The sequence below is a fragment of the Lepidochelys olivacea genome, assembly GCF_965140295.1.
Source record: "Lepidochelys olivacea isolate rLepOli2 genome assembly, chromosome: 6".
Taxonomy (NCBI): domain Eukaryota; kingdom Metazoa; phylum Chordata; order Testudines; family Cheloniidae; genus Lepidochelys; species Lepidochelys olivacea.
The window spans coordinates 534,299-671,827 of NC_140416.1; the positions used below are offsets into that span (position 1 = coordinate 534,299).

Consider the following 137,529-nt stretch of genomic DNA (forward strand, 5'->3'; position numbering starts at 1 on the left):
CTCGGAAGCGGTGACGTATTAGCTGCCCCCTGGTTAAAGATACTTCTTTTCCGAGCGTGGAGGCAGCCATAATTTTCCACGCTAGATCTTCCCCCGCCCCCGACCACCAGTTAACCCCAGGGACGCGCCCCGTGCTTAGAGACCGCGCTGCTCAGTCCCATGGGTTGCGGTAGGCGCGGAGACAAATAATCGGAGATTGGACGGAGTAGGAGCCGCGAGGTTATTGTCCCTCGGCATTTGGCCGCCGGTGGGATCCTGTGTCCAGTTCTGGTGCCCACTATCCTCAAAGGAGGCTGAGAAGCTGGATAGGGGTCAGAAAAGAGCCACGAGAATGACTGAAGGATTAGAAAACCTGCCTTACAGGGAGAGACTCCAGGAGCTCGATCTGTTTAGCCTAACTGAGAGAAGGTTCAGGGGCCACTTGAGCCTCCCGAAAAGGAGAAAAGAAATTGGATCATCGAACATTCGTGCGTCAAGCAGACTCCTGGGTACTATCCCCAGCTCTTCCAAGGCATCCAGTCAGGCTCAAAGAAGGCTGGGATCTTCATGAGGAAAGCAAAGCGCTATGCATTTTGGGAAGGGCTATTAAACCTTCATGGTTTGAGGCAAGCTCTAGACGGGCAAGGCAAGGAGGAGACCAAATGCGGAAGGGGAAGTTTTCCAGAGCTGCGGGGTTCTCACACCTTCATCTGAAGCTGCTGGATTTAGCCTGTTAAGGAGAGCGGGCGTAGCTGGGAAAGCCCAAACTCACACGCAGAGCGGGACAGAGGATGGATTCTTTCCGTTTGTCGGCCAATCTGAAAAATCGGGGGAGGTGGGGGTTTGGTTTCAGGTTGAACTCAATAGTTTTTGGTGAATCGACAAGTCAACAACAATCACCCCCGGAACCCAAACCGTATCCGTTTTCAGCCCTTTTTTCCTCCTTTGTTTTTGTTTTAAAGAACAGAAAAGCAACCATCACACCCATTGTTTCTGGGTCGAAAAATGGAAACGTTTTGTCTTGGGAAGATGTTTCGATTCAATCTGGAGCACGTCTTGCTGTTTCTGCAAGGAACCTTTGAAAGGAAAAAGATGGACCTGAAAACCGGAAACATTTTATTTGGCAAAGGTCAGAAGGGAAACTTTTGTTTCAATTTCGTTTATTTTCACTTCCCTGGTGGTTCCCTCCTCCACTCCCCCCCCCAGATGAGCAATAAGTGTCCTTCGCAGGCTGCATTTGAGGCTAAACATGCCAAGCTCCTGACTCTCCAGTCCCCTGATCCTCCCAGTGGTCCTTCTCTGCACCTGGTCCTTCGTTCTTCAACGTGGGGAACCCAAATTGGACACAGGATTCCAGATGAGGTGGGATCAATATTTCCTGATCTCAGCTGGAAATATCTCACCCCACCCATCCTGGGATTGCTTTGGCCTCTTTCCCGGCTGCCTTCCACTGGTGGCTCATTGTCCTGCAACCGACAAACGCACCCATGTCTTTCTCCTCCCATGTCATTTCCAACCGGGGAGCCCTCACCCCCAGTTCAGAGCAGCCTTTCTTGGTATTATTCCCTAAGGCTACGACCTGGCATTTTGTCCTATTAAATTTCATCCCGTTTCTATTACTCCTGTCTCTCCAGGTCGTCCTCCACCGTATGGATGATGTGCACCCCCAATTTGTGTGTCATCAGCATATTTCATTAGTGTATTCCTACTTTTTGTGCCAGGGTCATTAAGGTTTTGATCCAGGTTGGCCAATCCGATCTCCCATTCTGGTTCTGGCCATTGTTGGAGAGGAGAGAATGTTGGATGGCCCTTGGACCAGTCTGGCCAATCCTATGTCCTATTTGGTTCTGGCCATCATGGGTGAGAGGAGGCTAGGCTCAATGGTCCTTGGTTCTGCTCCAGCCTAAAACTGGACCTCTAAGAGACGTGCTCTAGCTAAACCACCAGATATGGTCTGGATGTGGGAGTCATTGGGTATGGAGTCATCCAGCTGACATGGTCCCTGAGGCTGGGCTAGATGGGCCCCTCTAGGTGGCCCTCCATAACAACCTCCTTCAGGCTGTGTGGGTCCTGCGGTGCCTCACCAAGTGGGAACTCTGCCCAAAGTTCTTGCCGCACTCCGGGCAGCCATAGGGGCGCTCGCCAGTGTGGGTGATTTGATGGCGCACCAGGTCAGAGCGCCAGCGGAACTTCTTCCCGCACTGGCTGCACCCGTAGGGCCGGTCCTTGCTGTGGGAGGCCCGGTGCCTGGCCAGCTCGGAGCTGTGGTAGAAACTCCGGCTGCATTGGTGGCAGCGGTGGGATCTCTCCGCCCCGTGGATTCGCAGATGACGGGTAAGCTGGGAGCCCCGGGAGAAGCTCTTCCCGCACTGCGGGCACTGGTGAGGTTTCTCGCCAGTGTGGGTCCGCTGGTGAGCCAAGAGGGCAGAGCTCTGGCGGAAGCTCCGGCCACATTGTGGGCAGAGGTGAGGCCCCTGGACTGGGTGGGAGCCAGACACGGCATCAGGGTCATGGGCATGCTGGGTGAGTTCCCTCGGCGGCTGGGGGACATCCGCCCTACCCTGACTCCCAGGGCTCCTGTCCCCATCGGATTTTGGGGGGCAGCTGCTGGGCACTTTGGCCTCCTTTGGACCTTTCTGTTGTGGATTCGCCTCCTCCATTACGGCTGCTGCTGAGGGATGAGGAATAGAGACCAAGAGTGAGGGGACATGAGATAGCGAGAAGGTACCTCCTTGCCATATCCACAATCCCCTGCCCCGCGACGCCCGCCGTCCTTACCCACAATCCCCTGCTCTGGGATGCCTGCCGTCCTTACCCACAATCCCCTGCCTTGGGATGCCTGACATCCTTACCCACAATCCCCTGCCCTCCCTACCCACAGTCCCCTGGGCCTGGCACTAACCCCCTTCATGTGGCTCTGTCCCCCTCAGTCAGCCCTCCCAATGCTCCAATGCCCCCCCATGTCTCCCACCGCCCTCTGCATACTCACAGTGCCCCTCTGTCCCCCAGCCCCTGTGGGACCCCTCCTCTCCCAGTGGTGCTTTGTCCTGGAGGTGTTACCTCCAGCACCCCCATTCCCTTCATACCCGGGGGTGGCTGGGGCTCCTCCTTGGGGATGCAGGGTAGCTCGGGGCCGGGCCGGCTCAGTGTTGCCCCCTCCTGGGGACGGGGCAGCGGGGGCGCGGGAGTTTCCCATGATGCTCCTGCACACGGCGTCTCCTCCATGCTGGGTTTTTCCACCTTCACCCGCACGGTGACCTGGGAAGGAGGGAAAGTTGTCATGGCGGAAACAGGGTGTGAACGATAACTGGGGCAAGGAGTGGGGGTGACAAGGGGTGACCCCTGCGCTCCACAGAATTACACAGCCATGGGGAGCATGGACCATCACTCATTTCCCGGTGGCGCTGCAAAGGCTCATGGGAGTCACAGAACAATACCCCGGCTCTGCCATTGCACTGCCCACATTGCCCCGGGGGAGGCACCGGGCCCGCCTCCCACTCTCCCTACCCACAAACCCCCGGGGAAGAGACCAGACTTCACTTGGGGTGACAACAGCACCCCTCCTGCGACCCTTTCAACGCACCTCCCACCCGCCACCCCACTGCCCCACCTGCCCCAAGGGCCAGCCCCGCCCCACCCATCGCCACTGCCTGGCAGCCCCGGGCCTGTCGCACCATGGAGAGGACCGGCAGTAAGACCTAGTGCCGCGGCCAAGCCCCACGTGGGGGGGGGTGTTTCTGATGCCCAGGGGCTTGGTGCCCCAGGGGCCTGCCTGGGCATATCGGGGAGGGCAGGCTGCTGTCTGCGGCGGCCCCGGATGGCTCAGTGTGGTCAGACGGTGCCACATCACAGCCTGAGAAGAACCAGGCCACGGGTCAGACGCCCTCCCCGTCCCTGCACCTGCTGCTCCCACATCCCGGCCGCCGGCCGGCCCCGCTGGAAGCCCTCGGCCAGGGCCACGGCCTCGGCGCAGGTCTCGGGGCCTCGTTCCCAGACCCAGCTCTGCATCTCCCCCGGCAGGATGCTCAGGAACTGCTCCAGGACCAGCAGCTCCAGGATCTGCTCCTTGGTGCGGCGCTGGGGCTCCAGCCAGCGGCGGGAGAGCTCCCGGAGCCGGGCCCAGGCCTCCCGGGGTCCACCAGCCTCCTGGTAGCTGAAGCCTCGGAAGCCCTGGCGCCACCTCTCTGCTGCAGCCTTGCCCACTCCCAAGATGGCCGCTTTGCCAACACCCAAGATGGCCGCTTTGCCGTAATCTTTGGTGTCTCCGGCCTCCAGGCTGCGGTAGGCCTCGCCACTGAGGGTTGGCGTGAATTGTGTCTGTTGCTCTTCCAGCATGGCTGCTTTGTCCACCCCCAAGATGGCTGCCTTGTCTGCCCCCAGAATGGCAGCTTTCCCATAATCCTTGGCATCTCCAGCCTCTAGGCTACGGTAGGCCTCGCTGCTGAGGGCTGGCATGAATTGTGTCAGCTGCTCTCCCATGATGACGGCCTTCTCATAACCCTTGGCATCCCTGGCCTCCAGGCTCCGGTAAACCTCACCACCGAGTGCTGGAGTCAGATGCGTCAACTGCTCTCCTAAGATGGCTGCCTTGTCCATTCCCAAGATGGCCTCCTTGTCCACTCCCAAGATGGCTGCCCTATCTGCCCCCAAAATGGAAGCTTTCCCATAATCCTTGGCATCTCCTGTCCCCAGGCTGCGGTAGGCCTCACCGCTAAGGGTTGGCGTGAGTCGTGTCAACTGCTCTCCCAACATGGCCACCTTGTCCACTCCTAAAATGGCAGCCCTATCCACCCCCAAAATGGCAGCCTTCCCGTAATCTTTGGCATCTCCGGCCTCTAGGCTGCGATAGGCCTCACTGCTAAGGGTTGGCGTGAGTCGCATCAACTGCTCTCCCAAGATGCCTGCTTTGTCCATTCCCAAAATGGCCGCCCTGTCCACCCCCAAAAGGGCTGCCTTTCCATATTCCTTAGCATCTCCAGCATCTAGGCTGCGATAGGCCTCGCTGCTGAGGGTTGGTGTGAGTCGCGTTAATGGCTCTCCCAAGATGGCTGCCTTGTCCACTCCCAAAATGGCCGCCCTGTCCACCCCCAAAATGGCAGCCTTCCCATAATCCTTGGCATCTCCAGCCTCTAGGCTGCGATAGGCCTCGTTGCTGAGGGTTGGCGTGAGTCGCGTTAACTGCTCTCCCAAGATGGCTGCCCTCTCCGCTCCCAAGATGGCCGCCTTCACCTTCCCATAATCCTTGGCATCCCCGGCCCGTGGGCTGCTGAAGGCCTCGCCGCCGAGGGTTGGCGTGAGTCGTGCCAAGCGCTCCCCTCGGGGCCACGGGCAGGCATCGTTTCCTTGCCCAAAGAGGGCGCCGTTGTCCGGCAGGGTGGGGCTCTCCCAGGGTGGGAGGACTTCCAGGGGCGACCGTTGCCCCCACCAGCATTGGGGTGTCTCCTCAGGCCGGGCCTGCTGAGGAGCCGCCCACCTCAGCAGCTCCCCGATGGTCCCAGCCTGCACCAGCCACGGTGCCTTGCTGGCCGCCTCCCACTCCCAGCCCGGCTCTGGGCCTACTGGTTCGGGCTCCTCCATTTTCACCCGTGGTACCATCGTCTCCTCCAGCGGATACAGGAAATGGAGGCCCAGGGCTGGGGGAGGCACCTCTTGAGTGGCGGCCATTTTCTTAGCTCAGCGGGGAGACGGTAGCTGACTCTCCACTCCGACTCTTGATCCCCAATGGTGACTCCCTGGTAGGTCAGTTGGGAACCTCCAGGCCACTGGTCGTGTCCCCACAGGGCCTGTGCTGAGGTCACTTGCTGTGCCGGTGATCCCACTGCTGCCACCAACTGGGCCAGGTAAGATGATTTGGGGCTCTAGGAGGAACACGCCAGCTCGTTCCTGCATCGTAAAGGAGGAACAAATGGAGATGAGAATAGAAATGAGACAGACAGGAGAAAAGGGGGTGGGGTCTTGCGGTCAGAGCAGGGAGGGGCTGGGACTGGGAGCCAGGACTCCTGGGTTCTATCCCCAGCTCTGGAAAAGTTTTGCCATGATTGGTATTTTTCTTGTATCTCCAGCTCCCAGATTCCTAGGACGGTGAGAGACTCCCAGTTTCATTCAAAAGTAAAATAAATAAGTTTCTAGTTTTTGTAAAAACAGAGGAAAGGTTGAAAACCAGGAGCCCCAAAGGCCAAGAAAGAGCCCCAATGGTTGTTATTTGGTTAAATAATATTGTGGCTTCTTAGCCAGTTCTACAGTTCGGTGGGGACCAAATCATGATTTGGGACAAGCTGGGTGGGCCAATGCTGCAGAAGGACTCTGCTTTCTGCTGTGGCAGGGCCTAGGGAGCGTGTGCTGGGACCTGAGCCGAAGTGTGCCCGGTGCTGTACAGACAAAGAAGGCAGTGCCTGACTCCCAGCCCTCCCCCCAGCTCTAACCCGTTAGACCCCCACGTCCTTCCCGGAGAACCCAGGAGTCCTGGCTCCCAGCCCCCCCTGCTCTAACCCACTAGACCCCCTCCCCTCCCAGAGCCGGGGAGAGAACCCAGGAGTCCTGGCTCCCAGCCCCCCCTGCTCTAACCCACTAGACCCCCCTCCCCTCCCAGAACTGGGGAGAGAACCCAGGAGTCCTGGCTCCCAGGCCCCCCAGCTCTAACCCACTAGACCCCCCTCCCCTCCCAGAGCCGGGGAGAGAACCCAGGAGTCCGGGCTCCCAGCGCCCCCTGCTCTAACCCACTAGACCCCCCTCCCCTCCCAGAGCCGGGGAGAGAACCCAGGAGTCCGGGCTCCCAGCGCCCCCTGCTCTAACGCACTAGACCCCCCTCCCCTCCCAGAGCCGGGGAGAGAACCCAGGAGTCCGGGCTCCCAGCGCCCCCTGCTCTAACCCACTAGACCCCCCTCCCCTCCCAGAACTAGAGGGAGAACCCAGGCGTCCGGGCCCCCCCCCCAGCCCCGAGGGCGGGGGGGCCGCCGTACCTGCGCCGCGGGGGGATGGAGCCGCAGGGACCCGGCGGCGGTGGCGGGGGGGCTTCCCGGGCCGGGGGGGGGAGGTCGGGTCCGTCCCCGCGGCTGGCTCCGTGGCGACTGGCTGGGGCGGCTGTCAGTCAGGGCGGAGGAAAGGGAAAGGCGTCTGGGATCGCTGGTGTCCCCTCCCCACGAGGGGGGGGGGGGGCCCTTGGCGGGGGGAGGGACCTGGGCGGGCTCCCCGCCCCCCGGCCTCGGCCCCTCTCCGGCTCCGCCGGGCGCAGGGGGGCTCGGGGAGGGGAGGAAGGGGCCTGCGGGCGGGCTGTGTATGGCCCCGGGGGCGGGGGGGAGGGCAGCCAGACAGAGGGACGGGCACAAAGAGACGGACAGACCCGGCCCGGGGCAGACAGAGGGACGGACGGGCACAAAGAGACGGACAGACCCGGCCCGGGGCAGACAGAGGGACGGACGGGCACAAAGAGACGGACAGACCCGGCCCGGGGCAGACAGAGGGACGGGCACAAAGAGACGGACAGACCCGGCCCAGGGCAGACAGAGGGACGGGCACAAAGAGACGGACAGACCCGGCCCAGGGCAGACAGAGGGACGGGCACAAAGAGACGGACAGACCTGGCCTGGGACAGACAGAGAGACGGGCACAAAGAGACGGACAGACCCGGCCCGGGGCAAACAGAGGGACGGATGGGCACAAAGAGACGGACAGACCCAGCCCAGGGCCGGGGCAGACAGAGGGACGGGCACAAAGAGACGGACAGACCTGGCCTGGGACAGACAGAGAGACGGGCACAAAGAGACGGACAGACCCGGCCCAGGGCAGACAGAGGGACGGGCACAAAGAGATGGACAGACCCGACCCGGGGCAGACAGAGAGACGGGCACAAAGAGACGGACAGACCCGGCCCGGGGCAGACAGAGGGACGGACGGGCACAAAGAGACGGACAGACCCGGCCCGGGGCAGACAGAGAGATGGGCACAAAGAGACGGACAGACCCGGCCCGGGGCAGACAGAGGGACGGGCACAAAGAGACGGACAGACCTGGCCTGGGACAGACAGAGGGACGGGCACAAAGAGATGGACAGACCCGGCCCGGGGCAGACAGAGGGACGGGCACAAAGAGACGGACAGACCTGGCCTGGGACAGACAGAGAGACGAGCACAAAGAGACGGACAGACCCGGCCCGGGGCAGACAGAGGGACGGACTGGCACAAAGAGACGGACAGACCCGGCCCGGGGCAGACAGAGGGACGGGCACAAAGAGACGGACAGACCCGGCCCGGGACAGACAGAGAGACGGGCACAAAGAGACGGACAGACCCGGCCCGGGGCAGACAGAGAGACGAGCACAAAGAGACGGACAGACCCGGCCCGGGGCAGACAGAGGGACGGGCACAAAGAGACGGACAGACCCGGCCCGGGGCAGACAGAGGGACGGGCACAAAGAGACGGACAGACCCGGCCCGGGGCAGACAGAGGGACGGGCACAAAGAGACGGACAGACCTGGCCTGGGACAGACAGAGAGACGGGCACAAAGAGACGGACAGACCCGGCCCGGGGCAGACAGAGGGACGGGCACAAAGAGACGGACAGACCTGGCCTGGGACAGACAGAGAGACGGGCACAAAGAGACGGACAGACCCGGCCCGGGGCAGACAGAGGGACGGACGGGCACAAAGAGACGGACAGACCTGGCCTGGGACAGACAGAGGGACGGGCACAAAGAGACGGACAGACCCGGCCCGGGGCAGACAGAGGGACGGGCACAAAGAGACGGACAGACCTGGCCCGGGGCAGACAGAGGGACGGGCACAAAGAGACGGACAGACCCGGCCCGGGGCAGACAGAGGGACGGGCACAAAGAGACGGACAGACCCGACCCGGGGCAGGGGCAGACAGAGAGACGGGCACAAAGAGACGGACAGACCCGACCCGGGGCAGGGGCAAACAGAGGGACGGGCACAAAGAGACGGACAGACCTGGCCTGGGACAGACAGAGAGACGGGCACAAAGAGACGGACAGACCCGGCCCGGGGCAGACAGAGGGACGGGCACAAAGAGACGGACAGACCCGGCCCGGGGCAGACAGAGGGACGGACGGGCACAAAGAGACGGACAGACCCGGCCCGGGGCAGACAGAGGGACGGGCACAAAGAGACGGACAGACCCGGCCCGGGGCAGACAGAGGGACGGGCACAAACAGACGGACAGACCTGGCCTGGGACAGACAGAGAGACGGGCACAAACAGACGGACAGACCTGGCCTGGGACAGACAGAGAGACGGGCACAAAGAGACGGACAGACCCGGCCCGGGGCAGGGGCAGACAGAGGGACGGACGGGCACAAAGAGACGGACAGACCCGCCCTGGGACAGACAGAGGGACGTGCTCAAAGAGACGGACAGACCCGGCCCGGGGCAGACAGAGGGACGGACGGGCACAAAGAGACGGACAGACCCGGCCCGGGGCAGACAGAGGGACGGACGGGCACAAAGAGACGGACAGACCCGGCCCGGGGCAGACAGAGGGACGGACGGGCACAAAGAGACGGACAGACCCGGCCCGGGGCAGACAGAGAGACGGGCACAAAGAGATGGACAGACCCGACCCAGGGCAGACAGAGGGACGGGCACAAAGAGACGGACAGACCCGGCCCGGGGCAGACAGAGAGACGAGCACAAAGAGACGGACAGACCCGGCCCGGGGCAGACAGAGGGACGGACAGGCACAAAGAGACGGACAGACCCGGCCCGGGGCAGACAGAGAGACGGGCACAAAGAGACGGACAGACCCGGCCCGGGGCAGACAGAGAGACGGGCACAAAGAGACGGACAGACCGGCCCGGGGCAGACAGACGGACGGACGGGCACAAAGAGACAGACAGACCCGGCCCGGGGCAGACAGAGGGACGGGCACAAAGAGACGGACAGACCCGGCCCGGGGCAGACAGAGGGACGGGCACAAAGAGACGGACAAACCCGGCCCGGGGCAGACAGAGGGACGGGCACAAAGAGACGGACAGACCTGGCCTGGGACAGACAGAGAGACGAGCACAAAGAGACGGACAGATCCGGCCCGGGGCAGACAGAGGGACGGACGGGCACAAAGAGACGGGCAGACCCGGCCCGGGGCAGACAGAGGGACGGGCACAAAGAGACGGACAGACCCGGCCCGGGGCAGACAGAGAGACGGGCACAAAGAGACGGACAGACCCGGCCCAGGGCAGACAGAGGGACGGGCACAAAGAGATGGACAGACCCGGCCCGGGGCAGACAGAGGGACGGGCACAAAGAGACGGACAGACCCGGCCCGGGGCAGGGGCAGACAGAGGGACGGACGGACACAAAGAGACGGACAGACCCGGCCCGGGGCAGACAGAGGGACGGACGGGCACAAAGAGACGGACAGACCCGGCCCGGGGCAGGGGCAGACAGAGAGACGAGCACAAAGAGACGGACAGACCCGGCCCGGGGCAGACAGAGAGACGGGCACAAAGAGATGGACAGACCCGGCCCGGGGCAGACAGAGGGACGGGCACAAAGAGACGGACAGACCCGACCCGGGGCAGACAGAGGGACGGGCACAAAGAGACGGACAGACCCGGCCCGGGGCAGACAGAGGGACGGACGGGCACAAAGAGACGGACAGACCTGGCCTGGGACAGACAGAGAGACGGGCACAAAGAGACGGACAGACCCGGCCCGGGGCAAACAGAGGGACGGACGGGCACAAAGAGACGGACAGACCCGACCCGGGGCAAGGGCAGACAGAGGGACGGGCACAAAGAGACGGACAGACCTGGCCTGGGACAGACAGAGAGACGGGCACAAAGAGACGGACAGACCCGGCCCGGGGCAGAGAGAGAGACGAGCACAAAGAGACGGACAGACCCGGCCCGGGGCAGACAGAGGGACGGATGGGCACAAAGAGACGGACAGACCCAGCCCAGGGCCGGGGCAGACAGAGGGACGGGCACAAAGAGACGGACAGACCTGGCCTGGGACAGACAGAGAGACGGGCACAAAGAGACGGACAGACCGGGCCCGGGGCAGACAGAGGGACGGGCACAAAGAGACGGACAGACCTGGCCTGGGACAGACAGAGAGACGGGCACAAAGAGACGGACAGACCCGGCCCGGGGCAGACAGAGAGACGGGCACAAAGAGACGGACAGACCCGGCCCGGGGCAGACAGAGGGACGGACGGGCACAAAGAGACGGACAGACCCGACCCGGGGCAGGGGCAGACAGAGGGACGGACACAAAGAGACGGACAGACCCGGCCCGGGGCAGACAGAGGGACGGGCACAAAGAGATGGACAGACCCGACCCGGGGCAGACAGAGGGACGGGCACAAAGAGACGGACAGACCCGGCCCGGGGCAGACAGAGGGACGGACGGGCACAAAGAGACGGACAGACCCGACCCGGGGCAGGGGCAGACAGAGGGACGGGCACAAAGAGACGGACAGACCCGGCCCGGGGCAGACAGAGGGACGGGCACAAAGAGATGGACAGACCCGACCCGGGGCAGACAGAGAGACGGGCACAAAGAGACGGACAGACCCGGCCCGGGGCAGACAGAGGGACGGACGGGCACAAAGAGACGGACAGACCCGGCCCGGGGCAGACAGAGAGATGGGCACAAAGAGACGGACAGACCCGGCCCGGGGCAGACAGAGGGACGGGCACAAAGAGACGGACAGACCTGGCCTGGGACAGACAGAGAGACGGGCAGAAAGAGACGGACAGACCCGGCCCGGGGCAGACAGAGGGACGGGCACAAAGAGACGGACAGACCCGGCCCGGGGCAGACAGAGGGACGGACGGGCACAAAGAGACGGACAGACCCGGCCCGGGGCAGACAGAGGGACGGGCACAAAGAGACGGACAGACCCGGCCCGGGGCAGACAGAGGGACGGGCACAAACAGACGGACAGACCTGGCCTGGGACAGACAGAGAGACGGGCACAAACAGACGGACAGACCTGGCCTGGGACAGACAGAGAGACGGGCACAAAATGACGGACAGACCCGGCCCGGGGCAGGGGCAGACAGAGGGACGGACGGGCACAAAGAGACGGACAGACCCGGCCTGGGACAGACAGAGGGACGGGCACAAAGAGACGGACAGACCCGGCCCGGGGCAGACAGAGGGACGGACGGGCACAAAGAGACGGACAGACCCGGCCCGGGGCAGACAGAGAGACGGGCACAAAGAGATGGACAGACCCGACCCAGGGCAGACAGAGGGACGGGCACAAAGAGACGGACAGACCCGGCCCGGGGCAGACAGAGGGACGGGCACAAAGAGACGGACAGACCCGGCCCGGGGCAGACAGCGGGACGGACAGGCACAAAGAGACGGACAGACCCGGCCCGGGGCAGAAAGAGGGACGGACGGGCACAAAGAGACGGACAGACCCGGCCCGGGGCAGACAGAGGGACGGGCACAAAGAGACGGACAGACCCGACCAGGGGCAGACAGAGAGACGGGCACAAAGAGACGGACAGACCGGCCCGGGGCAGACAGACGGACGGACGGGCACAAAGAGACAGACAGACCCGGCCCGGGACAGACAGAGGGACGGGCACAAAGAGACGGACAGACCCGGCCCGGGGCAGACAGAGGGACGGGCACAAAGAGACGGACAAACCCGGCCCGGGGCAGACAGAGGGACGGGCACAAAGAGACGGACAGACCTGGCCTGGGACAGACGGAGAGACGAGCACAAAGAGACGGACAGATCCGGCCCGGGGCAGACAGAGGGACGGACGGGCACAAAGAGACGGGCAGACCCGGCCCGGGGCAGACAGAGGGACGGGCACAAAGAGATGGACAGACCCGGCCCGGGGCAGACAGAGGGACGGGCACAAAGAGACGGACAGACCTGGCCTGGGACAGACAGAGAGACGGGCACAAAGAGACGGACAGACCCGGGGCAGGGGCAGACAGAGGGACGGACGGACACAAAGAGACGGACAGACCCGGCCCGGGGCAGACAGAGGGACGGACGGGCACAAAGAGACGGACAGACCCGGCCCGGGGCAGACAGAGAGACGGGCACAAAGAGATGGACAGACCCGGCCCGGGGCAGACAGAGGGACGGGCACAAAGAGACGGACAGACCCGGCCCGGGGCAGACAGAGGGACGGACGGGCACAAAGAGACGGACAGACCTGGCCTGGGACAGACAGAGAGACGGGCACAAAGAGACGGACAGACCCGGCCCGGGGCAAACAGAGGGACGGACGGGCACAAAGAGACGGACAGACCCGACCCGGGGCAAGGGCAGACAGAGGGACGGGCACAAAGAGACGGACAGACCTGGCCTGGGACAGACAGAGAGACGGGCACAAAGAGACGGACAGACCCGGCCCGGGGCAGAGAGAGAGACGAGCACAAAGAGACAGACAGACCCGGCCCGGGGCAGACAGAGGGACGGATGGGCACAAAGAGATGGACAGACCCAGCCCAGGGCCGGGGCAGACAGAGGGACGGATGGGCACAAAGAGACGGACAGACCTGGCCTGGGACAGACAGAGAGACGGGCACAAAGAGACGGACAGACCTGGCCTGGGACAGACAGAGAGACGGGCACAAAGAGACGGACAGACCTGGCCTGGGACAGACAGAGAGACGGGGACAAAGAGACGGACAGACCCGGCCCGGGGCAGACAGAGAGACGGGCACAAAGAGACGGACAGACCCGGCCCGGGGCAGACAGAGGGACGGACGGGCACAAAGACACGGACAGACCCGACCCGGGGCAGGGGCAGACAGAGGGACGGGCACAAAGAGACGGACAGACCCGGCCCGGGGCAGACAGAGGGACGGGCACAAAGAGATGGACAGACCCGACCCGGGGCAGACAGAGAGACGGGCACAAAGAGACGGACAGACCCGGCCCGGGGCAGACAGAGGGACGGACGGGCACAAAGAGACGGACAGACCCGGCCCGGGGCAGACAGAGAGATGGGCACAAAGAGACGGACAGACCCGGCCCGGGGCAGACAGAGGGACGGGCACAAAGAGACGGACAGACCTGGCCTGGGACAGACAGAGGGACGGGCACAAAGAGATGGACAGACCCGGCCCGGGGCAGACAGAGGGACGGGCACAAAGAGACGGACAGACCTGGCCTGGGACAGACAGAGAGACGAGCACAAAGAGACGGACAGACCCGGCCCGGGGCAGACAGAGGGACGGACGGGCACAAAGAGACGGACAGACCCGGCCCGGGGCAGACAGAGGGACGGGCACAAAGAGACGGACAGACCTGGCCCGGGACAGACAGAGAGACGGGCACAAAGAGACGGACAGACCCGGCCCGGGGCAGACAGAGAGACGAGCACAAAGAGACGGACAGACCCGGCCCGGGGCAGACAGAGGGACGGGCACAAAGAGACGGACAGACCTGGCCTGGGACAGACAGAGAGACGAGCACAAAGAGACGGACAGATCCGGCCCGGGGCAGACAGAGGGACGGACGGGCACAAAGAGACGGGCAGACCCGGCCCGGGGCAGACAGAGGGACGGGCACAAAGAGACGGACAGACCCGGCCCGGGGCAGACAGAGAGACGGGCACAAAGAGACGGACAGACCCGGCCCAGGGCAGACAGAGGGACGGGCACAAAGAGATGGACAGACCCGGCCCGGGGCAGACAGAGGGACGGGCACAAAGAGACGGACAGACCCGGCCCGGGGCAGGGGCAGACAGAGGGACGGACGGACACAAAGAGACGGACAGACCCGGCCCGGGGCAGACAGAGGGACGGACGGGCACAAAGAGACGGACAGACCCGGCCCGGGGCAGGGGCAGACAGAGAGACGAGCACAAAGAGACGGACAGACCCGGCCCGGGGCAGACAGAGAGACGGGCACAAAGAGATGGACAGACCCGGCCCGGGGCAGACAGAGGGACGGGCACAAAGAGACGGACAGACCCGACCCGGGGCAGACAGAGGGACGGGCACAAAGAGACGGACAGACCCGGCCCGGGGCAGACAGAGGGACGGACGGGCACAAAGAGACGGACAGACCTGGCCTGGGACAGACAGAGAGACGGGCACAAAGAGACGGACAGACCCGGCCCGGGGCAAACAGAGGGACGGACGGGCACAAAGAGACGGACAGACCCGACCCGGGGCAAGGGCAGACAGAGGGACGGGCACAAAGAGACGGACAGACCTGGCCTGGGACAGACAGAGAGACGGGCACAAAGAGACGGACAGACCCGGCCCGGGGCAGAGAGAGAGACGAGCACAAAGAGACGGACAGACCCGGCCCGGGGCAGACAGAGGGACGGATGGGCACAAAGAGACGGACAGACCCAGCCCAGGGCCGGGGCAGACAGAGGGACGGGCACAAAGAGACGGACAGACCTGGCCTGGGACAGACAGAGAGACGGGCACAAAGAGACGGACAGACCGGGCCCGGGGCAGACAGAGGGACGGGCACAAAGAGACGGACAGACCTGGCCTGGGACAGACAGAGAGACGGGCACAAAGAGACGGACAGACCCGGCCCGGGGCAGACAGAGAGACGGGCACAAAGAGACGGACAGACCCGGCCCGGGGCAGACAGAGGGACGGACGGGCACAAAGAGACGGACAGACCCGACCCGGGGCAGGGGCAGACAGAGGGACGGACACAAAGAGACGGACAGACCCGGCCCGGGGCAGACAGAGGGACGGGCACAAAGAGATGGACAGACCCGACCCGGGGCAGACAGAGGGACGGGCACAAAGAGACGGACAGACCCGGCCCGGGGCAGACAGAGGGACGGACGGGCACAAAGAGACGGACAGACCCGACCCGGGGCAGGGGCAGACAGAGGGACGGGCACAAAGAGACGGACAGACCCGGCCCGGGGCAGACAGAGGGACGGGCACAAAGAGATGGACAGACCCGACCCGGGGCAGACAGAGAGACGGGCACAAAGAGACGGACAGACCCGGCCCGGGGCAGACAGAGGGACGGACGGGCACAAAGAGACGGACAGACCCGGCCCGGGGCAGACAGAGAGATGGGCACAAAGAGACGGACAGACCCGGCCCGGGGCAGACAGAGGGACGGGCACAAAGAGACGGACAGACCTGGCCTGGGACAGACAGAGAGACGGGCAGAAAGAGACGGACAGACCCGGCCCGGGGCAGACAGAGGGACGGGCACAAAGAGACGGACAGACCCGGCCCGGGGCAGACAGAGGGACGGACGGGCACAAAGAGACGGACAGACCCGGCCCGGGGCAGACAGAGGGACGGGCACAAAGAGACGGACAGACCCGGCCCGGGGCAGACAGAGGGACGGGCACAAACAGACGGACAGACCTGGCCTGGGACAGACAGAGAGACGGGCACAAACAGACGGACAGACCTGGCCTGGGACAGACAGAGAGACGGGCACAAAATGACGGACAGACCCGGCCCGGGGCAGGGGCAGACAGAGGGACGGACGGGCACAAAGAGACGGACAGACCCGGCCTGGGACAGACAGAGGGACGGGCACAAAGAGACGGACAGACCCGGCCCGGGGCAGACAGAGGGACGGACGGGCACAAAGAGACGGACAGACCCGGCCCGGGCAGACAGAGAGACGGGCACAAAGAGATGGACAGACCCGACCCAGGGCAGACAGAGGGACGGGCACAAAGAGACGGACAGACCCGGCCCGGGGCAGACAGAGGGACGGGCACAAAGAGACGGACAGACCCGGCCCGGGGCAGACAGCGGGACGGACAGGCACAAAGAGACGGACAGACCCGGCCCGGGGCAGAAAGAGGGACGGACGGGCACAAAGAGACGGACAGACCCGGCCCGGGGCAGACAGAGGGACGGGCACAAAGAGACGGACAGACCCGACCAGGGGCAGACAGAGAGACGGGCACAAAGAGACGGACAGACCGGCCCGGGGCAGACAGACGGACGGACGGGCACAAAGAGACAGACAGACCCGGCCCGGGACAGACAGAGGGACGGGCACAAAGAGACGGACAGACCCGGCCCGGGGCAGACAGAGGGACGGGCACAAAGAGACGGACAAACCCGGCCCGGGGCAGACAGAGGGACGGGCACAAAGAGACGGACAGACCTGGCCTGGGACAGACGGAGAGACGAGCACAAAGAGACGGACAGATCCGGCCCGGGGCAGACAGAGGGACGGACGGGCACAAAGAGACGGGCAGACCCGGCCCGGGGCAGACAGAGGGACGGGCACAAAGAGATGGACAGACCCGGCCCGGGGCAGACAGAGGGACGGGCACAAAGAGACGGACAGACCTGGCCTGGGACAGACAGAGAGACGGGCACAAAGAGACGGACAGACCCGGGGCAGGGGCAGACAGAGGGACGGACGGACACAAAGAGACGGACAGACCCGGCCCGGGGCAGACAGAGGGACGGACGGGCACAAAGAGACGGACAGACCCGGCCCGGGGCAGACAGAGAGACGGGCACAAAGAGATGGACAGACCCGGCCCGGGGCAGACAGAGGGACGGGCACAAAGAGACGGACAGACCCGGCCCGGGGCAGACAGAGGGACGGACGGGCACAAAGAGACGGACAGACCTGGCCTGGGACAGACAGAGAGACGGGCACAAAGAGACGGACAGACCCGGCCCGGGGCAAACAGAGGGACGGACGGGCACAAAGAGACGGACAGACCCGACCCGGGGCAAGGGCAGACAGAGGGACGGGCACAAAGAGACGGACAGACCTGGCCTGGGACAGACAGAGAGACGGGCACAAAGAGACGGACAGACCCGGCCCGGGGCAGAGAGAGAGACGAGCACAAAGAGACAGACAGACCCGGCCCGGGGCAGACAGAGGGACGGATGGGCACAAAGAGATGGACAGACCCAGCCCAGGGCCGGGGCAGACAGAGGGACGGATGGGCACAAAGAGACGGACAGACCTGGCCTGGGACAGACAGAGAGACGGGCACAAAGAGACGGACAGACCTGGCCTGGGACAGACAGAGAGACGGGGACAAAGAGACGGACAGACCCGGCCCGGGGCAGACAGAGAGACGGGCACAAAGAGACGGACAGACCCGGCCCGGGGCAGACAGAGGGACGGACGGGCACAAAGACACGGACAGACCCGACCCGGGGCAGGGGCAGACAGAGGGACGGGCACAAAGAGACGGACAGACCCGGCCCGGGGCAGACAGAGGGACGGGCACAAAGAGATGGACAGACCCGACCCGGGGCAGACAGAGAGACGGGCACAAAGAGACGGACAGACCCGGCCCGGGGCAGACAGAGGGACGGACGGGCACAAAGAGACGGACAGACCCGGCCCGGGGCAGACAGAGAGATGGGCACAAAGAGACGGACAGACCCGGCCCGGGGCAGACAGAGGGACGGGCACAAAGAGACGGACAGACCTGGCCTGGGACAGACAGAGGGACGGGCACAAAGAGATGGACAGACCCGGCCCGGGGCAGACAGAGGGACGGGCACAAAGAGACGGACAGACCTGGCCTGGGACAGACAGAGAGACGAGCACAAAGAGACGGACAGACCCGGCCCGGGGCAGACAGAGGGACGGACGGGCACAAAGAGACGGACAGACCCGGCCCGGGGCAGACAGAGGGACGGGCACAAAGAGACGGACAGACCTGGCCCGGGACAGACAGAGAGACGGGCACAAAGAGACGGACAGACCCGGCCCGGGGCAGACAGAGAGACGAGCACAAAGAGACGGACAGACCCGGCCCGGGGCAGACAGAGGGACGGGCACAAAGAGACGGACAGACCCGGCCCGGGGCAGACAGAGGGACGGGCACAAAGAGACGGACAGACCCGGCCCGGGGCAGACAGAGGGACGGACGGGCACAAAGAGACGGACAGACCCGACCCGGGGCAGACAGAGAGACGGGCACAAAGAGATGGACAGACCCGGCCCGGGGCAGACAGAGGGACGGGCACAAAGAGACGGACAGACCCGGCCCGGGGCAGACAGAGGGACGGACGGGCACAAAGAGACGGACAGACCTGGCCTGGGACAGACAGAGAGACGGGCACAAAGAGACGGACAGACCCGGCCCGGGGCAAACAGAGGGACGGACGGGCACAAAGAGACGGACAGACCCGACCCGGGGCAAGGGCAGACAGAGGGACGGGCACAAAGAGACGGACAGACCTGGCCTGGGACAGACAGAGAGACGGGCACAAAGAGACGGACAGACCCGGCCCGGGGCAGAGAGAGAGACGAGCACAAAGAGACAGACAGACCCGGCCCGGGGCAGACAGAGGGACGGATGGGCACAAAGAGATGGACAGACCCAGCCCAGGGCCGGGGCAGACAGAGGGACGGATGGGCACAAAGAGACGGACAGACCTGGCCTGGGACAGACAGAGAGACGGGCACAAAGAGACGGACAGACCGGGCCCGGGGCAGACAGAGGGACGGGCACAAAGAGACGGACAGACCTGGCCTGGGACAGACAGAGAGACGGGGACAAAGAGACGGACAGACCCGGCCCGGGGCAGACAGAGAGACGGGCACAAAGAGACGGACAGACCCGGCCCGGGGCAGACAGAGGGACGGACGGGCACAAAGACACGGACAGACCCGACCCGGGGCAGGGGCAGACAGAGGGACGGGCACAAAGAGACGGACAGACCCGGCCCGGGGCAGACAGAGGGACGGGCACAAAGAGACGGACAGACCTGGCCTGGGACAGACGGAGAGACGAGCACAAAGAGACGGACAGATCCGGCCCGGGGCAGACAGAGGGACGGACGGGCACAAAGAGACGGGCAGACCCGGCCCGGGGCAGACAGAGGGACGGGCACAAAGAGATGGACAGACCCGGCCCGGGGCAGACAGAGGGACGGGCACAAAGAGACGGACAGACCTGGCCTGGGACAGACAGAGAGACGGGCACAAAGAGACGGACAGACCCGGGGCAGGGGCAGACAGAGGGACGGACGGGCACAAAGAGACGGACAGACCCGGCCCGGGGCAGACAGAGGGACGGACGGGCACAAAGAGACGGACAGACCCGGCCCGGGGCAGACAGAGAGACGGGCACAAAGAGATGGACAGACCCGGCCCGGGGCAGACAGAGGGACGGGCACAAAGAGACGGACAGACCCGGCCCGGGGCAGACAGAGGGACGGACGGGCACAAAGAGACGGACAGACCTGGCCTGGGACAGACAGAGAGACGGGCACAAAGAGACGGACAGACCCGGCCCGGGGCAAACAGAGGGACGGACGGGCACAAAGAGACGGACAGACCCGACCCGGGGCAAGGGCAGACAGAGGGACGGGCACAAAGAGACGGACAGACCTGGCCTGGGACAGACAGAGAGACGGGCACAAAGAGACGGACAGACCCGGCCCGGGGCAGAGAGAGAGACGAGCACAAAGAGACAGACAGACCCGGCCCGGGGCAGACAGAGGGACGGATGGGCACAAAGAGATGGACAGACCCAGCCCAGGGCCGGGGCAGACAGAGGGACGGATGGGCACAAAGAGACGGACAGACCTGGCCTGGGACAGACAGAGAGACGGGCACAAAGAGACGGACAGACCGGGCCCGGGGCAGACAGAGGGACGGGCACAAAGAGACGGACAGACCTGGCCTGGGACAGACAGAGAGACGGGGACAAAGAGACGGACAGACCCGGCCCGGGGCAGACAGAGAGACGGGCACAAAGAGACGGACAGACCCGGCCCGGGGCAGACAGAGGGACGGACGGGCACAAAGACACGGACAGACCCGACCCGGGGCAGGGGCAGACAGAGGGACGGGCACAAAGAGACGGACAGACCCGGCCCGGGGCAGACAGAGGGACGGGCACAAAGAGATGGACAGACCCGACCCGGGGCAGACAGAGAGACGGGCACAAAGAGACGGACAGACCCGGCCCGGGGCAGACAGAGGGACGGACGGGCACAAAGAGACGGACAGACCCGGCCCGGGGCAGACAGAGAGATGGGCACAAAGAGACGGACAGACCCGGCCCGGGGCAGACAGAGGGACGGGCACAAAGAGACGGACAGACCTGGCCTGGGACAGACAGAGGGACGGGCACAAAGAGATGGACAGACCCGGCCCGGGGCAGACAGAGGGACGGGCACAAAGAGACGGACAGACCTGGCCTGGGACAGACAGAGAGACGAGCACAAAGAGACGGACAGACCCGGCCCGGGGCAGACAGAGGGACGGACGGGCACAAAGAGACGGACAGACCCGGCCCGGGGCAGACAGAGGGACGGGCACAAAGAGACGGACAGACCTGGCCCGGGACAGACAGAGAGACGGGCACAAAGAGACGGACAGACCCGGCCCGGGGCAGACAGAGAGACGAGCACAAAGAGACGGACAGACCCGGCCCGGGGCAGACAGAGGGACGGGCACAAAGAGACGGACAGACCCGGCCCGGGGCAGACAGAGGGACGGGCACAAAGAGACGGACAGACCCGGCCCGGGGCAGACAGAGGGACGGACGGGCACAAAGAGACGGACAGACCCGACCCGGGGCAGACAGAGAGACGGGCACAAAGAGATGGACAGACCCGGCCCGGGGCAGACAGAGGGACGGGCACAAAGAGACGGACAGACCCGGCCCGGGGCAGACAGAGGGACGGACGGGCACAAAGAGACGGACAGACCTGGCCTGGGACAGACAGAGAGACGGGCACAAAGAGACGGACAGACCCGGCCCGGGGCAAACAGAGGGACGGACGGGCACAAAGAGACGGACAGACCCGACCCGGGGCAAGGGCAGACAGAGGGACGGGCACAAAGAGACGGACAGACCTGGCCTGGGACAGACAGAGAGACGGGCACAAAGAGACGGACAGACCCGGCCCGGGGCAGAGAGAGAGACGAGCACAAAGAGACAGACAGACCCGGCCCGGGGCAGACAGAGGGACGGATGGGCACAAAGAGATGGACAGACCCAGCCCAGGGCCGGGGCAGACAGAGGGACGGATGGGCACAAAGAGACGGACAGACCTGGCCTGGGACAGACAGAGAGACGGGCACAAAGAGACGGACAGACCGGGCCCGGGGCAGACAGAGGGACGGGCACAAAGAGACGGACAGACCCGGCCCGGGGCAGACAGAGGGACGGACGGGCACAAAGACACGGACAGACCCGACCCGGGGCAGGGGCAGACAGAGGGACGGGCACAAAGAGACGGACAGACCCGGCCCGGGGCAGACAGAGGGACGGCACAAAGAGATGGACAGACCCGACCCGGGGCAGACAGAGAGACGGGCACAAAGAGACGGACAGACCCGGCCCGGGGCAGACAGAGGGACGGACGGGCACAAAGAGACGGACAGACCCGGCCCGGGGCAGACAGAGAGATGGGCACAAAGAGACGGACAGACCTGGCCTGGGACAGACAGAGGGACGGGCACAAAGAGATGGACAGACCCGGCCCGGGGCAGACAGAGGGACGGGCACAAAGAGACGGACAGACCCGGCCCGGGGCAGACAGAGGGACGGGCACAAAGAGACGGACAGACCTGGCCTGGGACAGACAGAGGGACGGGCACAAAGAGATGGACAGACCCGGCCCGGGGCAGACAGAGGGACGGGCACAAAGAGACGGACAGACCCGGCCCGGGGCAGACAGAGGGACGGGCACAAAGAGACGGACAGACCCGGCCCGGGGCAGACAGAGGGACGGACGGGCACAAAGAGACGGACAGACCCGACCCGGGGCAGACAGAGGGACGGGCACAAAGAGATGGACAGACCTGGCCTGGGACAGACAGAGAGACGGGCACAAAGAGACGGACAGACCCGGCCCGGGGCAGACAGAGGGACGGGCACAAAGAGACGGACAGACCCGGCCCGGGGCAGACAGAGGGACGGACGGGCACAAAGAGACGGACAGACCCGGCCCGGGGCAGACAGAGGGACGGGCACAAAGAGACGGACAGACCTGGCCTGGGACAGACAGAGAGACGGGCACAAAGAGACGGACAGACCCGGCCCGGGGCAGACAGAGGGACGGACGGGCACAAAGAGACGGACAGACCCAGCCCGGGGCAGACAGAGGGACGGGCACAAAGATACGGACAGACCTGGCCTGGGACAGACAGAGAGACGGGCACAAAGAGACGGACAGACCCGGCCCGGGGCAGAGAGAGAGACGAGCACAAAGAGACGGACAGACCCGGCCCGGGGCAGACAGAGGGACGGGCACAAAGAGACGGACAGACCCGGCCCGGGGCAGACAGAGGGCCGGGCACAAAGAGACGGACAGACCCGGCCCGGGGCAGACAGAGAGACGGGCACAAAGAGACGGACAGACCCGGCCCGGGGCAGACAGAGAGACGGGCACAAAGAGACGGACAGACCGGCCCGGGGCAGACAGAGGGACGGACGGGCACAAAGAGACGGGCAGACCCGGCCCGGGGCAGACAGAGGGACGGGCACAAAGAGACGGACAGACCCGGCCCGGGGCAGACAGAGAGTCGGGCACAAAGAGACGGACAGACCCGGCCCAGGGCAGACAGAGGGACGGGCACAAAGAGATGGACAGACCCGGCCCGGGGCAGACAGAGGGACGGGCACAAAGAGGCGGACAGACCTGGCCTGGGACAGACAGAGAGACGGGCACAAAGAGACGGACAGACCCGGCCCGGGGCAGGGGCAGACAGAGGGACGGACGGACACAAAGAGACGGACAGACCCGGCCCGGGGCAGACAGAGGGACGGACGGGCACAAAGAGACGGACAGACCCGGCCCGGGGCAGGGGCAGACAGAGAGACGAGCACAAAGAGACGGACAGACCCGGCCCGGGGCAGACAGAGAGACGGGCACAAAGAGATGGACAGACCCGGCCCGGGGCAGACAGAGAGACGAGCACAAAGAGACGGACAGACCCGGCCCGGGGCAGACAGAGAGACGAGCACAAAGAGACGGACAGACCCAGCCCGGGGCAGACAGAGGGACGGACGGGCACAAAGAGACGGACAGACCCGGCCCGGGGCAGACAGAGGGACGGGCACAAAGAGACGGACAGACCCGACCCGGGGCAGACAGAGGGACGGGCACAAAGAGACGGACAGACCCGGCCCGGGGCAGACAGAGGGACGGGCACAAACAGGCGGACAGACCTGGCCTGGGACAGACAGAGAGACGGGCACAAAGAGACGGACAGACCCGGCCCGGGGCAGGGGCAGACAGAGGGACGGACGGGCACAAAGGGACGGACAGACCCGGCCTGGGACAGACAGAGGGACGGGCACAAAGAGACGGACAGACCCGGCCCGGGGCAGACAGAGGGACGGACGGGCACAAAGAGACGGACAGACCCGGCCCGGGGCAGACAGAGAGACGGGCACAAAGAGATGGACAGACCCGGCCCGGGGCAGACAGAGGGACGGGCACAAAGAGACGGACAGACCTGGCCTGGGACAGACAGAGGGACGGGCACAAAGAGACGGACAGACCTGGCCTGGGACAGACAGAGAGACGGGCACAAAGAGACGGACAGACCCGGCCCGGGGCAGAGAGAGAGACGAGCACAAAGAGACGGACAGACCCGGCCCGGGGCAGACAGAGGGACGGGCACAAAGAGACGGACAGACCTGGCCTGGGACAGACAGAGAGACGGGCACAAAGAGACGGACAGACCCGGCCCGGGGCAGAGAGAGAGACGAGCACAAAGAGACGGACAGACCCGGCCCGGGGCAGACAGAGGGACGGGCACAAAGAGACGGACAGACCCGGCCCGGGGCAGACAGAGGGACGGGCACAAAGAGACGGACAGACCTGGCCTGGGACAGACAGAGAGACGGGCACAAAGAGACGGACAGACCCGGCCCGGGGCAGACAGAGAGACGAGCACAAAGAGACGGACAGACCCGGCCCGGGGCAGACAGAGGGACGGACAGGCACAAAGAGACGGACAGACCCGGCCCGGGGCAGACAGAGGGACGGGCACAAAGAGACGGACAGACCCGACCCGGGGCAGACAGAGAGACGGGCACAAAGAGACGGACAGACCCGGCCCGGGGCAGACAGAGAGACGAGCAGAAAGAGACGGACAGACCCGGCCCGGGGCAGACAGAGGGACGGACAGGCACAAAGAGACGGACAGACCCGGCCCGGGGCAGACAGAGGGACGGGCACAAAGAGACGGACAGACCCGACCCGGGGCAGACAGAGAGACGGGCACAAAGAGACGGACAGACCGGCCCGGGGCAGACAGACGGACGGACGGGCACAAAGAGACAGACAGACCCGGCCCGGGGCAGACAGAGGGACGGGCACAAAGAGACGGACAGACCCGGCCCGGGGCAGACAGAGGGACGGGCACAAAGAGACGGACAAACCCGGCCCGGGGCAGACAGAGGGACGGGCACAAAGAGACGGACAGACCCGGCCCGGGGCAGACAGAGGGACGGGCACAAACAGACGGACAGACCTGGCCTGGGACAGACAGAGAGACGGGCACAAACAGACGGACAGACCTGGCCTGGGACAGACAGAGAGACGGGCACAAAATGACGGACAGACCCGGCCCGGGGCAGGGGCAGACAGAGGGACGGACGGGCACAAAGAGACGGACAGACCCGGCCTGGGACAGACAGAGGGACGGGCACAAAGAGACGGACAGACCCGGCCCGGGGCAGACAGAGGGACGGACGGGCACAAAGAGACGGACAGACCCGGCCCGGGGCAGACAGAGAGACGGGCACAAAGAGATGGACAGACCCGACCCAGGGCAGACAGAGGGACGGGCACAAAGAGACGGACAGACCCGGCCCGGGGCAGACAGAGGGACGGGCACAAAGAGACGGACAGACCCGGCCCGGGGCAGACAGCGGGACGGACAGGCACAAAGAGACGGACAGACCCGGCCCGGGGCAGAAAGAGGGACGGACGGGCACAAAGAGACGGACAGACCCGGCCCGGGGCAGACAGAGGGACGGGCACAAAGAGACGGACAGACCCGACCAGGGGCAGACAGAGAGACGGGCACAAAGAGACGGACAGACCGGCCCGGGGCAGACAGACGGACGGACGGGCACAAAGAGACAGACAGACCCGGCCCGGGACAGACAGAGGGACGGGCACAAAGAGACGGACAGACCCGGCCCGGGGCAGACAGAGGGACGGGCACAAAGAGACGGACAAACCCGGCCCGGGGCAGACAGAGGGACGGGCACAAAGAGACGGACAGACCTGGCCTGGGACAGACGGAGAGACGAGCACAAAGAGACGGACAGATCCGGCCCGGGGCAGACAGAGGGACGGACGGGCACAAAGAGACGGGCAGACCCGGCCCGGGGCAGACAGAGGGACGGGCACAAAGAGATGGACAGACCCGGCCCGGGGCAGACAGAGGGACGGGCACAAAGAGACGGACAGACCTGGCCTGGGACAGACAGAGAGACGGGCACAAAGAGACGGACAGACCCGGGGCAGGGGCAGACAGAGGGACGGACGGACACAAAGAGACGGACAGACCCGGCCCGGGGCAGACAGAGGGACGGACGGGCACAAAGAGACGGACAGACCCGGCCCGGGGCAGACAGAGAGACGGGCACAAAGAGATGGACAGACCCGGCCCGGGGCAGACAGAGGGACGGGCACAAAGAGACGGACAGACCCGGCCCGGGGCAGACAGAGGGACGGACGGGCACAAAGAGACGGACAGACCTGGCCTGGGACAGACAGAGAGACGGGCACAAAGAGACGGACAGACCCGGCCCGGGGCAAACAGAGGGACGGACGGGCACAAAGAGACGGACAGACCCGACCCGGGGCAAGGGCAGACAGAGGGACGGGCACAAAGAGACGGACAGACCTGGCCTGGGACAGACAGAGAGACGGGCACAAAGAGACGGACAGACCCGGCCCGGGGCAGAGAGAGAGACGAGCACAAAGAGACAGACAGACCCGGCCCGGGGCAGACAGAGGGACGGATGGGCACAAAGAGATGGACAGACCCAGCCCAGGGCCGGGGCAGACAGAGGGACGGATGGGCACAAAGAGACGGACAGACCTGGCCTGGGACAGACAGAGAGACGGGCACAAAGAGACGGACAGACCTGGCCTGGGACAGACAGAGAGACGGGGACAAAGAGACGGACAGACCCGGCCCGGGGCAGACAGAGAGACGGGCACAAAGAGACGGACAGACCCGGCCCGGGGCAGACAGAGGGACGGACGGGCACAAAGACACGGACAGACCCGACCCGGGGCAGGGGCAGACAGAGGGACGGGCACAAAGAGACGGACAGACCCGGCCCGGGGCAGACAGAGGGACGGGCACAAAGAGATGGACAGACCCGACCCGGGGCAGACAGAGAGACGGGCACAAAGAGACGGACAGACCCGGCCCGGGGCAGACAGAGGGACGGACGGGCACAAAGAGACGGACAGACCCGGCCCGGGGCAGACAGAGAGATGGGCACAAAGAGACGGACAGACCCGGCCCGGGGCAGACAGAGGGACGGGCACAAAGAGACGGACAGACCTGGCCTGGGACAGACAGAGGGACGGGCACAAAGAGATGGACAGACCCGGCCCGGGGCAGACAGAGGGACGGGCACAAAGAGACGGACAGACCTGGCCTGGGACAGACAGAGAGACGAGCACAAAGAGACGGACAGACCCGGCCCGGGGCAGACAGAGGGACGGACGGGCACAAAGAGACGGACAGACCCGGCCCGGGGCAGACAGAGGGACGGGCACAAAGAGACGGACAGACCTGGCCCGGGACAGACAGAGAGACGGGCACAAAGAGACGGACAGACCCGGCCCGGGGCAGACAGAGAGACGAGCACAAAGAGACGGACAGACCCGGCCCGGGGCAGACAGAGGGACGGGCACAAAGAGACGGACAGACCCGGCCCGGGGCAGACAGAGGGACGGGCACAAAGAGACGGACAGACCCGGCCCGGGGCAGACAGAGGGACGGACGGGCACAAAGAGACGGACAGACCCGACCCGGGGCAGACAGAGAGACGGGCACAAAGAGATGGACAGACCCGGCCCGGGGCAGACAGAGGGACGGGCACAAAGAGACGGACAGACCCGGCCCGGGGCAGACAGAGGGACGGACGGGCACAAAGAGACGGACAGACCTGGCCTGGGACAGACAGAGAGACGGGCACAAAGAGACGGACAGACCCGGCCCGGGGCAAACAGAGGGACGGACGGGCACAAAGAGACGGACAGACCCGACCCGGGGCAAGGGCAGACAGAGGGACGGGCACAAAGAGACGGACAGACCTGGCCTGGGACAGACAGAGAGACGGGCACAAAGAGACGGACAGACCCGGCCCGGGGCAGAGAGAGAGACGAGCACAAAGAGACAGACAGACCCGGCCCGGGGCAGACAGAGGGACGGATGGGCACAAAGAGATGGACAGACCCAGCCCAGGGCCGGGGCAGACAGAGGGACGGATGGGCACAAAGAGACGGACAGACCTGGCCTGGGACAGACAGAGAGACGGGCACAAAGAGACGGACAGACCGGGCCCGGGGCAGACAGAGGGACGGGCACAAAGAGACGGACAGACCCGGCCCGGGGCAGACAGAGGGACGGACGGGCACAAAGACACGGACAGACCCGACCCGGGGCAGGGGCAGACAGAGGGACGGGCACAAAGAGACGGACAGACCCGGCCCGGGGCAGACAGAGGGACGGCACAAAGAGATGGACAGACCCGACCCGGGGCAGACAGAGAGACGGGCACAAAGAGACGGACAGACCCGGCCCGGGGCAGACAGAGGGACGGACGGGCACAAAGAGACGGACAGACCCGGCCCGGGGCAGACAGAGAGATGGGCACAAAGAGACGGACAGACCTGGCCTGGGACAGACAGAGGGACGGGCACAAAGAGATGGACAGACCCGGCCCGGGGCAGACAGAGGGACGGGCACAAAGAGACGGACAGACCCGGCCCGGGGCAGACAGAGGGACGGGCACAAAGAGACGGACAGACCTGGCCTGGGACAGACAGAGGGACGGGCACAAAGAGATGGACAGACCCGGCCCGGGGCAGACAGAGGGACGGGCACAAAGAGACGGACAGACCCGGCCCGGGGCAGACAGAGGGACGGGCACAAAGAGACGGACAGACCCGGCCCGGGGCAGACAGAGGGACGGACGGGCACAAAGAGACGGACAGACCCGACCCGGGGCAGACAGAGGGACGGGCACAAAGAGATGGACAGACCTGGCCTGGGACAGACAGAGAGACGGGCACAAAGAGACGGACAGACCCGGCCCGGGGCAGACAGAGGGACGGGCACAAAGAGACGGACAGACCCGGCCCGGGGCAGACAGAGGGACGGACGGGCACAAAGAGACGGACAGACCCGGCCCGGGGCAGACAGAGGGACGGGCACAAAGAGACGGACAGACCTGGCCTGGGACAGACAGAGAGACGGGCACAAAGAGACGGACAGACCCGGCCCGGGGCAGACAGAGGGACGGACGGGCACAAAGAGACGGACAGACCCAGCCCGGGGCACACAGAGGGACGGGCACAAAGAGACGGATAGACCCGGCCCGGGGCAGACAGAGGGACGGGCACAAAGATACGGACAGACCTGGCCTGGGACAGACAGAGAGACGGGCACAAAGAGACGGACAGACCCGGCCCGGGGCAGAGAGAGAGACGAGCACAAAGAGACGGACAGACCCGGCCCGGGGCAGACAGAGGGACGGGCACAAAGAGACGGACAGACCCGGCCCGGGGCAGACAGAGGGCCGGGCACAAAGAGACGGACAGACCCGGCCCGGGGCAGACAGAGAGACGGGCACAAAGAGACGGACAGACCCGGCCCGGGGCAGACAGAGAGACGGGCACAAAGAGACGGACAGACCGGCCCGGGGCAGACAGAGGGACGGACGGGCACAAAGAGACGGGCAGACCCGGCCCGGGGCAGACAGAGGGACGGGCACAAAGAGACGGACAGACCCGGCCCGGGGCAGACAGAGAGTCGGGCACAAAGAGACGGACAGACCCGGCCCAGGGGAGACAGAGGGACGGGCACAAAGAGATGGACAGACCCGGCCCGGGGCAGACAGAGGGACGGGCACAAAGAGGCGGACAGACCTGGCCTGGGACAGACAGAGAGACGGGCACAAAGAGACGGACAGACCCGGCCCGGGGCAGGGGCAGACAGAGGGACGGACGGACACAAAGAGACGGACAGACCCGGCCCGGGGCAGACAGAGGGACGGACGGGCACAAAGAGACGGACAGACCCGGCCCGGGGCAGGGGCAGACAGAGAGACGAGCACAAAGAGACGGACAGACCCGGCCCGGGGCAGACAGAGAGACGGGCACAAAGAGATGGACAGACCCGGCCCGGGGCAGACAGAGAGACGAGCACAAAGAGACGGACAGACCCGGCCCGGGGCAGACAGAGAGACGAGCACAAAGAGACGGACAGACCCAGCCCGGGGCAGACAGAGGGACGGACGGGCACAAAGAGACGGACAGACCCGGCCCGGGGCAGACAGAGGGACGGGCACAAAGAGACGGACAGACCCGACCCGGGGCAGACAGAGGGACGGGCACAAAGAGACGGACAGACCCGGCCCGGGGCAGACAGAGGGACGGGCACAAACAGGCGGACAGACCTGGCCTGGGACAGACAGAGAGACGGGCACAAAGAGACGGACAGACCCGGCCCGGGGCAGGGGCAGACAGAGGGACGGACGGGCACAAAGGGACGGACAGACCCGGCCTGGGACAGACAGAGGGACGGGCACAAAGAGACGGACAGACCCGGCCCGGGGCAGACAGAGGGACGGACGGGCACAAAGAGACGGACAGACCCGGCCCGGGGCAGACAGAGAGACGGGCACAAAGAGATGGACAGACCCGGCCCGGGGCAGACAGAGGGACGGGCACAAAGAGACGGACAGACCTGGCCTGGGACAGACAGAGGGACGGGCACAAAGAGACGGACAGACCTGGCCTGGGACAGACAGAGAGACGGGCACAAAGAGACGGACAGACCCGGCCCGGGGCAGAGAGAGAGACGAGCACAAAGAGACGGACAGACCCGGCCCGGGGCAGACAGAGGGACGGGCACAAAGAGACGGACAGACCTGGCCTGGGACAGACAGAGAGACGGGCACAAAGAGACGGACAGACCCGGCCCGGGGCAGAGAGAGAGACGAGCACAAAGAGACGGACAGACCCGGCCCGGGGCAGACAGAGGGACGGGCACAAAGAGACGGACAGACCCGGCCCGGGGCAGACAGAGGGACGGGCACAAAGAGACGGACAGACCTGGCCTGGGACAGACAGAGAGACGGGCACAAAGAGACGGACAGACCCGGCCCGGGGCAGACAGAGAGACGAGCACAAAGAGACGGACAGACCCGGCCCGGGGCAGACAGAGGGACGGACAGGCACAAAGAGACGGACAGACCCGGCCCGGGGCAGACAGAGGGACGGGCACAAAGAGACGGACAGACCCGACCCGGGGCAGACAGAGAGACGGGCACAAAGAGACGGACAGACCCGGCCCGGGGCAGACAGAGAGACGAGCAGAAAGAGACGGACAGACCCGGCCCGGGGCAGACAGAGGGACGGACAGGCACAAAGAGACGGACAGACCCGGCCCGGGGCAGACAGAGGGACGGGCACAAAGAGACGGACAGACCCGACCCGGGGCAGACAGAGAGACGGGCACAAAGAGACGGACAGACCGGCCCGGGGCAGACAGACGGACGGACGGGCACAAAGAGACAGACAGACCCGGCCCGGGGCAGACAGAGGGACGGGCACAAAGAGACGGACAGACCCGGCCCGGGGCAGACAGAGGGACGGGCACAAAGAGACGGACAAACCCGGCCCGGGGCAGACAGAGGGACGGGCACAAAGAGACGGACAGACCTGGCCTGGGACAGACAGAGAGACGAGCACAAAGAGACGGACAGATCCGGCCCGGGGCAGACAGAGGGACGGACGGGCACAAAGAGACGGGCAGACCCGGCCCGGGGCAGACAGAGGGACGGGCACAAAGAGACGGACAGACCCGGCCCGGGGCAGACAGAGAGACGGGCACAAAGAGACGGACAGACCCGGCCCAGGGCAGACAGAGGGACGGGCACAAAGAGATGGACAGACCCGGCCCGGGGCAGACAGAGGGACGGGCACAAAGAGACGGACAGACCTGGCCTGGGACAGACAGAGAGACGGGCACAAAGAGACGGACAGACCCGGCCCGGGGCAGGGGCAGACAGAGGGACGGACGGACACAAAGAGACGGACAGACCCGGCCCGGGGCAGACAGAGGGACGGACGGGCACAAAGAGACGGACAGACCCGGCCCGGGGCAGGGGCAGACAGAGAGACGAGCACAAAGAGACGGACAGACCCGGCCCGGGGCAGACAGAGGGACGGACGGGCACAAAGAGACGGACAGACCCGACCCGGGGCAAGGGCAGACAGAGGGACGGGCACAAAGAGACGGACAGACCCGACCCGGGGCAGACAGAGAGACGAGCACAAAGAGACGGACAGACCCGGCCCGGGGCAGACAGAGGGACGGACGGGCACAAAGAGACGGACAGACCTGGCCTGGGACAGAGAGAGAGACGGGCACAAAGAGACGGACAGACCCGGCCCGGGGCAAACAGAGGGACGGACGGGCACAAAGAGACGGACAGACCCGACCCGGGGCAAGGGCAGACAGAGGGACGGGCACAAAGAGACGGACAGACCTGGCCTGGGACAGACAGAGAGACGGGCACAAAGAGACGGACAGACCAGGCCCGGGGCAGACAGAGGGACGGGCACAAAGAGACGGACAGACCTGGCCTGGGACAGACAGAGAGACGAGCACAAAGAGACGGACAGACCCGGCCCGGGGCAGACAGAGGGACCGACGGGCACAAAGAGACGGACAGACCCGGCCCGGGGCAGACAGAGGGACGGGCACAAAGAGACGGACAGACCTGGCCTGGGACAGACAGAGAGACGAGCACAAAGAGACGGACAGACCCGGCCCGGGGCAGACAGAGGGACGGACGGGCACAAAGAGACGGACAGACCCGACCCGGGGCAGACAGAGGGACGGACGGGCACAAAGAGACGGACAGACCCGACCCGGGGCAGACAGAGGGACGGGCACAAAGAGATGGACAGACCTGGCCTGGGACAGACAGAGAGACGGGCACAAAGAGACGGACAGACCCGGCCCGGGCAGACAGAGGGACGGGCACAAAGAGACGGACAGACCCGGCCCGGGGCAGACAGAGGGACGGACGGGCACAAAGAGACGGACAGACCCGGCCCGGGGCAGACAGAGGGACGGGCACAAAGAGACGGACAGACCTGGCCTGGGACAGACAGAGAGACGGGCACAAAGAGACGGACAGACCCGGCCCGGGGCAGACACAGGGACGGGCACAAAGAGACGGACAGACCCGGCCCGGGGCAGACAGAGGGACGGACGGGCACAAAGAGACGGACAGACCCAGCCCGGGGCACACAGAGGGACGGGCACAAAGAGACGGACAGACCTGGCCTGGGACAGACAGAGAGACGGGCACAAAGAGACGGACAGACCCGGCCCGGGGCAGACAGAGGGACGGACGGGCACAAAGAGACGGACAGACCTGGCCTGGGACAGACAGAGAGACGGGCACAAAGAGACGGACAGACCCGGCCCGGGGCAGACAGAGGGACGGGCACAAAGAGACGGACAGACCTGGCCTGGGACAGACAGAGGGACGGGCACAAAGAGACGGACAGACCCGGCCCGGGGCAGACAGAGGGACGGGCACAAAGAGACGGACAGACCTGGCCTGGGACAGACAGAGAGACGGGCACAAAGAGACGGACAGACCCGGCCCGGGGCAGACAGAGGGACGGACGGGCACAAAGAGACAGACAGACCCGGCCCGGGGCAGACAGAGGGACGGACGGGCACAAAGAGACGGACAGACCCGGCCCGGGGCAGACAGAGGGACGGGCACAAAGAGACGGACAGACCCGGCCCGGGGCAGACAGAGGGACGGGCACAAAGAGACGGACAGACCCGGCCCGGGGCAGGGGCAGACAGAGAGACGGGCACAAAGAGACGGACAGACCCGGCCCGGGGCAGACAGAGGGACGGGCACAAAGAGACGGACAGACCCGGCCCGGGGCAGGGGCAGACAGAGAGACGGGCACAAAGAGACGGACAGACCCGGCCCGGGGCAGACAGAGGGACGGGCACAAAGAGACGGACAGACCCGGCCCGGGGCAGGGGCAGACAGAGGGACGGGCACAAAGAGACGGACAGACCCGGCCCGGGGCAGACAGAGGGACGGGCACAAAGAGATGGACAGACCTGGCCTGGGACAGACAGAGGGACGGACACAAAGAGACGGACAGACCCGACCCGGGGCAGACAGAGAGACGGGCACAAAGAGACGGACAGACCCGGCCCGGGGCAGACAGAGGTACGGACGGGCACAAAGAGACGGACAGACCCAGCCCAGGGCCGGGGCAGACAGAGGGACGGGCACAAAGAGACGGACAGATCCGGCCCGGGGCAGACAGAGGGACGGACGGGCACAAAGAGACGGACAGACCCGGCCCGGGGCAGACAGAGGGACGGGCACAAAGAGACGGACAGACCCGGCCCGGGGCAGACAGAGGGACGGACGGGCACAAAGAGACGGACAGACCCGGCCCTGGGCAGACAGAGGGACGGGCACAAAGAGACGGACAGACCCGGCCCGGGGCAGACAGAGGGACGGACGGGCACAAAGAGACGGACAGACCCAGCCCAGGGCCGGGGCAGACAGAGGGACGGGCACAAAGAGACGGACAGATCCAGCCCACACAGGGGAGACAGGAGACGGGCAGACGGCCAGGCCATGGCAGACAGACGGACAAGGCATAGTTTACACCGACGGGGACGCCGGACGGACAGAGCGACACAGGGCTGGCAGCCCGACATGCCAGAGAGAGGGAGAGAACGGGCCCGGCGCCGTCTGGGCTGATCTAGGGACAGACGGACGGAGTCGGGACAGGCTGACGGGTGATGCAGACGGGGCCGACGAGGAAATCTGGAGGGATGGGGCCGTGACCGCCTGGCCTCCTGCGCCCATGGACTGAAGAGACACCGGGGCCCCACGGCGACACGTGGACGGGGACAGTCTGGCCAGGCAGATCCAGCCTAGACCGACGGATGAGGGACAGACGCTGGTGAGACAGACCGAAACCATCCAGCCGGACCGTGGGACGCAGCCCGCACAGACGGACAGACAGAATAAGGAGGACAACACACAACCTCGAGAACCACAATATAGACAGATACAACCCAGACCCATCCTAGACAGATGGACAGACGCAACACAGGCAGACGGACAGACACCGGGACACAAAATAGACAGACGCACAGACACAACACAGACAGATGGATAGATACAACCCAGATCTGGGGATGGGCAAACTTTTTGGCCCGAGGGCTGCATCGGGGAATAGAAATTGTATGGTGGGCCGTGACTGCTCACTCAATTGGGGTTGGAGTGTGGGAGGGGGTGAGGGCTCTGGTTGGGGGTGGAGGCTCCGGGGTGGGCCCAGAAATGGGGAGCTCAGGGTGTGGGAGGGAGCTCCGAGCTGGGGCGGGGGAGTGGGGTGTGGTGGGAGGTGAGGGCTCTGGGGTGGGGCTGGGGATGAGAAGTTTGGGGTGTAGGAGGGTGCTCCGGGCTGGGATCGAGGGGTTTGGAGGGCGGGGTGGAGGGATCAGGGCTGGGGAGGGAGTTGGGGTGTGGGAAGGGGTGCGGGCTCTGGAGTGGGGCTGGGGATGAGGAGTTTGGGGTGTAGGAGGGTGCTTGGGGCTGGGATTGAGGGGTTCGGAGGGCAGGAGAGGGATCAGGGCTGGGGCGGGGGTTGGGGTGTGGGAAGGGGTGCAGGCTCTGGGGTGGGGCTGGGGATGAGGAGTTTGGGGTGTAGGAGGGTGCTCCGGGCTGGGATCGAGGGGTTCGGAGGGCGGGGTGGGGGGATCAGGGCTGGGGCACGGGGTTGGGGTGTGGGAAGGGGTGCAGGCTCTGGGGTGGGGCTGGGGATGAGGAGTTTGGGGTGTAGGAGGGTGCTCCGGGCTGGGATCGAGGGGTTCGGAGGGCGGGGTGGGGGGATCGGGGCTGGGGCAGGCAGTTGGGGCGTGGGGAGGGGCTCAGGGGTGCAGGCTCCGGGTGGCATGTACCTCAAGTGGTTCCCAGAAGCCGCGGCCACGTCCCCCCTCCGTTGGAGCGCCAGAGGGGGCCATGGGAGCGCGTAGGAGCCGGAGTGGGGCCATGCCACGGCTTCTGGGAGCCGTGTGGAGCGGCCCCCGACCCTCATCCCTGGCCCTCCCGGCCGGAGCGCTGGAGCGGGGGAAGCCTGCGGGCCATAACGTGCCTGCCCTTGACCTAGACTAGAGGTGGGCAAACTGCGGCCCACGGGCCACATCCGTCCCGTGGGACCCTCCTGCCCGGCCCTTGAGCTCCTGGCTGGAGAGGCGAGACCCCGGCCCCACCCCTGCTGTCCCCCGGCCCCCGCAGCTTCAGCCGGTCAGCGGGGCTACTGGAGCCAACGGCCTGCCCTGGAGCTCTGGACTGCACGGCGGCGTGGCTGGCTCTGGCCGGCGGCACGGCTGCCAGTCCTGGTGCTCTGAGCGGCATGGTAAGGGGGTGGGGAGCTGGGGGGTCCGATAAGGGCAGGGAGTCCCAGGGGGCAGTCAGGGGACAGGGAACAGGGGGGGTTGGAAAGGTGTGGGAGTCCCAGGGGGGCCTGTCAGGGGGCGGGGGTGTGGATAGGGGTCAGGGCAGTCAGGGGACAGGGAGCAGGGGGGGTTGAATAGGGAGTGGCATCCTGGGGGGGCAGTTAGGGGGTGGGGGTCCTGGGGAGGCTGTTAGGAGATGAGGGTCCCGGGAGGGGGCGGTCAGGGGACAAGGAGCAGGGAGGGTTAGATAGGTTGGGGGTTCTGAGGGGGGCAGTCAGGGGGCGGGAAGTGGGAAGGGGGGGATAGGGGGCGGGGGCCAGGCTGTTTGGGGTGGCCCAGCCTTCCCTACCCGGCCCTCCATACAGTTTTGGAACTGCGATGTGGCCGTCAGGCCAAAAAATTTGTCCACCCCTACCCTAGACAGACAGACACAACACAGACAGATGGACAGATACAACCTAGACAGAGGGACAGTCACAATACAGACAGACACAACACAGCCTGATGGACAGACGCAATATGGACAGACGGACGCAGCACAGACAGACGGAATGTGGGAATATTACGAACGAGGGAACAGTCCTGACCGACCGACCGACCGACCAATCCGGGATTCAAACGCCGCCACCACCCGCCACCCCTGCTCCTCTTGTGTCCCGGGGATTCACGCACCAGGGCTGGCTAGCCAGGCAAACGCCTTCCCGCCTGCAGCGAGCGCCCCGGGCGCTGTGTGATCTCGTCCCGCCCGCCACGGATTGCCCCTGGCTTCCTGTTCCATCTACCCACCAGGCTTTCTTTGGTTCCCAGCCCCTTCCATTCAGCTGAGGTGACTCCTGTGATACCTCGAGCAAGTCTGTATCAATACGCTGAGCTAGGCGAATGATGATCTGGTGGGTAAAGACTCTGGACTGGGTCTCAGGATGCCGGGGTTGTATCAGATTCCATGTGTGACCTCAGGCAAGTCCCTTTCTCTGCCTCAGTTTCCCCATCTGTACAATGGGGGTAATGGCACCAACCATCTTTATAAACAGGCTTGGTGGACCTCGGTTTTTATTTTTTATGTCGGAAAATATCAATGTGTGGTTTATTTTCAATTTTCCCCATTCAAATTTTCACAAAATTATGGGGTGTACACGTTGTCCCCCTCCTTCCATTTTTATCAATTTAAATTTTCACAGTTGCAGAGAATTATAGGGGAAGGATGAAATGATCATTCTTTAACGACAGCAGATGTTTGACTGGAAGCGTTAAAGCTTTATAAACCATTCAAACAAATTGCAAACAGCATATGTCAAAATTTGCAAGTAAATGTCTTTCATTCAAACTCTAATATGTCCACGCCCACCATTTTTCCTCGCTGCTCATTTCGATGATTATCGATGGAAATATTTTTTTGTCAGTTTGTCTGTGTTTGGTGAAATTGACATTTACCAGCAGTCACCAATTCAAATGGACCATATGAAACATTTTGATTTTACTGGTTTCAGAGTAACGGCCGTGTTAGTCTGTATTCGCAAAAAGAAAAGGAGTACTCGTGGCACCTTAGAGACTAACCAATTTATTTGAGCATGAGCTTTCGTGAGCTACAGCTCACTTCATCGGATGCATGCCGTGGAAACTGCAGCAGACTTTATTTATACACAGAGAATATGAAACAATACCTCCTCCCACCCCACTGTCCTGCTGGTAATAGCTTATCTAAAGTGATCATCAGGTGGGCCATTTCCAGCACAAATCCAGGTTTTCTCACCCTCCACCCCCCCACACAAATTCACTCTCCTGCTGGTGATAGCCCATCCAAAGTGACAACTCTTTACACAATGTGCATGATAATAAAGTTGGGCCATTTCCAGCACAAATCCAGGTTCTCTCACCCCCTCACCCCCCTTCCAAAAACCACACACACAAACTCACTATCCTGCTGGTAATAGCTCATCCAAATGAGCATGCATCCGATGAAGTGAGCTGTAGCTCACGAAAGCTCATGCTCAAATAAATGGGTTAGTCTCTAAGGTGCCACGAGTCCTCCTTTTCTTTTTGATTTTACTGTGAAACCTATTTTACTGTGTGTGATTAAATTATCATGGCAAATTTTAAACGGTCAAAATGGAAACGAAATGATTTTATGCAAACGAAACGTGTTCGATTGACCTAAAATGATTGATTTTCATGGAAAATGGTTTTTTGTTTTTACCCATTTGGAATGAAAACAAATTCCCAAATCACAGAATTGTCCACAAAACTGATTGGTCGGGTTCCCGCACATCGTCGTAAACCTGCAGACCTCATTGCCAACAGAAATTGCCAACGACTAGAGTTTAATAGGTTTCAGAGGAGCAGCCGTGTTAGTCTGTAGCCGTAAAAAGAACAGGAGGACTTGTGGCACCTTAGAGACGAACCATTTGAGCATAATGCATCCGATGAAGTGAGCTGGAGCTCACAAAAGCTTATGCTCTGATAAATTGGTTAGTCTCTAAGGTTGCACAGTCCTCCTTTTTTTTAGTTTAATAGGCATCACAGGCAAAAAAAATCAAGCTATCCAGAGTTAGACAAGAAAGGATTCAAATAACTGGCAGTGGTTTAACACTCATGCTTCAAACCGCGAGCTGGGGGTGGTCAGGAACACACTCTTTCCTGGCGTGTTATACCAGAGCTGTCCACTCGGGGGGCCCTTGTATATTCCTCTGAAGCAGAGGGGACTGGCTACTGTGGGAAACCAGATACTGGGCTAGATGGGCCCATGGGTCTGATCCAGGGGGACAGGGAGGAGGTGGGATACTGGCATAAATGGCCTGGGGGTTTTTAGCCCATGAGAGTCACAACTGATTGGAAAGAAAGAAAAAGAAAAAGAAGAAAGAAAGGAAGAAAGAAAGAAAGAAAGAAAGAAAGAAAGAAAGAAAGAAAGAAAAAGAAATGTTATCTATTGGGGGAACACATGGCAAAGGGGGAATTGCTGCTCAGGCTGGTCCAAAGAACTCGGTGTTTGCTATGAAAGGGTCGAAAGAAAGGGCAAAAAGTGTGTGTGCGGGGGGGGGGGGGTTCACCCCAAAAATTTTCGAACAAAATGACAAAAACTAGGGGGAAAATGTAGAGTGAAATGAACATATTCGATTTGTTTCCTGCAGCCTTTACAAAGAAAGGACAAAACCTGGATATCTCTCCCTCACTTTTTTTTCTATAAAGAATGACAAAACTTGGGCTTTCCACAAACACTTTTGAGAAGGAAATTAACAAAGTAGGTTTGTTCCCGCCAAACCGCAGAAAGTGATGGTTTGGTTTTAGCCACTGGATGGCGCCGTGACTACACGCATTACGGGTGCGAGCCAACGTCCAGGGAAGCCAATGGGATGCTCCTGCCGCCCGTCTGCCCCTACCTGCAACCCCCTGGGTGAGGCGGCCTCTCACCCCGACTCCCAGCAGAAGAAAGTTGGACTCATGGCTGAAGACTGGCGTGAGTCGCGTCAACTGCTGTCCCAAGATGGCTTCCTTGACCGCTCGCAATATGGCCGCCTTCGCCCCCCACACCCCTCGACATCGCCAGCCTGCTGTCAGCCTTGGCGCACCGTGGGTTGGCGGGAGCCATCGCACAGGCTCTCGCGAGCTGGCCGCCTTCGCCTTCCCGTGATGCTGGTCGTGTCCGGCCTCCGGGCTGCTCTGGGCCTCGCTGCCCAAGGTTGGCGTGAGTCACGTCAAGCTCCCCGCAGGGGGACGGGCAGGCGCGAGCCAGACGGGGCCCTGGTGCTGTCTCCTGGCTGATGTCTCTCCGACCGGGGCCTGCGGAACCTTCTGCCACTGGACCTCCCAGCACCGGGCCCTCTCCTTGGGCTGGGCCCGCCATGGGGCTGCCCAGGGCAGGCCCCCCAGCGCCGGTAGGGCCAGCCTATCCCAGGGCTGGCATCTCCGGCGCGGGCAGCCATCTTGTCATGCACCTCGGGAACATCTCTCCCAGCCCCTGGGGATTGTGGGGGGCTCCCTGGAGGAGGAACTGGGGAACCCTGCTGGACAAAGATGGGAGAGATTAGAGGGTTGTGGAAATGCGAGCAGGACACCCCAGAATAAGCCCAGGCCCCACCCAGTACCCCCCGTTCCACAGTTTTTGGCCTCAGCCCCCTACCCCCATCCAGCCCCTCAGAGCTGGGAAAGAACCCAGGAATCCTGGCTGCTAGCTCCCCACCCCACTAGACACCGCTCCCCTCCCAGAGGCAGGGAAAGAACCCAGGCGTCCTGGCTCCCAGCCCCGCCTGCCCCAAGGCCCACTCTGTTCACACTCTCTCATTAAGCACTGTCTCTCTGGTGCCAGCCCGACAGGACGGAGTTGCCCAACCGGTTCCCGGTGCCGGCGGGGTGAGGGTGGGATCGTCGAAAGCCCCCACACAACCCGCTCCCACCATGCACTCTTCCCAGAGGCAGCCGGGCTCCTTGCCCCACCCCCACACCAAATTCCAGCTCCCCTCCTGCTCCCAGAGCTGCGGAGACCCAAAAGTCCTGGCTCCCAGCCCCCTCCCTCCCCCCCGCTCTAACCACTAGACCCCACTCCCCTCCCAGAGCTGGGGATAGAACCCAGGAGTCCTGGGAGCGTGCCCCCTCCCCTCCCACGATCTCAGTCCTGGGGTGCTCCCAGGCTCAAGGAGATCGGGTTTGGCTCCCAGCTCCCTGCCCCGTGCCCCATTCCCTGAAGAATTATCATGTGGCTACTTGGTGTGAACCTGAGACACTGGGGGCCGGTGACCCCCAGCAAAATTCCACCAGGAGTCAGACCCAGGAGTCAGAGCAGGGCAGGGCGGTGGCTCCCTGCATCCTTCAGACCAACAACCCCCGGCCCGTGCGCGCTGAGAACTTACCGGGCCCAGCTACCCGGCGAGCCAGGACCCCGGGCTCAGCCTGCAGGGCTGCAGAACCGCCGTGTAGACGGGATCTCCGGAGCCCGGGTCCCAACCCGCGCCCTGACGGCCACAGGGCAAGTCTGGAGCCCCGACTCGGCCCCCCCAGGCTCGGGGACTTGGCCCCGTGTGGACGCACCCCTGGAGCCCAGGGGCGAGAAGACAAAGGAGTGGCGCCCGTCCAAGGGGCGCGCCTGGTTCACCCCGACCCCGAGGCGACGGGGACGGGCTGTGGGTATTTTACACCCTGGGACTAGTACGGTTAGATCCCAACTTTGATCCTGGTTATTTCTCAGCAGTTCCTCTATGTGCATGTGCGGTTAGATCCCCACAGCAACCCGATCGCAAGAGCCCCCCACTGCTCCCTCCTCACGGCACTGCCTGGCACGCGACGCCCCGGTGGGGGGACGTTACCTTTCCGGCTCCCAGAACCAGGGGGCAAAATGTCCCTGCTGGGGTTGGCTTCGCCGGCCTTGGGCCCAGCTGTTGGCATCGCAGCTTCTCAAGGACTCGTTGAATGCACAGCCCCCCCTGCTCTAGCCCACCAGCTCCCACTCCCCTCCCAGAGCTGGGGACAGAACCCAGGAGTCCTGGCTCCCACTCCCCTCCCAGAGCTGGGAACAGAACCCAGGAGTCCTGGCTCCCAGCCCCGTCTGCTCTAACCACTAGATCCCCCTCCCCTCCCAGAGCCAGGGATAGAACCCAGGAGTCCTGGCTCCCAGGCCCCCTGCTCTAACCCACACTCCTCTCCCAGAGCCGGGGAGAGAACCCAGGAGTCCTGGCTCCAAGGGCCCCCTGCTCGAATCTACTAGCCCCCACTCCCCTCCCAGAGCTGGGGAGAGAACCCAGGAGTCCTGGCTCCCAGGCCCCCTGCTCTAACCCACACTCCCCTCCCAGAGCTGGGGAGAGAACCCAGGAGTCCTGGCTCCCAGCCCCCGCCCCGCTCCAACGGACAAGGCGTGTGTCCCGCGCGTCCTCCTCGGGGCCTATTCTGTGGGTTCCAAGGCCTGGGAATTAAGTCGGCGACGTCGCCCGGGGGTGTGACCCCCCCCCGCCAGGTGACGTAGATTTACCGACCGGACCCCCGGCCAAGGCCTGTCTACACGGACCCGCTGCGGCTGCTGGAGCGTTTCGTGTGGAGACCAGCCCGGCGACGGATCAGAGCTGCCTCGGGGGGTTGGCGTGGCTGGCGTGGGGTGGGACGGCCAGGTGGTGGGTGCCCGCGGCCGGCGGGGGGCAGCAGCAGTGAGGCTGGGGGGACGGGTGTGAGATTGTGGGGAGTGGGGTTAGGGCGGGGGGGGAGTGGGCTGGGAGCCAGGACTCCTGGGTTCTCCCTTTGGGGTTTCTGGTTGATTCTCCCTTCATCGCTCTCCCAGCTCCCACCTGCAGCCCCCATCGCCCCCCCTACCCCCGCCCCACCCCAGGGGATTCTGGGGCCTCCATTCCCAGAACAGGTCCCCGCAGGCCCCGGCTCCCAGCCACTTTGTTCTCCCTGCATGGAAACCCCCGGACACCAATCTCGCTCAGACAGGGCCGCCCCTGCCCCCCCGCATCCCCCAACCCCCCAGCTCTGCCAGTGCCCCTCACTCCCGACCCGCAGCCCCCTGTTAGCCCAGCCCTGCCCTGCCCCCCCCCAGCCCTGCCCGTGCCTCTCGCTCCAGACCCGCAGCCCCCTGCTAGCCCAGCCCTGACCCGCCCCCCCCAGCTCTGCCGGTGCCCCTCACTCCCGACCCACAGCCCCCTGCTAGCCCAGCCCTGCCGGTGCCTCTCGCTCCCGACCCGCAGCCCCCTGCCAGCCCAGCCCTGACCCGCCCCCCCCAGCTCTGCCGGTGCCCCTCACTCCCGACCCACAGCCCCCTGTTAGCCCAGACTGGAACCCACCGGGGCCTGGGTTAGAGCGGGGAGGCTGGGAGCCAGGACTCCTGGGTTCTCTCCTTTGCTCCGGGAAGGGAGTGGGGTCTACTGGTTAGAGCCGGGGGGGAGCGGGGGGAGCTAGGACGCCTGGGTTCTCTCCCCAGCGCTGGGAGGGAAGTGGGCTCTAGTGGGTTAGAGCAGGGAGGGGGGCCGGACTCCTGGGTTCTCTCCCGGAGCTCCGAGGCCGGGCGGAGCTGGCTGCCGCTCCCAGCCGCCTGGCCGGCATCCCAGGCAGGGCTCGGATTTCAAGGGCTGCGGGAGATGTGAGGCGGCGTGGGCCCTCCCCGTGGGGGTGGAGGGGTGGGGGTGGGAGCTGGGACGTCCCGGGGGGTGGGGGGGTGGGCGGGGAGACTCCGTGTCCCACGACCGGGGCTGGAGACGGGGCCAATGGAGCAGGCGGAGCCCAGCGGGGAGCTGTGCGCCCCTTGTGCGGGGCATCGGACCCGGCCAGCCCCCTAGCCCGGCACTCGCGCCCCCCCCCCGCCCCCCGGGGCAGGGCAGGTGGGGATCCGGATCGGAGCCGGCTTCGCGGCAGATCGCAGCGGGGAGACCGTCTCCACGGGGCTCCGAACCGGGACCTGAACCAGACCGGACCCAGCCCAGGATCCACTGGGTCCCAGAGCCGCTGGGTGGCTGGGAAGCCACAAGGACCCGAGCCCGGCAGCCCCTGCTCTGGGGATCCACTCAGATCAGAACTTAGCTCCGGGGCCAGGGATCCCAGGATGGGACCCACTGGGATCCACTCATGAAAGGATCCACCTGGGACCCCAGCCCACATTCCCTTCAGATCCCACCCGGGGCTTGATCCATCCAATCACAGGATCCACTGGGACCACAGCCTGGTCAGGACTTGAGATCCACTGGGATCCTGGATCTCCCGGGACGACAGGATTGCCACCGACCCCGGTGGTCATAGATCCTTCCCCGGCTACAGGATCTGCCCTGGGAATCTGCTTCCTCGCCCTCCCTGCACTGACCTGGGAGAGGCTCCCCAGGGGTCACCAGTTCTGTTGGGATCCCAGGAGCACTGGATCTGCCTTGCCCCCGCGCTGGCGGCCCCATTGGATAAGGGGGCAGATCCCTGCGCTGGCTCCCCCTTCTGGCAGGGCCGCCTGGAGTCGAGATGTTCTGGATTCGTGGATTCCTTCTTCTGTTCCTAGGGAGCTCGACCGGGCTTCAGGGAGAAGGTGAGTCCCTGCCTCTGATCCCAGGACTCCTGGGTTCTCTCCCCAGCTCTGGGAGGGGAGTGGGGTTTAGTGGGCTAGAATAGGGGGACTGGGAGTCAGGACTCCTGGGTTCCATCCCTGGCTCTAGGAGGGGAGTGGGGTCTTGTGGTTAGAGCAGGGTGGGTGGGAGCCAGGACTCCTGGGTTCTGTCCCTGGCTCTGGGAGGGGAGTGGGGTCTGGTGGTTAGAGGGCAGGGGAGGCTGGGAACCAGGACTCCTGGGTTCTGTCCCTGGAGATCTCTGTGCTTCAGTGTCCCATGCAGGGGTTGATCTGGGGGTGTATATGAAGGGCAGGGGGGTAGCGTTACACCCTGCAGGGGGGCATTGGGAGGTGGGGGCCATAACATCCCTCGCCCCAGAGATCCACCCCCTGTGTGGGCGCCTCGGGAGGTGGAGGGCAGGGCTGGGCAGAGGGCTGTCAGCTGTGGAAGGAGGATCCCCGGCCTGCCAACCTCCCGCCAGCCAGACACCAGCCAATTTCCCCTCCTCCCCACATGGCCGCCAGGCCCCCCAGAGGGGACAGGCCCCAGCCCCCTGAGCCAGCCAGTCCCTGCCTTGGGGCCCGACGAGACCAGACAATACATGCTTTGGAGAGGGTTTAGCCGAGGGCCAAGGCACCATATGCTGGCGCGAAAGAAACAGGCTAAACGGGGCTAGGTGGGGTTACAGCTTGGCAGACAGAGGGGGAAATACACAGTGCTGTGGGGCTGGGAAGGGGGTGCCTTGCTCCAGGGAGCAGGGGAGGGGATGCGGCAGGGGGTGCTGTGTGGCAGGGAGCAGGGGGGCGGGGGCCTTGGCAGGGAGCACTGTGGGGCTGGGGCTCGGCAGGGGGTGCCATGAGCAGGAAGCAGGGCAGAGGGCTTGGCAGTGGGTGCCGTGTCACAGGAAGTGGGGGTCGGGGGGGGGACTGCCATGTGTCCATCCCCCCCATTCCTCCATCCATCCATCCTCACACACCCTCCATCTCTCCAATCTGAACCGCGGGTCTCTCTGCCAGCAGCCCACCCCTCCAGCTCTCTGTGTGAGCAGCAGCTCCGGCCCACCCTGTACCCCAAGGGAGTAGGGGGCTGGCGGGGTATGGGGAGTCCCCACAAATCTATTTCTCAGGCAGCCAGGGCAATGGAAACTCAGATCCCAGCCACCCCGGGGAGAGGGCATCCCATGATCCAGGAGATGCCACATTTTATAACCCAGAACCAATGTCTGGAACCTGTGCCCAGTTTGGGGAATCACTGCTTGGCACAGACCGGAGCCGGCTGCTCTAAGCCATGAGCTGGGGATAGAACCCAGGAGTCCTGGCTCCCCACCCTGCTCCCAGCTGTGACCACCAGACCCCCAATCCCCTCCCACAGCCAGGGAGAGAACCCGGGAGTTCTGCCTCCCAGCCCCCCCGCTCTAACCCACTTGACCCTACTCCCCTCCCAAAGCCAGGGAGAGAACCCAGGAGTCCTGGCTCCCAGCCCCCTGCTCTAACCCACCAACCCCCACTTCCCTCCCAGAGCCAGGGAGAGAACCCAGGAGTCCTGCCTCCCCCTTCCTCTTTTCCCCTCCCCTCCCCTCCAGGGTGAACCCCATTTCTTACCACTACCCTGCTCCCTGCTGGGAGTTAAGGCTGCAGACAGCTGCATGGACCAGCTGCCAGGCGCCAGGAAACCTATCGCCTCCTGTGGCAGGCTCCGCGCCCGCCCCACAAAGCCCCTTGTGAGGGATCAGAGCCCCCCACGGCGCCACCCCCCCTCCCAACCACCTGTCCATCATAACACCGGCTATTTTCATGCATGACAACAGGTGGGGCCGGTCCCCAGAGCCCCGCGTCTGCTGTGGGGGCTCTGAAACGGGGAGGTGTGTGTGCGTGGGGGGGTCTGGTTACAGGTTTTTTGGGGGGAAGCTCCTGCCCTGGAGGGGAGGAAGAATGGGCTAGATGGGCCCTGATGGGGCATCTCCATCTTTGCTGGGGAATAGACTGTTGATAGAACCCAGGAGTCCTGGCTCCCAGCCCCCCACCTCTCCCTGCTCAAACTCACAAGACCCTTCTCCCCTCCCAGAGCTGAGGACAGAATTCCCAGCTCTGGGAGGGGAGTGGGGTCGAGTGGGTAGAGCGGGGTAGGGCGGCTGGGAGCCAGGACTCCTGGGTTCTCTCCCCAGCTCTGGGAGGGGAATGGGGTCTTCTTCTCCCTGTGCTTTTAGGGCTTTCATGGCTCCCATCCTGTTTCCTGTGCTGGTGACGTGGTGTGTGGCAGGGCTGCCCGCCCCCACACCCTCCCAGACCAGCATCTCTCAGGAGGGGAGGCACTCCAGCTCTTCCAGCTGTCACAGCCCTTCCAGATGTGGCAGGCCATGAAATGGGCCCGGATCCCGCCCCACCCTGCCACAGCTCTGCTATCAGGAGTCTGAAAAAGGCAGACACCTGCCCTGCTCTAGCCACTAGACCCCACTCCCCTCCCAGAGCCAGAGATAGAACCCAGGTGTCCCAGCTCCCCCCACCCCCCACACACTCTAACCCACTGGACCCCACTCCCTTGCCAGAGATGGGGAGAGAACCCAGGAATCCTGACTCCCAGCTCCCCCTGCTCTAACAATTACCTTGTAATCACCTGCTGTTCATATGCTGATCTACCGGTTCGCTATCAGGATAGGATCATCCAGACTGTCTGTTCTCCCAGCAGAGATGGAGCCACCCCATCAGGGCCTAGCTCGCCTGTTCCCACCCGGGGCTGGATCCTCCCTGACAAACTGCTCTGTAATCCGGTCCCGTCACGCCTAACTCCTCCACCCCTTCACCGCCCTGCAGCTAGATGCGTCTCCTGATTCATCTTGGGGCGAGCCGGAGCTCTGAGCCATGGCTCTCTGCTGGGCAGCGTCATCACGCTCAGTCGTTAAGTATAACCTCCCCGGGAAGGCCCCCCGCAACTTCTCACGCCTTGGAAGGGCTCCGGGGCTGATGCCAGGCCCTCGGCTGGGTTTTCCAAAAGCGCCGCCCGGAGACAGGAGCGTGTCTCCAGCTTGTCCATCCCTCCACTCTCCAGACCCTTCAGGTGTCCTTTATGGGATGAACCTCTTCACCGACGGTCCATCCTTCCCTCCAGCTTCCAACATCGTTCATCCCTCCAGCATCTCAACATCTTCATCCCCTCCTCCATCCCTCCATCTTCCCCATCGTCCATTCTCCATGCAAACCCTCATCTTCCATTGATTTCAAATATCTTAAAGCCAGAAGGCACCATCGCATCTGACCTCCCAGATAACCCAGGTAGGAGACGTTCGCCCAGTGACCCCCTGTATTGAACCTAATAACGTGTGTGTTGACTAAAGTATCTTCCACCAGGAAGACCTCCAGTCTTGACGTGACGCCACCAAGCAATGGAGAATCCACCATTTCCCTGGAGAGGTTGTCCCAATGGATAATCACCCGCGCTGTTAAAAATCGAGTGGTTCATTTCTAGTCTGAATTTGTCTGGCTTCAACGACCAGCCATTGGTTCTTTCTCTGCCTTCCTCCACTCGATCTGAAGAGCTTTTTAATAGTCTGGATTTTCTCCCCGTGAAGGTGCTTTATCCATCATGCTCAAGTCACCTCTGGATCTCTTCAAGACGCTCAACAGACTGAGCTCGTTAAGTCTCTCGCTCTCAGGCATTTTCTCCAGCCGTCGGATCATTTTCCTGGCTCTTCCCTGCCCCCTCTCCAGTCTTCCAACCTTCTCTATAAAATGTGCACCCCAGCAGTGGGCGCAATGTTCTGGTGCCGTCCTCACCAGTGGTGTAAAGTCACCTCCCGGCTCCCACTTGCTACTGCCCTGGTGATACGCCCAAGGGTCGCAAGCCACCTGCTTGCCATCGGTGTCTTCTCAGATGCTTCATCTTTCCGTGGCATCTTCTCTGGTGCTCTCACCCAATGTGGTCTTCTCCCAAGGCCCACCCTCCTTTGCTGGATCCCATGTGGGTGTAGGACAGTCTTGCAATTGTTGGTGGCTCCTCAAAGCTTGTTCCAAGAATGGCCATCTGTTTGTCCTGGGGTTGGGAAGGAGACACGGCTGGTTGACTCCATCCATCGCTCGACCCCTGGCTTTCTCCTCCAGTTGGAGTTGTCTGGGGTAGGAGACAGCACTTGGTCCTTCGTTCCTTGCGGCTTCACGACCAAAATATTCCTCCAGCGTCTTCCCCACTACATCGACCCACCTACTCCAACCTCCCAGTGCGGAGCAACAAGCCAGAAGGCGTCCAGTTAAAGAACCCAGGAGTCCTGCAGTCCTCAGCTGGTGTAAACCAGCATAGCTCGGTTGGCTTCCAGATGGCAGGACTCCTGGTTTCTTTCCCCGGCTGTGGGAGGAGTGTGGTTAGAGTGGGAGGGCTGGGAGCTAGGACTCCTGGGTTCTCTCTGGGGTCTGGTGGGCTACAGTGAGAGGGGTGGGAGTCAGAACTCCTGGGTTCCCTCCCTGGCTCCGGGAAGAGACGTGGGGGGCTGGGAGCCAGGACTCCTGGGTTCTCTCTGGGATCTGGTGGGCTAGTGTGAGAGGGCTGGGCATCAGGACTCCTGGGTTCGCTAACCCAGCTCTCTTTCCTCCCCCAGTGCCCTCCGAGTGCTTCACGGTGAACGGCGCCGATTACCGGGGGGCCCAGAACCACACGTCCCCCGACGGCCGGGGCCAGCCCTGCCTCTACTGGAACCAGACCCAGAAGCACGCCTACAACACGGCCAAGTACCCCAATGGGGAGTGGGGCCTGGGCAGCCACAACGCCTGCCGGAACCCGGACGGGGACGTCCAGCCCTGGTGTTACGTCCTTGAGACCGAGGAGGGGATCTACTGGAAATACTGCGACATCCCCAGCTGCCACAGTGAGCTCCGGCGGGAGGGAATGGCAGGGGTGCCGGGCTGCGGGGGGGGAGGAGGGGGGGGACTCGTTACACCCTAACCCCGTCTGTCCTCCCCTCAGTGCCCGGGTACATCGGCTGCTTCCTGGACTCAGGCAACCCCCCGGCACTGAGTGGAAGCAGCGGCACCTCCAGCAAACTGACCATCCAAGTCTGCATCCGCTATTGCCGGAAGAGAGGGTACAAGGTAACCCCCCCCCGCCCTTCCGGCCCCCGCCGCGAGCCAGCCAGTCCCCCTGCCCTGGGGCCGGGGTGGCAGGGGGATTGAACCCTTTGCTCCCCGCAGTTCGCCGGTGTGGAGGCCGGGTGCGCCTGCTTCTGTGGCAGCGAGGGGGACCTGCGGTGGGCCCGGCCCGCAGGGGCCGTGGAGTGCGACCAGGTCTGCTTCGGCAAGGCCAGCGAGCTGTGCGGGGGGGACGGCCGCATCGGGGTCTACGACGGTGAGTGGGGTCTGGGGAGGTGAGAGACGGGGGGGGGGGATCTAGGGAAGATGGGTATGGGGCTGTGCTGCAGGGGGTGGGGAATCAGCAGGGGGCGCTCTCCCCGGGCAGCCAGGGCCGGCCCCAATGCCCCAGTGCGGCGCTAGGGGGCGCTGTGCTGCAGGGAGCGGGGGCTCAGCAGGGGGCGCTCTCCCCGGGCAGTCAGGGCCGGCCCCACGCCCCAGTGCGGCGCTAGGGGGCGCTGTGCTGTAGGGAGCGGGGGATCAGCAGGGGGCGCTCTCCCCGGGCAGCCAGGGCCGGCCCCACGCCCCAGTGCGGCGCTAGGGGGCGCTGTGCTGTAGGGAGCGGGGGCTCAGCAGGGGGCGCTCTCCCCAGGCAGCCAGGGCCGGCCCCAATGCCCCAGTGCGGCGCTAGGGGGCCCTGTGCTGCAGGGAGCGGGGGCTCAGCAGGGGGCGCTCTCCCCGGGCAGCCAGGGCCGGCCCCACGCCCCAGTGCGGCGCTAAGGGGCGCTGTGCTGCAGGGAGCGGGGGATCAGCAGGGGGTGCTCTCCCCGGGCAGCTAGGGCCGGCCCCACGCCCCAGTGCGGCACTAGGGGGCGCTGTGCTGCAGGGAGCGGGGGCTCAGCAGGGGGCGCTCTCCCCGGGCAGATAGGGCCGGCCCCAATGCCCCAGTGCGGAGCTAGGGGGCGCTGTGCTGCAGGGAGCGGGGGCTCAGCAGGGGGCGCTCTCCCCGGGCAGCCAGGGCTGGCCCCACGCCCCAGTGCGGCACTAGGGGGCGCTGTGCTGCAGGGAGCGGGGGCTCAGCAGGGGGCGCTCTCCCCGGGCAGCCAGGGCCGGCCCCGACGCCCCAGTGCGGCACTAGGGGGCGCTGTGCTGCAGGGGGCGGGGGATCAGCAGGGGGCGCTCTCCCCAGGCAGACAGGGCCGGCCCCGACGCCCCAGTGCGGCGCTAGGGGGCGCTGTGCTGCAGGGGGCGGGGGATCAGCAGGGGGCGCTCTCCCCAGGCAGATAGGGCCGGCCCCAATGCCCCAGTGCGGCGCTAGGGGGCGCTGTGCTGCAGGGAGCGGGGGCTCAGCAGGGGGCGCTCTCCCCGGGCAGCCAGGGCCGGCCCCCACGCCCCAGTGCAGCGCTAGGGGGCGCTGTGCTGCAGATCACCATATCCCAGATCATTAACCCTTTCTGCACCTCAGCCCTGTTGGCCTCCCCTCCGCTGCTCACCCCTGCTCTCCCCCCGCTCCAGTGTCTGTGGGGGCCTGCCAGGGGAACTTCAGTGCCCCCTCCGGGGTCATCTACTCCCCGGATTTCCCAGACGACTACGGCCCCGACAGCAATTGTTCCTGGGTCCTGCGCCCGCCGGGCTCCAGCGCCGTGGAGCTCCGCTTCCAGATCTTCGAGATCCGGGACCCCAACGACCGGCTGGAGCTGCAGGATGGGCACAGCCGCCGCCTCCTGGCGCAGTTTGACGGGCATCACCGCCCCGGCCCCGGCCTCCTCCTCCCCACCGACGTCCTTGTCCTCAGCTTCCGCTCCGACCCGCTCCTGCAGGCCCAGGGGTTCGCAGTGGCCTACCGGGGTGAGCGATGCGGCTGAATCTGGGGGGATGGGGGCTGTTCATATGGGCGCTGAGATGCGGCCCCTCCGGGGTGGGGCGGCTGGGTAACGCCCACAGAGGGTTCGGAAGCTGCAGCCACCTCAGCCTCCCTGGATTTGGAGGCGGGGGGGGGGGGGGGCTGCCTTTGAACTCGGATCCTCATCCCAGGTGCTGCTAATGATGCCCTGGGGGCTGGAGCCAGGGTCTGTAATTAGGCACCTGAACACCTGCAAGGGGGGGGGGGGCTGGGGCGGGGATGTCACTCCTTGGCAGCAGGTATGCGGTCGGACCTGGGAAAATTCCCTCCAGGGAATCCCCTCCTGTCTAATCCTCCCACCGAGCGCCAGGGCGGGGGGCTCCCTCGGGGGCGCTCTCCCCTGGCTGTCAGGGCTGGCCCCAGTGCGGCGCTAGGGGGCGCCGTGCGGGAGGGTGTGGGGCAGGGGGGCTCCATAGGAGGCACAGTGGGGTTGGTTGGCTGGGTGGGGGGAGGGCGGCGGCTGGGAGCCAGAACTCCTGGGTCCTGACTCCTGTTGGGACTCCCTGGGGCGGCACTAGGGGCTCACGGCTGACTCTCTCTCTGTCCAGGGGTGAAGGGCCCCATGCTGGAGACCTCGGAGGGTGACTCCCAGACGTTGCCCAGTGACCTGCTGCAGCCAACCTTCATGGACCAATTCAACTCCAGCTGGACCCACAGAGCTGATGACATAGCCATCGGGGCAGGAGGTGGGGAATGGGGCACGGGGCCTCTCCCCTCCAGGGGGCGCCGGCTCCGATCCGGACCCAGGGTGGGGGACTGGCTGGCTCTGGGGGGTGAGGAATGGGACACGGGGCCTCTCCCCTCCACTGACCCCAATTCCGGCCTTGCTGAACTTCCACATCCTGCCAGGGGTCTCCCCAACCAGCTAGCACTCAACTGCCCTTACTCACCAACACTGTGCTTTGTCAGCCATTTTTGTAGGTCCTACATAATCTCTACCTTTTCCTTCTTTTTCAGGCTGGATGATGTACACAGCTTCAGGGGCCTTCCTCCTCATGCTCCTCATCATCTCATACCACCTGCGGAAGAGGTGAGATCATGGGACGGGCATGGTGGGTTAGAGCAGGGGGGGCTGGGAGCCAGGACTCCTGGGTTCTGTCCCTGACTCTGGGAGGGAAGTGGGGTCTGGTGGGTTAGAACAGCGGGGCTGGGAGCCAGGACTCCTGGGTTCTGACCCCAGCTCTGGGAGGGGAGTGGGGTCTAGTGGTTGGGGGGTCTGGGAGCCAGGACTCCTGGGTTCTGTCCCCAGCTCTGGGAGGGGAGTGGGGTCTTGTGGTTGGGGGGGGGGGGGCTGGGAGCCAGGACTCCTGGGTTCTGTCCCCAGCTCTGGGAGGGGAGTGGGGTCTAGTGGTTGGGGGGTCTGGGAGCCAGGACTCCTGGGTTCTGTCCCCAGCTTTGGGAGGGAAGTGGGGTCTAGTGGTTGGGGGGGTCTGGGAGCCAGGACTCCTGGGTTCTGTCCCCAGCTCTGGGAGGGGAGTGGGGTCTAGTGGTTGGGGGGGTCTGGGAGCCAGGACTCCTGGGTTCTGTCCCCAGCTCTGGGAGGGGAGTGGGGTCTAGTGGTTGGGGGAGGCTGGGAGCCAGGACTCCTGGGTTCTGTCCCCAGCTCTGGGCGGGGAGTGGGGTCTGGTGTTTGATGCACTGCCCTCTTGGGGCTGTAGGCAACGCTGCAGCAGCCTGTCCCAGCTGCTGCGGGTCTCTCCCTGCAGGACCTGCCTGTTTGTGCAGAAGAAGAGCGGGGGGCTGCCCGGCTCCTTCTCCTCTGCCGCGGGCCCCCGGTGCCGATGCCAGTGCCTAGCGGGGGAGGCCTGGGCTGTGGCCTACCGGCACACGGGGGTGCTGATCTGCACCGGCCACAGCTCCCGGCACCCGCCTCCGCTCCCCGGCTCGGACGACGAGGCTGCCTCCGACTGCGCCTGCCTGTGTCAGAGCTACGAGAACCTGGCGCCCACCAGCCAGTCCTCCCGCAAGTCGCTCCTGTCCCCAAGCTGAGCTGGGGGGGGTGGGCGGACCCCCGCAGGACTCCCCTCCAGAGCCAGGGGGCAACTCCGGAACGAGTGCTTCGGAGGAGAGCTGGGGGGACCCCCCAAAACGTGCATTCATGCCCCCAGTGTCTGCTGCCCCCTGCAGCCCCCAACTCCACAGAGACCCCGGAAATGGGGATCACGCTCCCCAGTGTCTCATGCTGCCCTGGAGCTCCACTGCCCTACGAATGGACCCCCCCCCCCCCGCAAATGGGGGGTCTGACTCAGTGTCTGAAACAACTTCTGCAGCCTCGCCAAATCACCGGAGACGTCATCCGAGTTGGGATGGGTGGCCCTGTCTAATGCTCTTCCCCGGGCCCCATGGATGTACCCCAAAATGGGCTTTGTGCCCCCCCCACCAGTGCCTAATGCTATGGCCAGCCCTCGACGATGCTGCTGGTTTGACCCACTGAAAGAAGTGGCTCCAATCCAGCCCCAAGGCAGGGGACTGGCTGGCTCAGGGGGGCATGGGATGAGACACAGGGCCTTGCCCTCCCGCAGCCATAGAAGTGTAGGCCCATGCCATGGGGCACCTATGGACACATATGGGGAGTAGCAGGGAGGGACTGGCTTGCACAGACACTGGGGATCTGTGGACGGGGTGTAGCTCCCCTGTAGGGGGTGCTGTGACCCATGTAAGATGCACGAATACCCCCCCCGGGGATCCGCAGCGACATGCCCTGAACCAGCAAGAAAGATGATATGAGAATGAGCCAGATTAAATTATTTTACATATGGGAATGTCTCTTCATTAGCATTGGGGGGAGGGGGCTGGGAGCCAGGATGCCTGAGTTCTCTCCTGGCTCTAGGAGGGCAGTGGGGTTGGTTGGCGGGGTGGGGGGAGGGCAGGGGCTGGGAGCCAGAACTCCTGGGTCCTGACTCCTGTTGGCACGTTGAGGGGAGTTTAGGTTGGGCACAGTTTATTGTGGGCTGAGTGGAGGTTTTATGCTAATGATCTGCTTTGTGTAAATAATTTATGCTAATGAGGTGACCAGAGGCAGTTGGTTGTATAATCTGCTCTTCCACTGGGAGGTGCATTTATTATGCTAGCGAACCAGATGTTACACAAGAACATAAGAACGGCCCTGCTGGGTCAGACCAAGGGTCCATCTACCCAGTGTCCTGTCTCCCGACAGCGGCTGGTGCCAGGTGCCCCACAGGGAATGAACAGACCAGGGAATCCTCAAGTGATCCATCCCCAGCTTCTGGCAAACACAGGCTGGGGACACCCTCCCTGCCCATCCTGGCTAATAGCCATTGATGGACCGATCCCCCATGAATTTATCTAGTGCTTTTTTGAGCCCTGTTATAGTCTTGGCCTTCACAACATCCTCTGGCAAGGAGTTCCACAGGTCGACTGTGCGTTGTGTGAAGAAATACTTCCTTTTGTTTGTTTTAAACCTGCTGCCTGTTTATTTCATTGGGTGACCCCTAGTTCTTGTGTTATGAGAAGTAGTAAACAATACTTGCTTATCTACTTTCTCCACACCCGTCATGATTTTATAGACCTCAGTCATATCTCCCCTTCGTCATTTCTTTTCCAAGCTGAGAAGTCCCAGTCTCATTAATCTCTCCTCATACGGCAGCCGTTCCAGACCCTAATCATTTTTGTTGCCCTTTTCTGAACCTTTTCCAATTCCAACATATCTTTTCTGAGATGGGGCGACCTAATCTGCACGCAGTATTCACAGTGCGGGTGTACCATGGATTTATGTAGGGCAATATGATATTTTCTCTCTGGTTATCTCTCTCCCTTTCCTAATGGTCCCAGCATTCGGTTCGCTTTTTTGACGCGGGGGCTGCACATTGCGTGGCTGTTCTCAGAGAACGCCCCCCGGTGACTCCGAGATCTCTTTCCTGGGTGGGAACAGCTCATTCAGGCCCCGCCATGTTACACGCCTAGGTGGGATGATGTTTTCCGGCGTGCATTACTTCGCATTGATCGCCACTGAATGTCACCGGCCAGTTTCTTGCCCCGTCCCCCAGTGTTGCGAGAGCCCTTTGCAGCTCCTCACCGCCTGCCTGGGACTTAACTGTCTCGAGGGGTTTGGGGCCACCTGCAAAGGTTGCCACCTCCCTGTTTGCCTCTTTTCCCAACTCATGGAGGAATACGTTGAACAGGACGGGGCCCAGCCCAGGCCCCGGGGGACCCCGCTAGCTACCGCTCCCCACTCTGAAGGCTGACCACCTATCGCCACCCTTTGTTGCCTGTTGACCAGCTCCCGATCCAGGAGAGGCGCTTGCAGCCCACTCGGCTTGAGAGCCCTCGGGGTGGGACCTTGACGGGCTTCCTGAAGAGCTAAGTAGGCTATCTCTGCCTAGGACATTTGCACCCCGTATGCTAATGAGGGGGCGTGGCCTGCTGCTGAAAGGCAAAGGCCACCACCTGCCAGGGTGAGAGTCCGCTGAGGACTATTTGCGGCAAGGCTCTGGGCCGTCTCTTGGGGCGTGGCCTATACGCACTATGCAAATGAGCGAATTCCCGAGCCCCCCCCCCCCCGGCCCAATAGGCAGGAAATACTATATTATGCTAACGAGGGACCTTCGGTTGAAGCTATAGGCGTGGCCTGTATGGAATATGCAAATAATCGAACTCTTGGCTTCTAAGACCGCCGCCCGCTGAGGGGGCGGGGCACATTTTCTGCTCATACAGGGGAATTTCGTCGCGTGCCTGAGAAACTTCGTGGGCGTGGTCCGCATATATTAGGCAAAGTATCGAATTCCTGCGATCGGGCCGCTACAACCCGGCTGGCAGCGTCAAGCAAAAGAGGGCGCCGCTGTTGTCCAATAGGCAGCGGCCGGCAGGCTTTATGCTAATGACAAGGACTCCGTTTGGCCGGAAGGAGGCTGTGGGCGAGGCCTGCATATATTACGCAAATAAGGGAACTCGGGGCCTTGCGGGCTCCGCGAGCGGCCACTTTCCCTGCTACTCAGGAAGGCGGGGCGGGGCCTGTTTATGGAAAGGAGGGGGCGTGCACACATTATGTAAATGACCAACGCTCCCGGGAGACCTTGCAGCCCGCGCGCGCGGCCACTTTCCCTGCAACTGACCTGAGGTGGCCGGGAGTCGATGCCAAATCTATGCAAATGAAGGGCCGGTGCATCACCATGCAAATGAGAGTGCGGCCCGTATTATGCAAATGGGGGAACCTTCACGTCGCTGCTCCGCGGAAGGCGGGGAAGCCCGGACGCACGGAGGGGCGGGGCAGCTCGGGGGTGGGGCCCAGTGTGAGCTCACAGCGGGCGGGGGCGGGGCGCGGCTGCCGCGGGCCGGGCGGGCGGAGGGAGGCAGCGGCCCCGGGATGCGGCGGAGCTGACCGCGGGGGGGGGGCCCCGGGCCATGGCCTACCTGGGGGGGCCCCGGCTGCTGGACTGGGCCAGCTCCCCCCCCCACCTGCAGTTCAACCGCTTCGTGCTGACGGGCTACCGGCCGGCGAGCTCGGGCTCGGGCTGCCTGCGGAGCCTCTTCTACCTGCACAACGAGCTGGGCAACATCTACACGCACGGTGAGCCCGGCCCCGATCCCGGGGCCCCGATCCCGCCGGGCTCCCCCCCCCGCCCCGGGCAGTGCCCGCGTGCCCCCGATCCCGCCCCCGGGGCCCCCCGATCCCTCCGCCCCCGGACCCTCCGATCCCGCCGCCCCCGGGGCCCCGATCCCGCCGGGCTCCCCCCCCCCCCGCCCGGGCAGTGCCCGCGTGCCCCCCGATCCCGCCCCCGGGGCCCCCCGATCCCGCCCCCGGACCCTCCGATCCCCCCGCCCCCGGGGCCCCGATCCCGCCGGGCTCCCCCCCCCGCCCCGGGCAGTGCCCGCGTGCCCCCCGATCCCGCCCCCGGGGCCCCGATCCCGCCGGGCTCCCCCCCGCCCCGGGCAGTGCCCGCGTGCCCCCCGATCCCGCCCCCGGTGCCCCCCAATCCTGCCCCCGGACCCTCCGATCCCGCCCCCGGACCCTCCGATCCCGCCCCCGGGGCCCCGATCCCGCCGCCCCCGGGGCCCCGATCCCGCCGGGCTCCCCCCCGCCCGGGCAGTGCCCGCGTGCCCCCCGATCCCGCCCCCGGGGCCCCCCGATCCCGCCCCCGGGGCCCCCCGATCCCGCCCCCGGACCCTCCGATCCCCCCGCCCCCGGGGCCCCGATCCCGCCGGGCTCCCCCCCCCGCCCCGGGCAGTGCCCGCGTGCCCCCCGATCCCGCCCCCGGTGCCCCCCAATCCCGCCCCCGGGGCCCCGATCCCGCCTGGCTCCCCCCCGCCCCGGGCAGTGCCCGCGTGCCCCCCGATCCCGCCCCCGGTGCCCCCCGATCCCGCCCCCGGGGCCCCGATCCCGCCTGGCTCCCCCCCACCCCGGGCAGTGCCCGCGTGCCCCCCGATCCCGCCCCCGGTGCCCCCCAATCCCGCCCCCGGACCCTCCGATCCCCCCGCCCCCGGGGCCCCTATCCCGCCGCCCCCCCCAGGCAGTGCCCGCGTGCACCCCGATCCCGCCCCCGGACCCTCCGATCCCCCCGCCCCCGGGGCCCCGATCCCGCCGCCCCCCCCGGGCAGTGCCCGCGTGCCCCCCGATCCCGCCCCCGGTGCCCCCCGATCCCACCTCCAGGGCCCCGATCCCCCCCCGGGCAGTGCCCACATGTGCCCCGATCCCCCCCGATCCCCCCTGGGCAGTGCCCGCATGTACCCTGATCCCCCCCGGACCCCCTGATCTGACCCCCCGTGCACCCTGATCCCCCCCAGCCCTTGGCAGTGCCCTCCTGTGCACCCTGACCCCCCGACCCCTGGCCAGTGCCCCAATGCCCTGATCTCCCCCCCCCCCCGTCTGATCTCCCCCAGATACCCTGATCCCCCACCCGGCCCCTGGCAGTGCCCTCCTGTGCACCCTGATCCCCCACCCGGCCCCTGGCAGTGCCCCCCAGGCACCCTGATCCCCCCTGATTCCTCCCCCCCACTGCACCAGCCACCTACACCCCCTGCCCCCCGGTTCCCCTGCACCGGCTCTCTACATGCCCTGCAGGCTCATCCCCCCCATGCGCTGGCCTCCTGCCCCCCGATACCCTGTGCACTGACTCCATACTCACTCCCCGACCCATTGAGTGTGCCACGCTCCTATGTACACCAGCCCCTGAGCCCCATGGACTCAACCCCAATCCCCCAGTTCACCAGCTCCTACAACCCAAAGCACCGAGACTCCCTACCCCAATTCCCTGCCCATGCACTGAGACCCCCCTGGACCCCTGCCCCCAATTCCCCGCCTTTGCACTGGGCCCCTGCGCTGATCTGTTCCCTCTCCTGGGCGCCCCAGCAGCCAATCCCCACCGGACTCCGGAGAGCATGGGGGTTCCCGCACCGGCAGGAGAAGCCGGGAGATGGGCTATGCTGGGGCTGGGAGCCAGGACCTGGGTTCTATTCCCAGCTCCGGGGGTGCGCAGGGCCCCTCTGATTTGTGGTAAGGCTCTTGACTGCAACCATGCCAAGTGAGTCCCAAGTTCATGAGCAGCGCTGCTTCCTGGGTCCCCCCCAGAGTGCGCAGGAATGTGACACCTGGCTCCGGGAGAGGCTTCCCCCTCGATCTGCTGAGCTGAGCACAAAATCCCCTGCAAGGTGCCATTGGGATCCAGGAGGCCTGGCTCCTACCCAGCCCCCCCTGCTCTGCCCCACCAGACCCCACTCCCCTCCCAGAGCCAGGGATGGAACCCAGGAGTCCTGGCTCCCAGCCCCCGGGGAATGGGGTGTGGGTGGGGCATCCCTGGTACTAGGAGATGAGTTTGGGCAGTTCCATCCTGTTACCCCGCAACATCACCTCATAGTCGGTGGCAGAGGAATGCGCTGGGGACGCCCCAGATCAGCTACGGTTAATAGCTTCCTAGGACTCCTGGGTTCCATATTCTAGTGGGTTAGAGCAGGGGGGCTGGGAGCCAGGATGCCTGGGTTCTATCCCCAGCTGGGTCCCTCTGTTCTGCATCCCCTGGTGAGCTCACCCCTGGCCTTCATGGACCTTGGTCTTAGAGTCTACGGGGTCGGGGGGACGGTGGGAAACGCTGGCTGGGGCAGGAGTGACCATGAATCCCTGTCGAGCCGTGACCTTCTCTGCCTCCTCCAGCATTCCCGCAGCCCCCCCTTCCTGGTGCCCGAGACATCTCCTGGGATTAGCTGGGATCAGCTCAGCTCAGGGGGCAGATTCACCTGAAGTGGCAGAGGCAGCCAGATGGTATAGAGGTCAGATCAGGACTCCTGGGTTCTATCTCCAGTTCTGGGAGGGGAGGGGGATCTAGTGGGTTGTGGGGGGCTGGGAGCCAGGACTCCTGGGTTCTCTCCCTGGCTCTGGGCTGGAGTATATGGGGGTCCCCATTCCCGGGTGAAGGTCGGGAGCTGTGTCATTAGAAGGGATTGGCCGGTTGAATCCTCTGGTTAGATCCCTGCCTTGTTCATAGCCCTCAGGCCCTTTCCTCCAGAGTCAGGGCATGAATCCTGGTGTCCGGGCCAAACCCCAGCTCCTCTCTATGTCCCTCAATCAGATTAAATTGGATACAGGCTTCTCCACTTCCTGCCCCATACACTGTGGTGTTGTGTGTGGCTTTTACTAGTTGCCCTGTCCCAGAGGTGGCTGCATCTCAGGTTCGGGGATCCCTTCACTGAAGAAGGGGGATGGCTCAAGGCCAGGAGCCAGTTCCCTGGCGGCAGTTCCTGCCACTGTTCTCTGCCTGGCAGTGCCAGGATCAATGCTTCCTGCCATGCAAGGGGCCGGGGAACTGCCCCCTGGACACAGAAGTTGGGGGGGGGAGGGATGGATTGATCCTGCTGGGGTGGGTGGGTCAGGGAGAGAAGGGATATCGGGGGAGGGGGCTTGGAATGTGTGGGGTGCTGGAAATGTGGGGCCACATGGGAGGATCAGAGGAAAGTGAGGGCTGGGGCTATATGGAAGGGGCTGATAATTTGGAGGAGGGGGAACTGGAGATTTGGGGGGCTGTGGCCCCTGCGCGGGGAAGTGGGATCCTGCCTGGGGGAGCCCTGTAGGGAGGTTGGGAGTGGATGCCAGAAGAAATTGTGGGGGGAGACATGCAGGAGGGCATCATGTGAACCGAGCCCATCTCTCTTGTCTCTTGGGCTCTTGAGAGTCGGGAGCCCAGACGGAGCCCTGGGCACATTTCCATGAGGGGAAATTGTCTCCCCTTCCCTGGTGCTGTGATGCGGCGACCTCTAGGGTGGGCCACGGGGGCTGGTTATACAAGGTCCTCTTGCCTGGCACTTAAGACATGGCCCCTCTGGGGCTGTTCATACAGGGACCCGTCACCCGGTGCTGAGATGCAGCCCCTCTGGGGTGGGGCACTCTCTGCAGCACCGCGCCCCCTGGCAGATCCTCCCTCAGCTTTTAGCTCCCTGCTAACGATGATCTCATTAAGGGCTCAGGGCTGACCTGGGGCCCTGACGTCAGGGGCCAATGGCTGCCTCCCCCACTTAGCTCCCTGCCTAAGTGGCTTAGACCTGGGTGCCTGACCCTATGTCCTGCCCTACAGGTGCCCCTGGCAGGACCAAGCCCATCCTGTATCACCCATGGCTGACACAAGTTGTCTGGTTCTCTGCGTAGCAACTAGGCAGACACCAGGGCTCCAGAGACTTAGATGATCAGGGTTGGAAGGGACCTCAGGAGGTCATCTAGTCCAACCCCTGCTCAAAGCAGGACCAATCCCCAACTTTTTTTTCCCCAGATCCCTAAATGGCCCCCTCAAGGATTGAACTCACAACCCTGGGTTTAGCAGGCCAATGCTCAAACCACCCCAGCAGGATCAATCCATCCCTTCCCTCCCCCGCCAGCTTCTGTGTCCAGGGGGCAGTTCCCCGGCCCCTTGCATGGCAGGAAGCATTGATCCTGGCACTGCCAGGCAGAGAACAGTGGCAGGAACTGCCGCCAGGGAACTGGCTCCTGGCCTTGAGCCATCCCCCTTCTTCAGTGAAGGGATCCCCGAACCTGAGATGCAGCCACCTCTGGGACAGGGCAACTAGTAAAAGCCACACACAACACCACAGTGTATGGGGCAGGAAGTGGAGAAGCCTGTATCCAATTTAATCTGATTGAGGGACATAGAAAGGAGCTGCGGTTTGGCCCGGACACCAGGGTTCATGCCCTGACTCTGGAGGAAAGGGCCTGAGGGCTATGAACAAGGCAGGGATCTAATCAGAGGATTCAACCGGCCAATCTCTTCTAATGACACAGCCCCTGACCTTCACCCGGGAATGGGGACCCCCATATACCCCAGCCCAGAGCCAGGGAGAGAACCCAGTCCCTCCATCCCTCCCAGTCTCCAGGACTCCTGGGTTCTGTCCAGGCTCTGGGAGGGGAGTGGGGTCTAGTGGGTTAGAGCAGGCGGGGCTGGGAGGCAGGACTCCTGGGTTCTGTCCCCAGCTCTGGGACGAGAGTGGGGTCTAGGGGTTAGAGCAGGCGGGGCTGGGAGCCAGGACTCCTGGGTTCTGTTCCCAGCTCTGGGAGGGGAGTGAGAGCTGGTGGGTTAGAGCAGGGGGGCTGGGAGCCAGGACTCCTGGGTTCTCTCCCCAGCTCTGGGAGGTGAGTGGGGTCTGGTGGGTTACAGCAGGGGGGGCTGGGAGCCAGGACTCCTGGGTTCTGTCCCCAGCTCTGGGAGGGGAGTGGGGTCTAAGGGTTAGAGCAGGGGGGCTGGGAGCCAGGACTCCTGAGTTCTATGTGAAGTTGGTGTTGGGAAGTGTCTCTGGAGTGTAAATCATGATTATTTAACATCTCACTTGGCCTCACAAGCTGAGGTTGTTACCTGAGTGTGGCACCACTCATGAGAGAGCTGTGGGGATTCCTCTGTGCCCTGCCCCAGAGCTGGCTGCCTCTACCAGGCGAGCCATCCCCCTGCGGCATTGTGTGTGGCTGTTCTCCAGCTGTCCCGCCCCAGAGCTGGCTGCATCTCTGCTGGTTCATATTCCCTCTGCAGCCGCTGGCAAGCTGGTGCCACGGGCTCGGTGCTCTCAGCTGTCAGAAGAACAGCTCAGCATCTGATTTCTTTGCTGATTCTGCTCCTGGTGCCCTTGGCGCTGGGGGGGGGGGTCACCTCTAGGCAGCTGGGCCTGGCACTGTGGGGTTGGATAGCCCTTTCCAGCAGGAGTTGGGAGACCCCTGCCCTCAGATCCAGGATGCCCCAGGCCCTTCAGAGAGGCTTAAAGTAGGGGTGTGGGGTAGAAGGGCTGGAAAATCTCAAGAGGGTGGGAATGTATTAATACACTATCGTTATCTGCAAAGGACTTATCGATCGTAACTGTCCGGCCACGATCAACAGGAGAGTGAGGTCTAGTGGGTTGGAGCCGGGGAGGGCGGGGGGGGGCAGAGAGTTGGGAGCCAGCACTCCTGGGTTCTATCCCCAGCTCTGGGAGGGGAGCGGGGTGTGGTAGATTAGAGCAGGGGGGGGCCAGGAGCGAGAGGCACCGGCAGAGCTGTAGGTCAGGGCAGGGGGCTGTAGGTCAGGTCAGGTCAGGTCGCTGTCCTTGGGGCTGTCCCTTCCATCCAACCCCAGAGCAAATAGCTGATAAAGTGATGCCAGGTGCATCTTTGCTCCTCCCTCTCTGCCCTCTAAGGACTTTTGGGATTGGGGGGAGGGGGCTGCCTACAGCTCTTCCCATCTCTGCTTGTTGTAGAGCTGTGGGGAGAACCCAGGAGTCCTGGCTCCCAGCCCCCTCCACTCTACCCACTAGACCCCACTCCCCTCCCAGAGCTGGGGATCGAACTCAGGAGTCCTGGCTCCCAGCCCCCCTGCTCTAATCACCAGTCCCCACTCCCCTCCCAGAGCTGGGATAGAACCCAGGGATACTAAGACAACGGGGATCATCCTGGGAGACCCTAAGTTGCAGCCTGGGGGAGGGGTGCAGTGTCTGTGCAGAGGGGACTCTGGTTCTGGGGTGACTCCACGAGAAGGAGCTAGTTTGTGGCACTTGAGGGGGGTGGTGCTGTCTGGATTGGGTTGTCCGAGGGGAGCGGGGTGCCCCATGGCCGATCACTGCAGCTGAGCCTCCCCGTCTCGGTCTCAGGCATCCCCCTGTTGGGCTTCGTCTTCCTGCTGCCCCTGTCCATCCCGTGGGCGCGGATCTCGGTGGGCTGGCTGGCCGTGGTGCACTACCTGGCCTGCGTGGTGCCCCAGCTGGGCAGTGTACTCTACCATCTCTTCATGAACCACGAGGGGGGGCCGGCCGTCTACCACACCCTGCTGACCCTCGACATGTGCGGGGTCTGCATGGTCAACACGCTGGGTGAGTGGGGGGCTGGGGAGCTGGTTGGGGGGGTTATGGAGGGGCAGAGCTGGGGGGGACTGGTTGGGAGCAGAGCTAGGGGGCATGGCAGGACTGGTTAGGAGTTATGGGGAGTAGAGCTGGGGGAAACTGGTTGGGGCAGAGCCAGGGGGCTTGGGGGGACTGGTTGGGGGTTATGCAGGGGCAGAACTGGGGCTAGGGTAGGTCTGGTGGAAGGGTAGAGGATCCCAGGGGGGAGGGGAGGGCAGTGGCATTGTGGGGCAGTGCAGGGACCAGGTGGGCTGGATGGGGCTGAGAAAGGGCTGGTTGCCCCCGACCTCTAACCTCTTTGCCCCCCCTCCTGCAGGTGCCCTTCCCATCATCTACTGCACCCTGGCCTGCTCCCCGCTTCCCCGCACCGCCGCCCTGCTGGCCTACACGGCACTGTCCAGCTACGCCATCATCTGCGCGGTGACGGCCCACTCCAATGTGCGGCGCCTGCGGTCCTTCGCCTGGCAGGCCCTCTTCCGCTTCTTCTTCTTCTACCTGCGCTGGGTGGGCCTGGGCACGGGCCACCCCTCCTCGCTGCGCTCGTACCTCATCATGGACGGCCTGGCCCTGCTGGGGGGCGTCATCAACATCTCCCGCGTGCCTGAGCGCTGGCAACCTGGCTGCTTCGACTACTGGTTCAACAGCCACCAGATCATGCACGTGCTGGTGGTGGTCAGCATCCTCTACCTCCACTGGGGGGTGGTGGCCGACTTGCTGTGGGTCACCAGCTATGCCTGCCCCCAGAACTGACCGGGCCTGCCAGCCAGCAGGGGATGGTGTGGTCTTATGGCTGCACCCCTCCAGGTCACCGCACGATGAATTCCCATTGGCCAAGGGGTCTTCTGGATCCACTCCCGTTTGCTGCGGTGTCTTCTGGGTGGCCGGTGATGGATTCTCATTGGCCAAGTTGTCTTCTTGATCCATTCATGTTGGCCAAGAATGGATTCCCCTTGGCCAAGGCACCTTCTACAGTCCTTTTGGCCAAGAGGTCTTCTGGATGGCCATTGATGGATTTCTGGTAGTCTTGGGGTCTTCTGGATTAACTCCCATTGGCTAAGGGGTCTTCTGAATCACCAGAGCAGGGCTCCCACTGGCTGAGCGTCATTGTGGATCACCAGGGTTGGATTTCCATGGTTGAGGGCTCTTCTCTGTTGCCAGCAATGCACTTCCATTGGCTAGACTCTGGATAGACTCCCTTTGGCTGATGAGGATTCTTCTGGGTCACTAGCCACAGACTCCCATTAACAAAGCTCCAGCCAGATGCCCACTGTCCGTGGGTCATTCTGGACCGCTAGGGATGGATTTCTATTGGCTGCGGTCCTTCTGGATCACCAGCAGTGCTCATCCATAGGGACTGGGGCAGGGTGGGGGCCGCAAGGGGGCATTATTTTGAGGAGATAGGGGGTGGAGCAGCCCCTCTCCCACTTTAGACCTTTTATCCAGGTATCCTACAGACTTTCAGACACCATGCAATACTTTCTACTTTTTAAAGGGCTGACGAGGTGCCTGGATGCTGGGGTTTGCACTGACTAGGGATAGGGGAAGGCAGCCCAGGAGAAGCTGTGTGTTGGGTGGGAGATAAGAGGGAGGTATCAGTGTCTTAGTTGACTCCCAACACTAATGAGCTGGCCTGGGAGGGAGGCAGTGGAATCTAGGAGCTACAGCAGGACTCCTGGGTTCTCTCCTGTTGCCATCATCCTTGGGCCAAGCAGCTTCAGCTGCTTGTGCCTCAGTTTCCTGTTGCTCCCTGCTCTGAGGGTGGGGTGGGGGGTGTTTCCTGGTCTGCACGCTCTCCTCCTGCAGAGGGAGGAACAGGTATTCCCCTTTCTGCAGCAGTCACAGCTCCTGGTGCAGTAACAGCCAGCGGGGGACTGTGTCCCCATCAACCTGTTTTTATACTACACGTCCCATCTGCTGCTAACCCCATGGTGCTCAGCGGGAGCCCCGGGATTAAGAGCGCCAGGGCTCCCCTTCCACCCTCTGCTGGCATTGGGGTGTGCCTACTGTTCCCCTTCCCCTTATGTAATTTAGGGCCACTAAACACAGAGGCAGCTCTGGATCATTGTTTTCCAATTCCTGTTCACTGGGCCCTGAATAGCTAATCTGGATCCTGAGCAGGGAGGTGTGTGTGTGAATGGAGCTAATCTGGATTCAGAAGCCACAGGTGTGGAAGTAGCTAAACTAGTTCTCAATCTGGATTCTAGTTGGCCACATGCATACATAGCTAAACTCATTCTCAGTCTGGATTCCTGTCCAGAGACTGGGTGTGAATGTAGCTAAAATTGTTCTTAATCTGGATTCCAATTGCCCAAGTGTGAATGAAGCTACACTGGTTCTCAATTTGGATTCCAGTTGGCCATGTGTAATGTAACTAAACTCATTCTCAGTCCTGATTCCAGTCATGAGGCTGTATGTGTGAATATAGCTAAAGGGTTTCTCAATTGGGATTCCAGGTGGGAGGCCATGTGTCAATATAGCCAAATTGAATTTTTAATCCAGATTCTAACCTGGTTTTGCCAGAAAACATATATGGGGCCAAGCTGGTTCTGAAGTTGGAGGCCAATGTACACAAGCAGTTCTTAAATTCCATCTTGTTCTGATTGTTTTGCTCACTGTAAATGGGGCCCTCTCAACCTCATTCCTGGTAGGCAGCCACATTGGTTTAGAAACCAGTTCAGTATTGGAAATTTGCTTTGACTTGCCATGTAGACAAACTTAAGGAAGCAGTACAAAGGGTAGCAGAGGTCGAGGAGGACCATGGGTGGACAAAATGGGCAACTGAGACAGCTGTGCTAAGATGAGTCAAGCATCAAAGGGTAACCAGCCACATAGCATGATGTGGATTACAGCAGGGAGAGATGAAAGCTAGGACTCCTGGTTCGATCTCTGCTCTGGGAGGCATGCAGGTTCTAATGGTTAGCATTGGAGGCCTAGGAGTTAGGACTCCTAGGTTCTGTCCCCAGCTCTAGGAAGGGGATAGGGTCAAATGGTTTGGGGCGTGGGGAGAGGAGAGATCAGGCCTTCTGGATTCTGTGCCCCTGCTGTCCCACCCTGTAAATGAGGCCAAAAGGAAACCTAGGAAGGGAGTTGTAGGTTGTGAACTGTTCTCCCACGTTGAAGGGATGACTGTATTTCTCTGGCCTCCCTCAGAGGGGTGCTGTTGGGTGGGTTCTGCTCTTCCCTGCCCCACCAAAATCCAGTCTTCGTTATCTCAGGGCACATGAACACAGGTAGTGTTCGTGGCTTCGTGCCGAAGCAACATATCTTTTTAAATTAAAAATGCAAAACTGAAAAGTAAGAGGCTAACATCCACATTGTGCAGGGGTGGGGGGAGCAGGGGGATGGAGGTTCTTATGGGCCACAGCCTCCCACCAGCGTCCTGTTAGATGGTAGCTCTAGGCTTCAATAAAGCAGAGACAGAGCTCATGTGAGTGTGGTTCTTGGTCCCCCGGCCATAGCTGGCTCCAGGACCTCTGTTTCCACTGGCAGAAGAGTTGCTTTGCTCCGTTGAAGGCTAGGCATCTGCTGCAGAGATGGTAGAAGAAGATGTGAGACCTCTTGAGGAACAAGCAAGGATGGTTCTGCTGCATGCTTCCACCGTGGGATCTTCAACCATCCTCTGCCCCCCATGGCCATGAGTCTTCTCCACTGATGTCCCACATCCAGTACTGGAGGATCTTCAATGTTCTTCCACCCCTGTTGGCTGTGGATTTTCTCCAATGATGTCCCACCCCTCCCTACTCAATAGCTGTCACCCCACTAGAATTAAGAACTGGATTGTTCTGTGCTCCTCAAGCCTTCCACTACCTCCCCTATCCTCAACGTCTCTAAAAGAACACATTCTTTCCTCTGTCAACCACCCACTCCTCCAAACATGAGGATTTGTCTGCGTTCAGAGTCACTCCAGTTATGGAAACAAATTGGGAGGATGGCCCAGTGGCTAGAGTGTTACCCTAGGACATGAGAGGCCTGGGCCCAAGTCCCTACTCTTCCACAAACTCCCTCAGCTCATATATTTAGTCTGTGCCTCTGTTTCCCCAACTGTAAAATTAGATAATAGCATTTTCCCTCCTCACTGGGGTGTGTGAAGATAAGCACAGAGATTGTGAGGTGGTCTGATGCTAGGGTGATGGGGGCCAGATAAGTATCTTAGCTAGACAGACACACCAGTGCAGACTATCTTAATTCAAATTGAAGCCTAGTTTCTAGCTCTTTGTTTTAAACAGATTCCTGGCCCCAAATTTAGTTTAGATTAAGAGCGTCTACACTGTTTTAACTAGATCTGGTTTTAAAGTCAGACTGCTTAAAATTGGGCAGCTTTGCAGACAGAGAGCGGTCTATTATAATCTGTGTGGCACTAGTTCTGTGGAACCTTAGTCACTGATCACACCCCACAGTGCCAGGCACTATACAAACAAAACCAAGAGCAGGTCCCTACCCCAATAATTTCATTTTGGGCCCTTTGGGTTCTAGCCCCAGCTCTGGAAGGGGAATGGGGTCCAGGGGGTTAGAGCAGGGGAGCTGGAAGCCAAGACTCCTGGGTTCTGTCCTAAACTTACTGTGTGATCAGACTGCAATTAAATTCCCTTTGCTGTGCCTCAGTTTACTGTGGGGGAAGGGGCAGTAGGGGAGTCAGCTCACAAAGAACACAAGACCTCTGCATGAGAGAAACCCAGTAAGAGCAGAGAAAGGTGTGACTGCCACTCCCAATTCTTGTGTGGTATGACACCCTAACTGCTGCATCACCCCATGGTGTGGCTTGGGGGCTGCTGTGTGGTGAGCAGCCCTTGTTACATAATCAAGGTTGGGAGGGTGCGAAGATGATCCCAGCTTGTCAGCCCTGCTGAGGTCGGGGGGGGAGTTAGTGGCGCTAGTGGTCAAGGTGGTGGTAGAGTGGCACAGATCACCCCACGCACCCAGGGGATCCCCATTCCCTCCACCTAGGGGCAGTGCTGCCCACACCCCAGAGACAGGATTGACCCTGACAATCTATTTCCCACCCCCAGCTGTGCCTCAGCCTCGTGATCATTTCAAAGCACTTTTTATTAACACTTTTCATAGCTGTTGCCTTCCCTTAAAAACAGAAAAAAACAAAACAAAAAAAAGATCCACAAACCCCATTGGGTCCTGGCCTGGGGCTGAACAGCCCTGAGCCTTTGCCCTGGGGCAGAGCCACAGCGACCCCTGGTGGGAGGGGATGGCAGCACCTGTGTCCCTCCCACCATTTCATGAAGAGGTTAAAAAGCTTAAAAAAAAAAAAGTACATTGAGATTCAACCCCCAACTGCTCCTCCCAGCAGCCCCCCCAGCCGCTGCCAGCAACAGGACCAGAAGCTGCCTCAGGGGAGGAGAGCTCTCCCCCCACCCCCCAGCGGTGTGGAGAACAGAGGCCCAAGTAGCCTCAGCTGGGAGCATGGGGGGGTCATAACCCCAGTGAGGTACTCTCATCCTCCCTGCCCCAGGAATGATCAAGCTGCGAGCAGCTAATCTTTGGAGGCCTGTCACTTCTGCTCCGCCGTGGCATCCTCAAACATGCTCAGGAGGTTTCTGGGTTCGAAGGAGCAATGCTGGCCTGCACCCTGGGGGGCGCTCTCCTCCCTTGGCTCGTCCTCCTCCTCCTCGAAGGCCAGGGTGCGGCGGAGGCTGCCCCCATTGGGGGAGCCAGGGCTGCTGGGTGGGGAATCCGGGCTGATGCGACTCATGTTGGGGCTGCCCTGGAGGGCTGAGGACCTAGGAGGGGGGAACCAGGGTGGGATCAGGGCAGTGGGAGATGGAGACACCCCATGGGGGCTCATCTAGCCATCCCCACCCAGGGCAGGATTGTCCCCGACAGTCTGTCCCCCAGCTGAGATGCCCCAGTTAGCTCTGGGAGGAGAATAAGATCAAGTGAGTTAGAGTAGTGGGGGCTGGAAGCTAGGACTCCTGGGTTCTCTCCGAGGTTCTGGGAGGGGAATGGGATCTAGTGGGTTTGAGCAGGGGGTGGAAGCCAGGACTCCTGGGTTCTCAAGTGTGCAGGAGCAAGGGAAAAGGCCCACAGGATATGCTGCAGCCCTGCCTGACACCTAACGTCTCACCTCGTCCTCCTGCTGCCAGTCTCTGGTGGAGAAGGGTGGCGCGGGGTGGATGTGCTGCCCATGGAGGGACGCAGGTTCAGCGGCGGGGAGCTCAGGGGCCTGCGAGGGAAGCAGAGATGTGAGGGGAAGCCCCTGTGGGTGCAGGAGGGGCTGGCCCTAGGACCCAGCATTCCCATACATCCATCAGACCAAGCTTGGGGAGTCCATTTCCTAACCACCATGGCCCCCCACTCTGCCAAGGGGCCACCCCAGATATCCCACCCCAGGAGTACTCCATCGAGGGACCTCCATGCACCTCCTTGCTCAGGTAAGTTGGGTACTCTCCCACGCCCCATCATCCCTATTACACCCCAAAGGGAAGAGAACCACATCCCCTGCCCCCATGCATCCCCTTATGTCCACTTACCCCATATTCCTAGCCTCCAAGTGCCCCACCCCAGTATCCTCCTGCATTCCTACCTGCCCCAGATACTATTCCCCCTAACTCCTCCACATCTCACATTTTGTTCCCCCACCTTCATACACTCCCAGTCCCCACCCCCCACTCCGTATTCCTAGATTCACCCCCATATCCTCCCTGCACCACAGAAGTCCCTTCCTGTTCTGTGAGAGAGCGCACACCTGGGCAGTGCTGCCCCTTACTGGAGGGGATGGGGGCCCCATGGGTAGATGTGGGCGTGTTGTCCCCCCCACTCACTTGTCCTGCAATAGCAGCTCCCCGGGGCAGGTGCGGTTATGCCGCCCGCAGACCCCAGATACCTCGAACACATCCTCCCCAAGGCTCCCATCCTCCTCCTCCTCTTCCTCTTCATCCCAGGAGAAGCTGCTATCCAGCAGGGTGGCAAGTAGCGGGGAGCAGGGCGGGGTGACGGGCACGCTGCAACGCCAGCTGGAGAGCCAGCGTGCCGGCAGGCACAGGGCAGCCCACAGCCAACGCACAAAACTCCCAACACCCTGAGTGGGGGAGAGAGAAGAGAAACTTCAACCAACAGGACTGAATTGCATCAGCAGAGCTGTGGGGGGGAGCCCAGGGCTGGGCTAGCAGGGGGCTGCGGGTCAGGAGTGAGGGGCTCTGGCAGAGCTGTGGGGGGGAGCCCAGAGCCGGGCTAGCAGGGGGCTGCGGGTCAGGAGTGAGGGGCTCTGGCAGAGCTGTGGGGGGGAGCCCAGAGCCGGGCTAGCAGGGGGTCGTAGGTTGGGATTGAGGGACTCCGGCAAAGCTATGGGGGGAGCCCAGAGCCGGGCTAGCAGGGGGCTGCGGATCAGGAGTGAGGGGCTCCCCCACCCCCCCAGGACTCACCTGGCACAAAGAGGCAGCTCTCAAGAGTCCGTCCCGCACCAGCAGTGTCAGCTTGCGCCATTTCTCCGTCTTGCGCATGAGGCTGGAGTTGAGCAGCGTCTCCACCGAGGGCCGGAGCCGGGGATCAGGCTCCAGCATGGCAGCCAGCAAAGCCCGCAGCTCTGAGGAGAGACCTGGGCCAGGGAGAGATGTCAGACCCCTGACTGAGCCCCACCCATCGCCCTGCTGCATAGTGTCCCCTAGTGCACTTCACTTCCAGGCCTGCCTTGGTTAACCACTAAGCCAGTGGTTCTCAACCAGGTGTACACAGAGGTCTTCCGGGGGTTCATCAACTCATAAAGATATTTACCTGGTTTAACAGGCTACATAAAAAGCACTAGCAAAGTCGGTCCAAACTAAAATGTCATACAATGACGCATTTCTTCTGCTCTATATACTGTACACTGAAATGCAAGGACAATATTTATATTCCAGTTAGGGCTGTTGATTAATCGCAGTTAACTCACACGATTAACTCAAAAAAATGAATCGCGATTAATCACACTGTTAAACAATGGAATACCAATTGAAATGTATTAACTATTTTAACATTTTTCTCCATTTTGAAATACATTGATTTCAATTACAAAAGCACAGAATACAAAAGTGTACAGGGCTCACTTTATATTATTTTTATTACAAATATTTACACTGTAAAAATGATAAATAGTATTTTCAGTGCACCTCATACAAGTACCATAGTGCAATCCCTTTATAGTGAAAGTGCAACTTACAAAATGTAGATTTTTTTTTTGTTACATAACTGCACTCAAAAACAAAACAAATGTAAAACTTTAAGCCGACAAGTCCACTCAGTCCTACTTATTTACAATATCACCTGAAAGTGACAGCAGGTGTTCACATGGCATTGTTGTAGCCGGTGTTGCAAGACACTTACGTGCCAGATGCGCTAAAAATTCATATGTCCCTTCATTCTTCAACCACCATTCCAGAGGACATGGATTCATGCTGATGATGGTTCTGTTCGATAACAATCCAAAGCAGTGCAGACAAACGCATGTTTATTTTCATCATCTGAGTCAGATGACACCAGCAGAAGGTTGATTTTCTTTTGGGGGGTTCAGTTCTTAGTTTCCACATCAGAGTGTTGCTCTTCTAAGACTTCTGAAAGCATGCTCCGCACCTTGTCCCCGTCAGATTTTGGAAGGCACTTCAGATTCTTAAACCTTGGGTCGAGTGCTGTAGCGATCTTTAGAAATCTCACATTGGTACCTTCTTTGCGTTTTTTGTCAAATCTGAAGTGGAAGTGTTCTTAAAACGAACAACGTGTGCTGGGTCATCATCCAAGACTGCTTTAACATGAAATCTATGGCAGAATGCGGGTAAAATAGAGCAGGAGACCAACAACTCTCCCCCAATTCTCAGTCACAAATTTAATTAATGCTTTTTTTTAAACAAGCGTCCTCAGAATGGACGCCTGTCCTCTGGAATGGTGGTTGAAGCACAAAGGGACATACAAATCTTTAGTGCATTTGGTACGTAAATATCTTGCGATACCGGCTACAAAAGTGTCATGCAAACACCTGTTCTCACTCTCAGGTGACATTGTAAATAAGAAGTGGGCAGCATTATCTCCCATAAATGTAAACAAACTTGTTTGTCTGAACAAGAAGTAGGACTGAGTGGACTTGTAGGCTTAAAGTTTTACATTGTTTTGTTTTTGAGTGCAGTTACAAATGTAGAATTATGTACAAAAAGTAAGTTCAACTTTCTTGATAAAGAGATTGCACTACATTATTTGTATTAGGTGAATTGAAAAATACTATTTCTTTTGTTTTTTTTACTGTGCAAATATTTGTAATAAAAATAATAATAGTGAGCACTGTACACTTTGTAGCAGGGTGTGGCAATTGAAATATATTTGAAAATGTAGAATGCATTCACAAATATTGAAATAAATGATATTCTATCATTTGTTGACAGTGCGATTAATCACGATTAAATTTTTTAATTGCTTGACAGCCTTAATTCCAGTTGATTTATTCTATAAATATATGGTATAAATGAGACAGTCAGCAATTTCAGGAATAGTGTGCTGTGAAACTTTGTTATTTTTGTGTCTGATTTTGTAAGTAAGTAATTTTTAAGTGAGGTGAATCTTGGGGGCAGGCAAGACAAATCAGACTCCTGAAAGGGGTACAGTAGTCTTGAAACATTGAGAGCCATTGCACTAGACCAGTGATACTCAGACCTCAGTGGTTCAGGAGCCAAATTAGCAATCAATATTACCCAAAAGAGCCACAGTCGTGTGAATTCATTGTTTCATTTACTATAGATTCATATTTAAACAGTGTGACAGGGGAAATATTTAGTTTTTACACACACACACACACACACACACACACACACAAAGTAGAACCTCAGTTACAAACATCTTGGGAATGGAGGTTGTTCGTAACTCTGAACAAAACGTTATGGTTGTTCTTTCAAAAGTTTATAACTGAACATTGACTTAATGCAGCTTGAAACTTCATGATGCAGAAGAAAAATGCTACTTTCCCTTTTTAAGTAGTTTACATTTAACACTCTATTGTATTTACTTTTTTCCCCCGTCTCTGCTGCTGCCTGATTTGTACTTCCAGTTCCAAATGAGGTGTGTGGTTTACTAATTAGTTAGCAAAATGACTGATCAAGTATTATTATTTTATCAACTCCAATCGGTTAATAGCATTGTAAAAGCATCCCGACTGGTTAATAATTAAATCAGCGTTTTAATGTCATGCCTTGCAAAGAGACACGTTAAAGAGCCACTTGCTGCTTGCAAGCCTCAGTCTGAGTATCACTGCACTAGACAGATACCACTCTGTTGGGCTGGAACCCAGGAGTCCTGGCTCTGCCCCCCCCCCCCCCAAGCTCTGACCACCAGACTGAATGCCAATTCCAGCAGGTTTTTCTGTGTGAAGCAGGGTCCATGACACACTGGGTAGCCATCAGCAGACCCAGCAGCTCCATCTGTGCCAGGAGAGGTGACCTCCACTTACCGGCAGTGAATTCGGGGGGCAAGTAGCCCTGCCGGAGCTGCTGCCAGCCCTCCCCTCCATTGGGTAGCTCCATATTGCAGGCGATTTCCAGGATAGTCATGCCAAGGCTGGAAGAGAGATGCGCACGCTGGGTCAGCCAGGAGCCAGCCTCCCAGAATCCTCTGCTCCCTGCCACACGCCAGGGTGCCTGGACTTGGAGCACATGGGGCAGCGAGGGGGTGGTGGTCAAGGAAGCGGGGGGAGGGGGGGCACCGCATGTAGGCCAGGAGATGGGTCTAGTGGATAGAGGGGTTAGGCTGGGAGTCAGGACTCCTGGGTTCTATCCCTGGCTCTAGTGGGCCCACCTGAAGACATCAGCCGCCTCACTGTACTCCCCCCGCAGCAGCTCGGGCGCCATGTAGCGCGGGTCGCCCTCCTGGGCATCACTCAGGTCTCCACGGTCCAATTCCAGCACCAGGCCAAAGTCGCCCAGCTTGCAGACACGGCGCTCGGTGAGGAAGACGTTGGCCGGCTTGACGTCCATGTGCAGCAGCCCGCAGGCGTGCAGGTGGTGCAGGGCCTGCAGCAGGTCCCAGAGGCAGGCCCGCACCTGGCCCTCGGGCAGCGTCCCGCGCCCCTCGCAATGCTGCAGCAGGCTGGCCGGGCACAACTCCGTCTGGATGTATAGCTGACCCCGCTCCTCCCAGGCCCGCACGAAGCTCACACAGTTGGGGTGGCGCCCCACCCGCTCGTGCTTCCGCACCTCGGCCAGCTTGCGCTGCCGGTCGCCGGCGCCCCGGAACGGCTCCACCGAGCGCTTCACTGCGTACAGCCGCCCGTCCTCCTTGCTGCGCACCTGTGGGGGACAGATCAGACGTAGACGGTAGGGCCAGGACCCCCCCCCGACAGATTCCCTCCTTTCCCCACAGCTCAGCCCCACAGAATAGCTCCATGCTCGCTCTCCTTGCTGCGCACCTGGAGGGGACGGATCAGCCCGCAGTGGGGACAGGCTCAGGTGGACAATCATGCTCATCCCCGAAGCTGGGATCCCCCAACCCCCACACCCCTTCCAGCTAGGATCTCCCACCCCAGGTGTCCATCCCCCCTTACCTTATACACCTCCCCGAAGGAGCCGCGCCCCAGGTGGCCCAGTAACTGGAAGCACTGGCTGAAGAAGGGCTCTCTGCGGGCAGGGTTGTAGAGGCGGCTGCGGGGAGCCAGCGCCCGGACCTGGGAGCCGCGGAAGGAGACGCTGCGCGGCCGGGGCTGGCTCCAGGGCTGCGGTTGGCGGCCAGCGAAGACCCGGCTGACAGTCAAGGTGCCCTTGTGGCGCGGTCGGGGCGGGAGGGTGTAGCTGAGCGGCCGGCCTGGCCTCTTCACCGAGAAGCTGCGCTCGGCCTCCTGGAAGAAGGCCGGCACAGGCGCCGGCAGGGGCGTGCGGCTCAGCTGGGACTCGGCCCCCGCGCAGTCCAGGGGCAGCGGCATGGCCGGCTCTGCCAGAGGGAGGCGCTGCAGGGAAAGAGAAAAACAGCCCCCCAGGGTCAGCAGCGTGGCTGGGCACTGCGAGGGAGAGCACCCAGGGGGCTGGTGGAGCGGGGGGGGGGGCGGGGGGGGTTCCTGGTCAGCACCTATTGGCATGAGCGGGGGGAGGGGGGGGACTCTCCAGGCCCGGGCCCCGTGGCACGGCGTGGGATGGGGTCACCCCTGCAGCGCTCCCGCCTTGGCCTGAATGGGAGAGCTCAGGCTGTTACCCCGTGGGGTGGCGGAGGGGTCGGGGGGGTCTCTTGGCAGGGGGAGAGGGGGCCATGGGGCAGCAGGTGGAGGGGGGCATTGGCAGGGTCCGGTGAGGGGGTGTGCTGGCATAGGGGAGGGGGTGTGTGTGGGAGGGGGCCCTGGTGTGGGGGGAGGAGTCTGATGGGGGGGAAGGGGTCCGTTGGGAGGCGGTGGTGTGGTGTGTGGGGGGGCCTGGCCGGGGGAGGGGGTGGGAGAGGTCCAGCGATGCGGGGGGTGCTGGAAGAGGGGCGGGATCTGGCTGGGGGGGGCCGCTAGAGGGGGGAGGGGTCCGGCGAGGGGGGGCCGCTAGAGGGGGCGGCAGGAGGGGTCTGGCTGGGGGGGGTCCGGCGAGGGGGGGCCATTGGGGGGGGGGAGGGGTCTGGCTGGGGGGGGCCGCTAGAGGGGGGGCAGGAGGGGTCTGGCTGGGGGGGGTCTGGCTGGGGGGGGTCCGGCAGGGGGGTCCGCTAGAGGGGGGGCAAGAGGGGTCTGGCTGGGGGGGTCTGGCGGGGGGGGCCGCTAGAGGGGGGGAGGGGTCCGGCGAGGGGGGCCCCTAGAGGGGGCGGCAGGAGGGGTCTGGCGGGGGGGGCCGCTAGAGGGGGGCAGGAGGGGTCTGGCTGGGGGGGGTCCGGCGGGGGGGTCCGGCGGGGGGGGCAGGAGGGGTCTGGCTGGGGGGGGTCTGGCTGGGGGGGTCCGGCGGGGGGGCCGCTAGAGGGGGGGCAGGAGGGGTCTGGCTGGGGGGGGTCCGGCGGGGGGGGCCGCTAGAGGGGGGGCAGGAGGGGTCTGGCTGGGGGGGGTCTGGCTGGGGGGGGGGCAAGAGGGGTCCGGCTGGGGGGGGTCTGGCGGGGAGGGCCGCTAGAGGGGGCGGCAGGAGGGGTCTGGCTGGGGGGGGTCCGGCGAGGGGGGCCGCTAGGGGGGGGGCAGGAGGGGTCTGGCTGGGGGGGCCGCTAGAGGGGGAGAGGGGTCCAGCTGGGGGGTCCGGCGAGGGGGGGCCGCTGGGGGGGGGGTCCGGCGAGGGGGGGCCCCTAGAGGGGGGAGGGGTCCGGCTGGGGGGGTCCGGCGAGGGGGGGCCGCTAGAGGGGGGAGGGGTCCGGCGGGGGGGCGCCCCCGCTCAGCCCCCCCTTGGCCTCAGCGAGGGGCCCGTGGGCGGGTGTCGCAGGGGGCGGGCCGGCGGGGGCCCCTGGGGGCGGGGCGGGGGCCTCACCTCCTCCCGGTCCCCGCGGGGCGGGGGCCGCCGCGCTCGCTCCCTCCAGGTACCCGGATGTGACGGGCCCCCCGGCAGCCCCTTCCCGCGCGCGCGCCCCGAGCCAGCCCAACCGCCGCTCCGCCTGGCGCCAAAATCGCCCCCGGCCCGGCGCGAGCCGCCAACCGCCTCCCGCCAACACCTCCTCAGCCAATCAGAGGCGAGAGGCCGGCATGGCCCCGCCTCCCCCGCTCGTTCGCCCCGCCCACTCTCGCGCCGCCAAGTGACGCTCCCGCCCACCATGCACTGGGGCAACCAAAGTCTGGCCAACCCCCCCCCCCCGCCTCGCCCCCCGGGCCCTCGGGGCAGCCCCCCCGCCCCATGGCAGCCCCCTCTGCCACCCAGCCCCCACCCCACAGCCTCCCCAGCCCCACCCCACAGGGGACAGCCCCCCCCCCGGAAACCCCCAGCCCCCCTCAGGCGCAGCCCCCCCGCCCCCATGGCAGCCCCCTCTGCCGCCCAGCCCCCACCCACACCTCCCCAGCCCCACCCCACAGGGACAGCACCCCCCCGGAGAAACCCCAGGCCCCCCTCAGGCACAGCCCCCCCGCCCCATGGCAGCCCCCTCTGCCGCCCAGCCCCCACCCCACAGCCTCCCCAGCCCCACCCCACAGGGGACAGCACCCCCCCCGGAAACCCCCAGCCCCCCTCAGGCGCAGCCCCCCCGCCCCATGGCAGCCCCTCTGCCGCCCAGCCCCACTCCACAGCCTCCCCAGCCCCACCCCACAGGGGACAGCACCCCCCCGGAACCCCCAGCCCCCCTCAGGCGCAGCCCCCCCGCCCCATGGCAGCCCCCTCTGCCGCCCAGCCCCCACCCCACAGCCTCCCCAGCCCCACCCCACAGGGGACAGCACCCCCCCCGGAAACCCCCAGCCCCCCTCAGGCGCAGCCCCCCCGCCCCATGGCAGCCCCCTCTGCCGCCCAGCCCCCACCCCACAGCCTCCCCAGCCCCACCCCACAGGGGACAGCCCCCCCCCCGGAAACCCCCAGCCCCCCTCAGGCGCAGCCCCCCCGCCCCATGGCAGCCCCCTCTGCCGCCCAGCCCCCACCCCACAGCCTCCCCAGCCCCACCCCACAGGGGACAACACCCCCCCCAGAAACCCCCAGCCCCCCTGAGGGACAGCCCCCCCTGTGGCAGCCCCCTCTGCCACCAAACCCCCACCCCATAGCCTCCCCAGCCCCAGCCACCCCCCACAGGGGACAACGCCCCCCTGGAAACCCCCAGCCCTCCACAGGGACAGCCCCCCCCACCTCCAGGGATAGCAGTTCCCCTCCCCCGCCTCAAACAGCCCCCCCATGTACGGGGGCAGCCCCAATAACGACCCTCGCCCCCACCCTTGGGTGGTGGGGGGAGATCCAGAAGCTCCCCAGTGCATGACCCCAGGGTGTCCCATATCCAGTCCCCTCCCCCCGCCCCCCCACTGGGCAAGCCAGCAGCCTGGGGAGTGGGGAGACAAGCCGCATGAGTGGTTTGCATGTGGGGGGGCTGAAAACCAAGGCCCCACATTTCGTTCAGGGTGGAGGATCCCTCCCATGTGTTAAATACCCCAGAGAAAATACCCCTTGTCTGGGGTAGGTAGGACTAGCCATGGTTGCCTGGACAGGCCCCCCCCCCCCCCCGTTGTTCCCCAGAGACTCAGCTTTAATTTTTTTTTCTTTTAAATGAAGACTCCAGCCGCTATGATGTCAAAGAAAAGCTTCAAAACGCGACTGGAGGAGAACCAACGTCTGCCTGAGTCTTCCGAGAGCCGGAGCCGATTGCTGGGAGAGGTGTGAACTGCCCCCAGGATACAGCATACAAAGATCTGGAGACTTCAGCTTTGTGGGGGACCTTTATTACAAACACTCCCACACCCCACTCTCCGGATACAAACGAGTATTCTCTGCCTATCCAGTGAAGGGGAGTTAACAATTCAGTCACCCCCCTCTGTGCATCCCATATTCCTGTACTGACCTATCCTTAAAATCCCTCTCACCTCACTGGCCAAGACCAAAGAGGCAGGGAAGTCAGGGGTAGGGTGACCAGATGTCTCGGTTTTATAGGGACAGTCCCGATAATTGGGGCTTTTTCTTATACAGGTGCCAATTACCCCCATCCCTGTCCTGATTTTTCACACTTGCTTTCTGGTGACACCTGACTAGGGTGACCAGATACGTCACAGCCTCACTTTTGAAAAACCAAGTTAAATTGACAGTCACCATTTGTTTTTCCTTTAAAAAGACAGATCTCTAGCCATTAAAAATAAAGTGGGGAAAAAAAAGAGAAAGAGATGATAATTTAGATCAGGAGAAATTCTTTGTTTTTTTTAGCACCAGAAGCGGCAGGCTCATGCCATCCTGTGGCCTGGAGTTCCTCAGGTGAAGGTCTGGCATTCAGCACTTCCCGGGAAGGCAGCGACCTGGAATAAAGAGAGTCATGGGGTCAGAGCTTCAAGAGAGCAGCACATCTCCAAGGGTGAGTGGAGGCTGGTGCATCTATAAGGGACAGCCACACACAGTGGTAGACGGCCATTCCCTCCCATAGCCCCTGCCTCCCACCTCCATTAGAAAACAGGGCATGGATTCTGCCTGGGACATATCATCATATATCTTACTTGCTGCATGACCCCCTTCCCCAAAATAACCCCCCTGAAGTTCACACTGCTGTGACTTTTGCAGCCACTTCCTTAGCCAAACTGCAGAGATTTGGCTCCTCTAGCCTATGCCCTCCCCCCAGAAAACCCCCTCCAAGATTCACACCTCTCCCCCATCTCCGAGATTCACACCCCACTGATACACATGCCTTCCCCAATTCTTACCTCTGTATCCATTCCCCAGAAAGCTGTTCAGGCCATACTTGGCCTCCTTGCCTCCTAAAAGGGGATGAGAGCAGATGAGAACCAGTCACAGGCCGTCCCGGTCTCTGCTACCCAAAGGAGAATCACTCTCTGAGGACAGCACTAGAGGGCATAGGACACACACGCAAGAGCAGTTTCGGTTGCATCACTAGACAATAGGTTACAATGTGAAATCTCGCCCCCACACACTCCTACCGTATGCTGCTGGGGTTAGTCCATAGCCCCCGGGAGCTTGCCCTACTGTGTGTGGCCCGTATCCCCCTGCAACAGAGACAAGAGTTAGCATGGGGCACTGAGGGGAGTGGGGCAGGAGCGCTGGCTGTGGGGGGAGCTCCCGCTACTCCAGTCCCAGGAGCAGATGCTATGTGTGGGGGACTCTTACCAGCAGCCAGTCCGTTAGCCTGCAGGTCCCCTCCGTTCGCATAGCCCCGTCCGTTCCCGTTGCCTGCAGCGGTGGGAGGAGGAAATTAGCAAAGGGAAGGGGCTTTGAGCCCCTGGGAATGGGCACCCGTGTGTCCAGACGCGGGAGGAGAGTGGGGACCTCTCTGGGCAGCCCCTCTCCATTTCTTACCATCCAGGGCACTGAGCCCAGCCGGTTGTGCCCCATACATCAGCTGCCCTGCGCCACCTGGAGGAGGAAACACGGTGGTGGTGGGAGATCAGCAGGGGAGCGGGAGATCCCACCAAGGGCTGGGAAGGGGAGTGTGCTGGGACCCCAGGGAGCTTTTCCTGGGACGCTGGGATCCTGGCGGCCGGGTGGCCCTCATCCAGTGCGGGCAGGGACGGGAGTAGATATCACAATGGGGCTGCAGCACTCACACGGCTTCCTGTCTGCACCCTGCCCGGGGCGCTGCAGGCCATAGGGGAAATGCCTGGGGTCTCCTGTCGGAGCGGGGGGCAAGGTTATTTTAGGCAAAGCAAGGTTAGCGGGGGGCATCCCAGCCCCCTGCCCCACATCTCTGCGCAGGGTGCAGGGGGGCTAAGATATTGGGCGGCCTAGCACAGACCGCTGTGCCCCAAATAAACGCCTTGGGGGGTGACTGCCCCCTACAGTCCCCTCTGTAACAACCCTCTGGATAAATTCCACCACCCATATGAGCCCAGAGCCCCTACCCACACCTACCGTATTTCCCACCGCCATAGTCTCCCCTCAGACCGGTGGGCATGGCCTGTTGGGGCTGCCCATTGTATGGGAGCTGGCCCGGGCCTGCAACATAGACAGGGTGTCAGGATGGGGGATAATTCCCCTTTGTGTCCCCCTTGAGCCAGCCAGTTCCCCACACTGGGGCTGGATTGGAGCAAAAGGCACCGCGTCCCATTTCCTATCCCCCAGAGCCCTGCGGTCAGAAGGGCTCACCAAATTTAGCAGCTGAGAGATCTCTGCCAGGGCCAGCGAAACGCCCTAGGTATGCGGCCTGGGCACCTGGGGATGGGATAAAATAAGGCAGTTAGCTTGGCCAGTGCCCCTCACTCCCGACCCACAGCCCCTGCTAGCCCAGCCCTGTGGTCCCCCACCCACCAGCTCTGCCAGTGCCCCTCACTCCTGACCCGCAGCCCCTGCCAGCCCAGCCCTGGGCTCCCCTCCCAGCTCTGCCGGTGCCCCTCACTCCCGACCCGCAGCTCCCTGCCAGCCCAGCCCTACCCCTCAGCTCTGCCGGTGCCCCTCACTCCCATCCCTCTTGTCATTGCACACACCGTTGCCGTATCCTGACTGGAGTCCGGCCCCAGGGTGACTGTTCCCTCCTCCACCATAGCCTAGAAGAGAGATGGGAGATCAGACTCGCTCAGCCTAGGTGTGTGGGGGAATTAAGTATAATTTGGGGTCCCCTTACCATTCCCGTATCCAGGCTGTGCTCCATTGACTAGGTACCCACCACCTACTCCGGCATATCCTACGGAGCAAAGAAAATCCAGATCAGCCCACAAATTGGGGTGCATTGCACCAGCCCGGGCCTCTGCCAGCAGGGAGTGCTGTGGGGAGTGGGGCAGGACGCTGGCTGTGGGGGAGCTCTGCCCTATTCCAGCCCCGGCCTCTCCCTGCAGGGGACGCTGTGCTTAGCTTATGCCCCTTACCTTGTTGAGCTGTGGGGTAGCTGCCGGCTCTGGGTCCTGCCCCAAAACCTGCGGGGAGGAGAACCCAGAATGAGACCAACCCAGACCCTGAAGAATCTGGCTTCCACAGTGTGGGCTCTGGCCCTGGGGGGTGGGATCATCGGGGGGGGGAATCAGGGATAGAGTAATGGTGGGGGATGGTTAGCAGGGGGTTGGCACCTGTGCAGGGAGGGCTTTCAACCCTTCAGGGCCCCCCCCCTGCAGCCCAATGAGCCCTTCTCCCCCCAGGGAGCTGGAAGGGACATGGCCAGCTGGGCTCTCCTCAAGGTGTCATTGGTGTGAGCTCTGGGATCTCCAGCGAGAAGGTGAAGAAAGGTGGTGGGGGATGGGGAAGAGGACACAGCATGGGGCGCACATAAAGAGGGATGGAGACATCGCAGGGGACACAGATGGGGGGTGCATGGGAGGGATTCCCTGCTTTGGGGGCTTTGCCACCCACCCCAAGGCCTGTTGGGGAGGAAAAGCAGAGGGGTCAGGGTGCGGGGGGTGTAGTGGAGGGCCAGGCACTGACCTTCCTGAGAAGGGGCAGTTGGAGGGGTAGAGTGGGTATGGGAATATAAGGGGCAGTGGGGTCTGACTCACCTCCCAGGGGCAGCGCAGCATGGAAGTACCCTGAAATAGACACACAGGGCACAGGGGGTGCTCTCAATCCTGACCCACAGCTGCCTGCTATCCCAGCCCTGCCCCCACAGCTCTGCTGGTGTCCCTCAATCCTGACCCACAGCCCCTGCTAGCCCAGCCCTGCCCCCACAGCTCTGCCGATGTCCCTCAATCCTGACCCACAGCCACTCTGTTTATACTCACCTGGCTTTTGTTTTGCACCCTGGGGATAACCACCTAATCCTGGAAAAAGGATAATGGGAATCTATGAGGATGCTGGGAGAGGAGTGGGGTCAAATGGTTAGAGCAGGAGAGGCTGGGAGCCAGGGCTCCTGGGTTCCATGCTTGGCTCTGGGAGGGGAGTGGGGGCTGGTGGGTTGGAGCAGGGGGGCTGGGAGCCCGGACTCCTGGGTTCTCTCCCATGCTCCGGGACAGGAGTAGGTTCTAGTGGGTTTAGCAGAGGGGTAGCACCATGGATACCCACTGCCCATTTTTGTGGCTGGCAGCTGGGCTGCGGACACGGATGTTGTACCCGCGCCCCGCTCTCCCGACCAGCCCTCAGGCTCCGAATCCAGCCCCACGCTCTCCATCCCGCAGCAGCAGCACGTGACCCTGTCCCACAGAGCATCCTGGGAGTTATAGTCCCCAGCTGGCTCGGCCCGAGGGGAGTGCACCATGCGCTATTTTGAACAAGGCGTGGTTGTACTTTAAACTCCCGAGTGGCGGGCGCTGTGAGCAGAGTACGTCCCGGTGGGTCTGTGCGCGGGCGTGGGGGTGTCCGAGCCACTCAGGAAGATGGCGCTGCACACCGTGCCCCGGAGGCAGCCCCCAGCCCGGAGTGGGCAGGAGGTGTGTGGGGCAGGGCAGGTGGGGGTATGTGGGAGGCAGAGGCTTGACTCAGCCCTGTCACTGCTGTGTGGTGCCCTGCGCAGCTGTTTGTGTCTGCGCAGGGCTCAGCAGTCCTGGATGTCAGGACTCCTGGTTCTATCCCTTGCCAAGCCCCAGCCCCGTGCCTCAGTTTCCCCTTCCATACTCGAGGCTCACTATGGACGTCCCCTCGCCAACAGCCAGATGGGGGCAGGCTGGGGGCGGACAAGATTCCCCCCATCTGCAGTGCCCTGGGATGTCTCTAGTCGTGAGATCGCACAAGGGAGCAGTCTCCCCCAGCTCTGCGGGGAAAGCCGTGACCCCTGCGTCCAGCCTGCACCAAATCGCCATGCTTTGGATTCTGATCAGCTGGTGGGAGAGAGTCGTGAGGTCTCCCCCACACCAGAACCCCCACCCTTTGTCACTCAGGTTTGGGACTCGGGGCGGTGAGGACTGCAGGGGGAGATGGGGGCGCTCCTACCTGCACCATAACCAGCAGGGACCCCATAGCCTGTGCAGAAAGAAGGAGAGAGGGGTTAGAGCCAGATGTGTTTGTGGGAGAGTGCACAGCGCTGCCCACTACTGGAGGGGATCGGGACTCTGTGTGTGTGGCAGGTGCCCTATAGTGCTCCGAGCTAACAGGGATTCTCCTTTAGCGCCACACTCCCCAGAGAGGACTCCAGTATTTCTGTGGCTGGCGAGTCAGGGATTCACCCTGCCAAGGTGGGCAGAGAAAGGAGCCTTTGCCCTCAGTGGGGCAGCTGATCCCCACTCACCTGCTTTTCCTGGCTTCACCCGTACACCTGTTGCCACTCCAAAGCCGTTCGGAGCTCCTGCCGGGAACAGAGAGGAAAGGGATTAGCTGGGAGGCGCAGCGGACGAGATGGGCTCCATCTCTGCCGGGGGAACAGTCCTTCTCAGACAGAGCTGGCCAGGTCTCTGCCCTGGGCGGCACAGATCTGAGGTGTGGAGTCTCATGGCTGGAGGACACGTCTTCTGGAATCCCACCACCCAACTGTCCCTGCTCCCGGCCAGCACAGTTTGGGAAGGAGCTGAGACCAGACGTCACGAGCACCATGGGCAGCACCCAAACCACCCAGCAACTTCCACCCCTAGCCTCTCATTCCCCGCCCCAACCACACTCCCAGGGCTCACCTGGTCCCGGCTGCAGTCCTTGGGGTCCATAGCCGGTGTGTGGTCCTGGAAAGAAGGAGCAGACACTAGGATTGAAGAATGCAGCAAATGCACCATCACAGTTCGCTACAGGGAAGTTGGATCTAGTGGGTCAGAGCAGGCGGGGCTGGGAGCCAGGACTCCTGGGTTCTATCCATGACTCAGGGAGGGCATTGGGGGTTGGTGGGTTAAAGCAGGCGGGGCTGGGAGCCAGGACTCCTGGGATCTATCCATTGCTCAGGGAGGGGAGTGGTAGGTTAAAGCAGGCAGGGCTGGGAGCCAGGACTCCTGGGGTTTATCCACAGCTCTGGGAGGGGAGTGGGGACTAGTGGGTCAGAGCAGAGGTTGGCTGGGAGCCAGGACTCCTGGGTTCTATCCCAGCTCTGGGAGGGAAGTGGAGTCAGGGGTAGGGGCTGGTTGTCACCAACCTGCCTTGGCTCCAGCTGGTCCCAGCCCAGCTCCAGGGTGAAATCCCCCTACACCTGCAACCCATATAGCACATGGAGTGAGCCAGCCCCCTGAATCCCCCCAGCCTGCTCTCCTGCTGGGAGACCATCCCCCCTCCCCTGAGAATGCTGGGTCCAGCTCAGCCAGTCATCCAGCCAGGGACCCCTCCCTGGGCAGCCCTGCCTCCTTTCCTCCAGCCCCCCTCTGCATCCTTCGTCCAGCCTCGCACACACCCCTTCCCTCTCCCTGTCTCTCCAAGCCCAGTCTGCCCACTCAGGAACAGCTCCCCCTGTTCCCGGCTGGGGTGCCACTTACCCCGGATCAGCGATGGGAGGTAGAGACGCCTTAGGGCTCCGTTTGCCTGCGGTTTCACTCCTGGGAGGGAGTACGGGGCGGGGGGGGGTCATAGGGGAGCTGTCAGAGATGGGGTATCTCCAGAGAAGCGCTGGGGGGGCAGGGTGATCAGGGGACACCAAGGGACTGGGGTTCCTGGGAGATATGAGAGGACTGTGGGCTGAGGGTCCCTGCAAGAATGGGCTGGAGAGTTGGTGTCCCTGGCAGAGGGGGGCACTGAGGATGGGGGTGCTTTGGGGCAGGGACCCATGAAAGGGGGGGTTGGGGGCAACTCCAAAGCAGTGGGTAGAACCCAGGAGTCCTGGCTCCCAGCCCCATGGGTGGGCGTGGACAAGGGTGGCTGGTGGCACTTGAACTGGGATTTTGTGAACCAATCCAGGACTCCTGGGTTCTCTCCTCAGCTCTGGGAGGGGAGTGGGGTCTAGTGGGTTAGAGCAGGGGGGGCTGGAAGCCAGGACTCCTGGGTTCTATCCCGGCTCTGGGAGGGGAATCAACCTAAACTATCCCTTAATTGAATCCCCTTCTCAGTTTCTCTCCTCTCTGCCAGGAGTTAGGTCCCCCCCCACACACCCCCACAAACAGCAGAGCTGTCCCCTCTGCCCCCCAGCACCTGCAGCACCCCACAGGGGCAGTGCAATCATATGAGGCAGCCCTGGCCCCCACCACTATCCTGTCCCAGCCCAGCCCCGCAAACCCCAGTCCCAGCCCCCCTGCCCTGCTCACCCCCCTGCAGGCTGCCCCTGGCCAGGCACAGCAGCAAAAGCAGCCCAGCGTACAGGGTCCCCAGCCCCATGGCGATGTGAGCTCCCCCTCAAGCCGTGAGCCCCCTATATACCCATGGCCCCGCCCCCCCAGGGAACGGTTCTACCCCTGGCCCCGCCCCCAATGACCCACTTGCCAGGAGGGGGCAAGGGAGTGTGTGTGATAGACCCGCACACCAGTAGACACACTCTGTTGCTCGCAGTGATACACACACACAATCAGTGATACGCTCGCAATGAAACACACACTGATATTCACACATATACAGATGTTCACACTGTTACCCTGATAGAGACACACCTTGAAACACACCCTGATCCACACACACATATACACCCCCATAGGCACACATACTGCTCCCCCCCCACACCCTGTTCCACACACACTGATAGACACCCATCCAGACACACACATTGATACCCCCACACATACACTGATACATGCCGGAGACACACACTGATCCACAGAAACTCACACTTATCCACCCACACAGACACACACCCCAACACACACTGCTGCATACACCCCACATTGTGCACACGCCATACACCGATACACTAACCCACACACTCATATCCCACAGGCAGGCACACAGTTGCAAACAGTCACACAACACAGCTATGTGCGCCCACGGAGCAGGGGTCAACCCCTCAAGCAGGAGGTGGCAGGGACACCCCCGCATAGACACACAAATCTTGTTCACTGCAGCTTGTCAAAACCAGGTGTATGATTATGTAATTGTGTCTCACTTCTGACTCTGCAGTGTGGGAGTGGGGCTGTGGGTCGGGAGCGAGGGGTACCAGCAGAGCTGGGGGGGGACGCAAGGGTGGGCTATCAGGGGGCTGCGGATCGGGAGTGAGGGGCACCGGCAGAGCTGTGGGGAGCCCAGGGCTGGACTAGCAGGGGGCTGCGGGTCAGGAGTGAGGGGCACCGGCAGGGCTGGGGGGGGGGTCAGGGCTGGGCTAGCAGGGGGCTGCGAGTCGGGAGTGAGGGGCACCGGCAAAGCTGGCAGAGGAGCTCAGGGCTGGGCTAGCCTCAGCCTCTTGCTATACAGAATTTTTAAGGGCCTCCCATGCTGTGTGCTTCCTCCCAGCAGTGCCCTGGCAGCTGGCTGCCGTGCTGGAAGCTAACGCCGGCACGCGCCCCGCTGAGTAAGCCATAAAGCCGCAGGGTAATTTGCTCTGTCTGTTGTCACTGTCCAAGGTAAACGCTGGGCCCCTGGCCCGGCTGGTAAAACACCGATCCCTGCGGTCGGCAAACAGCCCTCCAGCCAGCTCAGCAATGAGTCCGACCCAGCTGTGTCTGAGGAGTCTGGAGGCATGGGGGATCATGTGTCGGGGGGGGGAGGACTGACCCCCAGATCCTGCCCTATGGGGGGACCTCTGTTAGGATGGAAGTCAGAGATGGGAAATGGAAGGGGCAGGGAGAGAATTGGTGTGTATGTGAGCTGCACTGCCCCCTGCTGAAGGGACTATGTATAGTATGGCGCCCCCTAGCACCAGACTGAGATATGGGGCCGGGACTCCTGGGGGTACCCCCTAGCACCAGGCTGGGATATGGGGTAGGGACCCCTGGCGGCACGGTGCCTGCTGTGTAGATCTTTGGGGCTCTCACCCTGCCCCGGCACATTTCGGTTGCATGATCCATTCCCTACCTCTGTGGGGTGGGGGATTGGGGGTGGGTCAGATGCAGGGAGGACAAATGCTGGCACTGTCAGGGAATGTCACATGGGGCAGGGGAAGGCGGGACTGAGAAAGCAGTGGCTTCCTCCCTGGGCAAGGGGACGAATGCCCCACTCCCCCAGGCCCAGCTGTCCCCCACTCTCCCCACCCGGCACGGCAGAGCCCAGGGGCGCTGTCCTGCCATCAGGGGACACGTCTCCCCCTTTTGTCCCCAGCATGCAAAGGCTGGAAACTGACTCTGGAGCACTCCCCTGACCCCGGGAGCTGGGGATGAGGGGAAGAGACTGAGACTGAGGGACCCAGGAGTCCTGGCTCCCAGCCCCCACTGCTCTAACCCACTAGACCACAGCAGTCCCCTCCCAGAGCTGGGGAGAGAACCCAGGAGTCCTGACTCCCAGGTCTGCCCCCACCCTCTTATCACACTGCTCTCTTTTTCCTTCCTTCTCCTGACACATTCCTCCTGTCTGCCCCCTGACCCCCTTCTTCCTATTCCCCAACTGAACCCCTGCCCCAGACATCACAGCCCCCTGCCAAATTCTCCCCACCGAGCCACTATTTGCCTTTCCCATCAGCCTCTCCGGCTATCTGTGAGGGGGGAGCCCAAAGGGGGGTGACCCCAAGTGACCCCCTGCCCCATAACTCACAGGCCTTCCTTTTAAACACTGCCCTGTAGTATTTTACACTGTGAGGATACGGGGAGTGGCAGCTGGAGAGAACCCAGGAGTCCTGGCTCCCAGCCCTCCTGGACTAGCCCACCAGACCCCATTCCCCTCCCTGAGAACCCAGGAGTCCTGATCTATCCCGTTCCCACATCCCTTCTGTCTGGAAGGACGGATTGGGCCCTCGGATTCCCGGATCGGGCCCATCCGGGATTCAGGAACCTTCGCAGGGGGGCCCAGTATGCTGAAGGGAGAGGAAATGTCCCTTGGCTGGCGGCTCCACCACCGCGCCCTGTCTGGCAACAGAGTCCTGGCCGCCCCTCGTCCTGCCTGTCTGGCTGTCCTGCCAAGGGCTGGGCTCCCCCCAAGCTCTGCCGGTTCCCCTCACTCCCGAACCGCAGCCCCTGCTAGCCCAGCCCTGCCCCCCCAGCTCTGCCAGTGCCCCTCACGCCCGACCCACAGGCCCCCAACGGGTTAAGATCTCCCGGCTGATTTCGGCCCCTCCGCAGCTCTGAGCCCAGCCTTGTGATATTGACTTTGGGTGGTTCTTGGCTTGGTGCAGTAAATTTCCCCATCTCCTGGCTCCATGACTGGCCCTTGGGGGACAAAGCCGCCCAGCCGTTTGCTTGAGGGTGGCGGGGGGACAAGTCAGAGGAGGAATCGGGGCTGGAAGCGTGACGGGAACATCTCCAAGCCCCTTTGTTCTCCTGCCAGGGGCCTTGGCTGACTCTGGGATGGGAAGAAAAGGAGAGACGGAAGGGCTCACCGAGGTCCAGGCTAGACTGCAGGAAGGGTTTGGGTGTTGTTGCAGCTGTGGGGGGCGCTGTTCTGCCGCCAGGGTGTGGGTCCTGCCTCATGGCGCTGCTGGCGGGCTAGCAACCTGGGCTGGCTTATCCACTCCTGGCCTGCTCCTGGGTCTAATCCCAGCATCAGCTAATCCTAATCCCTGCGGAGATACACGGAGAGGGGTAGATGGAAACATTGAGGGGTGCAAAGGGGGGGGGCGAGAGAGAGACAGCCACAGCCGCTTGCGCTATCCCACTGGCTCCCACTTCCCTCCCAGAGCTGGGCTAGAACCCAGGAGTCCTGGCTCCCAGCCCCCCCTGCTCTAACCCACCAGCTCCCACTTCCCTCCCAGAGCTGGGGACAGAACCCAGGAGTCCTGGCTCCCAGCCCCCCCTGCTCTAACCCACCAGCTCCCACTTCCCTCCCAGAGCTGGGGACAGAACCCAGGAGTCTTGGCTCCCAGCCCCCCCTGCTCTAACCCACCAGCTCCCACTTCCCTCCCAGAGCTGGGCTAGAACCCAGGAGTCCTGGCTCCCAGCCCCCCCTGCTCTAACCCACCAGCTCCCACTTCCCTCCCAGAGCTGGGCTAGAACCCAGGAGTCCTGGCTCCCAGCCCCCTCTGCTCTAACCCACCAGCTCCCACTTCCCTCCCGCTGTTGGCTGCTAGATGTATGCCCCTCCCCCTGCATCTCCCCGGGACTCTCCCCAGGCCAGGCACGATAACTGCCCCTTCGGGGTCCAGGATCCACAGCCGAATTTCCACTGCAGGGGGGAAAAGGGAGAGGGGGCCGGCTCTGCTGTCCCTGGCTTTGCGGATCCCAAGGACAATTTATCACCTCCCAAGGCTTTATCCCCAGCTGGGGGTAGGGGAGAGGAGGGCGGTTGAGAATGTAAGATCCAGTGTTGTGGGGGACCCATGTGCCTGCCCCCCCAGCCCCGTTCACACCAATGGGCCCAGTATCCTCCCTCCCTTTATTACTTGGACGTCAGGGTACAGGAGAGTTTGGATCCTTCTTTTCTGTTCCCCCTGAATCTTGGATGATCTTGTAGCAGGTAGTTCCACTGGCTCCCCACACAGAAACCCCCCTCCTTTGCTCCATGTCACAGCGTGTCTGCCCCACACAAGCGGTGAAAGGGTTCACGTGGGCCGGAGCGGCCAAACATGACATGGGTGGCTCTTGCAGGGTGGGCCAGGGGTAGTTAAAGAGGAGTCCCAGGCGGGGGGGGGGGGCAGGGGAAAAAGGGGATGCCAGTCCCTTATTCAGTGCGGGTAGAGGGGGCAGGCCTGGGCGAGCAGGGGCTGCGAGTTGGGAGTGTGGGGCACCGGGAGAGCTGGGGATCGGGGGAGCCCAGGGCTGGGCTAGCAGGGGGCTGCGGGTAGGGTCATTGAATCCCCTGCATACAGGGCTCTCTCCTCACTGGCCGCCCCTCCCTGCTCCCGAGTCAGGCGGCATTGGGGCGTCCCGTGTATTTCTGTGTCCCAGCGCCCTGTGCTGTGAGGGGGGTGGGGTTGGATGATGGACATGTGTGTTTGGGGAGGGAACTCTGCTCCCTGCTGTGTGTCATGGGCCCTGCACTGCTAACAGCCGAGGAGACTCCCTCAGGCACACGGAGCCTGTCCCCCACCCCTCCTATCGGCCCAACCAGTCTGCGCACTGCACGGGAATGGCCAGGAGAGGGCGCCAGACACCAAAGGAACAGAACGCAGCCCTGCCGGGCCCCCCACTCCCGACCCGCAGCCCCCCGCTAGCCCAGCCCTGCCCCCTAACCCTGCCGGGCCCCCCACTCCCGACCCGCAGCCCCCCGCTAGCCCAGCCCTGCCCCCCAACCCTGCCGGTGCCCCTCACTCCCGACCCGCAGCCCCCCGCTAGCCCAGCCCTGCCCCCCAACCCTGCCGGTGCCCCTCACTCCCGACCCGCAGCCCCCCGCTAGCCCAGCCCTGCCCCCTAACCCTGCCGGGCCCCCCACTCCCGACCCGCAGCCCCCCGCTAGCCCAGCCCTGCCCCCCAACCCTGCCGGGCCCCTCACTCCTGACCCGCAGCCCCCCGCTAGCCCAGCCCTGCCCCCCAGCCCTGCCGGGCCCCTCACTCCCGACCCGCAGCCCCCCGCTAGCCCAGCCCTGCCCCCCAACCCTGCCAGGCCCCCCACTCCCGACGCGCAGCCCCCCGCTAGCCCAGCCCTGCCCCCCAACCCTGCCGGTGCCCCTCACTCCCGAGCCGCAGCCCCCCGCTAGCCCGGCCCTGCCCCCCAACCCTGCCGGGCCCCCCACTCCCGACCCGCAGCCCCCCCACTAGCCCGGCCCTGCCCCCCAGCCCTGCCGGTGCCCCTCACGCCCGACCCGCAGCCCCCCGCTAGCCCAGCCCTGCCCCCCAACCCTGCCGGGCCCCTCACTCCCGACCCGCAGCCCCCCGCTAGCCCAGCCCTGCCCCCCAACCCTGCCGGTGCCCCTCACTCCCGACCCGCAGCCCCCCGCTAGCCCAGCCCTGCCCCCCAACCCTGCCGGTGCCCCTCACTCCCGACCCGCAGCCCCCGCTAGCCCAGTGCTGCCCCCCAACCCTGCCGGTGTCCCTCACTCCCGACCCGCAGCCCCCCGCTAGCCCAGCCCTGCCCCCCAACCCTGCCGGTGCCCCTCACTCCCGACCCGCAGCCCCCCGCTAGTCCAGCCCTGCCCCCCCAGCTCTGCCGGGCCCCTCACTCCCGACCCGCAGCCCCCCCGCTAGCCCAGCCCTGCCCCCTAACCCTGCCTGTGCCCCTCATTCCTGACCCGCAGCCCCCCCGCTAGCCCAGCCCTGCCCCCCAACCCTGCCGGGGCCCCTCACTCCCGACCCGCAGCCCCCCGCTAGCCCAGCCCTGCCCCCCAACCCTGCCGGTGCCCCTCACTCCCGACCCGCAGCCCCCGCTAGCCCAGTCCTGCCCCCCAACCCTGCCGGTGCCCCTCACTCCCGACCCGCAGCCCCCCGCTAGCCCAGCCCTGCCCCCCAACCCTGCCGGTGCCCCTCACTCCCGACCCGCAGCCCCCCGCTAGCCCAGCCCTGCCCCCTAACCCTGCCTGTGCCCCTCACTCCCGACCCGCAGCCCCCCGCTAGTCCAGCCCTGCCCCCCAACCCTGCCGGGCCCCTCACTCCCGACCCGCAGCCCCCCGCTAGCCCAGCCCTGCGCCCTAACCCTGCCGGGCCCCTCACTCCAGAACCACAGCCCCCCCGCTAGCCCAGCCCTGCCCCCTAACCCTGCCTGTGCCCCTCACTCCTGACCCGCAGCCCCCCGCTAGCCCAGCCCTGCGCCCCAACCCTGCCGGTGCCCCTCACTCCCGACCCGCAGCCCCCCGCTAGCCCAGCCCTGCCCCGCAGCCCTGCCGGTGCCCCTCACTCCCGACCCGCAGCCCCCCGCTAGACCAGCCCTGCCCCCTAACCCTGCCGGGCCCCTCACTCCCGACCCGCAGCCCCCGCCCCCTAACCCTGCCGGTGCCCCTCACTCCCGACCCGCAGCCCCCCCGCTAGCCCAGCCCTGCCCCCCAACCCTGCCGGTGCCCCTCACTCCCGACCCGCAGCCCCCCCGCTAGCCCAGCCCTGCCCCCCAACTCTGCCGGTGCCCCTCACTCCCGACCCGCAGCCCCCCCGCTAGCCCAGCCCTGCCCCCCAACCCTGCCGGGCCCCTCACTCCCGACCCGCAGCCCCCCGCTAGCCCAGCCCTGCCCCCTAACCCTGCCGGGCCCCTCACTCCCGACCCGCAGCCCCCCGCTAGCCCAGCCCTGCCCCCGTAACCTGCCGGGCCCCTCACTCCCGACCCGCAGCCCCCCGCTAGCCCAGCCCTGCCCCCGTACCCTGCCGGTGCCCCTCACTCCCGACCCGCAGCCCCCCGCTAGCCCGGCCCTGCCCCCCAACCCTGCCGGGCCCCTCACTCCCGACCCGCAGCCCCCCGCTAGCCCAGCCCTGCCCCTCAACCCTGCCGGTGCCCCTCACTCCCGACACGCAGCCCCCCCGCTAGCCCAGCCCTGCCCCCAAACCCTGCCGGTGCCCCTCACTCCCGACGCGCAGCCCCCCCGCTAGCCCAGCCCTGCCCCCCAACCCTGCCGGTGCCCCTCACTCCCGACCCGCAGCCCCCCCGCTAGCCCAGCCCTGCCCCCCAACCCTGCCGGTGCCCCTCACTCCCGACCCGCAGCCCCCCGCTAGTCCAGCCCTGCCCCCCCAGCTCTGCCGGGCCCCTCACTCCCGACCCGCAGCCCCCCGCTAGCCCGGCCCTGCCCCCCAGCCCTGCCGGGCCCCTCACTCCGGACCCGCAGCCCCCCGCTAGCCCAGCCCTGCTCCCCAACCCTGCCGGTGCCCCTCACTCCCGACCCGCAGCCCCCCCGCTAGCCCAGCCCTGCCCCCTAACCCTGCCGGTGCCCCTCACTCCCGACCCGCAGCCCCCCCGCTAGCCCAGCCCTGCCCCCTAACCCTGCCGGTGCCCCTCACTCCCGACCCGCAGCCCCCCGCTAGCCCAGCCCTGCCCCCCAACCCTGCCGGGCCCCTCACTCCCAACCCGCAGCCCCCCGCTAGCCCAGCCCTGCCCCCCAACCCTGCCGGGCCACTCACTCCCGACCCGCAGCCCCCACTAGCCCAGTCCTGCCCCCCAACCCTGCCGGTGTCCCTCACTCCCGACCCGCAGCCCCCCGCTAGCCCAGCCCTGCCCCCCAGCTCTGCCGGGCCCCTCACTCCCGACCCGCAGCCCCCCCGCTAGCCCAGCCCTGCCCCCCCAGCTCTGCCGGGCCCCTCACTCCCGACCCGCAGCCCCCCCGCTAGCCCAGCCCTGCCCCCTAACCCTGCCGGGCCCCTCACTCCCGACCCACAGCCCCCCCGCTAGCCCAGCCCTGCCCCCTAACCCTGCCTGTGCCCCTCACTCCCGACCCGCAGCCCCCCCTCTAGCCCGGCCCTGCCCCCTAACCCTGCCTGTGCCCCTCACTCCCGACCCGCAGCCCCCCGCTAGTCCAGCCCTGCCCCCCCAGCTCTGCCGGGCCCCGCACTCCCGACCCGCAGCCCCCCGGCTAGCCCGGCCCTGCCCCCTAACCCTGCCTGTGCCCCTCGCTCCCGACCCGCAGCCCCCCCGCTAGTCCAGCCCTGCCCCCCAGCTCTGCCGGGCCCCTCACTCCCGACCCGCAGCCCCCCGCTAGCTCAGCCCTGCCCCCCAACCCTGCCGGGCCCCTCACTCCCGACCCGCAGCCCCCGCCCCCTAACCCTGCCGGTGCCCCTCACTCCCGACCCGCAGCCCCCCCGCTAGCCCAGCCCTGCCCCCCAACCCTGCCGGGCCCCTCACTCCCGACCCGCAGCCCCCCGCTATCCCAGCCCTGCCCCCTAACCCTGCCGGGCCCCTCACTCCCGACCCGCAGCCCCCCGCTAGCCCAGCCCTGCCCCCCAACCCTGCCGGGCCCCTCACTCCCGACCCGCAGCCCCCCCGCTAGCGCAGCCCTGCCCCCCAACCCTGCCGGGCCCCTCACTCCCGACCCGCAGCCCCCCGCTATCCCAGCCCTGCCCCCTAACCCTGCCGGGCCCCTCACTCCCGACCCACAGCCCCCCCGCTAGCCCAGCCCTGCCCCCGTAACCTGCCGGGCCCCTCACTCCCGACCCGCAGCCCCCCGCTAGCCCAGCCCTGCCCCCGTACCCTGCCGGGCCCCTCACTCCCGACCCGCAGCCCCCCGCTAGCCCGGCCCTGCCCCCCAACCCTGCCGGGCCCCTCACTCCCGACCCGCAGCCCCCCGCTAGCCCAGCCCTGCCCCCCAACCCTGCCGGTGCCCCTCACTCCCGACCCGCAGCCCCCCCGCTAGCCCAGCCCTGCCCCCTAACCCTGCCGGTGCCCCTCACTCCCGACGCGCAGCCCCCCCGCTAGCCCAGCCCTGCCCCCCAACCCTGCCGGTGCCCCTCACTCCCGACCCGCAGCCCCCCGCTAGCCCAGCCCTGCCCCCGTAACCTGCCGGGCCCCTCACTCCCGACCCGCAGCCCCCCGCTAGCCCAGCCCTGCCCCCGTACCCTGCCGGTGCCCCTCACTCCCGACCCGCAGCCCCCCGCTAGCCCGGCCCTGCCCCCCAACCCTGCCGGGCCCCTCACTCCCGACCCGCAGCCCCCCGCTAGCCCAGCCGTGCCCCCCAACCCTGCCGGTGCCCCTCACTCCCGACCCGCAGCCCCCCCGCTAGCCCAGCCCTGCCCCCTAACCCTGCCGGTGCCCCTCACTCCGGACGCGCAGCCCCCCCGCTAGCCCAGCCCTGACCCCAACCCTGCCGGTGCCCCTCACTCCCGACCCGCAGCCCCCCCGCTAGCCCAGCCCTGCCCCCCAACCCTGCCGGTGCCCCTCACTCCCGACCCGCAGCCCCCCGCTAGTCCAGCCCTGCCCCCCCAGCTCTGCCGGGCCCCTCACTCCCGACCCGCAGCCCCCCGCTAGCCCAGCCCTGCCCCCCAGCCCTGCCGGGCCCCTCACTCCGGACCCGCAGCCCCCCGCTAGCCCAGCCCTGCTCCCCAACCCTGCCGGTGCCCCTCACTCCCGACCCGCAGCCCCCCCGCTAGCCCAGCCCTACCCCCTAACCCTGCCGGTGCCCCTCACTCCCGACCCGCAGCCCCCCCGCTAGCCCAGCCCTGCCCCCTAACCCTGCCGGTGCCCCTCACTCCCGACCCGCAGCCCCCCGCTAGCCCAGCCCTGCCCCCCAACCCTGCCGGGCCCCTCACTCCCAACCCGCAGCCCCCCGCTAGCCCAGCCCTGCCCCCCAACCCTGCCGGGCCCCTCACTCCCGACCCGCAGCCCCCACTAGCCCAGTCCTGCCCCCCAACCCTGCCGGTGTCCCTCACTCCCGACCCGCAGCCCCCCGCTAGCCCAGCCCTGCCCCCCAGCTCTGCCGGGCCCCTCACTCCCTACCCGCAGCCCCCCCGCTAGCCCAGCCCTGCCCCCCCAGCTCTGCCGGGCCCCTCACTCCCGACCCGCAGCCCCCCCGCTAGCCCAGCCCTGCCCCCTAACCCTGCCGGGCCCCTCACTCCCGACCCACAGCCCCCCCGCTAGCCCAGCCCTGCCCCCTAACCCTGCCTGTGCCCCTCACTCCCGACCCGCAGCCCCCCCTCTAGCCCGGCCCTGCCCCCTAACCCTGCCTGTGCCCCTCACTCCCGACCCGCAGCCCCCCGGCTAGCCCGGCCCTGCCCCCTAACCCTGCCTGTGCCCCTCGCTCCCGACCCGCAGCCCCCCCGCTAGTCCAGCCCTGCCCCCCAGCTCTGCCGGGCCCCTCACTCCCGACCCGCAGCCCCCCGCTAGCTCAGCCCTGCCCCCCAACCCTGCCGGGCCCCTCACTCCCGACCCGCAGCCCCCGCCCCCTAACCCTGCCGGTGCCCCTCACTCCCGACCCGCAGCCCCCCCGCTAGCCCAGCCCTGCCCCCCAACCCTGCCGGGCCCCTCACTCCCGACCCGCAGCCCCCCGCTATCCCAGCCCTGCCCCCTAACCCTGCCGGGCCCCTCACTCCCGACCCGCAGCCCCCCGCTAGCCCAGCCCTGCCCCCCAACCCTGCCGGGCCCCTCACTCCCGACCCGCAGCCCCCCCGCTAGCCCAGCCCTGCCCCCCAACCCTGCCGGGCCCCTCACTCCCGACCCGCAGCCCCCCGCTATCCCAGCCCTGCCCCCTAACCCTGCCGGGCCCCTCACTCCCGACCCACAGCCCCCCCGCTAGCCCAGCCCTGCCCCCGTAACCTGCCGGGCCCCTCACTCCTGACCCGCAGCCCCCCGCTAGCCCAGCCCTGCCCCCGTACCCTGCCGGGCCCCTCACTCCCGACCCGCAGCCCCCCGCTAGCCCGGCCCTGCCCCCCAACCCTGCCGGGCCCCTCACTCCCGACCCGCAGCCCCCCGCTAGCCCAGCCCTGCCCCCCAACCCTGCCGGTGCCCCTCACTCCCGACCCGCAGCCCCCCCGCTAGCCCAGCCCTGCCCCCCAACCCTGCCGGTGCCCCTCACTCCCGACCCGCAGCCCCCCGCTAGTCCAGCGCTCCCCCCCAGCTCTGCCGGGCCCCTCACTCCCGACACGCAGCCCCCCGCTAGCTCAGCCCTGCCCCCCAACCCTGCCGGAGACCCTCACTCCCGACACGCAGCCCCCCGCTAGCCCAGCCCTGCCCCCCAACCCTGCCGGTGCCCCTCACTCCCGACCCGCAGCCCCCCGCTAGTCCAGCCCTGCCCCCCAACCCTGCCGGTGCCCCTCACTCCCGACGCGCAGCCCCCCCGCTAGCCCAGCCCTGCCCCCCAGCCCTGCCGGTGCCCCTCACTCCCGACCCGCAGCCCCCCGCTAGCCCAGCCCTGCCCCCCAACCCTGCCGGGCCCCTCACTCCCGACCCGCAGCCCCCCACTAGCCCAGCCCTGCCCCCCAACCCTGCCGGGCCCCTCACTCCCGACCCGCAGCCCCCCCGCTAGCCCAGCCCTGCGCCCTAACCCTGCCGGGCCCCTCACTCCCGACCCACAGCCCCCCCGCTAGCCCAGCCCTGCCCCCTAACCCTGCCTGTGCCCCTCACTCCTGACCCGCAGCCCCCCCGCTAGCCCAGCCCTGCCCCCCCAGCCCTGCCAGGCCCCTCTCTCCCGACCTGCAGCCCCCCGCTAGGCCAGCCCTGCCCCCCAACCCTGCCGGGCCCATCACTCCCGACCCGCAGCCCCCTCGCTAGCCCAGCCGTGCCCCCCCAGCTCTGCCGGGCCCCTCACACCTGACCCGCAGCCCCCCCGCTACCCCAGCCCTGCCCCCCCAGCTCTTCCGGTGCCCCTCACTCCTGACCTATAGCCCCTGCTAGCCCAGCCCTGCCCCCTAAGCTCTGCCGGTGCCCCTCACTCACGACCCGCAGCCCCCCGCTAGCCCAGCCCTGCCCCCCAACCCTGCCGGGCCCCTCACTCCCGACCCGCAGCCCCCCGCTAGCCCAGCCCTGCCCCCCAGCCCTGCCGGGCCCCTCACTCCCGACCCGCAGCCCCCCGCTAGCCCAGCCCTGCCCCCCAACCCTGCCAGGCCCCCCACTCCCGACGCGCAGCCCCCCGCTAGCCCAGCCCTGCTCCCCAACCCTGCCGGGCCCCTCACTCCTGACCCGCAGCCCCCCCGCTAGCCCAGCCCTGCCCCCCAGCCCTGCCGGGCCCCTCACTCCCGACCCGCAGCCCCCCCGCTAGCCCAGCCCTGCCCCCCAACCCTGCCGGTGCCCCTCACTCCCGACCCGCAGCCCCCGCTAGCCCGGCCCTGCCCCCCAACCCTGCCGGGCCCCTCACTCCCGACCTGCAGCCCCCCCGCTAGCCCAGCCCTGCGCCCTAACCCTGCCGGGCCCCTCACTGCCGACCCGCAACCCCCCCGCTAGCCCAGCCCTGCCCCCCAACCCTGCCGGTGCCCCTCACTCCCGAGCCGCAGCCCCCCGCTAGCCCGGCCCTGCCCCCCAACCCTGCCGGGCCCCCCACTCCCGACCCGCAGCACCCCCACTAGCCCGGCCCTGCCCCCCAGCCCTGCCGGTGCCCCTCACGCCCGACCCGCAGCCCCCCGCTAGCCCAGCCCTGCCCCCCAACCCTGCCGGGCCCCTCACTCCCGACCCGCAGCCCCCCGCTAGCCCAGCCCTGCCCCCCAACCCTGCCGGTGCCCCTCACTCCCGACCCGCAGCCCCCCGCTAGCCCAGCCCTGCCCCCCAACCCTGCCGGTGCCCCTCACTCCCGACCCGCAGCCCCCGCTAGCCCAGTCCTGCCCCCCAACCCTGCCGGTGCCCCTCACTCCCGACCCGCAGCCCCCCGCTAGTCCAGCCCTGCCCCCCCAGCTCTGCCGGGCCCCTCACTCCCGACCCGCAGCCCCCCCGCTAGCCCAGCCCTGCCCCCTAACCCTGCCTGTGCCCCTCACTCCTGACCCGCAGCCCCCCCGCTAGCCCAGCCCTGCCCCCCAACCCTGCCGGGGCCCCTCACTCCCGACCCGCAGCCCCCCCGCTAGCCCAGCCCTGCCCCCCAACCCTGCCGGTGCCCCTCACTCCCGACCCGCAGCCCCCGCTAGCCCAGTCCTGCCCCCCAACCCTGCCGGTGCCCCTCACTCCCGACCCGCAGCCCCCCGCTAGCCCAGCCCTGCCCCCCAACCCTGCCGGTGCCCCTCACTCCCGACCCGCAGCCCCCCGCTAGCCCAGCCCTGCCCCCTAACCCTGCCTGTGCCCCTCACTCCCGACCCGCAGCCCCCCGCTAGTCCAGCCCTGCCCCCCAACCCTGCCGGGCCCCTCACTCCCGACCCGCAGCCCCCCGCTAGCCCAGCCCTGCCCCCCAACCCTGCCGGTGCCCCTCACTCCCGACCCGCAGCCCCCGCTAGCCCAGCCCTGCCCCCCAACCCTGCCGGTGCCCCTCACTCCCGACCCGCAGCCCCCCGCTAGCCCAGCCCTGCCCCGCAGCCCTGCCGGTGCCCCTCACTCCCGACCCGCAGCCCCCCGCTAGACCAGCCCTGCCCCCTAACCCTGCCGGGCCCCTCACTCCCGACCCGCAGCCCCCGCCCCCTAACCCTGCCGGTGCCCCTCACTCCCGACCCGCAGCCCCCCCGCTAGCCCAGCCCTGCCCCCCAACCCTGCCGGTGCCCCTCACTCCCGACCCGCAGCCCCCCCGCTAGCCCAGCCCTGCCCCCCAACCCTGCCGGTGCCCCTCACTCCCGACCCGCAGCCCCCCCGCTAGCCCAGCCCTGCCCCCCAACTCTGCCGGTGCCCCTCACTCCCGACCCGCAGCCCCCCCGCTAGCCCAGCCCTGCCCCCCAACCCTGCCGGGCCCCTCACTCCCGACCCGCAGCCCCCCGCTAGCCCAGCCCTGCCCCCGTACCCTGCCGGTGCCCCTCACTCCCGACCCGCAGCCCCCCGCTAGCCCAGCCCTGCCCCCAAACCCTGCCGGTGCCCCTCACTCCCGACGCGCAGCCCCCCCGCTAGCCCAGCCCTGCCCCCCAACCCTGCCGGTGCCCCTCACTCCCGACCCGCAGCCCCCCCGCTAGCCCAGCCCTGCCCCCCAACCCTGCCGGTGCCCCTCACTCCCGACCCGCAGCCCCCCGCTAGTCCAGCCCTGCCCCCCCAGCTCTGCCGGGCCCCTCACTCCCGACCCGCAGCCCCCCGCTAGCCCGGCCCTGCCCCCCAGCCCTGCCGGGCCCCTCACTCCGGACCCGCAGCCCCCCGCTAGCCCAGCCCTGCTCCCCAACCCTGCCGGTGCCCCTCACTCCCGACCCGCAGCCCCCCCGCTACCCCAGCCCTGCCCCCTAACCCTGCCGGTGCCCCTCACTCCCGACCCGCAGCCCCCCCGCTAGCCCAGCCCTGCCCCCTAACCCTGCCGGTGCCCCTCACTCCCGACCCGCAGCCCCCCGCTAGCCCAGCCCTGCCCCCCAACCCTGCCGGGCCCCTCACTCCCAACCCGCAGCCCCCCGCTAGCCCAGCCCTGCCCCCCAACCCTGCCGGGCCCCTCACTCCCGACCCGCAGCCCCTACTAGCCCAGTCCTGCCCCCCAACCCTGCCGGTGTCCCTCACTCCCGACCCGCAGCCCCCCGCTAGCCCAGCCCTGCCCCCCAGCTCTGCCGGGCCCCTCACTCCCGACCCGCAGCCCCCCCGCTAGCCCAGCCCTGCCCCCCCAGCTCTGCCGGGCCCCTCACTCCCGACCCGCAGCCCCCCCGCTAGCCCAGCCCTGCCCCCTAACCCTGCCGGGCCCCTCACTCCCGACCCACAGCCCCCCCGCTAGCCCAGCCCTGCCCCCTAACCCTGCCTGTGCCCCTCACTCCCGACCCGCAGCCCCCCCTCTAGCCCGGCCCTGCCCCCTAACCCTGCCTGTGCCCCTCACTCCCGACCCGCAGCCCCCCGCTAGTCCAGCCCTGCCCCCGTAACCTGCCGGGCCCCTCACTCCCGACCCGCAGCCCCCCGCTAGCCCAGCCCTGCCCCCGTACCCTGCCGGGCCCCTCACTCCCGACCCGCAGCCCCCCGCTAGCCCGGCCCTGCCCCCCAACCCTGCCGGGCCCCTCACTCCCGACCCGCAGCCCCCCGCTAGCCCAGCCCTGCCCCCCAACCCTGCCGGTGCCCCTCACTCCCGACCCGCAGCCCCCCCGCTAGCCCAGCCCTGCCCCCCAACCCTGCCGGTGCCCCTCACTCCCGACCCGCAGCCCCCCGCTAGTCCAGCCCTGCCCCCCCAGCTCTGCCGGGCCCCTCACTCCCGACACGCAGCCCCCCGCTAGCTCAGCCCTGCCCCCCAACCCTGCCGGAGACCCTCACTCCCGACACGCAGCCCCCCGCTAGCTCAGCCCTGCCCCCCAACCCTGCCGGTGCCCCTCACTCCCGACCCGCAGCCCCCGCTAGCCCAGTCCTGCCCCCCAACCCTGCCGGTGTCCCTCACTCCCGACCCGCAGCCCCCCGCTAGCCCAGCCCTGCCCCCCAACCCTGCCGGTGCCCCTCACTCCCGACCCGCAGCCCCCCGCTAGCCCAGCCCTGCCCCCCCAGCCCTGCCGGGCCCCTCACTCCCGACCCGCAGCCCCCCCGCTAGCCCAGCCCTGCCCCCCAACCCTGCCGGGCCCCTCACTCCCGACCCGCAGCCCCCCACTAGCCCAGCCCTGCCCCCCAACCCTGCCGGGCCCCTCACTCCCGACCCGCAGCCCCCCCGCTAGCCCAGCCCTGCGCCCTAACCCTGCCGGGCCCCTCACTCCCGACCCACAGCCCCCCCGCTAGCCCAGCCCTGCCCCCTAACCCTGCCTGTGCCCCTCACTCCTGACCCGCAGCCCCCCCGCTAGCCCAGCCCTGCCCCCCCACCCCTGCCAGGCCCCTCTCTCCCGACCCGCAGCCCCCCGCTAGGCCAGCCCTGCCCCCCAACCCTGCTGGGCCCATCACTCCCGACCCGCAGCCCCCTCGCTAGCCCAGCCCTGCCCCGCCAGCTCTGCCGGGCCCCTCACTCCCGACCCGCAGCCCCCTCGCTAGCCCAGCCGTGCCCCCCCAGCTCTGCCGGGCCCCTCACACCTGACCCGCAGCCCCCCCGCTACCCCAGCCCTGCCCCCCCAGCTCTTCCGGTGCCCCTCACTCCTGACCTATAGCCCCTGCTAGCCCAGCCCTGCCCCCTAAGCTCTGCCGGTGCCCCTCACTCCCGACCCACAGCCCCCCCCCGCTAGCCCAGCCCTGCCCCCCAGCTCTGCCGGTACCCCTCACTCCTGACCCGCAGCCCCCCCCCCCCCGCTAGCCCAGCCCTGCCCCCCAGCTCTGCCGGTGCCCCTCACTCCCAACCCACATCCCCCTGCCAGGCCAGCCCTGGGCCCCCAGCTCTGCCGGTGCCCCTCACTCCCGACCTATAGCCCCTGCTAGCCCAGCTCTGGCCCCCGCCCCGCCGGTGCCCCCACTCCCGACTTCCAGCGCCTGTCCTCAGAGGTTTGGGCCTATTAACGGGTGGCTCCTGCCGCCCTGCCCCCCAGGTAGATGGGAGGCCTCAGGATTCCTGCATAACTTTGGAGATATGCACAATGCCAGCGACCCACAGAGATGGGCTAGCAGGGGGCTGCAGGTCGGGAGTGAGGGGCACCGGCAGAGCTGGGGGGCAGGGCTGGGCTAGCGGGGGGGCTGTGGGTCAAGATTGAGGGGCACTGGCAGAGCTGGGGGGTCCCAGGGCACCGATAGCAGGGGGCTGTGGGCCGGCAGTGAGGGGCAGCAGCACGCTGTGGGTCGGGCCTTGGGCTGGGATAGCTGAGGGCCCCATTGGATGCCGTTCCCCATAGTGGCCACCTGGTGGCAGTGCTGCGTACCTGCGGGTGTGCTGGGGGAGGCGGTGGGATACCTGATACCAGGTGAGAGCCCGGAGCTCCAGATTGGGCTCAGTGACTGCTCTGTTCCCAGGTGCCCCCCACCCCCGTCTCCCAGCCAACTGTTCCCCTGGCAACGGGCTCCTATCTCCCCGCTGGATCGGCCTGGGCCATGGTCACACATAGCAACGACCTAGAAAAGCAGCCACTGGTGGTGGTTTCCCTTCCCCCCCATGCCTGGGTTTGGCGGTTTCAAGTTACCCCCTGAGCCAGCCAGTCCTGGGGGCTGGATTGGAGCCAGCACCCCCTGGAGGGGAGAGGTCCTGTGTCCCATTCCTTGCCCCCCTGAGCCAGCCAGTCCCTGCCTTGGGGCTGGATGGGAGCCAGCGCCCCCCAGAGGGGAGAGGTCCCATGTCCCATTCCCCACCCCCCAGAGCCAGCCAGTCCGTGTCCCCCTGGCCCCCTGTCTGGAGTCTGTTTGCTCGGTGGTTAATTTCTTATCCGCAGGTCTGAGCCGTGTGTGCTCAGCTCCCCCCTTATCAGCCCAGGGACCTGACCGGTTGCTAAAGGGACACAGGAATCCCGTTAGCTGGCCTTCCCCCTGACCCCAGGGCCCCAGCGTGGGGCTAGGGGGCGCGGGGTGCTGCAGGGAGTGTCACCGGTCCCCAGCTGCCCTGCCACACAGGCAGCCAGCCCCCCCGCAGCAGCCTTCGGAAGGGGGAGCCTGCTGCAGCCAGGCGTGTGTTTATTATAATCTGTTTTCCCGTGGCCTGGAGGAACAAGACGCTGGTGATTCGCCCCCTCCAGAGCCCACCTCCTCCCCCTCCAGCCTGGGGGCGGGCGGTGTCCAGGCACAAGCTAACAACATGATTGTTCATTCACCAGGGCCCTGGTCGCCATAGAGAGCCCAGTGCCCTCCCACGCCTCCCCCGTCCCGCCCACTCACCTGTGGAGGCCTCATATACCCACCCCCACCCCCGCCTCCCCCAGCGAGAGGTGCTGACGGCTGGGAGAGCGAGCCCTGGTGAAAAAGAAGAGGCTTGGCCTCTCCGGGGTGGAAGTGCTTTGGAGAGAGACACCTGGACCTGCCTCCCCAGCCATTCTCATCAGGATCCTTCTCCCGGACGTGTCTCCCCAGACGCTTCCATCAGAATCTGTCCCCTGGATGCGTCTGCCCGGCTGGTTCCTTTAGGATCCGTCTCTCACACGCATCTCCCTGGCTGGTTCCATCGAGAGCCGTCTCCCGGACGTGTCTCCCCGGTGGTTCCATCGGGATCCGCCTCTCAGACACCTCTCTCTAGTTCCACCAGGATCCCTCTCCCAGACGCGTCTCCCTGGCTGGTTCCTTTAGGGTCCGTCTCTCACACACGTCTCCCTGGCTGGTTCCATCGGGATCCGTCTCCCAGAGCCATATCCGTCAGAGGGGACTATCTGGATCTCACATTCACGCACCTCGCATAGGGATCCTGTCCCCAGCTGATCCCACAAAGAACTGTCTTCTGGCCTTCTCTCTCCACTACGACCTTCCTTGCCCTGGTGTCTCCAGCCGATCCCCACACAGAATTATTTCCTGGGTTTCTCTCTGCTCAGACGCCCTCGCGTCCCCACTAAGATCCCTGCTTCGCTCCCCTTGGCTTCCTCCTCCTCCAGCAATGGCTTCTGCAGGGCTGGAGATCTTGGGCATGGGGCTATGCATCTTCGGCTGGCTGGGCTCCATCATCTCCTGCGCCCTGCCCACGTGGAAGGTGACGGCCTTCATCGGCAACAACATCGTGACGGCGCAGACCATCTGGGAGGGGCTGTGGATGAACTGCATCGTGCAGAGCACGGGCCAGATGCAGTGCAAGGTCTACGACTCCATGTTGGCGCTGCCCCAGGACCTGCAGGCCGCCCGCGCCCTCACGGTCATCTCGGTGCTGCTGGCCCTGCTGGCCCTGCTGGCGAGCGTCGTGGGCGCCAAGTGCACCAACTGCGTGGAGGACGAGGGCGCCAAGGCGCGGCTCATGATCGTCTCCGGCGCCGTCTTCGTGGTCTCCGGCATCCTCTGCCTCATCCCCGTGTGCTGGTCGGCCAACACCATCATCCGGGACTTCTACAACCCGCTGGTGTCCGAAGCCCTGAAGCGGGAGCTGGGGGCAGCGCTCTATGTGGGGTGGGCCGCTGCGGCCCTGCTGGTTCTCGGGGGGGCTCTGCTTTGCTGCTCCTGCCCGCCCCGCTCCGAGAGATACCCACCCCGGGTCGGGTACATGGCGGCTGCGAGGTCCGGGGTGGGCAGCGGGGTGGACAAGAGGGACTATGTGTGAGGGGAGCAGAGGAGGGGATGGATGGATGGATGGATGGATGAGCACGTGGGTGAACAGATGAACGAGTGAACGAATGGATGGATGAATGTGTGAAGAGTGAGAGAACGAGCGAATGAACAAGAGAGTGAATGGATGAAGGTGTGAAGAGATGAAGTGAATGAGGGAGTGAATGGATGAAGGTGTCAAGAGGTGAATGGATGAATGAGGGAATGAGCTAGTGGCTGATGGAATGAATAAACAAGTGAAGGAGGGAGAGAATGAATGTGGGAGGAGATGAATGAGGGAACGAAGAAATGGACAAGTGGGTGGATGAACAAGGACTGATGGATAAGGAGTAGAGGAAAAAACGAGTGAACAAAAGCACTGCTGAAGGGACAGATGAGGGTGCAAACAAATGAACGAGCGGGCAAATGAGTGAAGGGAGGAGCAACGAAGCGAGCGAATGGATGCGGGAAGGAGTGAGTGGATGAGACAATGGATGGAAAAATGAAAAAGTGAGGAAGGAAGGAGGGAACGAATTAAATAAATAAAAGACGGGGTGGGGGCAGAGAGCAGACACGTGGGGGACCAAACAGAAGGAAGGTTGAAACCACAGAGGAAAGGCGCGAACGGCTCCGCCAGTGAAGGAATGAACAAAGGGCTAATGGACCAAGGAGGGACGGGAAAGACACTGTGCCAAGGAAGGAAGGAATAAGCGGCCGATCCCCAGCGAATGAACAGATGGGGGCGTTGGGAGAGATTGAGGGGGCTCAGCCAGGGAGCCCTGACCCCATGGAGTCCGGCTGGACCTCACCCTGGCTTTGTTTGCTCGAAGGTTAATAATTGTCCCAGCTCCCTGGACTGAGACCTGCTAAACCACCCCCTGAACACGGGGACCACCTGGAACCCCCAGCCTAAGGGGCCCCTCTATCCAAATCCAGGGGCCCCAAGATTTTGGAGGTCTCACCCCTCACTGGGGATAGATCCAGGGCTTATTCGGTCATCACTGAGTAGGATTTGAGGGGTTCACAGGGAGTGGGTCTTATGATCCCTGGGTGTGGTTCTTTGAGGACGCTGAACCCCCATTTCCTGACCTCTCTAGGGAGGGGGCTCGGCCCATGTTTCTGAGGATGTTATGGGGATAAAAGAACCAGCCTAGGACACTCCGCCCACGCCTCCTGCTTCTCATTTTGGGGTGTGGGGGGGAGGCTGAGTTGCGGTATGAATGGGGAAGGAAAAGGTGGGGACACAGCTGATGGGAGGAAATAGATTGGGTGCATGGTTTATGAAGGTAGGGTAAATTGCGGGAGGGAGGGAGGCTTATGGGAAAGAGAATGGGGGTGTGGTTTATGAGGGGGTAAATTGGGGCAAGCATAGTGGGGGTGTGGCTTGTGGGAGGAGAATGCTAGCAACCAGGGCCCCCCCAGAGAGAGGGAAGCGCTCAGGTATGTGGGAGGGGGGCAGGGTATGGCTTTAGGGGTTGAATGGTGGGTGCTGTATGTCCCTCCTCTCCCCAATCTTTGTCCATCCCCCTTCCCATCATGAGATTGGGGGGTTGCCAGCCCATCTCCCCCTCCTGCACTAGCAGGGGAATGAAAAGCCTTCCCAGAATTCCCCTCAGCTTCACCCAACCCCACCTGGCTGGCTCAGGGGGCAAGGAACAGGACATGGGGCCTTTCCCCTCCAGGGGGCTCTGCCCCACCCCAGGGCAGGGGACTAGCTGGCTCAGGGGATGGGACAAGGGGCCTTTCCCCTTGCGGGGGCGCTGGCTCTGACCAGCCCTTTGGCAAGGGACAGGACATGTGGCCTTGCCCCTCTGGGGGGCGCTGGCTTTGACCAGCCCTGGGGCAGGGGACTAGCTGGCTCCAGCAATGGGACTCAGGGCCTTGCCCCTGTGGGGGGCACAGGCTGTGACTAGCCCTGGGGCAGGGGACTAGCTGGCTCCAGCGATGGGACTCTGGGCCTTGCCCCTGTGGGGGGCCACTGGCTCTGCCCCACCCCACCCCACGCAGGCATTTTGGCGCTGCTGTTTCCCTGGATCCCAGCCCGCCCGGCCTCTCCCCCCCCTCCCCCCCAGCTGGATGGGTACCAGCACATTCCTGTGCCAGCTGAACCTTCCCTGGAGCTGGGGGCGGCTGGCACCAGGAGAGACATCTCCCATCCTCTCCCCCCCACAGGTCGGGGGCGATGCTGGGGGTGGGGGGGTTCGTTCAGCAGGGAGGGAGAGGGGTCAGCACAGCCTGAAAGCCAGGCGCACAGTCCCCGCCCCCAACTCTAGGCCTGTTCGCTCATATACTAAGCTCCTTGTTCCCACACCACACTCCCAGCGGGGGCTCTAACCACTAGACCCCACGCCGCTGAGTTGCTGCCCTCCCCCCAACAGGCTGTTCCCCCTTCAAAGCTCTGGGCAGGGGGAGGGACTCCTCACCTCCAGGCAGCTTTGCAATGGAGCAGGGAAACAGCTACCAAATTCCCCGCCCCCAAAATAAACCCACTTCTCTGCTGCCGAGATGCAGCCACCTCTGGGGCAGAGCAGGTGCATAACACTGTGGAAAGAGCACCCCCTCACCATGCAGCACAGCTGGCGAGAGCGCCCCCCCACCACTTTCCACCCAGCCGAAGGCAAAGCCCTGGTCACCCTGGGCCCATTCAGACCCTGCCAATGCCTCCCTTAATAGCATGGGCTTGGTCTGATCCGCTGCCTGGGGAACCGCCCGCCACATTATCCTGAGGTTAAAGCCCAAGCAGGGGACAGAGGAGCCACAACTCCTGGGTTTCATTCCTCCCCTCCCAGAACCAGAAGGTTAGAGCAGGGGGGCTGGGAGCCAGGCCCCTGGGTTCCATCCCCAGCTCTGGCAGGGGAGTGGGGTCTGGTGGGTCAGAGCAGGGGGAAGGGGAGGAGACGCTACTTCCTGGGGCGGCCTTCCCAGTTATCAGCCAGTCACTTCTCTCCACTCCAGCACCCTCCTGTCAGCAGCTACAAGCCTAGAAGATCAGGCCTGGAGCAGATGGAGAGATGCATTTGAAAGCACTAATGGTGAGGGGGTGAAGGGAGCGGAAAAACCAGTCCCTGCAGCGGGCTTCAGATAGATCCCCCCCCTCCAGGGAGCACCGCAGGCCATTGCTACGTACAAAAAATCTCAAGATACTTTATTCGTCATCTATAAAAACAAGCAGATGCTATGAAAAATATCCAAGGACTATGTAGGACACATGCAAAGGTTAAAACTAGGCAACCCAACTTCCATCCTCCTCTAGAGGCAGAGACTAGGCTTGGGGTGCTCTATTTGACCCCCCCCCCAAAGATAACCCTCTAATTTCCAGCAATCAGCCCTTCGAGGGGGCAGGGCCTCGGAGGGGAGAACGGGGCCGGAGAGGAGCCGGGCTGGGGTGTGAGACGACCCACATCTGAGGGGAGAAGAGCTGGAAGGCAGCAGGATGCTGGCGGACCGTGTGGGCTGAGGACCATTGCAGCGTGGTGGGGCCCAGAAGCTAAGGTGAAGCCACCAGGAATGGCAGAGACCCTGGGTCTGGCAGCTTAGCTTCCGTCTTCCCTCCACGCTGCAGACGCGGTCCCAGCACCCACCCAGCGAGCTTCGCACCCGGGAGCCTGCTGCGGGGATGGGGCCCCCCGCCCTCTGCCCACCCCCACCGAGCGGCCCCTCAGACGTAGTTCTTGCTGGGGTAGTCACTGCGGGGCTGGGAGGCGGCGGCCGTGTAGCGGGCGCTGTAGTTGGGGTTCTTCTCGGGACAGGAGCAGCAAAGCAGAGCCCCCCCGAGAACCAGCAGGGCCGCGGCGGCCCAGCCGACATAGAGCGAGGCCCCCAGCTCCCGCTTCTGGGCTTCGGACACCAGCGGGTTGTAGAAGTCCCGGATGATGGTGTTGGCCGACCAGCACACGGGGATGAGGCAGAGGATGCCGGAGACCACGAAGACGGCGCCAGAGACGATCATGAGCCGCGCCTTGGCGCCCTCGTCCTCCACGCAGTTGGTGCACTTGGCGCCCACGACGCTCGCCAGCAGGGCCAGCAGGGCCAGCAGCACCGAGATGACCGTGAGGGCGCGGGCGGCCTGCAGGTCCTGGGGCAGCGCCAACATGGAGTCGTAGACCTTGCACTGCATCTGGCCCGTGCTCTGCACGATGCAGTTCATCCACAGCCCCTCCCAGATGGTCTGCGCCGTCACGATGTTGTTGCCGATGAAGGCCGTCACCTTCCACGTGGGCAGGGCGCAGGAGATGATGGAGCCCAGCCAGCCCACCACCGAGAGCGCCATGCCCAAGATCTGGAGACCCGCTGAAGCCATGATTGGGTGGGAAGGCGCCTGCCGGGAGAGAAGGGGTGGGGAGGAGGTAAGAAGAACTCAACACGGTGGGGGGGGGGCCCCCAGGAGGTCTGCGGGGATCTGGCCCCACAGCATTCAAGAGACCCTGCTTTGTAATTTCACCCTCAGTGGGACTTGGGGCTGGGCCCTCGTGTGAAGTGGATACTGAAGGACCTTCAGTTGGACCAGCCAGGAAGGGCAGCAGCCCCCATAACTCCTGAAGGTGTCTTGGCTCACCCGCCCCCCCCTCGGCGGGATCACCCCCAACGGTGCCCTCACCCGCCCCCCCATGTCCCACTGGAAGGGGCTTGCACCCCTTCAAGATTTCCCCCTCCCACAACAGCTGCCCTGAAGTGACCCCAAGATGGGGGCTTGGGGGCGGGTGGCAATGGGGGCAGGGGAACATCTCCGGCCCACGCCTGCCACTAGTCCGGTTCTCCTTCCCCTCCTTGGCCATTCCTCAGTGAGTCACCACCTGGCCCGGATCCCCACCTCCATCAACTCGTGGCAACTTCCCTCCGAAACTTGGCTTCTACAACCCAACTGGCTCCCGCCGTGGGAACCATCCTGCCCCAGGGTGGGATGGGGCATCTCGCTGTCCCACTGCCTTGATCCCACCCCAGGCTTCCCCCCTCCCGGCCTGAGCCTCATCAGCCCGGGGTCCCCCACCCCCAGCGGGGGCAGGGAGAGCCAAGGAGGGCAAGCGCCCCCCAGGGCCAGCTGCGTCTGCGCCCCAGGCTCAGGGCTGAGCAAGGCTTTTGGGGGGCCCCCCCATCTGCTGGCAGCTGTAGAGCGTGTGACGGAGAAGTGCTCAGACGTGACCCCAAGGGGGAGATGCAGCCGTGGGGGGGGGGGGGGGAGATGGGCCCGGATGGGGCAGCCCCGTCTTGGGCCCTTCTCACCCCCCCAGTTGGCTTCGACAGGAAGTCGCCTAGCCCCCGCGCATACCTCTGGCTCAGCGGGCTGTGAGGGGGGGAGCTGGCCCACAACTCCTGCCAGGCCAGGGACGCCCCCCCCGGGGCCTGGCACCCCCCCCCCCAGGGCCTGGGTTAGCTCCGCTGCGGGGGTGAGCCGCACCCTGGGCGGGCTGGGTTAGCCCCTGGCTACCCAGGGGACAAGAGAGACAAGCCCAATCCGGAGGCAAGGCACCCCCCCCCCTCCCCGCCACGGTGCTGCTCCCACACGGGGGCGGGGTGTGAGGGGTCCCAGGACCCCGCAGCAGGGTTTCCACAAGCACCCGGACGCCTGGGTTCCATCCCAGCCCCCGGGGTGGGCGGGGGGAAGGAGCGGAGTCGGGGGTGGGAGCCAGGACGCCTGGGTTCTCTGCATTTGTTCCAGCCCCTCGCAAGGCTCCTTTCCAACCCGCCCTTGGCCCCCCGGCCCCGGCCCCAGCCCAGGGGCTCAGGAACAGGTAAAAACCCAGAGCCAGGTGTGTGGGGGGGAGACAAATCAGCTCCTGCCCCCGCCCCCAGCCCAGTGATCACCCCTTCCCCCTCGCCCCCGCCTCGGGCCCGGCCAGCCCCCGGGGACAAAGACCCTCCCCTGTTCTCACCTCAGCCCCATTGTCCGCAGGTTTCTGTGAAACTCCCCCCCCGCTGGGCAGGCAGTTTCAGATGAAACGGAGGAGGGGGGAGGGGAGCAGCGCGATCCCAGCCTTCCCCGTCCCCCATCCCCGAGAGCGGCCCCTTTGTCCCACAGCCGCGCCGCACACGTGGGCTGGTTGGGGGCAGGGGGTGGGCATTGCCAGCCCCGCGGGTCTCTGTGCCCCCGGCCACAAACAGCAGCTCAGGCTCAAGCCCCGGTGTAGGGGGAAAGAATTTGGTCGTTTTAGGCAGGGGAAACTGAGGCACGGGAGACTGCTTGGGGCACACAGGTGGAGTAGAACCCAGGAATCCTAACGCCTGCTTCCCCCATGGTCCCACAAACACACTGCTGGACCAGAGCATGAAATAGGAGTCCTACCCCCGCAACCCACTAGCCCCCACTCCCCTTTCAGGCCAAGGGGAGAACCCAGGAATCCTGGCTCCCAGCCCCCCCAACCCACTAGCCCCCACTCCCCCCCGCCCGAGAACCCAGGAGTCCTGGCTCCCAGCCCCCCCGCTCTACCCATTAGCCCCCCCTCCCCTCCCCGAGCTGGGGAGAGAACCCAGGAGTCCCGGCTCCCAGCCCCCACCCTCACTAACCTGTCTCTCCGCAGTAACTCTCGCCAAGGTCTGGCTCCCCCCCAGCACACGGCCTCCCTGGCGCAGTCCCACAAATTGCAACAACAAGCAGCGGGCAGGCACCTCCCTGGGGGGTTAAATACCGACCTCCCCCCCGCCGCCCACTCCCCGTGACATCACCCCCAGGTGAAACTCAGTCCACTTAGCACTGGCCGGATAATTCCCCCGCCCCTGTAAACAAAGAGCCAGCCCCTCTCCCTGCAACTGGCTCAAACTAACCACAGCCCTGGGCCAGCAGCTTGGGGGAGGGGAGGCCGGACTCCTGGGTTCCCTTCCCGGCTCTGGGAGGGGAGTGGGGGCTAGTGGTCAGAGCAGGGGGCCTGGGAGCCAGGACTCCTGGGTTCTCTCCCTGGCTCTGGGAGGGGAGTGGGGGCTAGTGGTCAGAGCAGGGGAGCTGGGAGCCAGGAGTTCTGGATTGTAATTTCTCTCACTTCCCTTTTTCCCCCCAGGTTGAGTCACGGACTGGCCAGTTTCACTTCAGTTTCTGGTGAATTTCATCACTCCTGTTTCATGCACCATTCTTTGCCATAAGCAGGGGCTCAGGGAAGAGGGGTGTCAGAGCGGGGACTCATCCAGGAGCTAAGGGGGAAGGGAGCAAAGGGGGGGTGGTTCGTCCCAGGAGGGGGGTAGAACCCAGGTATCCCAGCCCCACCCCCTCTAACCCACTAGAGCCCCCCTTCCCTCGCTGAGGAGAGACCCCAGGAGTCCTGGCTCCCAGGCCCCACGCTCTGACTCACTAGACCCCACTCCCCTCCCAGAGCTGGGGATAGAACCCAGGAGTCCTGGCTCCCAACCCCCCTGCTCTAACCCACTAGACCCCGCACCCCAACCAGAGCCAGGGATGGAACCCAGGAGTCCTGGATCCTGGCCCTTTCTTGTCAATGTACCAGCCAGGGTGTGTTCTATGGGAGACCCAAGCCAACAGCACCCCTCTGTGGCCAGAAGGGGAATTGATATCGGGGCGGGAGGGGGGGCAGGGTACAGGGGTGGGGTGTGAGCTTCCCTAGCCCCACAGTGACCCTACAATAACAGGGGCTGTGGTGGATGCCCCATCACTGTCAAGTTTGACCTCGAGATGGGAGGTTTTGCTGAACGCTCTGCTCTGGCTCAAGCAGGAAAACTCGGGGCACCCCTGGGTCCTGCAGGTGCCATCGGCTGATCTGGGGCGGGGTCCCCCCTAAACTGAGAATCTGTGGCTCTGGGTCATTTGGGTTTGAGTTCCTGTGAGTTTATTATTTAAAAAAAAATCCCCAAACATTTAAAGAGCTGGGACTTGGGAAAAAATCACCTCCATGTTCCTGTTCAAAACTCCCTTTTGGCTCCAAGGAGCCTGTGATTTTATCTGGAAAAAATCCCAAACCAACCGGAATCAAAGCAAACCAGCTCCCGTGTTTGACTTGATGGGTCACAATTTCCGATCATTTTGTCTGCAAAAAATGAAAAACTTTTTTCAAAATCTCAGTCCAGCAAAGATATGAGTTTTCGTTGGCAACCATTTTCCCCATTTGGAACTTTCCTTTAACTGTCCTGAAAGCGAAGCAAAACCGTGTACAAAATCCCAATTCAAAGCAAACATTTTGGTTTTTGTTTTGCAACCCCGTTGCGTTTAAAAACGTCCTGTCATTTTACTTTAAACTCATTTCAGAAACGTTTTTAAAAAGCTGGACATCAAACCAGAACATTTTGATGGGGTTTTGTTTTAGGGTTTGATTCAACATGACTTCAGATCAATAATTTCCTTTTATTTCGTTTCGGGGGGAAAAAAACCCCAGTGGCTTTGAAGAGCTCAGGATCAACAGAAAACGTTTCATTGAACCCCAAACGAATCTTTTTTGACTTTTTTGATTTGCTGAAACTTTTTCATTTACGGCATCACGTGAAATAGTTTGGTTCCCGATATTTCAAAATTGCCAGTGAACCAAAATATCCCTGATTCTTGCTGGCTCTTGGTAGCTCAGTGATCTCTCAGGCCCAGTTCCTCCGAGGTATTTAGCTGATCTGGAGCTCAGCGTATCCGATCATTGCAAGAGCTCTGACTTATTCTGGGCCTGCATCCAACTGTCTGTGCAGTGCTCAGCCTGGACTCTCCGGCTGGGAAGCTCAGCCCCTAAAGGCACAATTGTCCCCACAGTAGCATGAGAAGATGTGAAGTCTAGCTGGGGCCAGTGGGTTCTTTGGGTGAATGGAAGGAGAGGATGGTTGGTGGGTGACATGCCAGTTTTTCACCCAGAGTATTTTCCTCCCAGCTGTTCACCAGGCATCTGAGTCCACTGCGGGTTGCCAGAAATGGGAGGGGGAAGCTGAAGGAAGCCAACAGCAACTGGGATTCACGTTCAAAGAGAGTCATGGGCAAAGGGCAGCTGCTCATGGCTGCAGAAGGAAATCTGTGCAAATGCAGGGGGCTCCTGGACTACAACTCCTACAATGCAACAGGCTCCAGGCCAGGGTGTGCTGGGAAATGTAGTTCCTACACAATCCCCCTCTACCTGCACCCCAAGACTCAATGTATTTCCAGGGAGCTCATGGGCCAGGTGAACTACAACTCCTGTCATGCTCCTGTAGGGCCGGTGGTTTTCAAACGGCGGGTTGTGACCAGTACCGGGTCGCGAAATGTCAGGCCCTGGGTCGCGGCGGCTCTGGTCAGCTCCACCGACCGGGCCGTTAAAAGTCCGTTGGCGATGCTGCCTGGCTAAGGCAGGCTAGTTCCTGCCTGTTCTGACACTGCACTGTGCCCCGGAAGCGGCCAGCAGCAGGTCCGGCTCCTAGGAGGGGGGGCCATGGGGCTCCGCATGCTGCCTCCGCCCCCAGCACTGGCTCCGCACTCCCATTGGCCAGTTCTCAGCCAATGGGAGATGGGGGAGGCGGTGCCTGTGGGTGAGGGCCACGTGGAGCCACTTGCACACCTCCACCTAGGAGCCAGACCTGCTGCTGGCCGCTTTTGGGGTGCAGCGTGGTCTGCGGTACCAGGACAGGCAGGAAGCCTGCATCTGCACCCCCGCTGCCCCGCTGACTGGGAGCCGCCCGAGGTAAGCCCATGCCCTAATCCCCTGCCCCAGCCCTGAGCCCCCCCCAACCCGGAGCCCCCTCCTGTACCCCAAACCCCTCATCCCCGGCTTCATCCCAGAGCCTGCTCCCCCAGCCCAGAGCCCTGATCCCAACTCCCTGCCCCAGCTCAAATCCCCCTCCCACTCCCTGAACCCCTCATTCCTGCCTGCAGCCCTCACCCCCACACCCCAACCCTCTGCTCCAGCCCAGAGCCCCTCCCACACCCCAAACCCCTCATCCCCAGCTCCGTTGGGTCGTGGGCATCGGCAATTTTCTTCAACTGGGTTGCCAAAAAAAAAGTTTGAGAACCCCTGCTGTAGGGGACAAGCCAGAATTCTGTTGGCAGCTGAGCTTGTGTATACATCCAGCTGTGTTCATCAGCAGATCCTTTCATGCTCTGCCAGGTCTGGCCGAGGTTCGTTTATATAAGGTATTTTACACACCGGCCCCCTAGCAACCGAATGGTAAAATACACTGTTGTGTGCAGAGTTGGTGTAGCTGTGTTGCTCCCAGGACCTTAGAGAAACCGGGTGGATGAGGTGCCTCGCCTACATTATCTGTATAATGGTTTAACTTTCCATGCCGTCTCCCCCTTTAAGTTCTACATTCCTGCCATTTACGATATTTACACCATGTAAGCGTCTCTGAATCGTAGTGGTTTGCTAATTCCATGACCTGAACGCATAACACCTGGGTCCTCTGGCTGGCCACTAGCTGCTGGCCATGGTCGGGTTGGAATCCCTGAGTCTTCTCCTTGTTCTGCATCCGCCATCTGTAGAGTTTGCTCTGTTGATTGTTCTTTCTGAGGAACAAACTGTAGATATTAATGGTTAAAACAAACAAAAAGAAGTATTTCTTCACACAATGCACTGTCAACCTGGGGAACTCCTTGCCAAAGGGTGTTGTGAAGGCCAAGACCATAACAGGGTTCAAAAAAGAACTAGATAAATTCATGGAGGATTGGTCCATCAATGGCTATAAGCCAGGATGGGCAGGGAGGGTATCCCTAGCCTCTGTTTGCCAGGAGCTGGGAATGGGCGACAGAGAATGGATCACTTGATGATTGCCCTGTTCTGTTCATTTCCTCTGGGGCACCTGGCACTGGCCACTGTCGGAGGACAGGATACTGGGCTAGATGGACCCTTGGTCTGATCCAGTAGGGCCATTCTTATGTTCTTATGTTTCCACTGAACTTTCTGCAGTCGGTCTCGATCACCTCCAATCTGGGTGCCAAACTAGTTTTCTTCACAACAGCTGGAGTTGTCCATCTTTTTCCACCACCCAGTTTGACATGAACAGGGTCACGAGGTTCTAGACTCGGCCATTCTCTGACTGACACCTGTTGTAAAAGTGTCCTTAAGGTCAATTAGCCTTTTTCTCTGATTTGGCTACTCTTTCTTCACGTCTGGCTATGTTGGAGATCGATTCTTTCCCAAAGTTGGGCCATTAGTTCTGAATCTGATTGGTCTCCCCATCAGGAGTTGTGCTGGACTATAACCAGTAGCCTCTCCTAGTGATGGTCTGGAACTCAAAAGAGCAAGGACTGGATCTTCTTAGGTAACCCTGGTAAAGCACTGGAATGGGTTACCTAGGGATGTGGTGGAATCTCCTTCCTTAGAGATTTTTAAGGTCAGGCTTGAAAAAGCCATGGCTGGGATGATTTAACTGGGAATTGGTCCTGCTCTGAGCAGGGGATTGGATTAGGTGACCTCCTGAGGTCCCTTCCAACCCTGATATTCTATGATTCTATGATTACTGTTGTAGGATTTTCTTGGTTGTCTGACGGCTCTCTCAGCCGTTCTGTTCACTTGCGGGTCACGTGGGCTGTAGCAGTATGACCAAAATCGTATTTCATCTGGAATTTGGCTGCGGTTCCCAGCCACCAGTTGTTCTGGAATGCAAAAGTGTGCTTCAATTTCTCAGGTTTCAGAGTAACAGCCGTGTTAGTCTGTATTCGCAAAAAGAAAAGGAGTACTTGTGGCACCTTAGAGACTAACCAATTTATTAGAGCATAAGCTTTCGTGAGCTACAGCTCACTTCATCAGATGCATATCGTGGAAACTGTTAAAGTCTGCTGCAGTTTCCACGATATGCATCTGATGAAGTGAGCTGTAGCTCACGAAAGCTTATGCTCTAATAAATTGGTTAGTCTCTAAGGTGCCACAAGTACTCCTTTTCTTTCTTCAATTTCTCAGGAACACTGGGACATGCCTTGGCTTTCAAGTCCACAATTTCTATGTATCTGGACAAATGGTCCACAGCCACCAGGTAATGATGTTCTCTGAATTCACATACAGCTACAGTTAATCTCTTTGAAGGTCTTTGTGAGACAAGCTGGATGAGGTATTATTTGTTAATGGACCAACTTCTGTTGGTGGAAGAGACAAGCTTTCAAGCTACACAGAGCTCTTCTTTGGGGCAGGGAAAAGTACTCAGCATGTGACAGCAAATACAAGGGGGAACAGATTGTTTAGCATAAGCAGTTAACACATATTGTATGGAACCATTCAAGGTAGAGTGGCCTGTTAACACCTCTGCAGTCACAGGACAAAGGAGGGTTAGCGGGTTACAGATTGTTGTAAGAAGCCATGAAGCCAGTGTCTCTATCAAGACTATGATTTTTAGTATCTAGCCAAGTTATGAATTTAAGCTCCCAGGCGCGTCTTTTGAAGGTGTTGGGCCAGTTTCCTTTCAGGACAAGGCCTGACAGGTCAGATATGGAGCAATCGTTTTGTCTGTCCACACGTGACAGCGTGTTTTTGTCTTTGAGCATTTTCCTGGGTGAGTTCATTCAAGAGCATAGTGACTGGTTTCACCCCGCATTGTTGCTATTGGGGCATTTAGTGCACTGGGTGAGGCACACCATGGGTTGTGATGGGGATGTATAGAACCCGTGGATCTTGAAAGGTGCGTTGGGGGGGTGCTGATCTTCGTAGCAGTAGTGATATGTCTGGAGGGTTTGCACCTGTTGTTCTGGCAGGGCCTGGTGCCGTTTTGAGTTGGTGGGTCCTGGCAGATGGGGAGCTTGCTTCTGATGAGTTTGGCCAGGTTGAAAAGTTGTTTGAAGGCCAGAACAGGAGGTTCGGAAAAGATTTCTTTCCGGATGGGGTCCCCATTGAGAATGGGTTGTAGTTGTTTGATGATACTCCGTATGGGTAGGTGACAACTAGGGGCTTGCGGTCAGGGGGGGTTTTATTTCCATACTGAAGCAGGTTCTCTCAGAGTATTTGGGGGGCCTGCTCCATGATGCGATCTACTTCTCTCATGGAGTGTCCTTGTTTGGTGAAGGCACTTTCAAGTGTGTTAAGGTGGGTGTCCTGGACTTTCTCCTCGGAATATATTCTGTGGTTTCTGAGGCCTTGGCTGTTGAGAACAGATTTCTAGGTGTGTTTGGGGTGGTTACTGGATCTATGAAGGTAGGTGTTGGGATCTGTGGGTTTCTTATATATAGTTAGCTAGCCAGTCGAGTTCCATGGCTGAAGCTGAGTGTGGTGTCCAAGAAGTTGATGTTGGCATGGGAGTGTCCCACAGCAAGTTGAATGGACGGGTGGGGGTTGTTCAAGTTGTGGTTGAAATCTATGGTGGAGTTTAGGTCATCTGTGCAGAGTAGGACAATATCATCGATGTATCTCAGGTGTATCATTGGTTTTGTGATGCACTGGTTCAGAAATTCTTTGAGGTGGCCCAAGAAGAGGTTGGCATATTGGGAAGCCGTCCTAGTAGCCACGGCTGTTCCCATGGTTCGGACAAGGTGTTCCGGGTGAGGATGAAACAGGGGAGTTTGGCGATGTGCTCAGGGTGCAGATCTGAGGACTGTCCCATTGTCTTGTAGATATTTGAGGCAGGTGGCGATGCCCTCATTGTGAGGTGTGTTGGTGTGTAAGGAGGTGACATCCATGGTGTTCATCTGAGGGAGGCTGCTGATGCTGCAGAGTTTGTGGTGGAAGTCAGCTGTGTCCTGGAGGAAGCTGACCCTTTGTGTGGTAAGTGGTTTGAGGATGGTTTCAATGACTCCTGATATTCCTTCTGTAAGAGTGCCATGGGCAGATACGATGGGTCTGCCTGGGTTCCCTTGTTTCTGTGTCTTGGGAAGCAGGTAGTTGGTCCCTGGGGTGGGTTCTTGAGAGATGAGCTTGTAGAGTTTCTCTTGGAGTGGTTTGGGGAAGGATTGGATGATATCCTTACATTCCTGGATGAACTGTGACATGGGGTCTTCTTTGAGTTCTTTATAGTAGGCAGTGTCGGAGAGTTTGTCATTTGGCCTTGTTGGTTGACTCATCACAGTTGGGGACTATGATGGTGCCCACTTTGTCAGCAGGTTTGATCACTATCTGGTGATTGGATTTCAGGGACTGCATAGCTGCCCTCTTGGAGGTGGAGAGATTGTGCTGGATGTGATGTCTGTTAAGGATCTCACAGTCAATTGTTTCCCCGAAACAATCAACGTAATGATCAAGAGTGTGCTTTTGTCCGTTGTGGGGTGTCCCGTCAGACCATTCTTTTTGCTTATGACTGTTGGTGGGGACGTGGTAATTGGCGGTTGTATCATCACTGTTGTGAAAGAATTCCTTGAGGCGGAGTCGGCGGAAGAATTTTTCTAGTTCTCCACGTTAGTATGGTATCAGGTGCTGTGGTGGGGCAGAAGGTCAGTCCCCTTAGGGAGTAAAGGTAACTCAGCTCTAGTTAGGGGCAGTCTTGATAAACTGACAATGTCGGGGTGTCTTTTAGTGGCCCTGTGGTGGGTCCTGGTGCCACGGTCTCTTCCAGAGGTGGTGTTCTGTGGGCTGGAGTTGGCTCCACATTTTGTTTTTGTTGGATGGCTGTTGTCCGGTTTTTTTTTGATAGGTGTTTTGGGTTTCTTGCGTGATTTTCAGGTAAGTTTCCTGGTTGTTTTCTCTTCCAGTGCGTGGGAGCATGGGATGACTTTTTGTTTGAGGTGGGACAGTCCCTTCTGGAGTATGGGGGTGTGCAATAAGTGGTTCCTCAATTTTTCTGCAGAGTTGTTCAGCGCATTTGGAGTGGTATGCCGTGCTCAGAGGGTTATAGCGAGCGAGACCTCTGGAGATGACGTGTTGTTTCTTGCCTTTGCTTAGGAAGCAGACGTTGCTGTATGGTAGAGGTGCAGTTACTGAATCTTTGCATCCTGTTGGTCTGTTAGTTCTGCAATGTTCACATGCAAATACTTTATGTCCTTGCTGGTGCCTGGCCTGCCACACTGACTGCTTGGCTTATTCAAGGCATTTAGTTAATCCTGGATGTCCTTCATGGAGGAGGTTTAGGATTTCTCCTCTCCTTTCGTTTGGAATTACGATGCAATTGTCTTTAACCATGAGCCCATTTGACTTGCTTAACTGTCCATGCACCACAAGGTAGTCTCTGTTCACTTCTTTGGTGGTCTTTAGACGCTTCGGCCAGCCGCCCCTAAAGTAACTTAGAACTTCCTGAAGTGGAGTGTCAGTCGAGGTTGCTTTTCATAGCTGGAGTAGTTTCCTTTCTCACACTGGTCTGTATGTGTCCATAGCATCCATGTATGTCTTTATGTCATCTTCGAGCTCACGAGTAGCTGAGTGCAACACTCAGCTCCGTGACAGGATGTCAGTTACCACCAGATTTTTCTTAGGAACATATCTAGCAATTGGCTTAAATCACATTAAGCTTAGCAGTAGACGTTGGCATCTCAGCAGTGCTTGATCCCGATCTTTTCCATTAAGTGGTTTATGGTCCGTTATCAGTGTAAACAAATTGAGTCCACACAGCTGTCTGTAGAAGTTTTCACGTGCCCATATGCTTCCCACGCACGCCTTCTTGATCTGTGCATATCGTTTTTCTGCTTCTGTGAGTGTGCAAGGGCAAAATGCAAGTGGCTTCCACTCCAAGTTGTTTTAGTGCAACAACACCCCACTTAGGCCACAGCTGATTCCATCTTTCTTTGTCTGCCCCCAAAACTCAATTTGGGGTAGGCGGAAAACACATTTTTCCTTGTTTAGGCTCAGTCCAGACTGACTGATCAGGGTTAGGACTTGGTTGAGGGTTTTGTTGCGGTCCTCCATCGAAGGTTCATACCTCAGAATATTGTGCATGCAGACGACAACTCTGTGTGTGCAGTTTGGCCATCTTTCCTTGGAAAATATCAGGTAATCCCAAAAGATCATCTTAAAAAGCAGACTCTCCCTGAGGGTGCGGTAAATGTAGTCAGTTTAGCTCTTTCTTTGGCCACAGCAGGGGTTCTCAAATGGGGGGTCAGGACCTCTCAGGGGGTCACAAGGTTATTACGTGGGGGGTCGTGAGCTGTCAGCCTCCCCCCAAAACCCGCTTTGCTTCCAGCATTTATAATGGTGTTAAATTTCTAAAAAAGTGTTTTTAATTTATAAGGGGGTGGGGTTGCTGTGTGAAAGGGGTCACCAGTAGAAAACTTTGAGTACCACTGGGCTACTGAAATTTGCCAGAATCCACTCGAGGCGTCCCCCTTGGTGAATACTGTAGCTCCTTTCACTTTGGGGAGGAAATCATCCCCCGTCGGGAGGATAGATTTTGCTCTCACAACTGCTTCATTAAGTCTTTTAAGATCCACACAGATTCATATTTTTCTTTATAACTGGTACCCCAGAGGCACAGCCTGCTGCTGGCTCAAAGATCTGCTAGATTAAGCCAGGCCGCTCCATTCTCTCTAACTCAAGTTCCACTTTATGCAGTAACGGGATAGGAATCCTGTGAGGTGTATGTACACGATATGGTTCAGCATTGTCTCGTAAGGTGATTTGTATGGGGTGTCCTTTTAAAAGTCCAGTGTCACCAACAACGTTCCCTCTAACTTTTCACACCCATGTGCGGAATGAATTTCATTATGTGCACCAATATGGAGGCGATGTGTGACACATCACCTCATTCAGGTTGCGGAGGTGGGGCTGAGGGGTTTGGAGGGTGGGAGGGGGCTCAAGGCTGGGGCAGAGGATTGGGGTGTGAGGGGGATGAAGGCTCTGGCTGGGGGTGCAGACTCTGGGGTGGGGCCAGAGATATAGGGCTTAGGGCTGGGCAGAGGGTTGAGGTGGGAGGGGGGTGAAGACTCCGGCTGGGGGTGCGGGCTCTGGGGTGGGGCCAGGGATGAGGGGGTTGGGCTGCAGTAGGGCTCCTTGGAGCTACTGTGGGAAGAGAGGGCCCCCCCCCACTCTCTCTCCCTGCAGCAGCACCTGCGCTGGCAGGGAGAGGCGCCTCTCCCTGCCACGGCAGGTCCAGGCCAGGCTGGTCAGGGCTGGGGGAGGGGTGCCTGTTCCCCATCCACGGCAGGTTCAGGGCCAGGCTAAGTCGGAGCTGGGGGAGGGGTGCCTGTTCCCCATCCACGGCAGGTTCAGGGCCAGGCTAAGTCGGAGCTGGGGGAGGGGTGCCTGTCCCCCAGCTGCGGCAGGTCTGGGGCTGGACTGGGTCACGGCAGGGCGCTGTGTCAGGTCCGGGCCTCGGGAAGGGGCACCTATCCCCCAGCCACAGCAGATCTGGGGCTGGGCTGGGTCAGGGCGGGGCGCTGTGGCAGGTCCGGGGCTAGGGGAGGGGCACCTGTCCCCCAGTCACAGCAGATCTGGGGCTGGGCTGGGTCAGGGCAGGGCGCCGTGGCAGGTCCGGGGCAGAGGCATCTCTCCCCACTGCAGCCCTGAGCACCCGCACAGCACTTAATAGGCAACTGTGCGGCCACACAGCTTAGAGGGAACGTAGGTCATCAAATATTCCACTGAGGTCTTCCACCTTTCTCACGAGGCTCATCATGGCTGGCAGGCTGCGGCTGAGAAGGCTGTTGGCCAGTGGTCCTTTGATCCCATGTCTTTGTAAGCTGTTTCTGCGGTGAACTGGCCCATGCAGTTCACAATATCTCAGGGCTTGTGAGAGCTGTGACAGGTGACCTCAGGTCTGGGAGGGGTTGAAGGCAAGTCCTTCTGAGATGACTGTGACCGTCAGCTCCTGGGTCAATTTTAACGTCATGAATATTCAGGTTCACCCTCCAGGAAGGCTCTGTATTATCACAAGGGATAGATCCCACAAACAACGGCTTTTAATTGTCTGTAATATGAGTCAACCCCTTTACAACTTTGGCGCAGCAAACAGCTGCAAAATGTCCATATTTTGTGCATGTATCACACCGTGCGCCTCTGGCTGCATATGCATCATCTCCTGGGATCTGACTTTTTCCATACCTTGTGCATGTAGGCTGGAATGTGTCCCTCTTTAGCCTGCCCTAGACGTTCTCTCTCCTTGCCTCGGGGGGCGGGGGGGTCTCATGATAATGACTTTCAGCACTCAAGTGTCTGTTTACAGTTTCTAAGCAAGTTTCAGGTTTGTCAGGTTTGTCAGATTGCTCTACGTTGTTGATAAATTCTATAGTCATTTGCCTGATCACACTTCAGTTCAGTAAGAAATATACTTAAGTGACCAAATAACCAATGTCAGTGAGGTTTATTAATACAGTACTGGGAAAAAAGGTCGACATGACACCAGTCTCCGAAGACCAGTTCCATGCAGCCATGTTACATGCAAGCAGACGGCATGCCCCGCAAGCTACACCCCTAAAGTAGTCTTTTCATACTTGTTGTACCAGCAAAAAAGGTACGGCATACATCATTTACTTAGTCAGCTTTTTGCCTTGCTTGTTTTGGGACCATGGTGTGCCCCAAGCATTCCAGGTTCCCATGCACTGTCTTTGTTTTCAGTACATACATCCCAGGTACTAAGGGGGATGAAGGCATCTCCTGCCCGTGTTGGCAATGCCTTTCCTGTTGTTATGAAGAAATACCCATCTGGCCTGATACTGACAGTTTTCCTATCTATTCCAGACCAGGCTTCCGTCAACTGAAGCAAGGTGTTATGGGATATTTAGCATAAGTGTTCAGGAATATAGTAAAGGTGCAGGCCAATCTAGGCTATATTACTGCTAGGCTTGTGCTTAAAATATACACTTGAATGTTTAAAACAAGTGTACTGTAGGTAGTCATTATCAGCATAATATACGTATACTAGCCAGCGTATAAAAAGTTTTTTTTCTCCTGCTGCTAATAGCTCACCTTAATTGATCACTCTCATTATAGTGTGTATGGCAACCCCCATTTTTTCGTGTTCTCTGTGTGTATATCTAGATCTTCCGACTGTATTTTCCACTGCATGCATCCGATGAAGTGGGTTTTAGCCCATGAAAGCTTATGCTCAAATAAATTTGTTAGTCTCTAAGGTGCCACAAGTCCTCCTGTTCTTTTTGCTGATACAGACTAACACGGCTCCCACTCTGAAACCTGTATCCAGCGTATGTTAGTCAGGAAGCTTTAGCTATTTGATTAGCTGTGGCTAGGGATAATCTCTCTTCAGTTCAGTTGTTGTTGCTGGTTTTATTTGTTATTCCAATAACCAGCCAGTCTCTGATATTTTCATGTGTTGCATTCCCAAAATCACAGTTTTCAGCCAATGCAGGCAGAGCTCTCATAAAACACTCAACATTTTCCTCTGGTTCTTGAATTTTCTGGGGGAAATGATGCTCTTTTGTAAACCACATTTTCCCCGAGGTATAAAGTATGCATCAAACACAGACAGGACCCTTTCAGAGTCATCTTTGTCACTGTCAGCAGATTGAAAGCGATGCTCTGCTTGCTTCCCCATAGCATGAATTAAAGACGACACCCAGATATTTCCAGTTTCTTTCTGGAGTGTGTTTGCAATTCAAAATCTTGTTTCCAGGCTGTCGGTTTGTCAAAGCTGAAGCTCTCTGGGGCATTGAAGAGGGGCATATTGAAAGGCTCCTGTAATCTTTGTTGCTTTGTTTGTTTCTGATCTTAGTTTGCTCCTGGCTCCATATTATGTTCTTCTGTACCAGAGCCGGTCTGGCGAAAGAGCTTCATTTTACATACAGCCCTGCGTGGATACACAATCTATATCTGCGGATGTGGATATCTGTCGATAGAAAGCAGGTGCCAGGCTCACTGGCAGCTGTCCCTGGTCATGCTGGTGTGTGTGCGCAAGTGGCTCGCACGCTCCCGGACAGGAGTCCCATCCATGGACAGCTGCCGGTGAGCCCAGTGCCCACTCCACTGGGCAGGGCTGGGGGCGTCTCACCCACGCTAAATTGCGTATCCGCGCGGGGCTCTACTTATTCACATCACGTGTTCATCATTCATAAGTGGGACCCTCCCAAATTCAGGGTCCATTTTGCTCAATTTCATGGTCATAGGATTTTATCAGCTATTTAAATCTGAAATGTCACGGTGTTGGAATTGTAGGGTGTCCTGACTCCAAAAGGAGTTGGGGTGGGGAGGGTCACAAGGTTATTGTAGGCGGGGTGGCCGTACTGCTACCCTTACTTCTGCGCTGCTGCTGGCAGCGGCCCTGCCTTCAGAGCTGGCCGGGAGCCCAGCTGGGCCCTCAGTCAGCAGCTGCCACGCTCCAGCTACCTAGACATAGGAGGTGACTTCCCCTCTGCTGGGTGGGTGCTCACCCCCCTTGCCCCTGCACTGCCCTCACCCCACCCCCATTCCACCCCTTCCCCAAAGTCCCCCCCCACCACACCTTTTCCCACCCCAGCCCTGCTCCCTTCCCCTTAGTCCCTGCCCCTGCCCTGCTTCTTCTCCGCCTCCTCCTGAGCACGCGTCCCTGCTCCTCCCCCTTCCTCCCGGAAAGTCTTAAGTGCCACCCAACAGCTGTTAGGCAGCGAGGGGGGGGGCAGGAAGCGCTGGGAGGGAGGGAGGGAGGGGGAGGGGGAGAAGGAGGTGAGGAGGGAGAAGCTTGGCTGCCGGTGGGTGCGGAGCTCCTGCTAATTTTTTTCCGTGGGTGCTCCAGCCCCGGAGCACCCACGGAGTCAGCGCCTATGCACCCAGCTCTGAAAGCAGCAGCACAGAAGGATGGCACCGTATGGTATTGTCACCGTTACTTCCATGCTGCTGCCACTCTCTGACCACCCAGCTCTGAGGCAGTGGAGAAGTAATGGTGCCAATACTGCGACCCTCCTAAAATAAGCTTGGGATCCCCCTGCAACTCCCTTTTGGATCAGGACCCCCAATTTGAGAAATGCTGGTCTCCCCGTGAAATCTGAACAGTATAGCGCAGAGAAATCCCGATCGCCCCCCAGGCCGCGAGAGAAATCCCGATCGCCCCCAAGACGCAGCAGGTCTGGCTCATCTACCAGGCCTCGAGAGAAATCCCGATCTCCTGCAAGGTATGGCAGTTCTGGCTCATTTCTGAGATCTAGAGAGAAATCCAGATCGCCTGCAAGGTACAGTATATCCGGCTCGTCCCTAAGACAAAAGACCACGTTTCACGGGTGAAGACCAGATTTCATTGTCTGTGATGCATTTTTCATGGTAGGGCCCTATTCATAAGCTCCTCAGGTATGACTGAGGTTAGTTTGAATAAGGTATTTTACATGCAGCCCCACCTCGTGGCTAAACGGGATAATACAGTTTAACATTCCACTACAACTCCCACAGTGCAACAGGCTCCAGGCCCACGCATGCTGCGAAGTGTAGTCCATGCCCCCTCTCCCTCTGGGACTCAGTTGAAATTCCTGGGGATGCCTAGAGTAGCCAAGGATAAAAGGTATCAGGTATATTTAGACCATAGAGATGAATATAAGTAATGATTCATATTGTAACACAAGGGCCTACGGGCCTCAGGCTTGTAAGATCTTTAGCTTCGCCAACTCAGGCCTCAGGACGGCAGTTCCCAGCCCACGGGTTGCAACTCCAAATGGGGCTGCGCCATCAGCAGGTAGCATTGTGGGTCCAGTCGGCCAGTTTTGGCTGGAGAGACAATGCTGTCTGCCCCCGAACACGTCCGGACCTATTCCACAAACGCCGCGCCAGTACGGTACGAGGTCACATTGTGCGGAGGTTGCCATTTTGTAGGTCAGAACAGCAGCCTCCTGGTGCGGCATTTGGGGAGCAGGCCTGGATACGGTGGCTATGCAGAGGTGGCTGTGCAGATGCTGATTTGGCCATTGGCACCATCCAGCCAAGGGACGTGAATCCAGAAAGTCCTTATCTGTGAGCAGCAGCCTCATCAAAAGAGCATCTTCTTTGCTCCAGCTGGTAGGAGCCCGTGCTGGCCTTTTCGGAGACAGGAATCTGCAGCGGCTTGTAAGTGCCTTAAGGCAGGGCCCTTATCTTCTTTTATGCCACCTTGAGTACCTGACTGGAATCATCCTAAATCACTGTCTCCGTGGTGACCTGATATCACCATACAGGGCCTTCCTAAGTCTTGGCCTCATTTGCTTGACAGTGAATTCCTCTTTCAGATTTGTGATATGAGGCACTTATTTTTAAGCAGAGTATCTGCTTCAGCCTCCAGCAGCGTGTGTAGTCATGCGGTTGAAATGAAAAACAAGTAATGAATGAAAACCAAAAGTCCAAGAAACGTGCTCCCACATATGAATAGGCTTTCTTTGAGTATGGCTTCACCGGTGTCTTGGTCAAGCACAAAGAAAGGCCAGATGCCTCCTACTTCACCCAGTGTTATATAGCAAAACATCGAGCTCACTAAACTTAAATGACACCTGGAAACCCTTCACAAGTGTAACCCTTCTGCCCGTCAGAGTTGGCAGCAACAAGGGCCGGGTTCAATATCTAGGGGTTCCATTCCAATAACACAATGCAAACCGGCTCGAGCCCCCACCCAGTGACCTGGGACAAATATATACCACCCCCGCTGGGCGCCTCCAAGAGGCAATACTTCCCCTCTCGCAAGCACATAGTCTGAGTGTAGCAAAACTCTTTTAATAACAGAGAGAAACAATGTGGCATTATGTTGGGGAAACACCACCAACAGGATTCATAACACAACCCATGAGCAAAAAAAACCCACCCCAGGCAAATTGGGGCATGCCCTTTTCCCTTTGGTTCTTGAGTCCAGCAACCCCAAATCACCCAAAGTCCCAAAAGTCCAATGCCCCAAAAGTCTCTGTCCCTGGTCAGGGCAGCGCCAGAGTTCAAAAGTTTATCTGCGGAGCTTTACCTCCCAACCTGGGTGGAAATGGGACAGGGGTAAGAGGCACCTTACGTGATCTGAAGCTGACCGCCCCATAGCTCCATAGCGGTGCTCCACTCCACCAGCCGCCCCACGAACTCCTTCACTCAGCTCCACGGCCCACAAGCAGCTCCTGCCATCCACACACTGCGCCGCGTCGAACCAGCCGTCCCGCAAACTGCTCCACAATATATCTTCAGGCTCCCTCACTACTTAACACAACACTCAGTGATTTCAGCTCTTAGGTGAATTCAGCTTATAATAGGGGAGCCCCAGTGCTGGTGCACTGTCAGCCCAAAGTGAGCTCAGCAGCCTATAACTAGACTTCTAATGAAATCAAAATTAGCTCTGATATTCCACAGTGGAGAGAGGAGGAAGTGCAATTAGCATGTAAGGCCCTCACCAAGGGGCCCATGCCACCAAGTATTAATACTTGTCCCCAGCCTCTCTCCATTCACACAGTTTTGGAACCCATGACCCTTGCCTAGCGAGTGCTACTTAGTTGATGGTGAATCCCTCCATCATAACAAAAGGCCACGTGCAGTTCCAAGCACAGTTCCCATAATCAGGGTAATAACAATTTATTCTTCCTGCCCCAATAACAGAGAGACTGGGGATCCCACAGCAGCCAAAGTGACCATTTGGGCAGCTATGGTCTCATTCTAGGCGTGGTGGGTGTGCCTATGCAAATGAGATCGGCCCCTGAAGTTCTTTTCCACAACTTGCCACACCTCACCACCAGATGTCAGGGTGGAGCTCATCCTGACACTGCTTACACAAGGAACACACAGGAAAACCAAGGTCATTTCTCCAGCGCTGGAAAGAAGAACTTTCATATCAACAAATGTAATCCAAGAGAGTCAAATCCATCTCTGACCGCGCTCAGAAGGTATCCATTGAGGTGAGTTATCACATCGCACAGGTTCAAGAAGCCTCAGACAACTGGAGAGACTTTGATTTTGCCAGCTGCAATCAACATGATAAAGATGATGTGTGGGGAAGCTGAGGCAAACAAACTCAAAGCCACACCACTCTCCAATAACACAGTGGAACAAAGGATGGAGGTGATAGCAGCAGGTCAGGAAAACACACCGATGGAGCGTCTGAAAAACACAGGTTCTTCAGGTTGCGAGCACTGAGGGTTGTCATGCACATTTCTTGGCTTTTGTGAAATACACCTGGGAGGGAGCAACTCTCGAAGACGTTCTGTTCTGTCTCCCTCTTCCCGGACACGAGATGGCACAAGGAATGTTTGAGGTGCCACATGGGCACATGCAGGACAAAAACTGCCCGTGTGATTGCGTGGTGGGCATTTGCACCGATCAACTACACCATGATTCAGTCTCTTTGTGCACGTCTGTTTGCAAAACTGGGTGAAGGTAGGAGGTCCAATCCCGCCGTGTTGCTGCAGAGTCCTGGGACGATTTTCTGAACTGAGATAAGCTGCGTGCCTATGCAATGGACTGCAAAGAAAGTGGGATCATTGATTTTCCAGGTGACCAAAAGAAGATGTGTCTTTTTGCCTATGTCAGAGGCACCAGTTGGATCAGAATGAACTGAACACAGGTCTGCAAGGAAAGAACACCCAGGTCCTTCAGCTGAGTGATCGACCACAGGATTCATGGCTCAAATTGTTTTCGGGAAGAATAATATATTGAAGACAAGCTATGAATGCTTCCTGCAGCTTTCCAGGAAATTATTCAGCCTCCTGCACAGGTGATGGCTGAGCATCTCAGCTGGCTAGAGAAAGAGTTTGTGTCCTTTCCCCCCAACTTGGGAATGAGAAAGTATGATTTGGTACGAAACCCCTTTCAGCGCAAGCCTGATGCCATGGATTTGCTGGCAGCTGAAAGCAAAGAGCTCATCGGAAGTTCCTGCGATCAATTCTTGCAAGGAGCATGTGCCTAACTTTGTGGTTGTCTGGGGTCAAGTCTCAAAATGGGGTCACAGGCGGAAAGTTTGAGAACCTCTGCCTTAGGATAAGTGAGCTCTAATATAAAGATCCTTTAGCGGAAGTCCGATAATAATAAACCCGCTGAGCTTGCTGCTGTGTTTATGATCTGCTGATGCTTTGAGCAGAACTGGTGAGTTGGCATAACCACGTCCACGAGAGCTAAGCAGACACCACAGGATGACTGTTTGTAGCTGGGGTGAAATGTGAAAGACTTCCTCCAGGCAACCAACTGTGCCTGTGGTGATCAGGTGACATCAGCGTTCGTGTGTTAAGGGGAACTAACAAGTTTGTCGATCGGAAAGGGGGGCAACCCACACGTTGTGGGGGCTCGATGTTCAAAGAAGGAAAAGGGGTTCAAACCTTCCCTAACAGGTTATAAAAGCAGTCTCCTGGAGGGGACACGAGGATGGTGGCCACAGGGGAGTCTGGAGATGGTGACAATGAGGTGGAGGAGAAGGAGGATGACTGACGCTTTGGGAGGGTATAGTACAAATGCTAGCCCTTCCGTATTGTTCTCTCTGTCCCGGCCCAGGCTGCAGCGTGTTGGCTGAAAGAGCGTTCAGTGGTCTCTGCATCCCCTGTCCATTGAGAACCTGGTTACTGCCAGCGACCTTGGGGCTGAACTCTCTCCAATTACAGGAAGGGTAACCCCTTGCCTGGGGTGGGTAATTAGTTAAAGTAACTCGGAACTATAGAGGTACAGCTCGTACAGCTAAACCACAATTCCCACAATGCAAAAGGATCCCACCCAGGGCATGTTGGGATGGGTAGTCTACCCCGACCCTCTGCACCAAGAGTCAAGCCATTTCCAAGGGCTCCTGGGCCAGCTGAACTACAACTCCCAGAATGCAGCAGGCTCTAGCACAGGGCATGCTGGGAAATGTAGTTCCTCTCTCCCCCACTCAAAGCATTTATTTCTTTCCAAGGAGTGCTTGAGCTGTGTGAGCTACAGAGCCCCCCACTTCCCCTGGAACGGGTCTTTAATGGGGGAAGGGAACAATTCGCAGTGAGACCCTACAATAACAATGCAGCCCACGCAGCCCTACGATAACAGACCAGTGTCTGTGAGACCCTACATAACAACACAGCACATGCACTGGTACAATAACAGACCAGTGTGCGGGAGACCCTACAGTAACAACGCAGTCCATGCAGCCCTATGGAAACACACCAGCGTGTGGGAGACCCTACACTAACAATACAGCCCACGCAGCCCGACGATACAAGACAGTGTTCGTGAGATCCTAGGATAACAATGCAGCTTACGCAGCCCTACGATAACAGACCAGCGTCTGTGAGACCCTACAACAGCGGTTCTCAACTTATTACAAATTGTGGGCCGCGTGGGGGCTGGCTGGCTGACTGACTGGCTGCCCAACCCAGACCCCTCCCATGTAGCCACCCCAGACTCCACAGCTGGTGGGGCTGTGCAGCTGCCCCGGACTCGGGGCCCCCAACCCCGAATTGCTAGCCTGACCACTGACTGCTGCCATGCTGGGCGGGCTGGCAGGACTGACCCCCACCGGGCAGCCCGGATCCAGTGTCTGTGAGACCCTACAATAACAATGCAGCACTACGATAACAGACCAATCTGCGTGTGACCCCGCGACCCCGACACGGGCCCTAGGGCCACAGAGCGGCCTGGGGGGGGGGAGACCCCGCGACCCCGACACGGGCCCTAGGGCCACAGAGCGGCCGGGGGGGGGGAGACCCCGCGACCCCGACACGGGCCCTAGGGCCACAGAGCGGCCGGGGGGGGGGGAGACCCCGCGACCCCGACACGGGCCCTAGGGCCACAGAGCGGCCGGGGGGGGGGGGGGGAGACCCCGCGACCCCGACACGGGCCCTAGGGCCACAGAGCGGCCTGGGGGGGGGGGGAGACCCCGCGACCCCGACACTCCAGTGTTTCACCATTCTCATAGTGAAAATTTTTTTCCTAATATCCAACCTAAATCTCCCCCACTGCAGCTTGAGACCATTACTCCTTGTTCTGTCATCTGCTACCACTGAGAACAGTCTAGAGCAGCCATCCTCTTTGGAACCCCCTTTCAGGTAGTTGAAAGCAGTTATCAAATCCCCCCTCCTTCTTCTCTTCTGAAGAGTAAATATCCCCAGTTCCCTCAGCCTCTCCTAATAACTCATGTGTTCCAGTCCCCTAATAATTTTTGTTGCCCTCCGCTGGACTCTTTCCAATTTTTCCACATCCTTCTTGTAGTGTGGGGCACACAACTGGACACAGGACTCCAGATGAGGTCTCACCAATGTCAAATATTGGGGAACGATCACGTCCCTCGATCTGCTGGCAATGCCCCTACTTATACATCCAAAAATGCCATTGGCCTTCTTGGCAACAAGGGCACACTGTTGACTCATATCCAACTTCTCGTCCACTGTAACCCCTAGGTCCTTTTCTGCAGAACTGCTGCCGAGCCATTCGGTCCCTAGTCTGTAGCGGTGCATTGGATTCTTCCGTCCTAAGGGCAGGACTCTGCACTTGTCCTTGTTGAATCTCATCAGATTTCTTTTGGCCCAATCCTCCAATTTGTCTAGGTCCCTCTGTATCCTATCCCCACCCTCCAGCGTATCTACCACTCCTCCCAGTTTAGTGTCATCTGCAAACTTGCTGAGGATGCAATCCACACCATCCTCCAGATCATTTATGAAGATATTGAACAAAACCGGCCCCAGGACCGACCCCTGGGGCACTCCACCTGATACCAGCTGCCAACTAGACATGGAGCCATTGATCACTACCCGTTGAGCCCGACAATCTAGCCAGCTTTCTATCCACCTTATAGTCCATTCATCCAGCCCATACTTCTTTAACTTGCTGGCAAGAATACTGTCGGAGACCATGTCAAAAGCTTTGCTAAAGTCAAGGAACAACACATCCACTGCTTTCCCTTCATCCATAGAGCCAGTTATCTCGTCATAGAAGGCAATTAGATGAGTCAGGCATGTGAATCCATGCTGACTGTTCCTGATCACTTTTCTCTCCTCTAAGTGCTTCAGAATGGATTCCTTGAGGACCTGCTCCATGATTTTTCCAGGGACTGAGGTGAGACTGACTGGCCTGTAGTTCCCAGGATCCTCCTTCTTCCCTTTTTTAAAGATGGGCACTACATTAGCCTTTTTCCAGTCATCCGGGACCTCCCCCGATCGTCATGAGTTTTCAAAGATAATGGCCAATGTCTCTGCAATCACATCCGCCAACTCCTTTAGCACTCTCGGATGCAACGCATCCGGCCCCATGGACCTGTGCTCATCCAACTTTTCTAAATAGTCCCAAACCACTTCTTTCTCCACAGAGGGCTGGTCACCTTCTCCCCATGCTGTGCTGCCCAGTGCAGCAGTCTGGGAGCTGACCTTGTTCGTGAAGACAGAGGCAAAAAAAGCATTGAGTACATTAGCTTTTTCCACATCCTCTGTCATTAGGTTGCCTCCCTCATTCAGTAAGGGGCCCACACTTTCCTTGACTTTCTTCTTGTTGCTAACATACCTGAAGAAACCCTTCTTGTTACTCTTAACATCTCTTGCTAGGTGCAACTCCAGGTGTGATTTGGCCTTCCTGATTTCACTCCTGCAAGCCCAAGCAATATTTTTATACTCATCCCTGGTCATTTGTCCAATCTTCCACATCTTGTAAGCTTATTTTTTGTATTTAAGAGCAGCAAGGATTTCACTGTTAAGCCAAGCTAGTCGCCTGCCATATTTACTATTCTTTCTACACATCGGGATGGTTTGTCCCTGTAACCTCAATCAGGATTCTTAAAATACAGCCAGCTCTCCTGGACTCCTTTCCCCCTCATGTTATTCTCCCAGGGGATCTTGCCCATCAGTTCCCTGAGGGAGTCAAAGTCTGCTTTTCTGAAGTCCAGGGTCTGTATTCTGCGGCTCTCCTTTCTTCCTTGTGTTAGGATCCTGAACTCGACCATTTCATCGTCACTGCCTCCCAGGTTCCCATCCACTTTAGCTTCCCCTACTAATTCTTCCCAGTTGTGAGCAGCAGGTCAAGAAGAGCTCTGCCCCTAGTTGGTTCCTCCAGCACTTGCACCAGGAAATTGTCCCCTACATTTTCCAAAAACTTCCTGGATTGCCTATGCACCGCTGTATTGCTCTCCCAGCAGATATCAGGATGATTGAAGTCTCCCAAGAGAACCAGGGCCTGCGATCCAGTAACTTCTGCGAGTTGCTAGAGGAAAGCCTCGTCCACCTCATCCCCCTGGTCCGGTGGTCTATAGTAGACTCCCACCACGACATCACCCTTGTTGCTCACACTTCTAAACTTAATCCAGAGACTCTCAGGTTTTTTTGCAGTTTCATACTTGAGCTCTGAGCAGTCATACTGCTCCCTTACATACAGTGCAACTCCCCCACCTTTTCTGCCCTTCCTGAACAGCTTATATCCATCCATGACAATACTCCAGTCATGTGAGTTATCCCACCAAGTCTCTGTTATTCCAATCACATCATAATTCCTTGACTGTGCCATGACTTCCAGTTCTCCCTGCTTGTTTCCCAGGCTTCGTGCATTTGTATATAGGCACTTGAGGTAACCTGCTGATCGCCCCTCTTTCTCAGTATGAGGCAGGAGCCCTCCCGTCTCACGCGCTCCTGCTCGTGCCTCCTCCCGGTATCCCACTTCCCCACTTACCTCTGGGCTTTGGTCTTCTTCCCCTGGTGAACCTAGTTTAAAGCCCTCCTCCCTAGGTTAGCCAGCCTGCTTGCGAAGATGCTCTTCCCTCTCTTTGCTAGGTGGAGCCCGTCTCTGCCCAGCACTCCTCCTTCTTGGAACACCATCCTGTGGTCACAGAATCCAAGCCTTCTCTCCGACGCCACCTGCGTAGCCATTCGTTGACTTCCACGATTCGACGGTCTCTGCCCAGGCCTTTTCCTTCCATGGGGAGGATGGACGAGAACACCACTTGTGCCTCAAACTCCTTTATCCTTCTTCCCAGAGCCATGTAGTCCGCAGTGATCCACTCAAGGTCACTCTTGGCAGTATCATTGGTGCCCACGTGGAGAAGCAGGAAGGGGTAGCGATCCAAAGTCTTGATGAGTCTCGGCAGTCTCTCCACCACATCACGAATCTTAGGTCCTGGCAAGCAGCAGACTTCTCGGTTTTCCTGGTCGGGGTGGCAGACAGGTAACTCAGTACCCCTGAGGAGAGAGTCCCCGACCACCACCACGCGCCTCCTTCTCTTGGGAGCGGTGGTCGTGGAATCCCCAACCCTAGGACAGCACATCTCATGCCTTCCAATCACCGGAGTCTCCTTCTGCTCCCTTCCCTCAGACGTATCATCTGGAATGCGTTACCTAGGGAGGTGGTGGAATCTCCTTCCTTAGAGGTTTTTAAGGTCAGGCTTGACAAAGCCCTGGCTGGGATGATTTAGTTGGGGATTGGTCCTGCTTTGAGCAGGGGGTTGGACTAGATACCTCCTGAGGTCCCTTCCAACCCTGAGATTATATGATGGGGCCCTGGGGTCAGAGAGCGGCCTGGCGGGGGAGAGCCCGCGACCCCGAGGGGGCCCTGGGGCCAGAGAGCGGCCTGGCGGGGGAGAGCCCGCGACCGAGGGGGCCCTGGGGCCAGAGAGCGGCCTGGCGGGGGAGACCCTACAATCATCCCCTCAGCGATCAAAATGGCGTCGGGAAGCGGTCTCACGGGCCCGCCCCCGGCCAGGGCATGTCCCAGAAGGCCTTGCGCCCCGCCGCGGGGCCTCATGGGCGCGGTAGTCCCGCCGGGGCCGGACTACGGCTCCCGGCCTGCCCCGCGGCCCCGCGGAGAAAATGGCGGTGTTTGGCGCGGGGCACGCCGGGAGCGGCCTTCCCCAGCAGGCTGGTGGTTACCCAGCGGGCTGCGCGGCTGCCGCGGCGCCTCATGGGAACCGGAGTCCCGGCGGCCCCGGCCGCCCTTTGCCCTGAGCTGGGTCGTGGGCATCCCAGTGGGCTGTGCGCCTGCCGCGGGGCCTCATGGGAGCTGTAGTCGCGCCGGACCGGGGCCCCGCCATTGCCGGACGGAGCCTCCCCGGCTCAGCCGGACTACAGCTCCCGGCGTGCCCCGCGGCCCAACGGCACAGCGCACAAAATGGCGGCGGCAGGCCCCGCGCGCGCGGGGCCCGCCGGGAGCTGTAGTGCCGCGCGCCCGGCGCGCCCGCCGCCCCGCGCGGCGCGGCGCGGCCCGGCGGACTCCATTTCCCGTGGTGCCGCGCGGCGGGCGGCGCTCGCGGGGGCGGGGGCAGCTGCTGGCTCGGAGTCAGGCTCAGGCCGAGGCGGCGGCGCGGAGCGAGCGGGCGGCCTGGCTCCGTGAGTGGCGCAGACGCGGCGCGGGGGGCCCGGGGCCGCGGGGAGGGGCCTGGGGCGAGGGGGCAGCAGAGGAGGGGGTCGGTGGGGGGGAGGGGCAGGACGGGGATAGAGGAGGGGCGGGGGCAGAGGAGGGGGTCGGTGGGGAGGGTCTGGGGTGGGGGGCAGGGGGGTGGGGATGGGGTTGGTGGGGAGGGTCTGGGGGGGTTGGGCGGAGGGAGCAGAGGAGTCGGTGGGGGCTGGGGAAGGGGTGGGGGGTGTGGTTGGGTAGGGGTAGGGGCAGGACGGGGGGCAGAGGAGGGGCGGGGGTAGAGGAGTGGGTGGGGGGCAGGGGGGATGGGGATGGGGGAGGGGCAAGGGCAGGACAGGGGGCAGAGGAGGGGCTGGGATGGGGGCAGGGTAGATGGGGAAGGGAGGAGTGGGTGGGGGGCAGGGGGGATGGGGAAGGGGAGGGAGCAGGGGGATGGGAGGAGTGGGTGGGGGGCAGGGGGATGGAGAGGGGGCAGGGGAGGGTGTGGCGAGGACAGGAGAGGCTGGGTCGGGAGCAGAGGTGGGGGTGGGGGCAGTGCAGGAGCCACAGCCCCCCACCTGGGGGTGACCCTCAAAGTACAGATTTTTCCCCTGTAATTGTTGCGTCTCCCCCTTATCTCTGCTCCATAATCCCTTCTCCCTCTCTGCCCCCCCATCCTCCTCCTGCCACAGAGCGTCATTTAGGCCATCCCTTCCCCCTGCATGCCCCCCATCTTCTTGTCTGTGCCCCCTCCCTGCAGTCTCCCCAACACCAAACCCCCTCCTCAGGCTCCCCGGAGGTCTGCCCTCGTTTACATGCTAATTTGGATCTAGCTGTGTGTTGTCATCCTAAAAAGACGTTTGTTGGGGGTGGGTTTTGTGTTTGGTATGTTCGGGGCGGAGGGGAAGGGCACCCTTGCTAGGGGACCAGGAACTAGGAATCAGGACACCTGGGTTCTCTGGGAGGGGAGTGGGGTCTAGTGGTTAGCGTGGCATGCTGGGGCCGCTGGCAGCCCGAACTCAGGGGTCTGAGGCCGTGTGTGTCTCCGCAGGTCTTGCAGGCCCGGGCGGTGCTAGCCTGGCGGCGCCATGTACAATGGGATAGGGCTCCCCACTCCCCGGGGCAGCGGCACCAACGGCTACGTCCAGCGCAACCTCTCGGCCG

At 62.3% G+C, this 137,529-nt stretch overlaps 7 protein-coding genes and 1 pseudogene across 16 annotated transcripts in view; 4 read left to right on the forward strand and 4 right to left on the reverse strand.

Annotated features, from left to right (window-relative positions):
• Window positions 1-7,003, reverse strand: part of LOC311522599 (uncharacterized protein) — a 12,880-nt gene extending 5,877 nt beyond the window's left edge. Inside the window, exons 1-4 of the mRNA XM_084632071.1 lie at window positions 6,939-7,003; window positions 3,880-5,862; window positions 3,066-3,237; window positions 2,035-2,650 (exon numbers count right to left, since the gene is read on the reverse strand). Of these exons, the coding sequence (XP_084488197.1) occupies window positions 2,035-2,650; window positions 3,066-3,237; window positions 3,880-5,643 (2,552 nt within the window). The 5' untranslated portion in view covers window positions 5,644-5,862; window positions 6,939-7,003. The remainder of the gene's footprint in view (window positions 1-2,034; window positions 2,651-3,065; window positions 3,238-3,879; window positions 5,863-6,938) is intronic.
• Window positions 7,004-43,760: 36,757 nt separating this feature from the next.
• Window positions 43,761-54,319, forward strand: KREMEN2 (kringle containing transmembrane protein 2). The gene is made up of 8 exons (XM_084629840.1): window positions 43,761-44,590; window positions 49,195-49,461; window positions 49,560-49,684; window positions 49,784-49,937; window positions 51,176-51,508; window positions 52,112-52,249; window positions 52,521-52,593; window positions 53,270-54,319. Exons 1-8 carry the CDS (start codon window positions 44,527-44,529, stop codon window positions 53,550-53,552), a joined length of 1,437 nt encoding a protein of 478 aa, XP_084485966.1. The 5' UTR covers window positions 43,761-44,526; the 3' UTR covers window positions 53,553-54,319.
• Window positions 54,320-56,846: 2,527 nt separating this feature from the next.
• PAQR4 (progestin and adipoQ receptor family member 4) lies at window positions 56,847-67,280 on the forward strand. Its single transcript, XM_084630359.1, has 3 exons — window positions 56,847-57,090; window positions 63,606-63,824; window positions 64,171-67,280. Exons 1-3 carry the CDS (start codon window positions 56,925-56,927, stop codon window positions 64,602-64,604), a joined length of 819 nt encoding a protein of 272 aa, XP_084486485.1. The 5' UTR covers window positions 56,847-56,924; the 3' UTR covers window positions 64,605-67,280.
• Window positions 67,281-68,879: 1,599 nt separating this feature from the next.
• Window positions 68,880-75,753, reverse strand: PKMYT1 (protein kinase, membrane associated tyrosine/threonine 1). 2 transcript variants are annotated; one of them, XM_084630717.1, is made up of 7 exons: window positions 75,355-75,753; window positions 74,610-75,100; window positions 74,266-74,372; window positions 71,225-71,397; window positions 70,687-70,881; window positions 69,928-70,026; window positions 68,880-69,583 (listed from the first exon to the last, which is right to left on the reverse strand). In XM_084630717.1, exons 1-7 carry the CDS (start codon window positions 75,727-75,729, stop codon window positions 69,380-69,382), a joined length of 1,644 nt encoding a protein of 547 aa, XP_084486843.1. In that variant the 5' UTR covers window positions 75,730-75,753; the 3' UTR covers window positions 68,880-69,379. The 2 variants fall into 2 exon arrangements, with proteins under 2 accessions (XP_084486843.1, XP_084486842.1); XM_084630716.1 differs by having other exon boundaries at window positions 70,625-70,881.
• A 3,317-nt stretch (window positions 75,754-79,070) lies between these two features.
• Window positions 79,071-103,357, reverse strand: GREP1 (glycine rich extracellular protein 1). Of its 5 annotated transcripts, XM_084631061.1 has the most exons (18): window positions 103,249-103,356; window positions 89,517-89,696; window positions 85,609-85,668; window positions 84,829-84,873; window positions 84,450-84,506; window positions 84,155-84,184; window positions 83,011-83,049; window positions 82,789-82,818; window positions 82,168-82,215; window positions 81,927-81,986; window positions 81,790-81,849; window positions 81,452-81,517; window positions 81,218-81,301; window positions 80,666-80,722; window positions 80,477-80,539; window positions 80,290-80,355; window positions 80,056-80,109; window positions 79,071-79,656 (listed from the first exon to the last, which is right to left on the reverse strand). In XM_084631061.1, exons 2-18 carry the CDS (start codon window positions 89,605-89,607, stop codon window positions 79,631-79,633), a joined length of 936 nt encoding a protein of 311 aa, XP_084487187.1. In that variant the 5' UTR covers window positions 89,608-89,696; window positions 103,249-103,356; the 3' UTR covers window positions 79,071-79,630. The 5 variants fall into 5 exon arrangements, with proteins under 5 accessions (XP_084487187.1, XP_084487189.1, XP_084487190.1 ...); XM_084631063.1 differs by lacking the exon at window positions 84,155-84,184 and having other exon boundaries at window positions 103,249-103,357; XM_084631064.1 differs by lacking the exon at window positions 85,609-85,668.
• Window positions 103,358-104,235: 878 nt separating this feature from the next.
• Window positions 104,236-106,693, forward strand: LOC311522806 (claudin-9-like). The gene has a single exon (XM_084632308.1). It carries the CDS (start codon window positions 104,898-104,900, stop codon window positions 105,546-105,548), a length of 651 nt encoding a protein of 216 aa, XP_084488434.1. The 5' UTR covers window positions 104,236-104,897; the 3' UTR covers window positions 105,549-106,693.
• Window positions 106,694-108,652: 1,959 nt separating this feature from the next.
• On the reverse strand, window positions 108,653-112,198 carry LOC311522917 (claudin-4 pseudogene; annotated as a pseudogene). Of its 2 annotated transcripts, none has more exons than XR_014714687.1 (2): window positions 112,034-112,198; window positions 108,653-109,850 (listed from the first exon to the last, which is right to left on the reverse strand). The product of XR_014714687.1 is annotated as a claudin-4 pseudogene (transcript). The 2 variants fall into 2 exon arrangements; XR_014714688.1 differs by lacking the exon at window positions 112,034-112,198 and adding an exon at window positions 111,403-111,801.
• A 24,059-nt stretch (window positions 112,199-136,257) lies between these two features.
• Window positions 136,258-137,529, forward strand: part of SRRM2 (serine/arginine repetitive matrix 2) — a 12,606-nt gene continuing 11,334 nt past the window's right edge. For all 3 annotated transcript variants that reach the window (XM_084631761.1, XM_084631763.1, XM_084631762.1), the window contains exons 1-2: window positions 136,258-136,358; window positions 137,417-137,529. The exon at window positions 137,417-137,529 is cut by the window's right edge and continues 163 nt beyond it. In XM_084631761.1, the coding sequence (XP_084487887.1) occupies window positions 137,454-137,529 (76 nt within the window). In that variant the 5' untranslated portion in view covers window positions 136,258-136,358; window positions 137,417-137,453. The remainder of the gene's footprint in view (window positions 136,359-137,416) is intronic.

Coding starts and splice junctions, on each gene's coding strand:
- KREMEN2 (XM_084629840.1), top strand. CDS start 44,527: ATGTTCTGGATTCGTGGATTCCTTCTTCTGTTCCTAGGGAGCTCGACC. Junction 49,462..49,559: donor CGACATCCCCAGCTGCCACA/GTGAGCTCCGGC, acceptor TCCTCCCCTCAG/TGCCCGGGTACATCGGCTGC. Junction 52,250..52,520: donor CATAGCCATCGGGGCAGGAG/GTGGGGAATGGG, acceptor CTTCTTTTTCAG/GCTGGATGATGTACACAGCT.
- PAQR4 (XM_084630359.1), top strand. CDS start 56,925: ATGGCCTACCTGGGGGGGCCCCGGCTGCTGGACTGGGCCAGCTCCCCC. Junction 57,091..63,605: donor GGGCAACATCTACACGCACG/GTGAGCCCGGCC, acceptor TCTCGGTCTCAG/GCATCCCCCTGTTGGGCTTC. Junction 63,825..64,170: donor CTGCATGGTCAACACGCTGG/GTGAGTGGGGGG, acceptor CCCCTCCTGCAG/GTGCCCTTCCCATCATCTAC.
- PKMYT1 (XM_084630716.1), bottom strand. CDS start 75,729: ATGCCGCTGCCCCTGGACTGCGCGGGGGCCGAGTCCCAGCTGAGCCGC. Junction 75,101..75,354: donor CCTTCGGGGAGGTGTATAAG/GTAAGGGGGGAT, acceptor TGTCCCCCACAG/GTGCGCAGCAAGGAGGACGG. Junction 70,882..71,224: donor GAGCTGCCTCTTTGTGCCAG/GTGAGTCCTGGG, acceptor TCCCCCACTCAG/GGTGTTGGGAGTTTTGTGCG.
- GREP1 (XM_084631061.1), bottom strand. CDS start 89,607: ATGAGGCAGGACCCACACCCTGGCGGCAGAACAGCGCCCCCCACAGCT. Junction 82,216..82,788: donor TGCTGCGCTGCCCCTGGGAG/GTGAGTCAGACC, acceptor TCCTCCCCGCAG/GTTTTGGGGCAGGACCCAGA. Junction 80,540..80,665: donor TGGGCTCAGTGCCCTGGATG/GTAAGAAATGGA, acceptor CCACCGCTGCAG/GCAACGGGAACGGACGGGGC.
- LOC311522806 (XM_084632308.1), top strand. CDS start 104,898: ATGGCTTCTGCAGGGCTGGAGATCTTGGGCATGGGGCTATGCATCTTC.